The sequence below is a fragment of the Pocillopora verrucosa genome, chromosome 6 (assembly GCF_036669915.1).
Source record: "Pocillopora verrucosa isolate sample1 chromosome 6, ASM3666991v2, whole genome shotgun sequence".
In the NCBI taxonomy this organism is placed as follows: domain Eukaryota; kingdom Metazoa; phylum Cnidaria; class Anthozoa; order Scleractinia; family Pocilloporidae; genus Pocillopora; species Pocillopora verrucosa.
The window spans coordinates 3563799-3679070 of NC_089317.1; the positions used below are offsets into that span (position 1 = coordinate 3563799).

The 115272-nt window shown below is 37.8% G+C and overlaps 5 protein-coding genes and 2 pseudogenes across 10 annotated transcripts in view; all 7 read right to left on the reverse strand.

The window, feature by feature from the left end:
- Positions 1–738: 738 nt before the first annotated feature.
- LOC131771835 (NACHT, LRR and PYD domains-containing protein 3) lies at positions 739–40072 on the reverse strand. Of its 5 annotated transcripts, none has more exons than XM_066168026.1 (6): positions 39943–40072; positions 19264–19982; positions 18056–18712; positions 16792–16980; positions 4276–4299; positions 739–3583 (listed from the first exon to the last, which is right to left on the reverse strand). In XM_066168026.1, exons 2-6 carry the CDS (start codon positions 19967–19969, stop codon positions 930–932), a joined length of 4230 nt encoding a protein of 1409 aa, XP_066024123.1. In that variant the 5' UTR covers positions 19970–19982; positions 39943–40072; the 3' UTR covers positions 739–929. The 5 variants fall into 5 exon arrangements, with proteins under 5 accessions (XP_066024123.1, XP_066024124.1, XP_066024121.1 ...); XM_066168027.1 differs by having other exon boundaries at positions 19264–19979; positions 39943–39965; XM_066168024.1 differs by lacking the exon at positions 39943–40072 and adding an exon at positions 22882–22984.
- Positions 28106–99509, reverse strand: LOC131788457 (uncharacterized). Its single transcript, XM_066168005.1, is given in 11 exon segments — positions 28106–30587; positions 32903–33196; positions 33566–33859; positions 34257–34280; positions 93977–94165; positions 95007–95657; positions 96229–96589; positions 96592–96627; positions 96630–96783; positions 96785–96949; positions 99284–99509. Coding segments are annotated over 11 exon segments (4572 nt in total). The 5' UTR covers positions 99367–99509; the 3' UTR covers positions 28106–28266.
- LOC131792924 (E3 ubiquitin-protein ligase DZIP3-like) lies at positions 36855–37600 on the reverse strand (annotated as a pseudogene).
- On the reverse strand, positions 45312–58557 carry LOC131798806 (nucleotide-binding oligomerization domain-containing protein 2-like). The gene is made up of 8 exons (XM_066168045.1): positions 58428–58557; positions 58176–58241; positions 56739–56809; positions 53026–53744; positions 52130–52786; positions 51046–51234; positions 49416–49526; positions 45312–47523 (listed from the first exon to the last, which is right to left on the reverse strand). The coding sequence occupies exons 4-8, from the start codon at positions 53729–53731 to the stop codon at positions 45515–45517; spliced, it is 3672 nt and encodes a 1223-aa protein (XP_066024142.1). The 5' UTR covers positions 53732–53744; positions 56739–56809; positions 58176–58241; positions 58428–58557; the 3' UTR covers positions 45312–45514.
- On the reverse strand, positions 75031–88345 carry LOC131788455 (elongation factor G, mitochondrial-like). Of its 2 annotated transcripts, none has more exons than XM_066168075.1 (12): positions 88134–88345; positions 87734–87766; positions 87379–87430; positions 86371–86480; positions 84647–84721; positions 83979–84025; positions 83077–83193; positions 82796–82869; positions 80801–81044; positions 79823–79893; positions 79544–79666; positions 75031–75745 (listed from the first exon to the last, which is right to left on the reverse strand). In XM_066168075.1, exons 1-7 carry the CDS (start codon positions 88188–88190, stop codon positions 83109–83111), a joined length of 459 nt encoding a protein of 152 aa, XP_066024172.1. In that variant the 5' UTR covers positions 88191–88345; the 3' UTR covers positions 75031–75745; positions 79544–79666; positions 79823–79893; positions 80801–81044; positions 82796–82869; positions 83077–83108. The 2 variants fall into 2 exon arrangements, with proteins under 2 accessions (XP_066024172.1, XP_066024171.1); XM_066168074.1 differs by having other exon boundaries at positions 86371–86483.
- Positions 89763–93052, reverse strand: LOC136281531 (NACHT, LRR and PYD domains-containing protein 14-like; annotated as a pseudogene).
- Positions 99510–103233: 3724 nt separating the features above from the next.
- The window catches only part of LOC131781171 (nucleotide-binding oligomerization domain-containing protein 2-like), a 12428-nt gene continuing 389 nt past the window's right edge, over positions 103234–115272 (reverse strand). The window contains exons 2-7 of the mRNA XM_066168041.1: positions 111342–112060; positions 110405–111061; positions 109382–109570; positions 108522–108545; positions 107647–107757; positions 103234–106614 (exon numbers count right to left, since the gene is read on the reverse strand). Coding sequence (XP_066024138.1) covers positions 104534–106614; positions 107647–107757; positions 108522–108545; positions 109382–109570; positions 110405–111061; positions 111342–112047 — 3768 coding nt within the window. The 5' untranslated portion in view covers positions 112048–112060 and the 3' untranslated portion in view covers positions 103234–104533. The remainder of the gene's footprint in view (positions 106615–107646; positions 107758–108521; positions 108546–109381; positions 109571–110404; positions 111062–111341; positions 112061–115272) is intronic.

A 115272-nucleotide genomic window follows, 5' to 3' on the forward strand; every position in this document is an offset into this window, starting at 1 on the left:
AATAAAACGATTCTTCCAGTGCGTGACTAGAGTTCGTGACTGTGCTCTTATCGACAACGGCATTCCTGCAAGTTGCGGTAAAATTTATTATATGACCCGTTCGGCCCTGCGTGCGTAATCGTAAGGCCGAAAAACCATGGAGAAAGACGACGTGAAAAAGCGGTCCGGCCCTTGTGTACTTGTACGACTTGATTGCAAAAAGGGAACGAAACATTGTTCGCTGTTGTTGCGAAAAAATGAGTGGCAACAGTAGACAAAAATGAGTGATAAGTCACGTCTTCCGATAAATTGTGAGTTTCTTGCTCAACCTGTGTTAAACGGTAACCCCAATTGAGGTCTCTACAAGTAATTCGTCTGGAACTTAACCTAACAAAGCTGAACAACTTAAACGAGGATGACTCATTTTTATAATGACTGATACAGTGTAATGGCGGACAATTAAAACGAAAATTTGTTACTTACTGAAAATAAGAAAAGAAAACTGTCTTTTCTTTGCAGTACTCAGGGGGGCGTAATTTCATCAAAATGAAATCATAATCAGGTGAACGGGAAGATATTTTCCTCTTTGTCCTTACCTCGAGAAGCTTCAACTAAACGTTCCTATAAGATAGATTCCTTTGACGCATGGTAACCTCACAGAAGATTACCCTCCCAACCCTTACCCGACCCCAAGTCTTACTTGTTACAACTCTTGAGTAGTCTACACCCACAAACCAAGTACAGTAAACAATGTCGCCAGTAAAAAAAAACCTTTATTACAAAATCTTTGCGGTTTTATTTACATTGAGCATAGCATGTCACTCCAATGATTAAAAGTACTTTGCCTACCTGGTATCTTTGACCCAAATTAAGATTTCACTTGGAACTACTGATTTCGTTTAAATATAAAAATCTACTACAAATTAATGAAACTATTAAAGTTAATGAAACTAATGAAAAGACAGCTTTAAAGCTGGTCGGTGTCTCCGAATTATAGCTTCAAGACTAGCTGCCATCTCATCATCATAAACTGACAGAGGAAGTTCTAGTGTGGTTAGCTTACAGCTCGGATGCTGTAAAGCTTCACATAGACTAGCAACACCGATATCAGTGATGTCAGTATCCTCCAGATCTAGTGTGGTTAGCTTACAGCTCGGATGCTGCAAAGCTTCACATAGACTGGCAACACCGATATTAGTGATCTTACAATGTTGCATACGTAGAGTGGTTAGCGTACAGTTTAGATGCTGTAAAGCTTTACATAGACAGGCAACACTGGTATCAGTGATCAAATTACAGAGCATACTTAATGCGGTTAGCTTGCAGCTTGAATGCTGTAAAGCTTCACATAAACTGGGAACACAGGTATCACTGATCCCTCTAAACGAAATACATAGAGTGGTTAGCTTACAGTTTGGATGCTGTAAAGCTTCAGAGAGACTGGCGATACCGGTATCAATGATGTTATTACCCTCAAGATATAGTGTGGTTAGCTTACAGCTTGGATGCTGTAAAGTTCCACATAGACTGACAACACCGGTGTCAGTGATCTCACTAAACCCCAGGTATAGTGTGGTTAGCTTACAGCTTGGATGCTGTAAAGCTTCACCTATACTGGCAACACCGGTATCATTGATCCCACTAGAATCCAGATTTAGTGTGGTTAGCTCACAGCTTGGATGCTGTAAAGCTTCACATAGCCTGGCAACACCGGTATCGGTGATCTTAATATAATTCAGACTTAGTGTGGTTAACTTCCCAACCAATAATCGATTAATAAAATCAACATGTTCAACACTCCAATTAATGTAAGATAATATAAGTTCAGACACAAGACAGTGTTCATTTATCAGTGAATTAAAGACTCGTTGTATTCCAGACAGTGTTAGATGTGGTCCGGAAAGTCCTAACCTCTCAACTGTGACAAACTTATCGGTATACTTGTGTTGTGCCTCTCCAGCTTCCTCTTCATTTAGTTCACTGATAATGTCCAATACAAATGATACCGTAATGCAGTCTACATCTGAGTAACAACCTAAAGCCATGACACCGTGTGAATTACAAAACGCTTGGGGATTCTCCCTCAAGAACTGTTTAGCGAATTCTTTGTTTCGATACTCATTAAGACACCTCATTCTAAGATAAGGAGGCATAAAGGGTGAATCTATCAATTTTTCCATCATTTCCTCGTTTGCGTCACGTGAGAAAAGGCCAGCCATGAATTGGTAAACCATATCAGAGCATTTCGCATCGGGAACACGATTTTCCCTTACAAACCAACGAGCGGCCAAGAATTCTTGGACGGTCAGATGTGTGAAGCTAAAGTGCTTCGTGGTTGTAATCAATTCGGTTCTGAAAGGCTGACCACAGTAAAGAAGACCGCTACCTTTCAGTTTGTTGACTTCTTCCAGTTCAAAATCGCGCTCCATCTCGCTTTCATCAAAAGTTGGCTTTCTTTCAACCAGCAGTTTAGCCGCTAATTTTGATAATTTCTCCAAAGTGTTCTTGATGACAGGAGGGGCCTTGAACTTCTCAGGAATTTCTTTTTGTCTGTATTCTGACTCGGCGCAGTGCTTGAGTTCAAAAATATCAACAAGTTTGGTATAAATGTCGGTTATTGAGACAGGAAGGTCATCAGAATTTTCTGATTCGGTTAGGGCATACTCCATCTCGAAGCACAGCAGATAACAGAGCATAGGAATATGAGCAAAACTGACAAGATTCTCATTGTTCATGACATGTTTAAGTACAGCGTTCTTCATATTTTCGTTTTTCTTGAAGTATTTCTTTATGTACTCTTTGACTTGTTCTGCCGAAAAACCAGCAATTTCCACATACCGTTTATAACGGATTCCTCCCATGTTGTCCGATTCATCAGGTCGCGAGGTAATCATGACGATAGCCCCTTGCAGGATTTTTCCATTGATGAGTTTAGAACACAGTGCGGCCACCGGCATTTTACGTCTAACGTCATTGGGATGCCGTCCTTCTGAGTTTCCATCGATACTGGTTTTCTGAGAATACTCATCATAGCCGTCGAGAATTATCATTACTTCCTTGGAATGCTTTACAATGTACTCAAATGTTGATTCGTTAATGTTACATTTGTCATTCAGTACCGAGGAAAAATTTAAGATTTCTCTTAAAGTCAAATGCTTATTCTTGAGCAAATTCAACTGACGGAAAGTAAGCAAATACACAAATTTTAAATTGGGGATTTCAGTGCTTTCTAGTGCTCGAAGTGATTTGTTGTTAGCCCAATCGCGAATCACCTTCTGGCAAAACAGGGATTTCCCAATCCCTGCTTTTCCAACGACAAGAATAGAATTAGCACTTTCCTGATCATCAATCATGCCAAGAAGTATTTCACTGCAGTGCTTCACTGGAGTACCACTAATTTTCCCGTAGTACTCAAGCTCTTTACTCCTTGAATAATATGTCTCGTCATTCCTAATCAGGGCTTTTCTTCCATGTTGTATGAGAAGATTAGTGAATATTTCGTCCGTTTTCGCGTTGGAAATCGTGCGAGAGGCAAGCAGTTTGGGTTGGAACTCCGTATGGTACATAATTGAAGTCTTTAAAGCTGAAGTGTAGGTACTTACGGCTGAAATATAAAAAAAGGAACATACTTAATAAATAATATGAACACGAGGATAGCAGTTTAAGTACTATCACTCTTGCTCCACGGGATTTAACTGTTTTGAGGGCAGGTCAATCAACACACAAGCGCTTAAGACAAAGATTTTAGGCTATATTGGTATTACTCTTATTGATGAAAAAAGTATAACAAACTAAAGGCACATTAATACCACACATAGTTCTAACCCTTATAGGCTTAGTCTTTAATGTAAATTTCAAAGTCTAGTGTCTGACAGAGAAACAATTCCAGCATTGGATATCAGAGCCCCAACTCACGGACCCTATAATGGTTAAAAATCGGTGGTGGCGTCAGATCCACTTGTCTGACACCCAAATTCTTGAAACAACAGGATCACATATCACCATCCAATATGGAGCAACTAACAATTACCGTTCCAGATATAGGTCTTGGCCTACTGTGGTTTCAGAAAAAACACAAAATTTCTGTGTTTTCTGAACAAAAATTGTGACCCCCTTCTATATAAAAATCCTGGATCCACCCTTCAAAATCGTCTTTACTTATCAACATTTAATAACAGTAGTTCAAATATTCGTAAATAAGTTCACTGTTTATGACGTTACCATTCACATGTTCACTATTATTACATTTATTATTTCAGTATTAAGTATTCACTCATCAAAACATATAGGACTCACCTTGAGAAGGCAATTCATTGGCACCTAAATTAAATAATAAACAAAAAGAAGTGTTGTCTCTTTAAGCCAATTTACTTAAGAAATTTACTTACAATCTGATTCATTCGCCTCAACTAATATTATGTCAGGTTCCAAAAATGGGTAAAAAACAACAACAACAACAACAACAACAGAAAAAAAACTGTAAATACATGTATATGTGCTGGCAGTTATCACTTCCCTGTGCATTCAATTAAGTATCAACATCAAAATACAGTTGCACATGCAGTACTGGATAATTCTCTGTTCTTATAGTTTAAAACAATTTGATGTGTTGCTTAATTTGCCCAGGAACATATATCAATCACTTCAAATCACTAAATGGCAGATGTCATTAGCCTCCAAATTTTCCATTTTCTGGTTGTGTTACATAAACCAAGCTAACTATAGAAAACAGGCATGTTCACCTGGCTCATGAAGTGAATTGTCATTCATCAGCATCACTTGATTTAACCACAAGTTTTTTCTGCCACCACCTTAAGAGGCCTTGTTAAACTTACTAATACATAAACTTAAAATAAGGGTAACTTAATTTTCTATTTGTAAACTGATACTGAATAAATGATCTTGATTTGTAATCCATACAAGAATATGCTATGGGAACTTAGATCTAAGTCAGACCTATCCTGGTAAAAAGACAAGATTGAGACAGGAAGCAATACCTACATTAAAGTAAGGCCAATCTTGGAATATGACTGGATCATTCAAAATGTTGGCCACAACAGATGCTGCCATCACAAAGGCAATTTGTTTCCATTTTTTACTTGAAGACTGCGTTTCATCTACAAAGTCTTTAATGCCCTTGACTACCACCCATTCTGTCTTAAAATCATGGGCTGCTGCATACACTCCTTAAACAAAAAAAAACACTCATTTCTGTTAACTATATTGCTAATTTTGGTAGAATCCTTAAAATATTTGTTTGATGAAAGCTTAAAAAGATTCACACTCTAGCTGTTTGTAAAACTGCACATCCCAGAAGGACATTAGTTTGTAACAAAATCTAATTTTTTTCAACCAGTACTTTAAAAAAAATTGTACACCTTGTTTCATAAGTAACTTTCAACATTTCTCAAAAGACAAACTTTTGTCAGCTAGAGTCAACCCTTCCACTCCTAAGATCTCTTTGGTAATTCTCTTTAGTGTCTGTCATACAATTCCTATGATGTTACAGGTGGCGTAGTTAGGAGAATTTGGTTTTGGATCACCCAATAATTTCCTAATTGACATTTTCTTTTTCTTTTCCCATTACTTACAGTAATATAGTTGTATCTACTTGATATCATATTGATACTGTAAGGAGAAATCCTGTCTTGGTCACTCGTGGGAGTTTCAGGGTTAACAGGGACTGATAGTTATTCCTCAACTCTCAAACTATTCAACAAAATACTTCTACATTTTTCAGATGACAAATTTAAGACAATTCATGACATCCTGATGGAGCACATTCAATTTAGAAGACAGAAGAAGTCTCAGTCACCTCCACCTGCTAAACAATATTCAACCCCAGTCAAACACAAAATTACTATTATTATGCAAGATATAATTTCCACAAATTTCGCATGCTATAATTATGGTATATGCTATTTCTTGAAAAAAAAATATTTCAGAAAAATTTTAAAGCACCCTGTGAGATCAGTTACTGTTCTTAGTAGCAAAAAAAGAGTCTGTACTCAAGCCTATTGGCCCCCTGTAGAAGGAGCTTGTCTTGGTTTCCTTAGCATAAAGCTACTACAATAATAACAACTCCCCCCTGGATGGGATGCCAGTCCATCACAAGGTTCCCCCCTACCAGCATTTCATCAGGCTTCCCTAACAATTCACCAGTACCCATTTATACTCCTAGGAGGAGAGAGGCATGGCATGGGGAGAGTACCTACCCAAGAACAAAACACATTGACTCAGCCAGGTCTTGAACCCAGACCTCTGGTACCAAAGTCCAGTACAATGACCATAAGGTCACAATATGTCTTCCACTGTTGTTAGGAAATGGCAATGTTCATCACTGGCAAAAAATAGTATGGTGCTCTCCTAAGATCACACTCCTTTCTTATTATATATAGGCCTAGGTCACACTAGAGCTTTTTTTTGTTTGTTTAAGTCAAAAATCTGTCAACAAGTTGCATAAAATAAGTACAGCCCCCAATTTTAAAAACTTGCCAAATTTTTGCAGATCACCAAAATTCTCCTAATCTTCAAAAGAGCCATGTTGCTTTTTTTTTAACCATTTAGCTGTCATTCTATGTAAGACATGCATGTCAGGATAAAATTTAAGCTTGAAAAATACACTGTGGTCTGCTAGTGTAATTTAGGGCATGTGATGGCAGGACACAATACATGGTCCCAATCTCGAAACCATTACTCTGCCAGACGCAGAGACCTCAACCAAGGACAGTTTTAAAAGCAAGCTCTATTTGAGCAAAGTCTTTGCCTTCTATGTCTAAAATCTGATATTAGCTGCATAGAAGCCTGCTGATAGTGACTACCAACAATGTAAAAAAATTGCTATGTTGTTTTGCTCTGAAAGAAATGCAAGATTCCATTAAAACCTGAAAGCTGTGAAGATAATCATTTGACGACAATATATTCTTGCCCAGTAATTTGTGCAATAATTTTTCTTTATCTTTTAATAGAGGGAGATGGGTTTGTGATTGATGTATGTGCCAATCAATGAAGTTTTGGTCACAGGATACTGGTTAGATGCGACTGCTGCCAAAAATTGGAAATTGCAAAATTTCGCAAATTTTTCACAAGCCACATTCACATGCTCTTAATACAATTACTAATTTGATGGTATATCCCCTTTGAAAATAAACTCAAAACAATTACTTTTTTGGGCAAGCAATGTAGCATGGTGCAATAAGAGGAAAAGTGTTATAAAGGTTTCTTCCTTGGTCCACACATACTCCATTTCAAAGACTGTAGGAGTATTTACTGACAGCAAAGATTTGCCGTTTTCATCGTTTAAATAAAGAAACATCAATGTTTTGTTTCTGGTTCCATGAAAGTTATCTCCTCGATAAATATTGTTTGTACACAACTTTCATGCTCAAATGCTCAATGTTCAAAGTTTTCAAGTTGAAGATAGCAGTAACACTGAAACATCATCTGTTGTGAGGCAGCTTGATTAGCTTTCGTATATAGAGAGAATCCACATTAAACTCGCGCAAGGGAAGATCAATAACATTTCTTTCACACGATGCATATTCAGTTTAACCTCGCAGGAATTGTAAAACTGCAACTGCATTATTTGTGGATCGAATCCAAACTACTTTCTGAGTTATATAAATTTTCTGTCGATGCTGGCATCCAAAGTCAGTTGTTCGTTGCCCGTCAAAGCCTGAAAATTTTCCGAAAATTTGTCCGATGATAAGCATGTTTTTCGTACGCGTCTTTAGTTCCAAGAGACCAACTCTAACATGTTTAAATACAGCCTAGCGAATCCAACCAAATTAAGCAATATGGAAACAAATAACGGATTCAACCTCTAAAACTGGTGAATGTAGACATATCAACTATTACAATTCCCAATGGATTCGAAAATATGAACCTGTTTTCCAACAAACGGGAAGTGCTGACCGAAGCATTAAGCTACGTAGTTTAACAATTATTTGGCACTAAAGACGCTATTTCCTCGCTAGTAGTTTCAGGAATCGAGGTGAAAAGTATATGGTAAATCAATGACTCTACCTTGGCGAGAATCGTCTGCTTAACAACGTAAAGTAAGTCTCTCGAAGTAGAAATCAACCATGTTGGGCAGCCAAATCCGTGCACCTTGCATAGTGCTTCTCAAACTTCACTGATCATCTGCCTCTATTTCAGCCATTTTGAAAGTGTTAGTTTCCGGGGCTTCTTGTTTAATCTGACTTCCGGTCATTTCTATTTCCGCTTCCTCATCTTTTAGTTTTATTGAACATCTTTTAGTTATATAAGGTCACGCATGAATGAGTCAGGAAAGCGATGTATGCTGCACAACATCGATGTATGACATCCAAAATCGATGTATTCCGGATGAAATTGATTTATTTAATTTTACATTAATGTATCCATGTTCGATATTTTGTCCGTAAAAGAACCTCATACCTAAGCGGGTCACCCCACCTATCTTGTAAAAGTGATCAAAATAAAGTAAGAAATTATATGGACAGGTGACTTACCCCACCTAGGCGGGTTACCTCACCAACCAACTGTATTTGCGTTGTGGAAATTGATTCAGGATACCTTTAGCTGGGGAATCTGAGATCTGCAGATATAATCTACTTCAAAAACATGGACTACATATACATAAGTGCATTTCTCTATATGTTGCATGAGAATAATTTCTCGGCAGGGTTAGAAAGTGGTCTACTACAGTAATCCATGAATCAGTGTCTGAGATGGAATATGTTGCATTATTTCTCCGATTTCTTCGACAATCTTTTCAAATAGAATTCCAACCTAGAGTTAATTTGAAAATGTATCTAAACAGCTGGGCTACACAAACATGCTATTTTCATTACAGTGACATTAGTAGAAATCTATAAAAGCAACCGAGCAAAACACCGAATGTATACACGAGGTTCAGGCACGATCAAGTATTTTCTTGCGACAGCTACATGTTTCGAACATTTTATGTGTGCGAAGATTTTATTTAGCTCACACTCACGTATTTACAACAACATTCATAGTTACCTGTAATTTGCTCTAAAATTATGCCAGTGGAATAGATTATAAATTAAAGAACAATATAAGCGACGGGCCAATTTCAGCCAAAAACACGTCGACAGAGTTGGTATCTTTATAAACAGTGATTTGTTTATTTAGCACTCGAGAAAAATAAACTCAAAAACTTTACCTAAAACGGTGGTTTGTTCCCTTAACAATAAAGGTAGGGTAATTTTAAAGTTAAAATTGATAGATTTAAATGAATCAAAACAGAAGTAGAGACCAAACACTTCGAGTTTTGTCCCAATAGCGTGTGATTTGCAATAGGAATACAGCAAAGAAAATAGCCGAACTCCGTGAAAATGCACGCTGTATATTTTGTTCTGGCGCGCTCGCTTTTCACGGGCCAAAAATAATGTTTTTACATGATAAACATGAAGAATTGCTCGTTGAAAAGAGCTCTTTTATTCTATGTTCATTCGTATACCCCCGATGTTATGGTCGTCTGAAATATGGCAAAATTCAGCGTACAAACGGAATACAAAATATAATGTACTTTACGCGGGTGGTTACAAACGAAAGAAAGTTTAGTTGAAGAGGAAATATAGTTGGAGAGCTATTCCAAGGGGTGAAAAAAATGAATCCAAGATAATTTTTCGTTGTCTAGTACGAGCGTTGTGAAAATGCACTGAAAGCCCGATATAAATTATGCAAATTAGGTACGTTTTGGCCGATTTCGAACTGTCGTATTTTTTGCCAAAATAAAAACTCCCTGGAACTTTTGAATATTATTTTTGAAAACAATTCACCAAAAGGGTCTTTTGGAGCAAATAAAAAAAGTTGAATTTTTGCTTGTGTCGCCGGACTCTTGAAAATTACTGACTTCTCTTAAGTTCTAGGCTTCTTCATGTACTATAGTGTATACGTGCGCACAAACTTGTCTATTTCGCTGATTGAGATTGGTACACTGAAAGATGTCGGTCCTCAACAAATCACACAGAAATAAATCATGTTTAACTGTACACCAAACTGCTCATCGAGAGGGTCAAAATGCATTTACAACTGTCCTGTTCTATTTTAGAATCGATCAATTTTTTATGAGCATTATGAGTCGGTTTACGTTATATTCGATGAAACACCCTCGAGTAACTGCCGTATTTTAAAGCAAAAATATTGATAAACGCCGCCCCAGAATAAATACCAAATCATTACGCGACTCTTATTCGAATAATAGACTCAAAAAAGCAGACCGATGAGGGCCTGTTTTCAAGGAGATGGGGAGCCCCAGATAGGTGAAGTAACCCCCCTAGCTGGGTAACCCGCCTGTCCATATAATCTATTATTTCATCTTGATCACGTTTACATGATAGGTGGGGCGACCCGTCTAGGCGGGTTGCCCAGTCTGCTGGGTAGGGTAACCCTGTCAGCAAGGGGGCAACATTGCCATGTAAACGTCTCAAGGTCGGTTAACCCGCCCACGCAGGGCGCCGTTCATGTTACAAAAGGATCAAATAAGGAAAACAACAGCGAAACACGAGTGTGTTAAGACTTTGTTCATTTCTTGGTCTTCCCATGCAGAGCTAAAACGTTAAAACATCAATTTTTACATCCACTTAGCAATAAAACCTCGACAGCGATTTAGTCACGTTTTTACTTTTAACTCAACACTACATTCACACGTTATGCCAAAGTTAAGACGTTGTACTGTCAGAAACGGTTAACGCATCGAGCTATTGGCCAAAATCTTAGAGGAAAATTAATTACGTTTTTTCTGCAACGTTTTTACGACACGTCCTAGTGACATCTTAAACTCCTTAATTGCAAGTGTGATAACAACCTCGAGAAACTTCATCCTGGCATCCCGGGGTTGTAAGATTGAATGTAATCGCTGGCTATTTTTAGCCCACGGTTAGGCGGGTCACCTCACCTACCTGGGGTCCCCACATTCATGTAAACAGGCCCAAGGGCAATGAAATACAGGTTGGTGGTTGATTACTATTAGCCTGGAACTTCTTCGACTGCAAAACTGAAGATAATATTGCTTACGTATTGCAGTCGGAAAAAAAAATCGATCAAGTAATAGTGCCAGAAGGGTCCACCAAGTATATCCAGGCACCGAACGTTTCTTGGAACAAGCCGTTCAAGGCCACTTGTACTTAAAAGGAATGATTGGCTGGGTACCGTGGGAATTCACGAAGAAACAGCTGCTGACATTTGAAATTATCCCCAAAAAGTACCATTTTGGAGTGAATTCTTGATTCTTGAGCAGAGCTACCCACAGAGGTAATAAAAAAAACTCTCTCGAGCTGCATGTTGAACCTTCCCGTGGACGACATGATTCACTGCCCCAAGGAACGACAGCCTTGTGGCAGTGCACGATTATTGCTTCTATCGCAGTTGCAAGTTCTGAGTAAGCAAGGCACAAATCCCTTTGAATGTACCGGTTCTGATTTTGAGAGAGCACATCCGTCATTATATCTTTTGGATTCGGATCATGAAGAGGACAGACACATTGAAATTGGGTGAAGTATGTTCACTTTATTTCACATCAAGTATTGCAGTAGTATTAACACGCAGATTGTGAAATTGAGGACAAGCACTAGAACGTGTTTTTGTTTTTTACAATTAAAATGGTCAGTTACCATACTATTGTTTGCAAAAAGTAAATTGAATTTTAAATAAACGCCGCCCTCGAATAAACATCGCACTTGAATCACGAAAATTTTAATAAACGCCGGCGGCGTCTAATCGAATAAACATGATAAGTGAAAACACTTTATTAGCTCTATATTTAAGAGAGCTCCTTTGTAAGAAATTTTTATAAGAGTTGTTTACAGTCTGTTGGACCAAGTTCTATCCACCAATCTTTCGATGAAAGAATTTATAATTGGTGCCAATCCTGATCTTCCTGCAGCCAGCTTATTTCCCCAACGTCTTGAAACAGGTAGGAAATCGACAATCATCCCTTCATATCCGAGGCTCTTCTGACTCGTCATTAAGTACTAGGCCTTTGCGGAAGTAGGCAAATTTCCCGGGGGAGCATGCACCCGCATCACTAATACCATTCTAAGACAAATCCAAATTGGTTAGCGTCTTGTTCACTTTGATTGCCTCAGTAATACATGTAGCACCCGCAGCACTAATACCATTCCCAGACAAATCCAAATTGGTTAGCGTCTTGTTCACTTTGATTGCCTCAGCAATACATGTAGCACCCGCATCCCTAATACCATTGTAAGACAAATCCAAATTGGTTAGCGTCTTGTTCACTTTGATTGCCTCAGCAATACATGGAGCACCCGCATCCCTAATACGATTACCTTTCAAATACAAATTGGTCAGATTCAAACCAGTTCCAAACGACTTCGATAAATGCGAGTGAAAATCACTTTTTTCTCTTTTGCATTCGTTGATGGCCTCCAATACAATTTTTGCACCACGGCCTTCATTTTTGTTGACTTCATTTGTTAAACTCTTTACAAGAGCCACAACCTGTTCATCGCATTTCATGGTCAAAATTCCACACGAAAACAAAAGTATTTGTTTAAGTTCATTGAAATACCTTGCGGAAACTAGTTCTTCAGGTTTCATTTCCTTGCTTTGAATCTGAGAACAAATGAAGAATGCTGCAAAGAATTCTTGAAAACTTTTATGTAAGAAGGCATAATGCAGTGTTTGTCTCAGTTTGCTGCCACCAGGCTGCACTGACAGAAATCCAAATTCAGTCAGGTCTTTTGCATGGTTTCTCAATTCACTTTCATTAAAATCCAACTTATCGTCAAGTAAACCATTCAACGCTACCTTTCCAAGGTGATTCAATTGCGGTTTGTAATGGTTTGTCAAGTCTTCGATCTTTTCTAGTAGTCCCTTCTTTTTTCTATATCTTCTCAAAACACATTCAACCATATCCAAGTACAGTTGAGCTCTGCTTTCGGGGAGTGTGCCCTCAAACTCTTCGCATAAAAGGCAAAGAAGTGCTGTGTTTAGAGGATTGGCCGCTATTTCTCTCAGGTTTTCATCTTGCAACATCCGTTGCAAGAGCTTGATGGCTAAATCCGTCCTTTCTTTAAAGTACTTGATGACAAATTTTATCACATGCTCTTTAGTAAATCCTTCGATCTGAAGCAGCACGTCACAACATTTTCTCACCTTTTTTCCAGCTTCGTGTCTTGCTGTTGCAACTATGTGGCATTTGGGGAGCACTCTTCCTTCAATTAATTCGGAAAACATCGACAATTTACTGGACGGTAACTCATCCAATCCATCCAATATCAATAAAATGCTGGACTGATTTTCACGAATAAAACGAAAGAATTGTTGTTTGACTTCTTCATCGATGTCTCGGGGCAGAAGCTGATCATCAATAGCTTCCCAAACGTCAGAATGGATATCTCGACATTTCAGAAACAATACCACTTTAAATGCTGTTGAGCCGCAGCCCTGAGGTTCTTGCTGTTTTGTGGCCCAGTCGTAGGCGTACTTTTTACAATAGGTGGTTTTTCCCATACCAGGTTCTCCTTCAATCAACACTGTTCTCGGCGCTGAACACTCTTCATACGGGTCTAGTATTGACGACATGTCAACAAATACGTTACTGATTTCTCCTCTTGTTTTCTTTCTTCTGACCACTTTGAGCCTTGTAAAAATCTTTCCAAGAAAAAACTGAAACTCTTCACACCATGGAAATGGTGAGAGCCATCCCTCGCGCGTCTTGTACAGCTGGCGAATTCCATTGATAAGCTCAGTCGGATCAAAAATACCTAGCAGTAGCAAAATAAGTAAGAAATCTAATGAATGCAGCATTAAAAATTGTGGTGCCTCTCTGGTATTCGGCACTGGATTTAAATAAGTGAATGAGTACGATACCGTTGCCAAAGAAATTACTTGGACGATGCAAAAAGCTTTTAGTGTATGATTCATGCTTACTGATTAAAAGCCATTTAGATTATGAATTCAGGTAAACCTACTCTGTTTGTTCGGCTTTAAGGGTGTCTGACAGTGAAACTCTGTCGTAAAATAAATTACTCGGGAGATAAATATTCATATCATTGGAGCCGTAGTCTGAGAAAGGCTTTTTCGGGATTTACCGAGACTACGAACAAATAAATGGAAACCAAACAACGCCCTTGTGCCTTCTTTGTCACGCGGTTTCATCAAAAGTGCTGCAGAAAACTGGGGGCTCGCCTGCGATGAAGTGGGAGGTTTTTCCTATAGTCTTTTCCTTAGGAACCTATTTTACTCAAGACGATCCTCATTCAACTATTTTCCCATGTAGAATTGAATACTCCACAATATGAGCGCAGGAAGGGTTTAGTTATTTTATTCAGAAATATGCGGATTACATCTAATGCTACTAGGTATTCGGCACTGAATTTAAATTAGCGAACGAGTACGACACCACCGCCAAAGAAATTACTTGGACGATGAAAAAGGTATCAATGTATGATTCATGTCAATTTACTGACCAAAAGCTATTTGGCTTGTAAATGCAGTGGGACCTACTCTGTTAATTTCTAACATCGAGCCAAAGTTAATGCCAATGTTTTCGTTAAAACTGTACTTCGCTTTATTTCGTTCTCCACTCTAATCAAAATATAAAATTTTCCAAAAAAAAAAACAAAGAAAGCTCTTCCGCCCTCGTTTTCACGTCGTTTAATCATAGAAAAAGGAAAACGCTGGAACAAACCAGAGGTCCGGCTGCAATGCATTGTGAAGTTTCGTTCACAGTTTTTCGCTCGGGAAAATTAAAATAACCACATACGCCTTCTCCTGCCCCTTTTTACTAACACAGCCCTCATTCAGAAATTTTTTCCATGTAAAATAGAATACTCCACAAAAAATTTGAGTGGAGGAAGGATTGCATTAGTCTGTTCAAGAATATGCAGGTAAAATCTAACGAATTAGGAAGTTAGATTCATTATGTCCATAACAAAAGTAAAACTAAAATCAGGCAATAACCCTTCTCGGCCAAATGTGTAAGAGTGCTGTCAGAAAGCTATCCAATCTGAGAGGTAACCTGAGATTCCGTGCCATTTCATTCATCCCACACATTACCTGGTGTCTTCATTTAGGTTTAACCTAGTAGCCAAGGCGTGCTCTTACAACAATTCATTACCTGAAAAGTGTACTCAAGTTAACGGAACGGAATCCCTATTGATAGTTCAGTTTATCTGTGAGTAGCTATTTATAGCAACCAACCTTCATCTGTGCTTTTCTCCACTGTGGTCGTCAGGCTACAAAGCGTCTCTTTAACCTCCTTCATTTCAATCTCTATCTTCTCAGTTGTGTCTCTGAGGTCACTTAGCGAATCTGCATTAGTAAGAAAGATAAGTGCAATTTCATAAGCACATTTACATCACAAATTCACATAAACGTGCAGATAAACAATGATACCTATGTCATTATCTACTCGATTCTGAACAGATCAAACTCAATAAGACGCTTAGAAATAACAAAAGTGCACTCCAGCAGTTGTACACGAGTACCCACGAACAGACAAAGATACTGCCGATGAAAACACACTGTGGACATTTGGATTTAATTCTTAATTTTTCACATGAGGTGAGCGACCTCATTTTTCGACCTTATGTGACCTCATGTAATGAATATACTAGACCTACGGTATTTCTGTGAACATAAGCCTTTGCTTTATCATCTAGACTTAATCCCCTATCGTTATTGAAGCTGCCAAAGAAATATTTATTTTTTGGTGAATATTTTTGTCCGACATACTTTTCCTATGTCGAAAAGTAGCATCAAAACAAAGACAGTTTTAACAATGACTGATATGACACAATCTACTGAGCTTCAAGCTTTTAAAAGACCAAAGGATGGTTATAAAGTTACTGTAAAAATTTCCTTGTGTATTTGTGTTGTTCTATCTTGAGACGAACTCAAAGTCCGGCAAAATTTACTTGATAGCGACTATGAAATGTACATGGTGCGCCTACTTGTCGCCACCGTTAATTGGCGTAAATCACCACAATTTGTACAAAGTCTAACATAACACTCTTACCTTGTTTATTTATGATTTTATTAGCTGTTTCGATGATCACGTTAATCATGCTCTACCACGTTGCAGCCAAATTTGAGTTTCAGTTTATTTATCTTCTCTAACTTATTATATCAGTGCGTGACAAGCGTGACAGAGAAATTCAAAGGACAAAAGGAGGGGAAACAAATTTGGGTGACTTGCCGCTGTTTGTTTGATGCATGCTGACATTAGCTCTTAAGAAATTTACCTACAATCTGATTTATTTGTCTCAATCTACTAACATGTCAGGTTCCATAAAGGGTTAAAAAAAAACAACAACAACAACAAAAAACAGAACCATAAACATATGTGCTGGTATTTATCACCTCCCTTTCCATTCCAATAGTTTCACCATCAAAATACAGTCACACATGTAGTACTGGATTAATCAATTTTTTTTTAGTTTAAAACAATTTGATTTGTTTCTTATTGGCCCAGGAACATATATCAAATCACTTCAAATCACTTTGGCAGATGTCATTAGCCTCTGAATTTTCCATATTTTGGTGGTGTTACATAAACCAAGCTAACTATAGAAAACAGGCTAGTTCACGTGGCTCATGGAGTGAATTGTCATTCATCATTACATCATTCAATTTAACCACAAGTTTTTTCTCCCATCACCTCTAGCCACTTACTGGTATGTAAACTCAAAATAAGGGTAACTTAATTTCCTCTTTGTCAACTATTACTGATTAAATCACGTTGATTTATAATTCATACAAAAATATGCTGAGGGAACTTAGATCTAAGTCAGACCTATCCTTGTAAAAAGAGAAGATTGAGACAGGAAGCAATACCTGCATTAAAATGAGGCCAATCTTGGAATATGACTGGATCATTCAAAATGTTGGCCACAACAGAAGCTGCCATCACACAGGCAATTTCATTCCATTTCTTACTTGAAGAGTGCGTTTCATCTACAAAGTCTTTGATGCCCTTGACTACCACCCATTCTGTCTTAAAATCATGGGCTGCTGCATACACTCCTAAAAAACAAAACAAATAAACAGTAATGTCTGTTAACTATATCTTAAGCTTATTTTCTTCGCATCTTTAAAATACATGTTATTGTTCAATCAAAGCTCACAAAGAGTCACACTCTAGCTGCACTCTTGCTGTTGTAAACATGCACATTGCAGAAAGACATTAGTTGGAACAGAAACCTAATTTTTTTCAACCAGTAATCAAAAAAAATTGTACACTGAGACTGTAAAACTATTCTTCAGGCTTCATCTTGTTTCATATAAAGTAACTTTCAATATTTTTCAAAAGACAAAGTTTTGTCAGTTAGAGTTAACCCTTTCACTCCTAAGATCTCTTTAATGATCCTCTTTAACACTTTAACTCCCAAGATCTGATTGTTAATTCTCCCTTCTAGCTGCTACACATTTCCTTGTAAATTGGTTACAAAAAAATTGGATGTTTTATCAAGGTAATTTTATCTTTTACCTGATGAGTTTCAGTATTCTCACTACCTGTTTGCTGGATAATGTATGGATATTATAGGGAGAAGTTACATGTTAATCACTTCTAAGAGTTAAAGGGTTAATGTATGTCATAAAATTCCTATGATGTTAGTTAGGAGAATTTAGTTTTGGATCAACCAATAATCCCCTAATTCACACTTTTTTCTTTTCCCATTACTTGTCTGCTTAATATCATATTGAAACTGTAAGGAGAAATTCTATCTTGGTCACTCATGGGAGTTTCAGGGTTAACGGGGACTGTGATACTATTCCTCAACTCTCAAACTATTTAACAACATACTTTCTACATTTTTCATGTGACAAATTTAAAATAATTCATGACACCCTAATGGAGCAAATTCAATCTAGTTATCCAGAAGAAGTCTCAGTCACCTTCACCTGTGAAATAATCTTCTCACCCAGCCAAACATCAAATCACTTTAAATACAACATACACAATTCCTGCAAATTTGGCATGTTATATGGTGTATGCTTGGACCAGCAGAGACAATACCAGAGCAGTGTTTTTCAAAACATTTGCTACATGTGCAAAAGTGCTTGGCTCATCAATTATTTGTATTATTATGATCCTCACCTCCACCTTCCATTTCAACTGCAATTGCTTCAGGATGTTTCCTAATCATATCTCTGTTTGCCTCTGAGATACTCAGAACCACTCCATCACAGTGCACTTTGGCATTATATTCATCAGCATTTTGTAAAGGTGCCTTCCACCCATCAGCCACATGTTTGATCAGGTTACCAATATCTCTGCTGGGGGGAGTTTTGTATACAGCTGTTATCAGCTTTGCTGAAACAACCACATCTCCTAACTTGACCTTTTTGCTATTCAAACCACTGCAGGCACCAACAGAAAAGATAGCCTTGGGTCTCAGTACTGAGATGGCATCTTTTGAAACTGACAAAGAACCCTGAAGAACATCAGGACCTTTGGAGCACCTCATCAATGCAATTTTCATTTTGTTTCCTTGATCATCACCCATGCACCCAAAGTACACAGGGCCAGTACTGATGTGGTAACTCTTGAAGGGTTCCTTCAGGTAGGCAAAGCAGCTTAAGAACTCACAGTCCTCCACTGCTAATAAAAGAATATCAACAGGAAGTTCAACATTGCTCCAGGCAAAAGAAGTTTTTGGTAGATCACTCATCAATGGAAGTGTAACATTAAGCTCTGGTGGGCTTGCATTGCTATTCTGTGCTGATGTAGTTTCCCCTGACATCTTTACTGTCTCTGAAAAAGAAGAACGTAGTATTTCATTTTTTTTCCATTCATTTATTAGAAGTTATTAGCAGATCCAAAAGAAAATCAACAGACGATGAAGAAAAAGAAAAGAAAACTGGTAATGAATAATAATTAAGTCAATGCACCTGTGACCCTGCATAAAACATTTTAAGCCCACACTAACTGATTTCACAGTAGAAAATTACACAGGCATACTTGAAGGAAAAAAAAAACACCTCCAAGTGCTCCCCTTTTTTCTCTGAGTTTGCATGGTTGTGTCATTCACTGAGTTTCATCATCTTTCACTCAAATAATCAGGCTTTAAATCCATCATCTTCAGTACAGAATTATATCTCGATGATAAATTTTTTCGTAGACTTCATTCATAACATCAAGAAAAAAAACAGAAAACTTTACTTACATATACAGTGTACCTATGAATTTCCACACAGAAATTTTGGAGGTAATTTCTTTTATTTCATGATCCACTTAATATCTAACATTAATCACACAAAAGAGACAAGTTAAAACTTAAATCAACAAAAGTAAATCACACAAACCTTCCTTCCCTGAATTTTGTTCGTTTATCTCAATGGAACTCTCCAGATCATTTTCCCACCTGGCCTTTTTTACCATTTCATCTTCATGTGATTTGTCTGTGACACAGTCTTCATCCTTCAACCACTCTTTAAAAAGCTCCTGGTAGTCCTTCTCACTATCAGCATCCATAAAATAAATTTCAAGATCATTGATAACATCACGATAGCGGGCCCCTCCAATACACTGAAAGGTGTCTCTGATGTCATTCCAGTAGGAACTGAAAGTTGGATCATCAACTGAACCACTGGTAACATGGCTGTAAACTCTGTCTCTGAGGATCTTGATGCGAATGATGTCAGCTGCTGGAGAGGTGTCTGTTTCTAAAGGAAGGTCATCCTGGCCAGAGGCAGGGAGAGTCAGACCAAAGACATTTGTCAGAAGTAATAGCAGGAGGGAGCTGTCAAAGTTCCCTGAGGAAATTGACCATTTGACAACAGGATACAGTTTGTGCCACTGGGAGGTACTCAGGACTCTCTTCTTTCGAAGTGTTTGTAATTTGGCACAGTTTGTGGGATTAGTCAGAGCTCCGTGAAGGTTTTCTGGTGGACATACCCTGTCAAAGATCTCCCTTAGCACATGTGGTCCAACTTCAACAAGAAGGCGACACAGCTGGGCATAGTTAGAGGTTCCTTTAGTAGAAGGGTTTGATGGAGTGGCAGAGGCCATGAGGACATGTCTTCTGTAAAGAAAAATACACACAAAAGTCATTATTTGAACTTCCCAGTGCCAAAATGTCCTTCCACATACTTAACATTAAATTTATTATCACCCAACAAACTTATACAACAATTGTGATGTGTCTTCCTTTTTAACCCTTCAACCCCTAAGAGTGATTGGCTTCTAATTTCTCCTCACAGTATCACTCATGAATCAAATGTAGAGGTCACAAGAATAAAGGAAATGATCACCAATTTAAGAAGTTCCTGATCATCAAACAAATTAAAAAAGAAAAACAAATTAGAATATTTTTATCTATTAAAGTTTATTTCTAATCCAAAAACTTCTTTTGAGTGATCAAACTAATCAAACAGCTTTTGTTTGTCAAAATAACAAAAAGGTGTCCTCTCTGGCTCTGAGCTTTTTATACATGTCAATCACATATTTACTAGTTTACAATTCTTAATTCCAAGCATTTTGGTTTTTATTTAATGGTCTGTAAAGAGAAATAAATTACCATGGCCATGATGAAAACAAGTTTCCAGGTTTTTCCCCCCAAGGTTTGCCTCTAACATCCCACAAAATTTCAGAAAATTTTTGAAGTACCCTATGAGATCAGAGGTACTGTTGTTGGTAGCAAAAAAGTCTGTACTTGAGCCTAGTGGCCCCCCTAGCAGGAAGTTGTCCCTGTTTCCTTAACATAAAGCCACGAGGATAATAACAACTCCCCCCTGGATAGGATACTAGTCCATCGCAAGGTTCCCCCCCACCAGCATTTCATCAAGCTTCCCTAACAATTCACTGGTACCCAGTTATACTTCTGGGTGGAGAGAGGCATGGGGAGAGTAAAGTGTCTTGCCCAAGAACAAAACACATCGACTCAGCCAGGTCTTGAACTCAGACCTCTGGAACCTGAGTCCAGCACACTGACTATAGGCAACAATATGTCTCCCACTGTTGTTAGTAAATGGCAATGTTCATCACTGACAAAAAAAAAAACATGGTGCTCTCCTAAGATCACACTCCTTTCTTATTAAATATAGGACTGCATCACACTACAGCTTATTTGGTTTGTTTAAGCTAAAAATCTGTCAACAAGTAACATAAAATAAGTGCAATCCCCAATTTTAAAAACTTGGCAAAGTTTTGCGAATTGCCAAAATTTTTCCAATCTTCAAAAGAGCTATGTCCTGCATAGAAGGCTTCCAAATTTTGGCAAACCAAGCAATCTTGTTTTTTTAACCATTTAGCTGTCATCCCATGCAAGACTTGTCTAGATAAAATTTAAGCTGGAAAAATACACTGTGGTCTGCTGGTATAGTTAATCGCACGCAATAGCAGGACAGAATTTTTTTTTGCTTGTCCATCTGACCCTCTGTTTTCATTTGAGGGAAACAAGAAATTCAAGCGATATTTTCATTCATTTGTCTGACTTGTGTCCCAGGCCCAGCAACTAATGCAAATTTGGGGAATTTAACAAGTATTTCTCCTTCCATTGGAATTATGGAAGCCAGCACAAGTGGTGCAAGCTGCAACCAAAAAGATTGGCAGGAAAAACAGAAAGCAAAGTATGATACATGATCTCAATGTTGAACCATGACTCCCCTGGATGTGGAGTCCTCGACCAAGGACGGTTTCAAAAGCAAGCTCTATTTAAGTAAAGTCTTTGCCTTCTATGTCTAAAAGCTAATACTAGCTGCATAGAAGCCTGCTGATAATGAACCAACAATAGAGACCTGAGAGACCCTGAGAGTTGCAAAGGTGATCATTTCTCTATCATTTAATGGAGGGAGATAGGTTTGTGGTTTGCATGTGTCAATCAATGAAGTTTTGGTCAAAGGGTACTAGTTTGATGCCATTGCCGCCAAAAATTGGGGATTGCAAAATTTTTGCCAATTTCTGCCTTGCAAAAAATAGGCAATCAGACAATAGACCTTAGACAATCAGAAGCCTGCTCTTAATACAATTGCTCATTTGATGGTATATATATCCCCTTTGAGAATAAACCTAAAACAATCACTTTTTTTAGCAAGCAATGCAGCATTGTGTAATAAGAGGAAAATTGTTACAAAGGTTTCTTCCTTGGTCCACACATACTCCATTTCAAAGACTGTAGGTATATTTACTGACAACAAAGATTCAATCACTTGCCGTTTTCATTGTGTAAATGAAGAAAAACATCAATATTTTGTCTCTCGGCTGATTCCAGGAAAGTTATCTCCTCGATAAAACATTGTTTGTACACAACATTCATACTGAAATTCTCAATGTCCTAAGTATGCAAGTTGAAGTTAGCAGTAACAAATATCATCTGTTGTGGGGCAGCTTGATTAGCTTTCATATGGAGAGAATCCACATTAAACTTACGCGCTATCAAAGGAAGATCGATAACATCTTCCACAAGATGAACATTCAATTTAATCTCACGGGGACTATAAAACTATAACTGCATTATTTGAGGATCGAAATCCAAACTGTTTCATGTTTTGATTACTATGTTCCGAATATAACAAATTTTCCATCGCTTCTGGCATCCAAAGTCAGTTGTTCGTTGCCCATCAAAGCCTGAAAATTTTCCGGAAATTTGTCCGATGATGAGCATGTTTTCCGGACGGCGTCTCAAGTTCTAAGAGACTGAGAGGATATTTACTCCAACATGCTTATATCCAACCAAGAAAATCCAGCCAAATTCAGCAATATGGAAACAAATAACGGAGTCAACCTCAAAAACTGGTGAATATAGACATATTAAGTATTACAATTCCCAATGGATTCGAAAATATGAACCTGTTTCCAACAAACGGGAAGTGCTGACCGAAGCACTATTAGCTACGAGGTTTAACGTGGTCTAAAGACACAATTTCCTCGCGGGTAGTTACAGAAATAGAGGTAAAAGTTATATGGTAAATCAATTACTTTACCTTGGCGAGAATCGTCAGCTTAGCAACGTCAAATAAGTCTCTCGAAGTATAGATTAACCGCATAAAACCCGCAACTCAGCCATGTTGAAGACAGCTGTCAAATGTAAACAAAATAGATTAACCGAGGAAGACTAGAAACAAGTTTCTAGTCTTTATATTCCAATATTCCAATAAATTAATTTTAAAATAACTTAATTTGATTTGCGAGTCGATAGCACTTAAGAGATGTTATTGAACAGGAAATGTACGTTTTTGTCTACCTCGTACGTTAAGAAAACAGGCTAAGGAGTAATTCTTTATTGGCAAATTCCTTCTTATTCGTATTAAAAGTCATATTAAATAATAAAAAAAGTTTTATATTCGGAGCTCTCGCTTGTTATTGTAGACGCTTGGACTTGCACACCGATCGAAGCTTGAACATCCTCCCCGGGTAACTCAAGGGCATTTTCCAACAAGGGCCTTACCGGGGAAGGGGAATTTGAACCTTGCTTGGTTGGGGTGGGAAATTTGAAACGGAAGTGTCAAGTCTTATCATTGGAATCAGTACACGTGTTTTAATTTTAAATGAAGACGAGTTTAAAGCTGAAGAGTCCGTATAATGATTCTATTTGATTAATCTTTCAAAACAGATATCATGTGAATATCAATATCATCGTCGATTTATATTACGCTCTTATTTTTTTTTTCTTTAATAGCGTGGGGTAATTCTTATGAGTTCAATCTCCATCCCTTATTTCTTTTTCAAAAACTTGTAATTCGTATTATTACTTTCTCCTCATTCTTTAAACATACCAGCCCTTTCTTTAAATCTTAAAAAACCATGAAATATTTCGATCTTGTCCGATTTATTTTATCAGATTTTATGTACAACTTCCATCAACACCACCGTACCTCCGTTTTCTCCAGCCTTTTCAGTTCTATCAGGAGTATTCACACCTACATCACTAGACTGGCTTCCAAACTTCTTTTGCTCTTCAAAAGTCTCGCACTATTGATGAATATCTCAAGTTAAACAGCCTATCTATTAAAAAAGAAACTGATATATTGACATTTATCTTATCGCCGGCTGCGCCCATGGACAGTGTGAAGCGAATCCTGTGTTCTAATTAGCTACCTGAGCGGGCAAGATGGACCTATCTTACCCGCTCGGGATTGCCCGCGTTGATCGCGCGAAAGGAAAAACATTTGCGTGGAGCAAACTTCCAAAGTTCGTAATTCTTGGACAATGTCGTCGATGAAGTCGCAAAAAAGCGGCGGCAAAAGACAAACAAAACAAACAAAACAAACAAAACATATGAATAAAGGAGGTAAGTTTCCAAAGAAACTGTGGTGCTGCGTCGGTGGGAGAGTATATCAGGGTAATTTTGTGTAATCAACTGAGTTGATAACATAAATTGGCCACGGTAGAGGTTGAAAAGCTGACGTTTCGAGCGTTTTCCCCTCGTCGTCGCTCTGACGAAGGGCGAACGCTCGAAGCGTCAGCCTCTAAACTCTCTGCGGTGGCCAATTTACGTCATCAACTCAGTTGATTACACCTAATTGTAAAGAAAACATAGGCAACTCTCGTGGGCATTATACTGTGTTACAAACACAGTTGGCTTTTTTCCCCGGCTCTTAAATTAAACTTAAAGTCATACCTGATTCTCAATAAAGCGAAAGCTTTTTTCTGTATAATAAGTCCTTTGTATATTAAGCTTGTTCGGTCAAGATGGCTAGATATTAAATGCATTCTTTTTTGCGTATTTATGGACCAAGACTTCGTTCCAGTCCGCATAAACGTATAAAAGAACTCGGCCAATTTCCAGCCGTCTAGGCCGAACAAGTTTGGTCAATAACGCACATCATATATTGGTACCACTATACTGGAATATCATATGGCAAGGTAGTCCAGAGATAAATCCGAGCGTTGTCATTGGTATTTACTTGGTTCGTATTTTCTCATACCTCGCTTCCTTGAGCCGTACTTGGTAATAAAATTCGCGCGCTTTGAATAAATATATGTATTCATTTCCGTAAAATATATTTGGGCCATATTTTCATGGTGAATTTGCCTCGGATTGAAATAGCGCATTCGTTCAAGACAGTTTTGTGGAACAGAAAACAAGGACGGGCGAGCATCAGTAAAACTACAAATGCTACATTTCGATACATTGAATACGAAGATATAGAAAAAAAGAATTCACTAAAGCTTTAGATACCTGCAACATAATGTGTGCTGGTGATCAAAAGGAACATTTCTGAGACGAAAACGGGGAGCAATACATCGGAGTTGTAGATTTCAGGTTTCGTTTTTGATCAGTAACCGTGCGACTTAAGAATCACTTTATGTTCCTTTTGTCATAAAATAATTTTGCAATTTATGAAAAAGAGGTAGGCTGTTAAGCTCTGTATCATATGATAGCCATCTTTAGCACCTTTCACACACCACAAATCCCTCTCCCCCACCTTAAGGGATCGCACTCATGGTAGAAGAGCGGTGTTGCTCGTAAAAATGATCTAATCATGTCATATTCAGTTTTTACAGTAAATTTGGCGCGCATTAACGTCTACGGTACAGCATGAAAATTCTCCGCAAAAAAAGAGATGGTTTTCCGTCTTGTCACGAGCTCACGACAAAGAAAAAGATCCTGAGTCCCCATGACGAATCAAATCTTAGGCCTATGCATTCCGTGCTGCATAGAAGCGTAGATTCCGACGGAGGAGTTATCCGAAGGAACTAGGATTTATTAGAAGGGAAGGGCTGAAAATATTGCGTTGTCTTGTAGTATTTTCACTAGACCCTTATCGTGTATAACTTCTAATATGCTGTTGTGTAATTGAAGTGAAGGAAGTTGTTCTAACAAGAGAATCTTTTAAAGACCTGACCTTCCGATTAGCAACAATTGGCGGATTAGGATACATTTGCACCAGGTTATTGTTGCCTGAAATAAGGTGCCAGTGTTTTATAAGAATCTTTTTGACATTCTGGTTAGCAGGGTTGAAAGTCATAACGAACGGGAAAATCTTTTTAGATGATTTCGGTTTGTTTCTCATAGCCGTGTTGCGTGATGAGAACTGGGCATCGGCAAACACCTTTTGGACGAGGTCCTGAGGGTAATTTCGTTTTATGAGGCGAGATAAAAATTATTTCTTCTTTAACTCAAAAGATTCTTTAACTGAGTTTGTTCTTAGTAAGTGTAGTGGTGTAGTGCCTCTCATTTTAAACCCTTCTTAACCGTTTAGCCCCTAAGAGTGACTAGCATCTACTTTCTCATTACAATATTACCCTTTAGTCACGCACTAAGGTCATGAGAATTATGGAAATGATCAACAACCACAGAAGCTCTGGATCATTACGCTAATTCTCCTTTGTCAGCACCTTAGGAAATGTATAGAGAACAGTGTGGAGAATATACATACTGATGTTAGGGTGTAAAGGGTTAACACTGAGAAGGTGGCGTGAAGATAACTGTGTGTATCTTGGAACGTTCCTGTCGGCTTGTAATATGTTGAAACATCAACGATTTTGCTATCGGTAAACCTCGGTCCATTAAACACTTCAGTATCGAGAAAAACAATTTTTTTTTGATGACTGTTCATTCATGAATCTAAAGGTGGCGCGGAATGAGTAACCAAAATCAATAAAGTTGTTGATTTCGGTTTCGGGAATGGTTCGCGCATAAAAAAAGTCATCAATGTATTTTTTCCAAAGAAATGGTTTCTGTGGGCTTGTAGCTAGTTTGTAGCTGTTTCTCAATAAGAACTATGAATATGACTGCAAAAGCTACCATCATTTTTTTCCCAAAGCTATTGCGAGTGTTTGAAAATAGTTTTTGTGGTTGAATTTGAAAGAGTTTTCTTTATGAATCAGTCATATAAGGTCTCTCAAAACTGCTGTTGGGATCGAAGGTTTGACTGATAATGCTCTTCGTACAGTTTTGACAGACGACTTTAATTCCTTCTTCCTTCCTTTAAACCCTCCATACAAGAACAAAAAAGAATTTCTTTGTTTTTGCGCGCCGTGTCTCCATGTAGGCAATTGTGTTCCGCAGGTTGTTGAAACTCGCTTCCGTCTTAAGACGCTTAGGGGTTGGTTTTTACAAAGGCATGTCGTTTGGTAACTCTTAGTGCTTTTTGGAAGCTAGTTTTGACGAAAGCAAGTCGTCGTTTAATTCTGCACTGGCTCGTTTAGTGCGTACCTTCACAATGGAACGTTTGGAGGCTGACTGTTTTTCTGGGGAGATGTAATTGGCGAGATCAGCAGCGTTTGGCTGTCTCTTATTTTAGCGAGTATAGCACTGACTTTTCTGTCTCCAATAGTGGCCATGAGGTTCTTAGAAGAACTGTTAAGATAGCAAAACCGGTTTCGAAAAACGGACAGTGGCTTCCTCTGTCTGTTGCTTTGTAGGTGCTCGTGTGAATGTGAGCAAGCCAGTGAAGGGGGAGAGGGAGCCTTTAACGGAGGCAGGTCTCGTAAAGGAATAGTATCAAAAGCTTTCTTACGTTATTGCAAACTTAATCAGTAATAAGTTCACCGTTTTTGTAAAACGCCAAACATACCACCTCAATTAAAAAAAAAACAAATTTTTCCGTTTAATCTGTTCCCATCACCATTTTGCGTCTTTGTCAAGCGGCACTAACAGAGCTGACTCGAGATATTAATTTGTGAAACCAGAGATTAAATGTCCAATCTGTGAACTAATCTGAGCTTGGATACACCACGGCAACTTACTCCAAAAAGGTTAAAACCGGTGGTGCATGCTACATAAGCTGGGTTCTCAAGTGGGAAATTTAACCTCCTACTTTATCTCTCGATCCAGCTTTCTACATGTAATTCGTCTGGAACTTAACATAACAGAGCTGAACAACTTAAACGAGGATGAAAAAGTTTTGCAGTGATCGGTACAGTGTAACAGCGGACAGTTAAAACGAAAAATTGTTGCTTAATGAAAAAAAAAACAAAACAAGAAAACCATCTCTTTTTTGGCAGTACTTAGAAGGGTGTGATTTCACCAAAAATCAAATCAGAATAAGGTGAACGGGAAGACATTTTCCTCTTTTTTCTTACCTCGAGAAACTTTAACTAAATGTTCTTGTCCGAAAGCTTCCTTAGATGCCCAGTAGCCTCTCGGAAGATTACCCTCCCACCCTCCCCCGACCCCAAGTCTTACTTGTCACCACTCGAGTGGTCTTCACCCACAAACCAAGTACAGTAAACAATGTCGCTAGTAAAAAAAACCTTTTATGACAAAATATTTGCGGTTCTATTTACATTAAGCGTTATTTTTCACTCTGGTGATTAAAAATACTTCGTCTACCTGGTAAGTCTCTTTGACCCAAAATTAAGATTTGACTTGCAACTATTTATTTTGTTTAAATACAAAAATCAACTAAAAATTGATGAAACTATATAAGATTTAGAATACCCTCAAAAGACAGGTTTAAAGCTGGTCGGTGTCTCTGAGTTATAGCTTTAAGAATTTCGCAATATTCAGAACTAAGAGACGAAGTCAGATTTAGTGTGGTTAGCTTACAGCTTGGATGCTGTAAAGCTTCACATAGACTGGCAAAACTGGTATCAGTGATAGAACTACACCCCAGATTTATTGTGGTTAGCTTGCAGCTTGGATGCTGTAAAGCTTCACATAGACTGGCGACACCGGTATCAGCAATGTTATATTCCTGTAGAATTAGTGTGGTTAGCTTACAGTTTGGATGCTGTAAAGCTTCACATAGACTGGCAACACTGGTATCAGTGATAGAACTGCCCTGCAGATTAAGTGTGGTTAGCTTACAGCTTGGATGCTGTAAAGCTTCACATAGACTGGCCACACCGGTATCAGTGATCTTAGTGATCACTAGACTTAATTTGGTTAACTTCCTTACTACTAATCTATTAATAACATCAACACATTCATCAGTAGAGTAAATCTCGAATAATTCCAGTTCAGACACAAGACAGTGTTCATTGTTTAGTGAATTACAGACTCGTTGTATTCCAGACAGTGTTAGCTGTGATTCTCTAAGTTGTAACTTCTGAACTGTGACGAACTTATCAGAACATTTGTGTTGTGCCCCTCCAGCTTCCTCTTTATTTAGTTCACTCATAATGTCCAACACAAATGATACTCCAATGCAGTCCATATCTGATAAACCCATAAAAGCCATGACGCCATCTGAATTACAAAACGCTTGCGGATTATTCCTGATGAATTTTTTGGCAAATTCTTTGTTTTGATACTCAGTCAGACACGTCATTTTAAGATTACGATGCATAAAGGGCGAATTTAATAGTTTTTTCATCAGTTCTTCGTTTCCCTCACTTGATAACACGCCAGCAAAAAATTGGAAAACCATTTCAGAGCATTCTTCGTCTGGAACGCGATTTTCCTTAACGAACCAACGAGCAGCTAAGAATTCTTGGACGGTTAGATGTGTGAAGCTAAAGTGCTTCGTGGTTGTAATCAGTGCAGTCCTGAAAGGCTGACCACAGTAAAGAAGACCACTACCTTTCAGTTTGCTGACTTCTTCCGCTTCAAAATCGCCTTCCATCTCCCTTTCATCAAAAGTTGGCTTTCTTTCAACCAACAGTTTAGCCGCTAGTTCTGATAATTTATCTAAAGTGTTCTTGATGACAGGAGGGGCCTTGAATTGCTCAGGAATTTCTTTCTGTCTGTATTCTGACTCGGCGTAGTGCTTAAGTTCAAATATTTCAATAAGTTTGGTGTAAACGTCGGTTGTTGAGACAGGAAGGTCATCAGGATTTTCTGATTCGGTTAGGGTATACTCCATCTCAAAGCACAACAGATAACAGAGCATAGGAATATGAGCAAAACTCACAAGGTTCTCATTGTTCATGACATGTTTAAAAACAGCGTTCTTCATATTTTCGTTTTTCTCGAAGTATTTCTCAACGTATTCTTTGACTTGTTCCGACGAAAATCCTGCAATTTCCACATATCGTTTAAAACGGATTCCTCCCATCTCGTCCGATTCATCAGGACGCGAGGTAATCATGACGATAGCCCCTTTCAAGATTTTTCCATTGATGAGTTTTGAACACAATGCGGCCACCGGCATTTTACATCTAGCGTTATTGGGATGCCGTCCATCCGAGTTTCCAGCGATGTTGGTTTTCTGAGAATACTCATCATAGCCGTCGAGAATTATCATTACTTCCCTGGGATGATTTACAATGTACTCAAATGTTGAGTCATCAATGTTACATGTGTCATCCAGTACCGAAGAACAATTTAAGATTTCTCTTAATGTCACATAGTTATTCTCAAGCAAATTCAATTGACGGAAAGTGAGCAAATACACAAACTTTAAATTGGGAAATTCACTGCTTTCTAGTGCTTGAAGTAATTTGTTGTTCGCCCAATCGCGAATCACCTTTTGGCAAAACAGGGATTTCCCAATCCCTGCTTTTCCAACGACAAGAATAGAATTAGCACTTTCCTGATCATCAATCACGCCAAGAAATATTTCACTAGAGTGCTTGACTGGGGTACCGCTAACTTTTCCGTAGTACTCAAGCACTTTTCTCCTTGAATAACATGTCTCGTCATTCTTGATCAGGGCTTTTCTTCCATGTTGCATGAGAAGATTAATGAATATTTCGTCTGTTTTCGCGTTGGTAATCGTGCGAGAGGCAAGCAGTTTGGGTTGGAACTCCGTTTGGCCTATGATGGAAGTCTTTAAAGCTGAAGTGTAGGCACTTACGGCTAAAATAAAAAAAGAAACATATTTAATAAATAACATGACCGCGAGGATAGCAGTTTATTGGTACTTTCACTAATAATCCACAGGGTTTAACTGTTTTGAGGGCAGGTCAATAAACACACAGGCTTTGAAGAAAAAGATCTTAGGCTACATTGGTCTTACTCTTATTGATAAAAAAAGTATGACAAACTAAAGGCACATTAGTACCACACATATTTCTAAGAAGCTTAGTCTTGCATGTAAATTTCAAAGCCTAGTGTCTGACAGAGAATCAATTCCAGGATTGGATATCAGAGCCCCAACTCACGGACCCTATAATGGTTAAAAATCGGCGGTGGTTTGGGGAGGAAGGCCCCCCTCCGAGAGATCCTGGCCCCACCCCCATCAGATCCACTTGTCTGACACACAAATTCTCGAAACAACAGGATCACATAATACTATCCTAAAATAACCAATGGTAAAACTTAGGGTAGTCCTGTCAGAAGCCTTAAAGTAGACTATCCTGCTATCAGTAAGATCCCTGAATTGAAATATCTTCTGATTACAATATATCAAAAGTATCTATGAAAATGTTTAAAATATACAAAAAAATTAATAGGAAAAAAAGACAATTAAGATAATTCACGTGAACAAAAATTATTATAAACAGAACAGCTATAATAACAAAAGATCTCTCAGCAACTTGCGTCCTTATCGCAGGCAGGTGTATTTGATTACTCTGCCGCGTAGCGCGCCAGTGAACCCTATTTAGTTTTATTAAAAGTAAAATAATTCATAAAATACTAAGGGGAGTGTCTTTTGAAACATTTTTTACATAACTAGATTTAAAGAGTGTTCATCACGCCTGCACGCAAATGTTGGCCGCTTAAGGGTTTCCATAGAAGCGTTATTCCTACCTCAAAAATTAAGTACATATGTTTAGTAAAAAAAGCCTCTTGGTTGGCTAGTATGTCAGCTAATAATGTCCACGACTGAGAGATTGTCCTAAAAATGAATAATTGGCCTAAAAGCGAAGCTTCCAAGCCACCTGTAAAATCATAGGGAAAAAATTACAGCCAAGAACATTATCAGCCGACATACAAGCAAGCCAGAAAAGGGTTTATTTATTCTATAACCCTTCCGTTAATTCTTTAGATCGCAAGAGAACCGCTCGCAAAAAAGCCAGTGTTGATCTGATGGCGGATGTGTATGTGCAACAAGCTTTTAATATCACTGGATTCTAAAAAACGAGTTCGCTTTTCTTCTGTGCAACAAAATAGAGATGAAAAGATAGAGCTTTGGCGCAGAGTATTTTCTGCTTCCTTTGTTGGAATAAGAACAGTCCATGGCTCTTAGAGAAAGATTTACTTAATCATGTGTCGAAACACGACGATTGTTGTGCCAATCGTTTCCAGTCCTATCTAGTTTAGGCCAAAGTCAAGCTAAAAAAACAGTTGCGCATCCGAATGCCCCAAGTAAGCTCGATTGGATGGGTGGAGGGGATGGGAGAGGGTAGATCGAGGAGTAATTTTTGACAACCCCCCTTCCTCAATCACAAATTTCTGAATCCCCTCCCTACACTTGCTTATAGAGCGCCCGCAACAGCCAAGTCATCCAAAAGGTAAATGTTCATTGCAGATCTCAAGTCGCACAAGAAGAATAGCACTCAGTGGCAAAGAATGCAAAAACGTCAGGAGGAAGAATGATTCTTGATCTGCAAGTTATTAACTAACCTCTCTGTGATAAAATCATTTATTCAGGGAAAGAACCGCAACATCAACAACGACAAAAAGTATATAATGACTTGGACAGAAATTAGAAGTTAGCATAGAATAAAGCAAATTTGGTTGCAATATGTGGATCAAAATACACAGACACGAAATTTTTAATTCCATACAATGATCATTGAATTGTTTGTTTCCAGAGGTATGCATTACCAAATAGTTGACTGGCAATCAATAGCAACTAAATAAAATTAAACATATTGGTATAATAAAAATAGGTTAATAAAACATTGATGATCTACTCTTTATCTTATCAATGACGTACGACTAAATCAATGGTGAAGATAATAAAAAATGTTTGGCAAATATTATTTTTATCTTATACGAGAGCTGCAGCATGAGTATTAAGGAGGGCCAGTAAAGCTATTAGAAGCATCCTTCGTTGCTTTTTTTTTTTAACAAGTTCTACTTCTTGCTGAAAAGGGGTCAATGGAACATTTACAAGCAGCAGTTGCTGCTTTTATGTTAATAGTAATAGTATTAGTTTTTTTAAAATTTGATTTTAAACAGTTCTACCAAAAGTTAAGTGAGAAGTCTTAAATAAAGGTACATACCACTCTTTGTCTTAAATCTTCTGACATCTGGCTCACTGTCTCCTTGTTTGTTGACAGCAAACAGTTTCACTTCATACTCTGTGTCATACTCAAGACCGGTTATCGTGTAGCGAGTTTCAACAATATTTCCATGATGAAAGATTTCTGTGGATGCTGTCATGGGTTGTTTCCTCCATTCAACACGGTATTTATTGCTGCAATTGCTGCTGTTAGCCTCAGATTCTGACCAGTTAACTATGAAATCCTTGTCAACTTCTATTTCTGTATTTGTGATGGTTGGTTTCTCAGGTAAACCTGTTCAAAATGATGCTTCTTTTTAACTTTGTCTCTAAAAACTGTGAAATATTTTTTGTTACTAAAACTAAACATATTGATATAATAAGAAAGGTTAATAAAACATTGATGAACAACTCTTATCAATGTAATTTACGACCGAATCAAAAATGACGATTGTAAAAAAATGTTGGGCAAATGATTATTTTTTTCTCATATGAGAGCTGCAACATGAGTATTAAACCTATACATGTTGTCAGAAAGTTTCACAATCCTCCTCCCCTTACAAGCAATATTACTCCTGTATTTGGGACCCGACAGTATTTCTCTTATTTCATTTCAAACAATTACACCAAAAGTAAAGTGAGAAGTCTAAATAAAGGTACATACCACTCTTTGTCTTAAATGTTCTGACATCTGGCTCACTGTCTCCTTGTTCGTTGACAGCAAACAGTTTCACTTCATACTCTGTGTCATACTCAAGACCAGTAATCTTGAGGTGAGTTTCCACAATATTTTCTCGTTGAACCATTTCTGTGGATCCTGTCACGGGTTGTTTCCTCCATTCCAGACGGTATTTAACGCTGCAATTACTGCTGTTGGCCTCAGCTTCTGACCAGGTAACAATGAAATCCTTGTCAACTTCTGTTTCTGTATTTGTGATGGTTGGTTTCTCAGGTAAACCTGTTTAAAATGATGCTTCTTTTAAACTCTGTCTCTAATAATACATGTCAGTTTAATCACTTCAACAAATAATATGAATGGAACTGATGATGAGAGTTAAAACAGTCGTATATAAGTTCACTGTTAATCATCAGCTATTATTATTATTATCATTATTATTGTTATTATTACTATCATTATCACAGATATCACTATCCTAACAAACATTGTCTGTAGTACTATTATCATTCTCTATACAATGCATGTTCACAAATTATCTCAGAACACTTATTACCTTCTATATCAAGGAAATAAATTGTACTCAACCCTTACTACAACTAGTTACCACCTGTCAGGTTGATAAGTTATGGACGTAATAACACAAAGTATTTCATTCATCAAAACATGTTGGACTTACCTTGAGAGGATAATTCATTGGCACCTAAATGAAATAATAATATAAAAAAAAAATTAATGTTGTCTCTTTAAACCAATTTACCTGAGAAATTTATTTACAATCTGATTCATTCATCTCAAACTATATTATGTCAGATTCCAAAAAAGGGTAAAAAAACAACAACAACAAAGAAACAGAACCATAAAGATGTGTGCTGGCATTTATCACTTCCCTTTCCATTCCAATAGTTTTCACATCAAAATACAGACACACATGCAGTACTTGATGAATCTATTTTTTCAGTTTAAAACAATTTGATGTGTTGCTTATTGGCCCAGGAACATATATCAAATTTCAGTACTTCAAATCACTTTGGCAAATGTCATTAGCTACTGAATTTTCCATATTTTGGTTGTGTTGCATAAACCAAGCTAATTATAGAATACAGGTAAGTTCGCCTGGCTCATGGAGTGAATTGTTATTCATCGTTACATCATTTGATTTAAACACAAGTTTTTTTCTCCCACCACCATAAGAGGCCTTGTTAAACCTACAGGTATGTAAACTCAAAATAAGGGTAACTTATAATTAATTTCTAATCTGTGAACTATTACAGAATAATTAACTCATCTTGATTTATAATCCATACAAGAATATGCTGAGGGAACTTAGATCTTAGTCAGACCTATCCTTGTAAAAAGAGAGCATTGAGACAGGAAGCAATACCTGCATTAAAGTGAGGCCAATCTTGGAATATGACTGGATTGTTTAAAATGTGTGCCACAACAGATGCTGCCATCACACAGGCAATTTGTTTCCATTACTTACTTGAAGACTGCGTTTCATCTGCAAAGTCTTTGATGCCCTTGACTACCACCCATTCTGTCTTAAAATCATGGGCTGCCGCATACACTCCTGGAAAAAAAAAACACTCATGTCTGTTAGCTATGTATTAAGCTTATTTTCTTAGCATCCTTAAAATAATTGTTCAATCGAATCTCACACTCTACCTGTTTGTAAACATGCACATTCCACAAAGACGTTAGTTAGTACTGAAATCTATTCTTTTTCAACTAGTACTTTAAAAAAAATTGTACACTGAGACTGTAAAAATTATTCTTCAGGCTTCAGCTTGTTTCATAAGTAACTTTCAACATTTCTCAAAAGACAAACTTCTGTCAGATAGAGTTAACCCTTACACACCTAAGATCACTTCAGTAATTCTCTTTAATATCTGTCATACAATTCCTATGATGTTAGTTAGGAGAATTTGGTTTTGGATCAACCAATAATCCCCTAATTGACATTTTCTTTCTCTTCTCCCTTTAATTGTCTGCTTGTTATCATATTAATACTGTGATGAGAAACTCTGTCTTGGTCACTCATGGAAGTTTCAGGGTTAAGTCAGGGACTGTGATACTATTCCTCAACTCTCAAACTATTTAACAAGATACTTTCTACATTTTTCAGATGACAAATTTAAAACAATTCATGACATCCTGAAGGAGCACATTCATTGTAGTTATCCACAGTACATCTCAGTCACCTTCACATGCAAAAAATCTTCCTACCCCAGCCAAACATAAAATCACTTTAAATACACACTATATAATTCCTGCAAATTTGGCATGCTGTATAGTATATGCTATTTCTTGGACCAGCAGGGATAATACCAGAGCAGTGTTTTTCAAAACACTTCCTTTGAGTGAAAACATTCTTGGCTCATCAATTATTTGAATTATTACAATTCTTACCTCCACCTTCCATTTCAACTGCAATTGCTTCAGGAAATTGGCAAATTTTATCTCTGTTGGCCTCTGAGATACTCAGAACCACTCAATCACCATGCACTTTGGCATTATATTCATCTGCATTTTGTAAAGGTGCCTTCCACCCATCAGCCACATGTTTGATCAGGTTTCCAATATCTCTGCTGGGGGGAGTTTTGTGTGTGGCTGTTATCAGCTTTGCTGAAACAACTACATCTCCTAACTTGACCTTTTTGCTGTTCAAACCACTGCAGGCACCAACAGAAAATATAGCCTTAGGTCTCAGTAGCAAGATGGCATCTTTTGAAACAGACAAGGAACCCCCAGGAACATCAGGACCTTTGGAGCACCTCATCAAAGCAATTTTTGTCTTCTTTCCTTGATCATTATCCATGCACCCAAAGTACACAGGGCCAGTACTGATGTGGTAACTCTTAAAGGGTTCCTTCAGGTATGCAAAGCAGCTTAAGAACTCACAGTCCTCCACAGTTAATAAAAGAACATCAACAGGAAGTTCAACAGTTTTCCAAGGATTAAAGATTGTGCGAAGATCACTCAACTCTGGAAGTTTCACACTGAGCTCTGGTGGGCTGCTATTGCCAGTCTGTGCTGATGTATTTTCCCCTAGCATTATTGCTGTCCCTGAGGAAGAAGGTTGTAGTTTTTTTTCGGATAAGAAAGATGAAAAAAAAGCAAATTATGGTTACATTTAACATGTCAGGAGAATAAAGATTCACAACTTCAATTAAGCATAATTGTGACTTTTAAAATAAATCTGCAGGAAATTCATATCATCTAATGATCTAGTATGATCAACTTACATTATTGACTCTACAAAGTTTTATTTTTATTAAAAACTCAGGTTTAACAAAACATTACACACACCTCTCACACATGAATTTTGTTCAGAAATGTCAAATGAATCCTCCATGTTCCCTCCCTCCCTCGCCTTTATCACAATTTTGTCTTCATGCAATTTTTCTGTGATGCAGTCATTACCTTTCAACCACTCTCTCAGAAGCTCTCGGTAGCTAGTGTTCTTCAAGATCGGCATCCATACAATGGAGTGTAGGATCATCTATGACTTCCTCATAGCGGGTCCCTCCAATACACAGAAAGGTGTCTTAGATGTTGTTCCAGTACAAACTAAAGGTTTCATCATCAACTGAAGCATTAGCGGCATGACTGAAAACTCTGTCCCTGAAAAACTTGATGCGAGTGATGTTAGCTTCTGGAGAGGTGTCTGATCTTGGAGGAAGGTTATTACAGCCAGAGGCAGGGAGAGTCAGACCTAGGATATTTCTCAGAAGAAGTAGCAGCAGGGAGCTGTCAAAGTTCCCTGATGAAACTGATGATTTGACGACAGAATACAGTTTCTCCCACTGGGAGGTACTCAGGACTCCCTTCTTTCGAAGTGTTTGTAATTTGGCACGGTTTGTGGGATTTGTCAGAACTGCCTGAAGGTTTTCTGGTGGACATACCCTGTCAAAGAACTTCTCTTAGAACATGTGATCCTACTTCAACAAGAAGGCGACACAGCTGGGCATAGTTAGAGGTTCCTTTTGTAGAAGGATATGATGGAGTGGCAGAAGCCATGGAGACATGTCTTCTGTAAAGAAAAATACACACAAAAGTCATTATTTGAACTTCCTGCTGCCAAAATTTCCTTCCACGTACTTAACATTAAATTTATTATCACCCAACAAATTAATACAACAAGAGTGATGTGTCTTCCATTTTAACCCTTCAACCCCTAAGAGTGATTGGCTTCTAATTTCTCCTCACAGTATCACTCATGAATCAAATGTAGAGGTCACAAGAATAAAGGAAATGATCACCAATTTAAGAAGTTCCTGATTGTCAAACAAATTCTCCTTGTCTGTTCCATAGGAAATGTAAAGAGAACAGTGTGGAGAATATGAATACCAATGTCTTTGGGGGTTTAAGGGTTAAAAAGGCAGATGGGGCAGGAGGAACACACACAATTCTGTAAAACCCACACAGTAATGTACAAATCTCAAGAAAATGTACTGTTCGTCTAAAGAAGTGAGGCAAGGGGAGAGTAAAGTGTCCTGCCCAAGAACAAAACACATTGACTCAGCCAGGTCTTGAACCCAGACCTCTGGTACCAAAGTCCAGAACGATGACCATAAGGTCACAATATGTCTTCCACTGTTGTTAGTAAATGGCAATGTTCATCACTGACAAAAAATAGTATGGTGCTCTCCTAAGATCACACTCCTTTCTTATTATATATAGGCCTAGGTCACACTAGAGCTTTTTTTGTTTGTTTAAGTAAAAAATCTGTCAACAAGTTGCATAAAATAAGTACAACCCTCAATTTTAAAAACTTGCCAAATTTTTGCAGATCACCAAAATTCTGCTAATCTTCAAAAGAGCCATGTCCTGCCTCGGAGGCTTCCAAATTTTGGCATACCAAAGTATCTCACTTTTTTTTTTAACCATTTAGCCGTCATTGTACGTAAGACATGTCTAGATAAAATTTAAGCTGGAAAAATACACTGTGGTCTGCTAGTGTAATTCGGGGCATGCAATGGCAAGACACAATACATGGTCTCAATCTCAAAACCATCACTCCACCAGATGCAGAGACCTCAACCAACAACAGTTTCAAAAGCAAGCTCTATTTGTGCAAAGTATTTGCCTTCTATGTCTAAAAGCTGAAAGTAGCTGAATAGAAGCCTGCTGATAGTGGCTACCAACAATGTGAAAAAAATTGCCTTGTTGTTTTGCTCTGAAAGAAATGCAAGATTCCATTAAAACCTGAAAGCTGTGAAGATAATCATTTGAAAATGATCCATTCTTTCCCAGTAATTTGTGCAAGAATTTTTCTTTGTCTTTCAATAGAGGGAGATGGGTTTGTGATTGATGTATGTGTCAATCAATGAAGTTTTGGTCACAGGATACTGGTTAGTTGCGACTGCTGCCAAAAATTGGAAATTGCAAAATTTTTGCAAATTTTTTACAAGCCACATTCACATGCTCTTAATACAATAACTAATTAGATGGTTTATCCCCTTTGATAATAAACTCAAAACAATTACTTTTTTGGGCAAGCAATGTAGCATATGCCGCAATAAGAAGAAAAGTGTTACAAAGGTTTCTTTGTTGGTCTGCATATATTCCATTTCAAAGACTGTAGGTATATTCACTGACAGCAAAGATTCAATCACTTGCCGTTTTCATAGTGTAAATAAAGAAATATCAATGTTTTGTTTCTGATTCCATGAAAGTTATCTCCTTGATAAATATTGTTCGTGACTACACAACTTTCATGCTGAAATGCTCAATGTTCAAAGTTTTCAAGTTGAAGTTAGCAGAAACAAACATCATCTGTTGTGAGGCAGCTTGATTAGCTTTCGTATATAGAGAGAATCCACATTAAACTTACGCGCAAGGGAAGATCAATAACATTTCTTTCACACGATGCATATTCAGTTTAACCTCGCAGGAATTGTAAAACTGCAACTGCATTATTTGTGGATCGAATCCAAACTACTTTCTGAGTTGTATAAATTTTCTATCGATGCTGGCATCCAAAGTCAGTAGTTCGTTGCCCGTCAAAGCCTGAAAATTTTCCGAAAATTTGTCCGATGATAAGCATGTTTTTCGTACACGTCTTTAGTTCCAAGAGACCAACTCTAACATGTTTAAATCCAGCCTAGCGAATCCAACCAAATTAAGCAATATGGAAACAAATAACGATTCAACCTCAAAAACTGGTGAATGTAGACATATCAACTATTACAATTCCCAATGGATTCGAAAATATGCACCTGTTTTCCAACAAACGGGAAGTGCTGACCGAAGCACTAAGCTACGTAGTTTAACAATTTGGCAGTAATTAAAGACACTATTTCCTCGCTAGTAGTTTCAGGAATCGAGGTGAAAAGTATATGGTAAATCAATGACTCTACCTTGGCGAGAATCGTCTGCTTAACAACGTAAAGTAAGTCTCTCGAAGTAGAAATCAACCATGTTGGGCAGCCAAATCCGTGCACCTTGCATAGTGCTTCTCAAACTTCACTGATCATCTGCCTCTATTTCAGCCATTTTGAAAGTGTTAGTTTCCGGGGCTTCTTGTTTAATCTGACTTCCGGTCATTTCTATTTCCGCTTCCTCATCTCTCTATATGTTGCATGAGAATAATTTCTCGGTAGGGTTAGAAAGTGGTCTACTACGGTAATCCATGAATCAGTGTCTGAGATGGAATATGTTGCATTATTTCTCAGATTTCTTCGACAATCTTTTCAAATAGAATTCCAACCTAGAGTTAATTTGAAAATGTATCTAAACAGCTGGACTACACAAACATGCTATTTTCATTACAGTGACATTAGTAGAAATCTATAAAAGCAACCGAGGAAAACACCGAATGTATACACGAGGTTCAGGCACAAGCAAGTATTTTCTTGCGACAGCTACATGTTTCGAACATTTTATGTGTACGAAGATTTCATCTAGCTCACACTCACGTATTTACAACAACATTTATAGTTACCTGTAATTTGCTCTAAAATTATGCCAGTGGAATAGATTATAAATTAAAGAACAATATAAGCGACGGGCCAATTTCAGCCAAAAACACGTCGACAGAGTTGGTATCTTTATAAACAGCGATTTGTTTATTTAGCACTCGAGAAAAATAAACTCAAAAACTTTACCTAAAACGGTGGTTTGTTCCCTTAACAATAAAGGTAGGGTAATTTTTAAGTTAAAATTGATAGATTTAAATGAATCAAAACAGAAGTAGAGACCAAACACTTCGAGTTTTGTCCCAATAGCGTGTGATTTGCAATAGGAATACAGCAAAGAAAATAGCCGAACTCCGTGAAAATGCACGCTGTATATTTTGGTCTGGCGCGCTCGCTTTTCACGGGCCAAAAATAATGTTTTTACATGATAAACATGAAGAATTGCTCGTTGAAAAGAGCTCTTTTATTTTATGTACATTCGTATACCCCCGATGTTATGGTCGTCTGAAATATGGCAAAATTCAGCGTACAAACGGAATACAAAATATAATGTACTTTACGCGGGTGGTTGCAAACGAAAGAAAGTTTAGTTGGAGAGGAAATATAGTTGGAGAGCTATTCCAAGGGATGAAAAAAATGAATCCAAGATAATTTTTCGTTGTCTAGTACGAGCGTTGTGAAAATGCACTGAAAGCCCGATATAAATTATGCAAATTAGGTACGTTTTCTCCGATTTCGAACTTTCGTATTTTTTGCCAAAATAAAAACTCGCTGGAACTTTTGAATATTATTTTTGAAAACAATTCACCAAAAGGGTCTTTTGGAGCAAATAAAAAAAAAGTTGAATTTTTGCTTGTGTCGCCGGATTCTTGAAAATTACTGACTTCTCTTAAGTTCTAGGCTTCTTCATGTACTATAGTGTATACGTGCGCACAAACTGGTCTATTTCGCTGATTGAGATTGGTACATTGAAGATGTCGGTCCTCAACAAATCACACAGAAATAAATCATGTTTAACTGTACACCAAACTGCTCATCGAGAGGGTCACAATGCATTTACAACTGTCCTGTTCTATTTTAGAATCGATCAATTTTTTATGAGCATTATATGAGTTCGGAGATGTCGGTTTACGTTATATTCGATGAAACACCCTCGAGTAACTGCCGTATTTTAAAGCAAAAATATTGATAAACGCCGCCCCCGAATAAATGCCAAGTCATTACGCGACTCTTATTCGAATAATAGACTCAAAAAAGCAGACCGATGACTACTGAGGGCCTGTTTTCAAGGAGATGGGGAGCCCCAGATAGGTGAAGTAACCCGCCTGGCTGGGTAACCCGCCTGTCCATATAATCTATTATTTCATCTTGATCACGTTGACATGATAGGTGGGGCGACCCGTCTAGGCGGGTTGCACAGTCTACAGGGTAGGGTAACCCTGTCAGCAAGGGGGCAACATTGCCATGTAAACGTCTCAAGGTCGGTTAACCCGCCCACGCGGGGCGCCGTTCATGTTACAAAAGGATCAAATAAGGAAAACAACAGCGAAACACGAATGTGTTAAGACTTTGTACATTTCTTGGTCTTCCCATGCAGAGCTAAAACGTTAAAACATCAATTTTTACATCCACTTAGCAATAAAACTTCGACAGCGATTTAGTCACGTTTTTACTTTTAACTCAACACTACATTCACCCGTTATGCCAAAGTAAAGACGTTGTACTGTCAGAAACGGTTAACGCATCGAGCTATTGGCCAAAATCTTAGAGGAAAATTAATTACGTTTTTTCTGCAATGTTTTTACGACACGTCCTAGTGACATCTTAAACTCCTTAATTGCAAGTGTGATAACAACCTCGAGAAACTTCATCCTGGCATCCCGGGGTTGTAAGATTGTATGTAAACGCTGGCTATTTTTAGCCCACGGTTAGGCGGGTCACCTCACCTACCTGGGGTCCCCCACATTCATGTAAACAGGCCCTAGGGCAATGAAATACAGGTTGGTGGTTGATTACTATTAGCCTGGAACTTCTTCGACTGCAAAACTGAAGATAGTATTGCTTACGTATTGCAGTCGGAAAAAAAATCGATCAAGTAATAGTGCCAGAAGGGTCCACCAAGTATATCCAGGCACCGGACGTTTCTTGGAACAAGCCGTTCAAGGCCACTTGCACTTAAAAGGAATGATTGGCTGGGTACCGTGGGAATTCACGAAGAAACAGCTGCTGAAATTTGAAATTATCCCCGAAAAGTACCATTTTGGAGTGAATTCTTGATTCTTGAGCAGAGCTACCCACAGAGGTAATAAAAAAAACTCTCTCGAGCTGCATGTTGAACCTTCCCGTGGACGACATGATTCACTGCCCCAAGGAACGACAGCCTTGTGGCAGTGCACGATTATTGCTTCTATCGCAGTTGCAAGTTCTGAGTAAGCAAGGCACAAATCCCTTTGAATGTACCGGTTCTGATTTTGAGAGAGCACATCCGTCATTATATCTTTTCGATTCGGATCATGAAGAGGACAGAGACATTGAAATTGGGTGAACTATGTTCACTTTATTTCACATTAAGTATTGCAGTAGTATTAACACGCAGATTGTGAAATTGAGGACAAGCACTAGAACGTGTTTTTGTTTTTTACAATTAAAATGGTCAGTTACCATACTATTGTTTGCAAAAAGTAAATTGAATTTTAAATAAACGCCGCCCTCGAATAAACATCGCACTTGAATCACGAAAATTTTAATAAACGCCGGCGGCGTCTAATCGAATAAACATGATAAGTGAAAACACTTTATTAGCTCTATATTTAAGAGAGCTTCTTTGTAAGAAATTTTTATAAGAGTTGTTTACAGTCTGTTGGACCAAGTTCTATCCAGCAATCTTTCGATGAAAGAATTTATAATTGGTGCCAATCCTGATCTTCCTGCAGCCAGCTAATTTCCCCAAGGTCTTGAAACAGGTAGGAAATCGACAATCATCCCTTCATATCTGGGGCTCTTCTGACTCGTCATTAAGTACTAGGCCTTTGCGGAAGTAGGCATCCGCCGGCACACATTACCATTTTAGAGTTATCCACAACAACTTTGTTTACCTCGCCCCTATTGTGTCCCCACCTCCCCCCTATTGTCAATTCCCCCCCCCCCACCCCACAAACCTCCCGTTCAGGAAGCTTTCAGTGATCAAATTTCATTGAATGGCTCTGCAGCTCGCAACAGAAATAAAAAAACAATGCCTATGAATGTTTTTTGTCTTGGTTTTTAATGAAAGAGAGACGCACGAAACTTTGAAGTAATGAAAATCAAAGGGCTCTTGCTTGGAGCCAGCTCATTCATGTTATGGCTTAGGTTTGAATTGATTTCTTGGACTTGCTGAATATAGGTGCAGATGAATTCGGTTTATGTGAACTTTCAAGACTTTTGGAATAAATTTTCTTTTATTTTTGGGCAGTTGTGTGATAAGAAAACTTGTGCATTGGTAGTGATGGGGATCGGAAAAAAGTTTGTGTGGGCTGGAGGTGGGATGGGCAGAGGTCATTAGGCAGACTACGCCCTCAGTTGGCTGCAATATATCTCATAACGCTGACTGCCGCAATAATTATCTATTAAATATTCCTTGCCCGTTTCTTGATCTCTTTTGTTTTAAACAAAGCGGCCATTGCATTTGATTTTTAACAAAGCGGCCACAATCGTTCCTAATAGAATTTCAAGTCTTCATCTAATCTGATTTTCACATATTAATATTTGCGTAGTCACCAAACCAACGAGAGATAAAACCACCAAAAAAGTTAACAAATGGCCAGTCACGAGGGCAACGCTTCGCTTTTCCCTATGATTCTCCGGTTTCTCATGAAAACCAATGACAATATAAGACACTAAGGGGAAATCAGTATGTGTACACTTCTGAACGTTGAAAATATATCAAGTCGAAAGAAAAGTTCTGGTCTTGGTTCGCATTTTTGTCAGAAAAATGAACACATATCCGTTAAAAAGATGAATTTCTCGAATATTGCGCAGGTTAAATATTCAATAGTGGCATCCATTTACATCCACATCTACTTTTAGTAAGTTGGTAAATTCTGTAAAGACATCACGCCAACCAACTCGCGCGGAAAATGAGAATACTAAACGAGGCTTGAAAAAAATTAAGAACGATTGTGATCAAGAGACAGGCAAGGAATATTCCACAATAGTGCAAATAATCGCGAAAGATGATCGCGGAAAAGCACTTGCGTGACGCTCGGTAAGTTGTAAGATGCCATGTTATCACGTATCAGACGAAAAAACAGTACAAATTCTCAGTCTGCATTTTGTACCCGGTCTGCGGTCCGTAGTCTGCATTTTGCACAGAGTACGAAGTCATCCAAGCGCTTGTTACGGCTGAAATAACTCCATATTTCTCTTTGAAATATACTAATTTTTCATTGGAAAATATTCGAACTTCATTTACAATCCTCAAGCGCTTCTAAAAAGTGAAAAAAATGCCAACGTTGTCCGTTTCGCTGGCCTTGTACACAGAGTGCGAAGAGATCCAAGCGTGACACTAAGAAAATTTTCACCAGACACTACCGGACACGGTCTTTAAATAACTAGACGTCCGGCAGTCTGATATTTTTCCATATTTCTCTTTGGAAAATACCAGTTTTTATTGGAAGTATTTTGTCTTCATTTAGAATCCTCAAGCGCTTCTAAAAAGTGAAAGGCGTTGCATCAAGGTTGAAAATGGGCCTTTAACTTGTAACTGTAGGATAAAAAGAGGCTCCGAAAACAACAGTGAAATAAACAAATTCTCCCAGAGTACCATTCTTTTTTATTACGATTGATTAAGTATGCATCATTGCAACAAGATTTCTTTTCCAGATTGCAGGAAAATGCGTTTCTGGGAGACTTATCTTTTAAAAAATTTCCCGGGGGAGCATGCCCCCGGACCCCCCTAGAGGTTCGGGCCTTCGGCCCTCAATTTTCTAGGAAACCTGCCTACTTTAAAGGCAGTGCCCTTTTACTTCAAATTTGTTTAATTTAGCGTCTTGTTGACTATGATTGCCTCAGCAATACATATAGCACCCGCATCACTAATAAGATTCCCAGACAAATACAAATTGGTTAGCGTCTTGTTCACTTTGATTGCCTCAGCAATACGTGTAGCACCCCAATCACTAATAAAATTGTAAGACAAATCCAAATTGGTTAGCGTCTTGTTCACTTTGATTGCCTTACATGTAGCACCCACAGCACTAATAAAATTGTAAGACAAATCCAAATTGGTTAGCGTCTTGTTCACTTTGATTGCCTCAGCAATACATGTAGCACCCCCATCACCAATACGATTCCTAGACAAATCCAAATTGGTTAGCGTCTTGTTCACTTTGATTGCCTCAGCAATACATGTAGCACCCTCAGCACTAATACGATTCCTAGACAAATCCAAATTGGTTAGCGTCTTGTTCACTTTGATTGCCTCAGCAATACATGTAGCACCCCCATCACCAATACCATTTCTTCGCAAATCCAAATTGGTTAGCGTCTTGTTCACTTTGATTGCCTCAGCAATACATGTAGCACCCGCAGCACTAATACCATTGTAAGACAAATTTAAATTGGTCAGATTCAAACCAGTTCCAAACGACTTCGATAAATGCGAGTGAAAATCACTTTTTTCTCTTTTGCATTCGTTGATGGCCTCCAATACAATTTTTGCACCACGGCCTTCATTTTTGTTGACTTCATTTGTTAAACTCTTTACAAGAGCCACAACCTGTTCATCGCATTTCATGGCCAAAATTCCACACGAAAACAAAAGTATTTGTTTAAGTTCAATGAAATACCTTGCGGAAACTAGTTCTTCAGGTTTCATTTCCTTGCTTTGAATCTGAGAAGAAATGAAGAATGCTGCAAAGAATTCTTGAAAACTTTTATGTAAGAAGGCATAGTGCAGTGTTTGTCTCAGTTTGCTGCCACCAGGCTGCACTGACAGAAATCCAAATTCAGTCAGGTCTTTTGCATGGTTTCTCAATTCACTTTCATTAAAATCCAGCTTATCGTCAAGTAAACCATTCAACGCTACCTTTCCAAGGTGATTCAATTGCGGTTTGTAATGGTTTGTCAGGTCTTCGCTCGTTTCTAGTAGTCCCTTCTTTTTTCTATATCTTCTCAAAACACATTCAACCATATCCAAGTACAGTTGAGCTCTGCTTTCGGGGAATGTGCCCTCAAACTCTTCGCATAAAAGGCAAAGAAGTGCTGTGTTTAGAGGATTGGCCGCTATTTCTCTCAGGTTTTTATCTCGCGACATCCGTTGCAAGAGCTTGGTGGCTAAATACGTCCTTTCTTTAAAGTACTTGGTGACAAATCCTTTCACATGCTCTTCAGTAAATCCTTCGATCTGAAGCAGCACGTCACAACATTTTCTCACCTCTTTTCCAGCTTCGTGTCTTGCTGTTGCAACTATGTGGCATTCGGGGAGCACTCTTCCTTCAATTAATTCGGAAAACATCGACAATTTACTGGACGGTAACTCATCCAATCCATCCAAGATCAATAAAATGCTGGACTGATTTTCACGAATAAAATGAAAGAATTGTTGTTTGACTTCTTCATCGATGTCTCGGGGCAGAAGCTGATCATGAATAGCTTCCCAAACGTCAGAATGGATATCTCGACATTTCAGTAACAATACCACTTTAAATGCTGTTGAGCCGCAGCCCCGAGGTTCTTGCTGTTTTGTGGCCCAGTCGTAGGCGTACTTTTTACAATAGGTGGTTTTTCCCATACCAGGTTCTCCTTCAATCAACACTGTTCTCGGCGCTGAACACTCTTCATACGGGTCTAGTATTGACGACATGTCAACAAATACGTCAGTGATTACTCCTCTCGTTTTCTTTCTTCTGACCACTTTGAGCCTTGTAAAAATATTGCCAAGAAAAAACTGAAACTCTTCACACCATGGAAATAGTGAGAGCCATCCCTCGCGAGTCTTGTACAGCTGGCGAATTCCATTGATAAGCTCAGTTGGATCAAAAATACCTAGCAATAGCAAAATAAGTAAGAAATCTAATGAATGCAGCATTGAAAATTGTGGTGCCTCTCTGGTATTCGGCACTGGATTTAAATAAGTGAATGAGTACGATACCGTTGCCAAAGAAATTACTTGGACGATGCAAAAAGCTTTTAGTGTATGATTCATGCTTACTGATTAAAAGCCATTTAGATTATGAATTCAGGTAAACCTACTCTGTTTGTTCGGCTGACAGTGAAACTCTGTCGTAAAATAAATTACTCGGGAGATAAATATTCATATCATTGGAGCCGTAGTCTGAGAAAGGCTTTTTCGGGATTTACCGAGACTACGAACAAATAAATGGAAACCAAACAACGCCTTTGTGCCTTCTTTGTCACGCGGTTTCATCAAAAGTGCTGCAGAAAACCGGGGGCTCGCCTGCGATGAAGTGGGAGGTTTTTCCTACAGTCTTTTCCTTAGGAACCTATTTTACTCAAGACGATCCTCATTCAACTATTTTCCCATGTAGAATTGAATACTCCACAATATGAGCGTAGGAAGGGTTTAGTTATTTTATTCAGAAATATGCGGATTACATCTAATGCTACTAGGAATTCGGCACTGAATTTAAATTAGCGAACGAGTACGACACCACTGCCAAAGAAATTACTTGGACGATGAAAAAGGTATCAATGTATGATTCATGTCAATTTACTGACCAAAAGCTATTTGGCTTGTAAATGCAGTGGAACCTGCTCTGTTAATTTCTAACATCGAGCCAATGTTAATGCCAATGTTTTCGTTAAAACTGTACTTCGTTTTATTTCGTTCTCCACTCTAATCAAAATATAAAGTTTTCCAGGCTAATTACGGGTGAAAGTTTGAACAATTGGAGGAAATGAAAGCACACCGTAGAGATTACTCCAGAGATTGTCTAAATTGAAAAACTGAATCTCTTTAACATAGGATGATCTCTCCCTCTCTCACATACAGGCCATGTTGACTACGGCGAAATTTGCGGTTCAGTTCGCTGTCCATCTTTACCATTTCGCCTATCATTTTCTCAACAGACCCTTTCGTGGAATAACATTGGAAATTTTAGTCCGAGTGAGAGTCACTTTATTCATTAAAAGTTAACTAAATAGATCCTTTTCCCTTCCTCTGTTGTTGTTGTTTTTAAATTTTATACAATATTCGAAAAGAACTTATGGCTCGGCTACAGCGGTTTCTGATAGTGAAACTCGGGAGATAAATATTTATATCATTAGAGTCGATAGTCTGAGTAAGATTTTTGTCGGTAAAAAAGACCATTGTAGGAACTAATTAAAAAAAAAAAACAAAGAACGCTTTTCCGCCCTCGTTTTCACGTCGTTTAATCATAGAAAAAGGAGAACGCTGGAACAAACCAGAGGTCCGGCTGCAATGCATTGTGAAGTTTCGTTCTTATTTTTTCGCTCGGGAAAATTAAAATAACCACATACGCCTTCTCCTGCCCCTTTTTACTAACACAGCCCTCATTCAGAAATTTTTTCCATGTAAAATGGAATACTCTACAAAAAATTTGAGTGGAGGAAGGATTGCATTAGTCTGTTCAAGAATATGCAAGTAAAATCTAACGAATTAGGAAGTTAGATTCATTATGTCCTTAACAAAAGTAATACTAAAATAAGGTAATAACCCTTCTCGGCCAAATGTGTATGAGTGCTGTCAGAAAGCTATCCAATCTGAGAGGTAACCTGAGATTCCGTGCCATCCCATTCATCCCACACATTACCTGGTATCTTCATTTAGATTTAACCTAGTAGCCAAGGCGTGCTCTTACAACAATACATTACCTGAAAAGTGTACTCAAGTTAACGGAATGGAATCCCTATTGATAGTTCAGTTTATCTGTGAGTAGCTATTTCTAGCAACCAACCTTCATCTGTGCTTTTCTCCACTGTGGTCGTCAGGCTACAAAGCGTCTCTTTAACCTCCTTCATTTCAATCTCTATCTTCTCAGTTGTGTCTCTGAGGTCACGCAGCGAATCTGCATTAGTAAGAAAGATAAGCGCAATTTCATAAGCACATTTACATCACAAATTCACATAAACGTGCAGATAAACAATGATACCTATGTCAATATCTACTCGATTCTGAACAGATCAAACTCAATAAGACGCTTAGAAATCACAAAAGTGCACTCCAGCAGTTGTACACGAGTACCCACGAACAGACAAAGATACTGCCGATGAAAACACAGTCTGGACATTTGGGTTTAATTCTTAATTTTTCACATGAGGTGAGCGACCTCATTTTTCGACCTTATGTGACCTCATGTAATGAATGTACTAGACCTACGGTATTTCTGTGAACATAAGCCTTTGTTTTATCATCTAGACTTAATCCCCTATCGTTATTGAAGCTGCCAAAGAAATATTTATTTTTTGGTGAATATTTTTGTCCGACATACTTTTCCTATGTCGAAAAGTAGCATCAAAACAAAGACAGTTTTAACAATGACTGATATGACACAATCTACTGAGCTTCAAGCTTTTAAAAGACCAAAGGATGGTTATAAAACTACTGTAAAAATTTCCTTGTGTATTTGTGTTGTTCTATCTTGAGACGAACTCAAAGTCCGGCAATTTACTTGATAGCGACTATGAAATGTACATGGTGCGCCTACTTGTCGCCACCGTTAATTGGCGTAAATCACTACAATTTGTGCAAAGTCTAACATAACACTCTTACCTTGTTTATTTATGATTTTATTAGCTGCTTCGATGATCACGTTAATCATGCTCTACCACGTTCCAGTCAGATTTGAGTTTCAGTTTATTTATCTTCTCTAACTTATTATATCAGTGCGTGACAAGCGTGACAGAGAAATTCAAAGGACAAAAGGAGGGGAAACAAATTTGGGTGACTTGCCGCTGTTTGTTTGATGCATGCTGACATTAGCTCTTACGAAATTTACCTACAATCTGATTTATTTGTCTCAATCTACTAACATGTCAGGTTCCATAAAGGGTTAAAAAAAACAACAACAACAACAAAAAACAGAACCATAAACATATGTGCTGGTATTTATCACCTCCCTTTCCATTCCAATAGTTTCACCATCAAAATACAGTCACACATGTAGTACTGGATTAATCAATTTTTTTAGTTTAAAACAATTTGATTTGTTTCTTATTGGCCCAAGAACATGTATCAAATCACTTCAAATCACTTTGGCAGATGTCATTAGCCTCTGAATTCTCCATATTTTGGTGGTGTTACATAAACCAAGCTAACTATAGAAAACAGGCCAGTTCACGTGGCTCATGGAGTGAATTGTCATTCATCATTACATCACTCAATTTAACCACAAGTTTTTCCTCCCATCACCTTTAGACACTTACTGGTATGTAAACTCAAAATAAGGGTAACTTAATTTCCTCTTTGTCAACTATTACTGATTAAATCATGTTGATTTATAATTCATACAAAAATATGCTGAGGGAACTTAGATCTAAGTCAGACCTATCCTTGTAAAAAGACAAGATTGAGACAGGAAGCAATACCTGCATTAAAATGAGGCCAATCTTGGAATATGTTTGGATCATTCAAAATGTTGGCCACAACAGATGCTGCCATCACACAGGCAATTTCATTCCATTTCTTACTTGAAGAGAGCGTTTCATCTACAAAGTCTTTGATGCCTTTGACTACCACCCATTCTGTCTTAAAATCATGGGCTGCTGCATACACTCCTAAAAAACAAAACAAAACAAAAAAAACAGTCATGTCTGTTAACTTTATATTAAGCTTATTTTCTTATCATCCTTAAAATATTTGTTCAATAAAAGCTCACAAAGATTCACACTCTAGCTGTTTGTAAACATGCACATTGCAAAAAGACTTTAGTTAGTATAACTGAAAACTTTAACCCTTTAACTCCCTTTGATCTGATTGTTAATTCTCCCTTCTAGCTGCTACACATTTCCTTGTAAATTGGTAATGAGATTTGATGTTTGATCAAGGTAATATCTTGTACCTGATGAGTTTCAGTGTTCTCACCACCTGTTTGCTGGATAATGTATGGACATTACAGGGAGAAGTTACATGTTAATCACTTCTGGGAATTAAAGAGTTAATGTAAGTCATACAATTCTTTTGTCAGCTGTTAGTTAGGAGAATTTGGTTTTGGATCAACCAATAATCCCCTAATTGACTTTTTTTTCTTTACCCATTACTTGTCTGCTTGATAAAATATTGATACTGTAAGGAGAAATTCTATCTTGGTCACTCATGGGAGTTTCAGGTTTAACAGAGACTGTGATACTATTCCAAAATATTTAACAAAATACTTTCCACATTTTCAGATGACAAATTTAAAATAATTCATGACATCCTGATGAGCACATTCCACTTAATTATCCAGAAGAAGTCTCTGTCACCTTCACCCATCAAAAATCTTCCTAGCTCAGCCAAACATAAAATCACCATACATATACAATATATAATTCCTGCAAATTTGGCATGCTATATGGTATATGCTATTTCTTGTACCAGCCGAGACAATACCAGAGCAGTGTTTTTAAAAACACTTGCTACATGTGCAAAAATTCTTTACTTGTCAATTATTTGAATTATTATGATTCTCACCTCCACCTTCCATTTCAACTGCAATTGCTTCAGGATGTTTCCTAATCATATCTCTGTTTGCCTCTGAGATACTCAGAACCACTCCATCACAGTGCACTTTGGCATTATATTCATCAGCATTTTTTAAAGGTGCCTTCCACCCATCAGCCACATGTTTGATCAGGTTATCAATATCTCTGCTGGGGGGAGTTTTGTGTGCAGCTGTTATCAGCTTTGCTGAAACAACCACATCTCCTAACTTGACTTTTTCACTGTTCAAACCACTGCAGGCACCAACAGAAAAAATAGCCTTAGGTCTAAGTACCAATATGGCATCTTTTGAAACTGACAAAGAACCCCCAGGAACATCAGGACCTTTGGAGCACCTCATCAATGCAATTTTCATTTTCTTTCCTTGATCATCACCCATGCACCCAAAGTACACATAGCCAGTACTTTTGTGGTAACTCTTAAAGGGTTCCTTCAGGTAAGCAAAGCAGCTTAAGAACTCACAGTCCTCCACTGTTAATAAAAGAATATCAACTGGCAGTTCAACAATTTCCCAAGGATAACCAATTGTTGGAAGATCACTCGACTTTGGAAGTTTCACACTGAGTTTTGGTGGGCTGCTATTGCCAGTCTGGGCTGATGTATTCTCCCCTGGCATTGTTACTGTCTCTGAAAAAGAAGATTTCAGTTTTTTTTAATCATTTGTATGTGACAATTACTTAGCTTACCCAAATGGAAATCAAAAGATAAGAAAGATAAAGGAAAAAAAGCAAATTATGGAAACAGTTGACATATCAAGGGAATAAGTGAAAAAAAAAATCTGCAGGAAATTCATTTCATCTATCAATCTAGTATGACTAACATTATTGACTTATTAAACCTCAGTTTTAACAAAAAATTACACACACCTCTCTCCAAAGAATTTTGTTCAAAAATGTTAAAGAAATCCTCCATGTTCCCTTCCTTCCTGGCCTTTTTCACAATTTTGTCTTCATGCAATTTGTCTGTGATGCAGTCATCATCTTTCAACCACTCTCTCAGAAGCTCTTGGTAGTGTTCTTCAAGATCAGCATCCATATAATGGAGTGTAGGATCATCTATGACTTCCTCATAGCAGGTCCCTCCGACACGCAGAAAGGTGTCTTTGATGTTGTTCCAGTACAAACTAAAGGTTGGATCATCAACTGAAGCGTTAGCAGCATGACTGAAAACTCTGTCTCTGAAAAACTTGATGCGAGTGATGTCAGCTTCTGGAGAGGTGTCTGATCTTGGAGGAAGGTTATTACAGCCAGAGGCAGAGAGAGTCAGACCAAAGATATTCCTCAGAAGAAGTAGCAGTAAGGAGCTGTCAAAGTTCCCTGATGAAACTGATGATTTGACGACAGAATACAGTTTCTCCCACTGGGAGGTACTCAGGACTCTCTTCTTTCGAAGTGTTTGTAATTTGGCACGGTTTGTGGGATTTGTCAGAACTGCATAAAGGTTTTGTGGTGGACATACCTTGTCAAAGATCTCCCTTAGCACATGTGATCCAACTTGGACAAGAAGGCGACAGAGCTGAGCATAATTAGAGGTTCCTTTAGAAGAAGAATATGATGGAGTGACAGAAGCCATGAGGACTTGTCTTCTGTAAAGAAAAATACATACACAAAAGTCATTATTTGAAATTCCCTGTGCCAAAATGTCTTTCCACGTACTTAACATTAAATTTATTATCACCTGATAAATTTATAAAACAAGTGTGATGTGTCTTCCTTTTAAACCCTTCAACCCCTGAGAGTAATGTACAAATCTCAAGAAAATGCACTGTTCTTCTAAAGACTCATTAAATGTGTTTAGATTTTCCACACAAAAAAACATGCTACTGTTCATTTTAATTAGAATCTTTTTATCCATTAAAGATTATTTCTAATCCAAAAACTTCTCTTGAGAGATCAAACTAATCAAACAGCTTTCATTTGTCAAAATAACAAAAAGGTGTCCTCTCTGGCTCTGAGCCATATATACATGTCAATCAAATATTACCAGTTTTCAATGCTTTATTCTAAGCATTTTATGTTTTCTATGTACTGTTCTGTGAAGAAAAATAAATTATCATGGCCATGATGAAAACAAGTTTCCATTTTTCCCCACAAGGTCTGCCTCTAACATCCCACAAAATCCCATAACAATTTTGAAGTGCTGTGGGAGATCAGAGGTACTGTCATTGGTTAGAAAAGATGTCTACTCCCCCTTTGCATTTCATCAGGCTTCCCTGACAATTCACCAGTATCCTAAAGAGGGGAGAATTAACAATTAGATCTTGGGAGTTAAAGGTTAATTCTCTTTTCTGGTTGTGCTGATAACCAAAGCATTAATATCACACTTAGGTGTACATGTAACTGTGGTATGTGGAGTATCCCATATGGAGCATGCTCCTTACAATTCCATTTTATTGAGCATGCTCTAACTAATGTTTCTGCTGTCCTTTAGTTCTTGCTTTTTGAGAAACAGTACAGTTTTCTAGAGTGACACCGAGTTTTACATTGGAAGAGCCCTTAGGGTTACTGATAATGAGGTTGAAATCAAATTTCTTCACCAAGTTGTCAAAACATTTAACTGGCCTCTGAGGAGCAATATTGATATTGTCCACAAGAGAAGAGTCTACTGTAGCTCCACATATTGAGAGGCTTTTTAAATATCTTTGAAAAGAAAATGTTTGAAAATAGATGATCAAACTAACTGCAGATTGCAGTAGTTAAACTCTGCTTTAATTACGAAACTTGGATTATTCTGAACTTTTTGTAAGAGTACTATTCATTGACTGTTAATAAGCCAGTTGATACTATTTTGGAAAGTTACACTGCACTGAACTGTATGAATTGACAACTTTCTCTATAGTATCATCAGTGCAATGGCCTTTGAAAGTTGAAGTATTGCTTGTTGTAAGCTACATTTCTGAAACATTGCATGTTATATTTTAATTTGTTATCTTCAGATATTATAAAAGAGGGTACTCAGACTCTAAATATAATGTCCCCCAGTAAACTTAATTCACACTTAGACTCAAACTTTTTGAAAATTTATACTCCTCATGTCAGCATTGCATTGTTACTGCTAATGTACAGTTGTTGTTATGGTTATTGATATTAGTGTTTAGTTAAAAGCACTGAAAATTTGGATGTGATAAATTTGAACAAAATTGGTATGCATGTAGCATTTATTTCTCCCAAAAGAATTACCATTATAAAAGTCATGCAGTCATAATGTCCATAATATAATGTCCACAATGTAATGTCTGTAATGTCATGTCTGTAACATAAAGTACGCTTTTTTTCCCTTGTGTTTTCCACGGTTTTGGTAATTTACAACACTCAAGTTTAGGCCCCTAAAAAGTAAAAAAAGGAGCCAAGCCGACAAAAAACTGATTTTTAATTTCAGAGAAAACAAAAAAAAAGACTTTTTGATATGGACATAACAAAATAATGTTACTAGCTCTCATTTACGAAGTACATCCATTTTGCAAAATATCCTATCCACAGGTTCTTCTTTGTCTTGAGTTTTGTTAGTTTCAAATTTCCTCTGGTGAGATTTAAGGAATACATGTTACTCAAATTATTTTAAATCTTTCAGTGTGCCAGCTATTTTCACGCACTTTTCATTGGACGAAAATAAACAGCCTCTCTTAGCCATTTCCCACAAAGTCAACTTTCAGATTACTATTTTTTAAACAATTTAGGGTCTCCTTATTCCAAAAATCCATGATTGGGCTGGATATGAAAAAATTTTTAAATTTCACCATTTAAGCAGTTGTAAAATGATGTGGGCCATGATGGTTTTCATTATTTTTATCATCCCCTACAAGTCACTCTGGTCATCTGATGAGATGTACTTTTACAGAAACTGAACAAATTGGCTGTTAATAGCTATATGTAATGGCAATTTATGAATATCTTGAACATGTTGAATTGTTTACACAATCGTCACAGTTTTTCCAGCACTGAGTAAAATTTGTGCTTCAACATGCTACAAACATCATCAAAAGTAACCTCCACATGAAAAAAGTAATTAAAGTGTCTGCTTTAAATCCCAATGCAACTCATTCGCAGCCACATGTTCCAACTTTGTTTTTGCTAATCAGGAAGTTGATAATTATAACCACAAATATTTTTAAGTAGAAGCATGTTGTGAGCTTGCTATTGCCCTTCTCCCAAAAATCATATGGAGGGTCACAAATACAGAACCTTGCATTAGAGCGAGCAGTTGCATCCTATATTGGTCATTACACCTGTAACGACCAAAGCAACTTTTTAATCATTAGATGCATTTCAGCTGCCAGGTGCAACATAATAAGAAATGGTGTCAAACACTAGTGAAGGATGACAACATTCAATTTATACTCCTGAGCATGAATTCAAAGGATTGAACCACTGGGTAAAGATTGATGCAAATTTAATTAGTGACCCATCTTGCTACTTTAACATTATGTTTCATATTCAAAGCAAAATGATATTCATGAAAAAAAGAGAATAGCACATAACAACATAAACATTTTCATTCCCATGAGAGTAAGACAAAAAATCTTTACATATATGTATCATATTTAAAGAGGGAAAAATGAAAAAAAAACACATATACCTACCCTGTTAAGATTTCCTGCCTTCAAAAAATCACAATTTGAGCAGTCAGAAAATGATGGACATGTAATAATTTCTGGAAAAGAAAAACATAAAATAAATATTAATCAAATGTGAGAGATATTGACCGTCACAAAAATTTCATTTAAGGTGCTATATTTATTCCTTTAACTCCCATGAGTGACCAAGACCAAATTTCTCCTTACAATATAAATACATTATCAACCAAATAAGTGAAAAGAATTAAGAAAAATATTAATTCAGGGATAATTAGTTGATCCAATACTAAATTCTCTGAACTAACATTACAAGTATTGTATAACTGACAGTAAGGAGAATAACAAATTGGATCTGGGAGTTAAAGGGTTAAGGCAGTAATTATTGCTATTGAAAAGTGTAATGAACTGAAGAAGCTCTAGGACAATCTGAAAGACATAGACGACATAAGGCTGTTTCACTCGATCATGCTGAAAAGGGGTTGTTCGAAAATAATTGCAGCCAAGAGGAATCCCTCAATGGTAAAACCTTCAGATATTTCAATTCATTGATACTGCATGTGTTTGCTGTTTTTAGAACACAGCAGGTTGAACTGGGAACTGAGGAACTCTAATATGTAAATATGTCATTCAACAAATTGCCAAGCAAAACTTCAATAGTTTTTGGGAAACTTAGCTTTGAATTGGCTGTTGCATAATTTAATATCTGCAGACTATTCAGTGGTTCCTGTTACTACTAAAGTAAAGCTATATGCTGAGGTACAAAGAAAGATTGCTTTGGGATTAGAGTTCAAATGCTCAATAGCCCCTTCAATGCACACTGAACCTCATTCGCCATTTTCTTTCCATCCCACCCTCCTCAGTGGTTATTTGTTATGGAAATATTCCCTATCTTTTGGGTTTTCTGTATATGAAAGCCTCTCTGTTAATATTATGTTTTAGCACTATTAGATATATCAGCTTACATGCATCAAATAAGAGTCACATTTTGTGGAAAATAAGTTAATCACATAAAGACTGCATGATTTGTCCCAAACATTACTTGTGGTCAAATGTCCTATGGTTTATCAGATTGAATTGAAAGGCACAATAATTTTGTTGAAAAAATATCATCGATAAATAACGCCTAACTCGAGTTCTCGGAAAACATCTCATTGAATTAGAGAAGGCAAGTCGTTCTCTAGCACTGGAAAATGAACTGTGAGTTAAGGCTTCCGCTTTCAGTTTCCTGTCGCCTTCGAAAATAGCAACTTCCGCCTAGACTGATACGTATTGCGTGTTCCAATCTTCACTAAAGCATTTCCCTGTCCCTTTAATCTAGATCAGAAACGACTGCTGGAAGTAAAACAGCTGTTCTGAGTCCAAAACAGACCCTTACTAAAGTATGAAATTCAAATTAAGTGACCTTTTAGTGCGCATCAATTCATAATTCATGAATCTACTTACCTCTCAGAATGGTGATTTAAACGAAATAATTACACCCGGGGTACGTGAAGAGGCTACGCAATCGTCCTGAAAAGAGAAAAAAAGTAGCTTATGTATCAAGTATATCTTCACTATACGCTTATTTTCAAAGGATTGTGTTAAAATTTTCGTAATCATACGCATTTACGCGAGTGGAATACCGTAAGTCAACAACGGGTTATTGAAGTTAAATTTAAAGTTACGGAGTGAATAACTTTACTATTTTGTCTGTACCTGCTCTTTCTTCGGGTCAACTCTTCTCACGGAAAGCAATGTGAGTTTAAAGCGATTTGTTTCCTTGTTTCCTGATCTTCCGTCGAGAGAACGAAGAAAGTCACAAAAGCTAGATATTCTAACAATCTCAGAGAAGGGAGTTGTTCATGACATGCGCAGATAACATTATTTGCAAATGAAACATAACACCTAAAAACGAGTAACACTATCACGCTATGAAACTAACTTTGCAATGCATTTCTCGGCCTCAGAAAGAAACATCGTTAAAAAAAAATTGCAACGGTATTCTGTAAAGGTTCACATGAACAATAAGCAACCTTTTTTTCTCCTAAAGCTGGAGACGAGTTTTGGTTAAAGTTGCTTCTACACAACAACGCGGGATTCACTTCCTACCACCTCTTACTACAGGTCACGCATCTTAACAAGACACGCACGGCAGATTTCAAATAGCATTTTATTGCCAAAACGACTGACGAGTGATGCGTTCGTCGTCTTATGTTTTAAAAATTTTTAAAGGCCGGAATCTGCCCCTTCCCTCCCTTCCTTTAAAACATGGCCAGAAACTCTTAACTTCGACCCTCGTAGTTGCCACTTAATCCCAATCAAAACCTCCCTCCTTCTGATTACTAATTGTTGGAGTCTGATCACCAAAGCTAAACTGTAAACCAAGCCTCTGATTCTGTTCCTTTGACGTCTCCATCATCGACCCGTCCAAAGACTGGCTAGGCGAGAAGGACTGACCTAGATGGACCTGATCAGAATATTGTACGCAATCAACACATGGACAGAGAGTCGGATTGCCCTGCAGGGATTAAAGAAAGGAACTCTGCGACTGATTTTAAATTACAGGATGAATGCTCTCAAATATATTTTTAAGCTGACGCCTACAAAGGAAAAGTATAAAGTTTTCAAAATAAATACTTCATAAAGCTCTACTAAAGAATTATTGACCTTATTCCTATAACTTGCAATTTATATGTGCAAGCTCAAATAGTGAAGATAAAATCTTAATTGAACCCTGAGTCAAACACTCAGAAATACTAGCTTCATGTGGTAAGGTGCCGCTCATTATTTATCGCCTATGGGGGGGCTGGAGGATTTTGGTTGTGTCACGACTTAATTCACCTGCTTCCCCCATAATATACTTATGATTCCTTATTGACAGTCAATTGGCGGTCAGTTTTCTATAGTCCCCCTTAAAACTCTGATAGCGACAACTGATCGGCCTTCGTTCATTGAAAACCATGTAAATCCCATCCCCCATCCCCCTCCCCCCTCAAAAAAAAAAAAAAAAAAAAAAAAAAGAAGGAAGATGAATCGTCCCTCCCCCTGTGATAAATAAAGTGTCTGGTCTCTAAAACTCTTCACATAACTAAATTTTGGTAGTCTGGTGCTTATTTATTCCAAATTGAACTCGAATCATGTGATTACATCTACAAATTCAATTTGGTTAGCGTCTAGTTGACTTTGATTGCCTCAGCAATAGATGTAGCGCCGGCTTCACTTATACCATTGTCAGACAAATCCAAATTGGTTTAGCGTCTCGTTGACTTTGATGGCCTCAGCAATAGATGTAGCACCAGCACCACCAATACCATTGTAATACAAATTCAAATTGGTCAGATTCAAACAAGTTCCAAAAGACTTTGCTAACCGTGAGTGAAAATCACTCAGTGTCTTTTACATTCGTTAATGGCCTCTAATACAACTTTTCAACCACTGCCTTCATTTTCGTTCATTTGCTAAACTCTTTACGAGAGCCACGACTTGTTCATCGCATTTCATGGCTAAAATTCCGCACGAAAACAAAAGTACCTCTTCAAGTTTAACAAAGTACCTTGGATCGGAAACTAGTTCGTCAGGTCTAATTTCCTTGCTTTGAATCTGAGCACTAATGAAGAATACTGCAAAGAATTCTTGAAAAAATTTACGCAAGAAATCCAAATTCAGTCAACTCTTTTGCATGGTTTCCCAACTGAGTTTCATTAAAATCCAATTAGTCGTTAAGTAAACCATTAAACGCTACCAACCCGAGGCGATTCAATTGCGGTTTGTAAAGATCTGTCCGGTCTTCCCTTCTTTTTTCTATATCTTCTCAAGACACTTTCAACCATATCCAAGTACAGTTGAGCTAAAGCGTGCCTTTCCTTAAAGTACCTGGTGACAAATCCTCTCACATGGTGTTTAGTAAATCCTTAGATTTGAAGCAGCGCGTCACAGCATTTTCTCACCTCTTTTACAGCTTCGTGTCAAGCTGTTGCAACTATGTGGCATCTGGGGAGTAATCTTCCATCAATTAATTCGGAAAAATCGACAATTTACTGAATGGTAACCCATCCAATCCATCCAATATCAATAAAATGATACTGTTGTTTGACTTCTTCATCGATGTCTCGGGGCAGAAGCTGCTCATCAATGACTTCCCAAACATCAGAATGGATGTCTGGACATTTAAGCAACAATACTGCTTTGAATGCTGTGGAGCCGTAGCCCTGAGGTTCTTGCCTTTTGGTGGCCTAGTCGTAGGCGTACTTTTTACAGTAGGTGGTTTTTCTCATACCAGGTTCTCCTGCAATCAACGCTGTTCTCGTCGCTGAACACTCTTCATACGGGTCTAGTATTGACGACATGTCAACAAATACGTCAGTGATTTCTCCTCTCGTTTTCTTTCTTCTGACCACTTTGAGCCTTGTAAAAATATTGCCAAGAAAAAACTGAAACTCTTCTCACCATGGAGACGGTGAGAGCCATCCCTCGCGAGTCTTGTACAGCTGGCGAATTCCATTGATAAGCTCAGTCGGATCAAAAATACCTAGCAGTAGTAAAATGAGTAAGAAATCTAATGAATGCAGCATTACGAGTAAGAATCACATATCAGTAATCATATGCTTGCAATATGCAGGAAGTTTACCTCCATGGACATAGTTGATCGAGCTGGCTTGCCACAGGTCTACTGTATGTAAGTGTTAGAGTGTCTGAAGTAATGAACGGAAGGTGGTAGGTTTGAGTCCCAACAGAATAAAAGTCGTACGCACTCACTTACCATTTCTAGTGTTCTTAATGGTTCTCTCAATTTCGGTTATATGAAAATGATTTATCTAAGTGTCGCTCAGCTAAATCTATTTTTGGCTGGAAGCAATTACTTCTTTTTATACATTGGAAATTAACCAAAGCAAATGCTGGTCAACGTCATATTGGTAACAAAAAGTGAAAGTCAAAAAGTTTAATGTAACTTGATTAAATGGGACTTAAATTTTAAGTTTAACTTACAGCACTAGCCTCAGGTCAACGCTTTATGGTCAAGAAAAGGTATAACGTTGTCACAACAGAAAGAACAACCGGTTACCTTAAAAATTCCATTGTAGGAATTACAGAATTTGTGTCGAAATATCTACGCTTTAACAGGATCTTTCATTACAAAAACTCAACTTCGACTGCGGGTCTGTTTAAGCAACCATAATACTGGCTTCTCCGTTCGCTACCACGCAGCAAAACATTTGAACATTAGGGTATAACGTTTTACTGATTTAACCAAATGTTTGTCTCAGTGGGAATATAACTCTTAACTCGTACACTCAAAGCGTGAAATTGAGGTCAGGATATTGAAACGAAAGCTATCCGCGATCGCAAGCTTTACTCTGTTCCAGTTAAACAAAACACTAAATCAACCTGTTCACAAAATTTTTCGCTTGCCTATAAGTTGGAACTCAAAGACGCCTGATTGCTTGTCTAGTAAGTATTGTATGTCGTACCCTTAAACGTTTCTTCGATCGTAGATTAATGTATTTTGTGTACAGCTGAATAAACTGCTTGCGTTGAATTTTCATTCAGCTTCGGACGTAGCTTAACTGTTGCCTATGTGATTCAAGTTTTGCCGTTTTGACGATCAGATATGATATTGACTTCAGGTGGCTTTAATTTGAAGAAAAATTGAGAGGTAAAACGGATTACCAAAAAGTGAAAAAATTTAATAACTCATTGATTCCATTCGCTCTTGTTTCTGACTTTAATTGAAATTTTGATGTCTGGAATAGCCAAAGAAGTGTCGGGAATTTCCCAGGTATATTTCAGAGCCAGGCGAAATGAATTGATAACGGTTATTAATTGAGTCAGTTCATCCCTGGTAGAGGAAGTGGCGCTGATACAGTCGTTGATGTAGCGACCGTAGAGTTCAGGTTTGGGGCCGTTGTATTGACTGAAAAATTGATGTTCGATAAAACCTACGAAACAATTGGCGTAGGTGGGTCCCATTTTGCTTTATTAAAAGCAATTAACTTTTCTACCCCGCATTTTTTACCCCATGGCTCAGGTGTCATCTTTCCTTGAATGTTTTCTTCAATACACCCATTTCATTTCCATAACGATAAAGCAAAAAGACCAGATTGTCTATTAAGAAGCTTTTAACAAATCATATTTTATTCCAGCGTCAATCTGAACTACATATTAACCTAACAATTTTTTTCTGCTTCGTGAAGCCTCTGAGTTTGGGTTCGATCAAATTCTTGATCCACATATTTTTTTAAACACGTGGAATTCAACGTCTCCCTTTTACTTTCTTTGGCTACACAGGTTTTCTGAAGGGGTCAATTTTTCAAATCCAATTGACAGAATGAACCGACAGGAATCTAGAGGTAACATTTCATCTGTACAAGCTCATTGGTCATGTCGTGCGGTAAATTATTCCATAGGTTCCTGTTTCTGACTTGTTGGATACGAGATTGGTATAGCCAGTTCATATCAGGCGCGGGCTCATGGAACAACTGTTAAATATAGTGCACATATTATAATAAGTATATAAAGTAATTGTACGAAAGACAAAGGTTCTTTGATTACGGCTTACGTCCATTTCTTAGGCAAGACCACTGAATTAAAAAAAATGCGGGGACTTCGATTCATTAACCGGTTCTAGGCGTTCATTTAGTAAAACAGAACGAAATAAATGAACTGTGCGATAGTACCAACAACACAGTACGCGACCCGACCCACCCCTGGCCCGTTTTTTTCACTCAGCTGCTATCATCGCATCATTTACCATGATTACACTTTGCATTTGCAGGAATTGTACGTGAAAAGTTAAGTGGTTTTTTCAAAGACAATACTCTGGACGCCAGTAATAGCAATGTACACTGTATGTCCCGTTACAAATCCATTTATTTCCTCTTTCACGACAAAGCACAGTTTACGTGACGATAACTACCAATAATTCCCAGAGCACTAACTATTGTTGACTGTTCAAAATTGTATGGTCAGCACCCGTTCTCATTATTTTTTTTTATCCTCTCCAGGCTACTCGAGAGAGCACTAATGATTTGATAAACATCTCCAGGGGTAAAACCTGTGCATTTTAATGAATAGGTGTTAAAATATTATCACACTTTCGCGACATGCTCCTGATTGTGGTGACAAATCCTAGGAGATAAAGTTATTTACCTGCATCAATCAGATCTTAAAATTTAGCTTCTTTTGGTCTTACCATTCCATGTATTTCACAATTTATCTACATTTCGTTTCCCGCAGAAAAGTTAGGAAAAAGTCATTTCCCTCTAGGCAAAAATCTTCAAAATTTTATAAACAATTTTCAGCAAATTCATCTCTCAAAGCTAAGACGATTGCACAAGTAATGTGCCAAGTATAATTTTTATTAGGATAGGGCTAATTTTTAATTAATAATACTTTCAGTGTAAAAGTATTTCGAGTTAGTATCGCAGGTAGATGCGGTCTTAGGGAAAGCAGTTTATGCGCCGGATAGCTTTCCTAAAACCAAGCGGGTTTTGCGGCAAAACAATTTTTTAGCAATTTACTAAAACTGCAGACAACTACGGCACACAGAACGAGATCTCATCAATCTAGTTAATTGGATATTTTCCGCACTATCCTGCCTTTCAGAATTGAGTCAGAAAATAAACTGAACTCCAACGCTTGTGTCGAGCATGCGTGTAAGTGCTAAACATGTTAAAGAGAAAATGAGAGTATACTTTATCGGTAAACTGATAAAAGCGTTACAGCGTTTAAGAATATAAAATCAATTGAGTTATAACGTTCCAGCCTAATTGCTTCACACAAAATGGCTTTTTCTACCAAGTAAGCGTGTGAGGAAAAGGTGATTCAGCCCTGAAACTTGTTGTGGCAAAGTCTTCAAACTGTTAGCCGGTCATATACCGCGGATTCTATCAAACGACACTATTAAATCCTTGACGTTTGCATACAACTGCTTGTCGTACGTTGTCATGCTGATCAGCTTCTGCAAAAAAGAATAATATAATAATCAGCATCATTAAAAAAGTGTTCCTCTTACGTTATAAGCGTTTGTCCTCACAAGTGGCCAGCTTTTCACACCAAAACAAATTCAAGAAAGTATTTTATGGTGACGTCTGCAACTCTTTGTGCGTCTCAATACAATTTTGCAATAATCCTACGATCTTTTAAATAACCATAATGAGTCATATGTCGTTGGGACATTCTAGTTCGCTTCCTCCTTGTTTTTCGTGGAGTGCTAGCTTCAGTGACATAACAAGAAGATGCAATCCCAACTTCGTAAAAATTACGCTATCTAAGGTAAACGCTATTAAGTTTAAAACCCTATTTAGCTGAGCCTAAGCCAGTCGGTCTAACGTGAAAAGAAACTTTCATGTTGATCAAAATTCTCACCTTGTGTAGGGTTTCCATGTCCTTAAGCTGATTTTTCAATTCAGTAAAAGTTGGTCTTGCATCTGGGTCATTCTTCCAGCATTTCATCATAATCTGATATCTGGTATTGTTCAAATGATCTTTTAGAGAACGCGAAGTGAACGTTTCCTTGTAGGGTAAGAGAGAACGAATTGAAAAAGCACTTACAATTCTTCATCGACGTGTTGTGGTTTAGGCATTTCTGCTATCCATTCGTGGGTAAGGTGAACCACCTGGAAGAACCATAAGACCATTGACATATAAATGTGACGAAAAAACGACTTTCACCGAAACACCACCCATGACATTTGATGTAGTTTGAAGCTCATTACGTTTGTCTAACTGAACACGTTACATTGCTTAATTGAACATGGTATATAGCAAAAAACATCTACAGGGTCTTATAAATCTCCATTCGATGTTACCTATGGTAAAAATCTCGTACAGCAAAACTACATAACTCCATCTGCAGAAAGACAAATCAAACAAATATATATTGGGTGACTGAAGACATTAACATTTTATACGACAACTAAAATATATGTATTCTTTTACAAAGTATAGAATTCATTTCCTGATTAAAACTGATAAAACTTCGAGAAAGATGTTTTTCGTCTTGTCACGATTGTGTGACGAAGGAAAAATTTTGAGTCCCCACGAGGAATTGAACCTCGGACCTTTGGATTCCGCGCTCCGATTCTCTCTCTTGTTTTTATTTACAAATATGACTCTATCGACATTGCTGATCCTTGCAGTATGCAGGACGCGTGCCATATGAACTAAGTAATAGATCTAACTCACAGTGGTATGAGCATCGGAGCGCGGAATCCGATGGTCTGAGGTTCGATTCCTCATGGGGAGCGAAGATATTTTCATTGTCCAACGCTCGTGAGAGGATGAAAAACATCTTTCTCTATTTCTTTACCGAGCCCAAAACGTACCCTCCCTCTTATTCTATTGGTAAAACTTGTTGGAAAATTGCTACGGGTAATAATCAGGTATACTTACACATCACTTTTGGTGGTATATTTACCATACATCAAGGCCTCATAAGCTGTCCACTTCACTGGAAGACGGCCCTAAAGATTTCAAATATCACTTTTTTGAAACAGCTAAAAAATTATAGGAGGCGACCGGTCAAAGACAGTGATATTTAAAATTATAATCGTATACGAATGGCTGTTTTCATTATGGTCCCATCCAAGGATTTTGTAATCGAAATCAGGAGTATATCGGCTCTACCACAACAATGATCGTGAAAGATCAGTAAACTGAACGATATGTAGTACCGTCCCCACCTCCACTCTTTCTTGATTACCTTAGTCTTTCGTTCATAAATATTTCCTGCTGCACATCTCTGGCCATTCCGAAGTCTGTCACTTTACAAGTTTCCTTTTGTCCAACCAACACATTACGGGCCGCAAGGTCTCGGTGAATGATCTAAGAACGCATTGATACGAGAGCAAAAATTAGCGATTCCAGAAGAAAAAGAACTGGAATGCAATGATTCAGATAGGAAAATAGAAATATCCAGCGACATAATATGGTGTGTGTATTTCTCTTTCTTCCAGATGGCAGAAAATTAAAATTACTATAATTACTGCTCCATGTTCCAAAGAGAAGTAAACTACTTTATTTCTGTAATACCTGGTTTTTTCATAGAAAGCTTATCTTAAGATTTTATTCGAAATAGGATTCTGTAATGTAGCAGTTTAGCAACCAAAGACGAATTTTTGAATTTCAAGTTTTAAGAGGCGATCTCTGTAAGAGCGGTCCAGGGCATTTCGCATCGGAAAAACGTTTTCCCTCGAACTTTGCCCAATAAACTATCTTTGGTAACAAGTAAATAAAACCACATTAGTTTCTGGAAATACCTCAACATAAAATTTTTAGAGCTCTCAAAAGTCAAAGCTCCAAAAGGCCCTTTTTTGACCTCTTGCGACATCGAAAATTTCAAAAGTTGAATAGCCCGGTCTTCGTATCACACCGCACGCAGCAAAAAATATTTTGTATACTTAAAGTGTGTGATATATAAGGTGTATAAAATGCATTTCAATTTTGATATTCGTTTATTCAGAGGCTCGTCATAATTTATTTAAAAACACTCGTTGGATAGCTTTCTGAAATTGGTTAAAAGTACTCTTTCTTTCTTGGTTGATATTGCTCAAGTCCAGACCAGACCATTAAAAACTCCGCTTGATTTCTGCTAATAAGATGTTTGGCTGCAGAAAAAATAAAAACATCTTGCACTTATTGATTTTCCTCGCCGAGGTGACTTCGAACTTCTAGCGATATTGCTAGCGTGACAGCCGATTATGCAAATTAGTTCATTGAGCAAACTCCGACCGTTTTACATGGGTAACTCAATAAATCTTAGATTTTAACCATTTTAAGTAGACAATATAGTAGAAAATATAGTGGAGAGAGCTTTAATACCACACCGATTAATACCTTAAACATTTTAAAAGGCCAAAATTTGACATATTTCATTATCTCGTGACGAAAGACGTCAACAACAACGTATCGAATATCATAATTTTGATTAGCGCTCGCAAACTCCTTTTCAAAAATTTGGCTTCTGTTATTTCATATTTGAGTTCTGATGGCTTACGCTATTCAAACCTGTATGAACATTTCAAAACCAAACTACAGGATTCTATTTAGTGTAACCGGCGATAGCAGCACGCACTGAAATACACCGTGACCACTGTCACATAATTCAATTGTGTAATTATCCTGAATTGCTTCTCCCTTCGTATTAAAGCAGCGATAACATCGCCTTTTGGATCAGAATTCTGATCGGCAGGAATAGGAAAAATTTTGTCTGCACACCTGTCTTTATGAAAGTTTCTATTCAGAACTCTAGGGAGTACTTGTGGAAAAGGACCCCGCGATTTTTGAGGAAATAAATTATTACGTTACGTGTCACCTAATTTTTCCAACAATTAGCTATATCTATATTGTAAAGCGCGTAATTTTATTAGCTGTAATTCTTATGTCTCTTTCGGTACTGGTTTGCTTGGGATTAATAACGCTAAATTCTTGAAGCGGTATTCGCCACAAGAAGTTCTGTTTTCAGTCGCGTTCCTCAGAAACTTCGTTCGGAGACTCACGAGGAGTTTCCGGTTTGTTTAACTTGCCACAGAGTACTGACTCAATAAAGAGTCATCTCTGCTTAATCCATTTGTCAAAAGGGAGTTTCACAGAAGGAGAGCTTATCTTTGCAAGGGCTGGCCTGTTCGATATAGAAGACTCAGTTATGGCAAAAAGTGGGTCTGCGCAAAGCATAGGCACACTTATGGGAAGTTCTGGCCCCAAAGTTCAGAGTGCCAGTTTCCGACACACCATGGTAGCGATTCCAAAGGGGTGAAGAGCCGGTATTCTGTCAATTTGCAAATTTCAAAGGCCATTTCTAAGATGTATGGCGTTCTATAGAGGTTTAGACGATACTGCAGCTGAGGGAGCGGATGGTATCGAGGATATTCTCCAAATTATAGACGAATTGGAAAGCGTGGTAGCAGAAAAGGACTAGTGTAAAGAAGTTCGGAAGAGGCTTCAGGAGAGCAAGTTGTATCTGAAGACTACATACCGTAATCACTGCGAAGAGGACGATAGCAAATGTGCCGATCATTGTAGGGTCTTTGCACTGAGCCATGCTGGTAACACTGACGTTCAGAAAGTATGCAGTCACAGTCACAACGTGAAGTGTGAGGATTGTGAGAAGCTGAAGAGTGTTCTTGAAGAAGTAAATGGCGTTATTTCTGAGTACAGAATGCAGTTGGGTAGGTTTCAAGCGGAATACTATTTGTATGAAGCAAAAAATGCTGTTACTAAGATCTTTGAATGGAGAGGGCATATCCTAAGAGCAGAAACCAGGATCAGTGCCAGCGGGAAATTGTCGATACTTTGGAGGGAGATGAAGCATTTATAATAGTTGACTGGACAATGAAGTTCATAGCGATGAAGTTCCGGGAAAAGCAAGCAGAATGGTTTCCCAAGAGGGAAATCAATTGGCATGTGAATGGCGTTGTTGTAAGACAGGAGGAAAGCCTGGAAGTAACCTGATACGTACACCTTCTTAACAGCTGTAAACAAGACTGGTTTTCAGTGCTGTCAGTCCTAGAAAATCTCTTTGTCACCATAAAAAACTACGAAATTCAGGAACAATAAAGGCCTTTCTAAGATCGGATGAAGCAGGTTGCTATCACAACAGTAAGCTGGTATCATCTCTACGAGGGCTCGGATATCAAGATTGCCACTTTCAGCAACTTACACAAGAGGACCTGCGCGTTTGGAGAGCGTTTAATGTTGGGCCTGGAAAGTTTATTCAATTAAAAATTAAAATTGCAATTTTTCCGCAGAAAAAAGGCGGATCTGGTGGAGGAGATTCCATTTTTCCCCACTACTGCTCGACGAACTGCATCAGCAGGAGAAAGCAATGATGGCAACGAAGGTAGTTCCTATCAATGCCCTGAACCTAATTGCGATGAAGATTTTAAGACGCAGGCCGACCTTGACCTCCATATGAACAAGCTAGTTCATCATGTAAGTCCTGTGCCTGCGAGCATGACTTAAAGTCTTTATGACAAAGTGAAGAGGTAGTGGATTCATCACTTACAGTCATTATCAGTTAGAGGGTGAAAGTTCGAATGAACTGGTTGCAGTGGCCACAGAACCCTTGACAAGTACATCAAAGCTTCCCATGGGATGGGCTCTTCATAAGAGAGGTGCAAGTGAACGGCTTTCGCAAAACGTCAGGCAGTACTTGAAACAGAAATTTAATATCGGATGAGACACTGGCAGAAACCAAACCCAGAGAAGTAGCAAAGGATATGCGAACTGCTTGCACAATAGATGGAGAGAGAATGTTCGATAGAACAGAGTGGTTATCCAACATACAGATTCAGGGTTTCTTCTTGAGATTGTGCCTTAAACAGCGATCTAAAATACAACAAGAATCGGATGATGCCACCGACGCAGACGACCACTTGATAGAAGCATCTGCGTCTGATGCAGACAGATGTGATGACCAAATATAATTTTTTCCCTTTCAGCGAGAAATCCGAGAAATCGCTGCTTTATTTAGACGTGAGAAGTATTCAAGATAATTACACAATTGAATTATGTGACAGTGGTCACGGTGTATTTCAGTGTGTGCTGTTATCGCCGGTTACACTAAATAGAATCCTGTAGTTTAATTTTGAAATGTTCATACAGGTTTGAATAGCGTAAGCCATCAGAACTCAAATATGAAATAACAGAAGCCAAATTTTTAAAAAAGGGTTTGCGAGCGCTAATCAAATTATAATATTCGATACGTTGTTGTTGACGTTTTTCGTCACGAGATAATAAAATTTGCAAATTTTGGCCTTTTAAAATGCTTAAAGTATTAATCGGTGTGGCTTTAAGGCTCTGTCCTACTATGTTTTCTACTTAAAATGGTTAAAATCTAAGATTTATTGAGCTACTCACATAAAACGGTCGGAGTTTGCTCAATAATCGGCTGTCACGCTAGCAATATCGCTAAAAGTTCGAAGTCACCTCGGCGAGGAAAATCAATAAGTGCAAGATGTTTTTATTTTTCTCTGCAGCCAAACATCTTATTAGCAGAAATCAAGTGGAGATTTTAATGGTCTGGTCTGGACTTGAGCGATATCAATCGAGAAAGAAAGAGTACTTTTAACCAATTTCAGAAAGCTGTCCAACGAGTGTTTTTAAATAAATTATGACGAGCCTCTGAATAAACGAATATCAAAATTGAAATGCATTTTTTACACCTTATATATCACACACTTTAAGAATACAAAATATTTTTTGTTGCCTGCGGTGTGATACGAGGACAGGGCTATTCAACTTTTGAAATTTTCGATGTCGCAAGAGGTCAAAAAAGGGCCTTTTGCAGCTTTGACTTTTGAGAGCTCTAAAAATTTTATGTTGAGGTATTTCCAGAAACTAATGTGGTTTTACTTACTTGTTACCAAAGATAGTTTATTGGGCAAAGTTTGAGGGAAAACGTTTTTCCGATGCGAAATGCCCTGGACCGCTCTTACAGAGATCGCCTCTTAAGCAATGTTTATTTTTAAGGCTCACGATTTAACGTTAAATCGTGACCCCCCCTCCCCCCCCCCAAAAAAACAAAACAAAAAACATTGCTTAATTTGTTACGCTGGATTTGCGTATCATTTCCTGTTTTTGGGCGTTTTTTGCTGTTCACATACCAATTTGAACGTGATTTATGCAGCAAACGTTCAGTATATTAGTGGTTTAATTTTGTTCATCTTGTTGAATCCCTGGTCAAGTCTGTGTGATCAGACGAAACCGGTCGGATTATAAACTAAATTGACAAGATCTGTTGCTGTCTGCTGCTCATTAGTTTTTATTTAAAATTTTGTATAAAAAATTGAAAAATGAACCAAGGAGCCTTGAGGTCCTGCGGCATTTTCATGATTTTGTTAAAGTATTTCGTGGTTGTCATAAAATAACTGCTCAGATATATTTCTTTTGAACAATTTTCACGGTATTTTTGCCAGTAAGCTAAATGCAAATACAAATTTTTCTTATAACGGGCACATAAAATAGCATGACTCCGTTACTATTTTCTTCCAGTATCAATTATTAGGAGAAGAAGAAATATTATTAAATGCGTGATCGCGTAGTTTATAGCGATTCCCGAAATCCTAGATTCTTGAAAGCAAGCCATCAACCTATACTTCTCTGTTTTTGTTTACTCACATGGTGTGGCTCACAGATAAAGATATACCAAAACTAATAAAAATGTTTTCAGTATGTTTGAACTATTTACTAGGTTATCAATGCGCCAATAACTGAGACAGATTCTCCTTGCAGCGTCGAGTCCGTTGAGAGAAGTTCAATGTTTTTTACTTACGTAATACGAAAAATTTGTCAACACTGAAACGTCAAATGATTCGTGAAAGAACGAATGGGAATTTCAGGAATTGTACACACCCTTCGTTTACGGGGAATTCTGAAATAAATGGATGTAAATGACCTTACCGATTTTGTTTCCTCAGTAAGCGAAAAGCTCGATGGCTTCCTCTACTAAAATACTTAAAAAAAAGAAACAGTTTCGCGGGTTATGAAAAAATCGAGTACTACTGGTACGTTTATTATATTTCAAACTCTGTTTTCAAAAGGAATTATCACCTTTGTTGACCCAATGCCGAGTTTCATTACTTATGATGGTAAACGGTTGCTGAAAAATTGGATCTGTACATTACTGCCATTGTGTTCAAAAGTGGGAGACGCTTCTAATACATAATTTGAAAAAGTCTTTCTGTATACTAGATTACGCGCTTAGAGTGTTTTCCAAGGCCTTTCCTTTATATGAAATACTTTTAAATATTTCAACACTCCACAAAATTGCAGTAAAAAGATCAAGTCTCTACAAGGCCCACACAAAATTGATAAAGGCAAAAAAATCAGTTAAAAATGAAAGAAACTGCCTACCATTTTTCGAAAACCTCTTGTGATTTAACTCCTTTGAGTGCAAGGCCTTCTTTACAAAGCATGTTGAACTAATAAGAAGAAACCTCTCGAGCATATCCTCGAACTCTTCTCTTTTCCCATCGAAATAACCCAAGAAGTACTGGTTTTCAACAAAAAAATTTTCAAGGTTCTCCTCAAGGAAGTCAATCTTCGATTTATTTACAGAAGATTGATTAGTCGCCGCCATCATTAAGCATTCTAGTGTCTTAATAGAAAATCGCCTTCAGTTTTTAGATGTCATCCTTTCGCGGGCTTCCGCAATATTCGCGGGTTTCATAATTTCCCCGCTGACCAAAATCACCGTGTACTGTTACCCTCAACGAACGCCTTCGATATAGCGCCACATCAGCCTCAGCCTTCGGTTTCGGCTGATAACCCCTACCTCAGCCTTCGGATTACTCTAGATATCACAAAGACCTCATCCAATAAACAAAAGGCCGTGCGGCGGTCTTCTTCATCATGTCTTCTGTCGTTAGTTTGTTTTGTGTTCTCCAATCAAGTATGACAAACGACGTCAATGGAAAAGTTGTGGTTATCCATCCCGTGACGGCGTTCAATAAATTAAAACAAGATGTTAATATTTGTATTACGATTCAATCACTTTTGACATGGATCTAACTGCATAATGTTAGTCTTTTTCAGGTTAGAAGTCAACATTTCGTACTTCGTCATATAGGCAATGTACCTAACTTTGTTTGGCTTCCCTTCAACAGCTGCGCATTTGAAAATATATTTTCCCTAAACGGTTTGATGTCGAGTAGCCTATATGAGGAATCCCTAATTTTTCATGGTGCCGGACGCGCGTTTCTCCACCATTGGGAGGGGGTCTGACACTAAAAGTGCTAAACCGCTTGCAGACTTCTCACCGGCTCGTATCGCTTCAGGCCTCATACTCTCCCGTGGGCGTAGAAAAGCTCGTGCCGAGACGCTCAAGGCTACTTCCCAGGTTTGCGGATGTCCTTCGGGAAAAAATTCGTACGCGCACTATTTTCACTAAATCCTAGCAAACGACACATCAGAAGAAAGCTAAATAACTGCAGTTTACGATAAAAACATAATTTAGGCGACTTTTCTTTTAAGAAAGTGTCAGGAGTTGGTAAGGCGTGAAACGACCGAAGGTTCTTTCTTTGAATTTATCGGGTATCGGATGCCGCAACACGAGCAAATTGGCTACAGTCTTATTCATAATCTTAGTCAGGCTTCTTCGACATTCTGACTGTTTGTCTAGATATCGGCATTTAAAGTTGGAGTAGCTAAAATATGCGAGGTGTGTTGCGTAAATAGACACCACGCGATAAATATTTCAAATATCAAAATTCCCGACGCACTTTCGTTTTACAAAAATCGGTCAAATCTATATATCCTATAAATTTGTTCAGAGTGGTTGTATTACTCCCAAAATCAAATGCTAGATTTAAGCTCCTAGAGGTTCGCAAACAACTCGCGCCATGCCAGGAAACCTCGCCCTGGGACCTCCTGACCAGGCGTCAATGGCCCGATTTATACTAGAGACGGATCATCCGTCTAGACGGATCATCCGTCATACGGATAATCCGTCCAAGTATAAATCCGAAGACGAAATTTGACGAATAATCTGTCTAGATATAAATCGTTCGCGAGTTTCACGACGGGTGTCTCGGTGTTGAGCCGAGTGGAAGCCTGGCGAGAGCTTAAATATGGCGGCTCTCGTAGCCTTGTTGATGAAATCGAAAAGAACAGCATTGGATATGGCAGTATATCAGAGAAGAATATCCTCTGTCAAGCGTATGTTTGAGCCGGAAAATAGCTTAATGAACTTCATGTTACCCTTTTCTCTCGCTAATCTTGCTCAAGATAGGAAGACAAGAGGAAGTGATTACACCAACGGTGTAATCACTCTCTCTGTATTGTGGGTCATATATAACTTCTGCGAAGACGTCCGTGTCTTGATCTGTCCAAGTCAACTTCTTGTTTGCTTTCTCCTTCTTTTTTTGTGATTGCTTTCGAGGGCACGATTACTTTACCGGACGCCATCTTGAAATAGGCATCCCAGGAAACCTTGCAAAACTATAGAAACCAAGTTAAAATAGGTTACAGTGAAGACGTGCTGACAGACGGATCAGCCTGAGACGAATTTTGCTCCATAATTCGTCTTAGTACCGAATTTATATTTAGACGAGTTATCCGTCTGAGACGGATGATTCGTCTCTGACGGATAACTCGTCTCTAGTATAAATTCGGCCAATGACGATGGATCAAGATTTCCCGGGAAAAATAACCCATTCCAGACACAGCGATCGCTCTGGCGAAAGGGTTAACGCTCGAAACGTCGGCTGTTTTACTCTTTACGGTGGCCAGTTTACGTTTTCAACTCAGTTGTTAACACTAAATTACCTGCTATACTCTCCCACCAACGCAGCACCACAGTTTCTTTTGAAACTTACCCCCTTTATTCACCTTTTTCATTTATCTCGATCGTTCAGTGGAGCGTTGAGGAGGAAAACACAAAAATGAGCAAAGTTGCCAAAGGCAAAGGAAAAACCTACGGCAAAAATGTAAAAACCGGAAAATTTGCAACGGAGCAAACAATGAATCGACAGACAGCTTTCAAAATTACGATTCGAGGCGATTGTTAATGTTTTTTATCAAAGCTGGTACTTGCATAAGGAAAAGGAAACCTCGTTTTTTATCATTATGTATGGCAAAGTTTGGTTTGACGGCGACTTTTTTGTTCGAAAGCTGCACTGTAAAGGAACCTTAGACGATTATCGATAAACTAAAAAGAAAAGCAATTAATGACAATTTCAATTGCTGATTTATTACGAAAGCAACTTACATTAAAAAAAGGAAAAACCCTGAAAACGCACACTAATGATCATGGCCTCAGGTCCAGGCCTTTTGAAGATCTCGAACAAAAGAGCACAACTGTCACAATCAAAGAACCCATGACAGTGTTGAACAGTGTGGGAAGCACGGCCGATACTCCGGCCTCTACGTCTACGTCCCATCCGGGTTCAGTGTACCCCAGCTCTTTCCTCTGTTCCACCATCCACTTGCGGAGAGGCTCAAAGTATTCCGACAGAGCGCCAACATCCAGTGTTTCACTTCTGGTCAGTTTTTTGAGGGCTTCCGGCCAAGGCTTGCTTTTCCCTATCTTCAGCATATCCCTATAGATTAAAGGAGAGAAACACCATTCAATACAAAACGTTAATTGCTTTCTTCATGTGCGGGCTATGAAATTCAGATTTATAGTTATTAATAATGGTAATAATAACAATAATAATAATAATAATAATAATAACAACAACAATAACAGATCAAAGCAATAATTTATAAATATTTTTAAAATAACATAGCAATAAAGTAAATGGTTTGAACCCAGGAGTATCAGTAGTTTGTGTAGTGTGATCGTCCGGGTGTGTGTAGTTCTGAAAGGAACTGTTGTTGGTGACTGACGTTTCGACTATCTGTGCGATAGTCATCTTCAGAGTCAAGTGAGGAGTAGTTGTCAGTCGATGATGTTATAAGGTCTGGTCTGTTGAACGTGATTGGTCTGTTTGGCCGTGATGTGATTGGCTGGAAGACTCGTGTAGAGTTTGTTAACAGTCATTGGTCGGTTTCGATCCGTCTGTTGTTTGTCGGTCTGTTTGTCGGTTTGTTCACGTCGTTAATGAGTCGTTTGTAAGGTGCTGGTAATTGTTGACATCTGTTGAGAGGCGTCTGTTCTAAGTTAGTGAACCAGCTTTCCAGAGTCAGTCGTTGAAAATAATTTGTACTGTAGGTTAAGCATTTAGCAGAGTCCCAGTCGATTCTGTGATTAGTTTGTCGGTGATGTTCAGAAATGTGATTGTTTGCATCGCCATTTCTAGTTGCTCGTTTGTGTTCAGTTAGTCGCGTGTTAAGGTTTCTACCAGTCTCACCAATGTAGGAGGCCTGGCAGTCGGAGCATTCGATCTTATAAATCGCTCCCTGTCTGTTGTTGGGTTCGTCTTTGTCTTTAACGTTGGTCAGCAAATGTCGTAAAGTAGTAATAGGCCTGTGAGCTACGCGAATGTTGTAAGGTTGTAGGATCCGCGCGATAGCCTCAGAAGTGCCTTTGATGTAGGGTATAGCAGCTGTAGTCGTGATAGATGTGGAGTCCCTGTTAGTTTCTGTAGTGTCGGTAACTCTGTGAGTGTTTTCAGATACCTGACGACTACAAACTTGTGTCTTTTGATGTGAAATCACTGTTCACCAGTATTCCACTTCAATTGGCTCTACAGTGTACTGAAACCGCCATCCAACAGTCTACTGATGCACTACCATTACCGACAGAAGACATTATGGACCTACTTAACCTCTGCCTTACATCGACTTACTTTCAGTACAACGGGAAACACTACAAGCAGTTGCACGGAACAGCTATGGGGTCGCCGGTCTCCGTTGTTGTCGCAGAAATTGTGATGCAAAACATCGAGGAACGCGCCCTTGCAACTTGCCGACAAACCATACCGCTTTGGTTACGCTACGTTGACGACACATTTACCGCCGTACACAAAGACGAAATTGACGCTTTTCACAATCACCTTAACGAACAAAACACCGACATTCAGTTTACCAGGGAGATCGAAGAAGACGGCAAGCTTCCTTTTCTCGACTGTTTGGTAAGCCGAAACAACAACGAACTACGAACAACAATATACAGAAAACCGACGCATACCGACAGACTTCTTGACGAATCATCCTACAACCCGACTTCCCACAAAGCTACGACTATCAAGACATTGACAAGACGAGCGCAACTTGTTTGCAACACACCGGACAGTTTATCTGACGAAAACAAGTACCTTGACCGCGTTTTTGACAAAAACAACTACAACACTGACTTCATTAGACGAAACACTCACAGAGTTACCGACACTACAGAAACTAACAGGGACTCCACATCTATCACGACTACAGCTGCTATACCCTACATCAAAGGCACTTCTGAGGCTATCGCGCGGATCCTACAACCTTACAACATTCGCGTAGCTCACAGGCCTATTACTACTTTACGACATTTGCTGACCAACGTTAAAGACAAAGACGAACCCAACAACAGACAGGGAGCGATTTATAAGATCGAATGCTCCGACTGCCAGGCCTCCTACATTGGTGAGACTGGTAGAAACCTTAACACGCGACTAACTGAACACAAACGAGCAACTAGAAATGGCGATGCAAACAATCACATTTCTGAACATCACCGACAAACTAATCACAGAATCGACTGGGACTCTGCTAAATGCTTAACCTACAGTACAAACTATTTTCAACGACTGACTCTGGAAAGCTGGTTCACTAACTTAGAACAGACGCCTCTCAACAGATGTCAACAATTACCAGCACCTTACAAACGACTCATTAACGACGTGAACAAACCGACAAACAGACCGACAAACAACAGACGGATCGAAACCGACCAATGACTGTTAACAAACTCTACACGAGTCTTCCAGCCAATCACATCACGGCCAAACAGACCAATCACGTTCAACAGACCAGACCTTATAACATCATCGACTGACAACTACTCCTCACTTGACTCTGAAGATGACTATCGCACAGATAGTCGAAATGTCAGTCACCAACAACAGTTCCTTTCAGAACTACACACACCCGGACGATCACACTACACAAACTATAACATAGCAAGGCGGTTAATTTCCGTGAACTGATCCTGACGACACTTTTGAACAAAATGAGGCATAATTAATCAGAGTTTTCCGATATCCAATCATTGCCCAGTTTTGCTTTTACTCGCCTATTCCATGCTAATTTGAATTCTTAAAAGGATTTAAAGCCTTAATGGATATAAGAGATAATCCAATGAATACTTAGTTGATAAATTATTGAAACGACGACGGCGACGCCGTGGACAACGTTGGTTAAAAAATGAACTTATTTTTTTACCTGCGAATCTCGCGATACTCTAAAGACATTTAGTTTGTTTCTCGCTGTTCAAACTATCTCGGAACTGAAGATGGAACACAGCGTTAAATTAGAAATAGAAATTTAAAAAAATAAGCCGTCGTCATTCACGTTCTCCAGACAACGAGAAGTTTGGCCAGTTCACGTGGTCCTTTTCAGAGGACACAAAGAAATTTACAAACATTTATAACTCTCGTGCACAGCTACTGTTTTGCTCATGAAACCTTTTAATTAATGACGTCTTGTCTTCGTGGCTTTTTTATACTCCGCAAAAATTACAATGGCGATTCATTTATTACCAATGAACGATGTTTTTACCACTTCTCGGAAAAATGTTCGTGACGCGTGATTAGCACGTAGCACGTGGCACGTGGCACGTGAACCGTCATAAAGTGACTCGCTATGGGATTCACCTTCTCCCTTCATCTTTTTTTGTGTTACCCCTCCACTCCTAGATCCTATTACTAATTCTCCTTAATGTCTGTCATACAACTCTCATGATTTTGGTTTGAAGACTTTTAATGGGATCACCTGATAATCCAGTAACTGAAACTTTTCTTTATCCTCATGATTTGTCTACTTGTAATTGGAAAGAGAAATTTTGTTTTGACACTCATGGTAGTTCAATGGTTGATGGCATCACGCGCGCGCGCACGTTTCATCGACAACTTCCAAAATATTTTTTTCATTTTTTGGTTCCATGTTATTCTCGGCAGTTCACTTTTGCCGTATCTCTTACTATAAAGACAGTTACCGGTAGATAAAAGAAAATTAATGAAAAAGAATTGTATTAAGTACACTGTATTTTTTCTAAAACTGCGCGCCGACCACAAAATTTTTATTTGATTTGGATTCAGTCCACTTCCATTGCTCTCGCACATCCAGGAGAAAATAAGTATCACATTCAGAAGAAATGAAAATATTTTCATACTTATCAATACAACAGTGGTTCAGCAAAAGCTGAAGGAACAAGCATATCAACATAAAGTAACACATCTTCTGTCGATATTTACCCGATCTTCTTTCCCGCTTCTTTAGACTCGTAGATGGAGCAGGTATGCAAAGGTCCCGTATGTCCGGCTGCCTCACAAGCCGCCTTGTGGAACTGGAATTGTAGCACGTAGCTCATAAAGTACCTGAGCAATAAAAATAAAAAAAAAATTAAATTTGGTTGGTGACACATCCATTGGAAAACACCCTACCCAACACAGTTTCTTGGGCTAGAGCCTCTCTTCAGAAAAACGAGGTGCAATAATTTAATGAAGGAGATTGGTGTAACACCAGACCCATACCTCTCTCCTTTTCTCAGTCTGCTGCTTCTTCTGCGCCGTTTACTATCAGGCAACGTTTCACGAATTGAACACTGGAAAAGGGAAACAATTTATTCTCAGTCACCCTTGTTTCCCTTTTAGTTCATCCTTCCCTCGTTGTTGTTTATCAATTCTCTCAAACTCTTATTTATCTAATTAAAAAACCATGCAGATTATGAGCACAAAATTTCCATCGCGCAGCAAACAAGGCTCCGGTGATGACATGGTTCGAGCTATGAAGAGCAACTCTTTTTAAAAACTTACCAACCTGAGGGGAAACGAGAATTCCTTCGAATTAGGGGAGTTCGAGTTATTAAAGGTTTGAGTTCCAGTCTGAGGCTTAGAGGCTTAAGTCCTTCTCTCCTCCACTCACATTTTGGTGCGGAAAATATAATCAGTTAAACTAAAATATACGGTCTCGAAATCATTTCATAAATCATTTCATCAGGATCGCACATAGCGAAATAGTTAACAATTATTCGCCGAAGTGGAGGTGAAAAGTGGTGGATATTTACCAAACCGCGAAGCGGCGAGAAAAATATATATCATTTTTAACGACACTTAGATGGATATTTGTTTTAGCATATATCACACAGATACAAGAAAATTAGTTTATTTCTTTCAATATACCGGAAAATCCTCAGAAATTTACTCTTGACGCGCAATTTTGTCTCAGCAGCTCGGAGGTGAATAGTAATTACTATTCACTTCCAAACTAGTCAATAAGCGCGCGCGAAAAGCACAATTCACCGGTGTGGTTTATACTAATATGTTATTTGACGTTTTCCAAACAACTGCATGCAAATATGCATGCAAAGATGTTTGCATTTGTTATTACAACTTGCTGGTGGAGATTGGCCTCCTGACCCCAACTCTCTTCCGGCCTTCCCTCCCCTCTCCCGGCAGTCGACTGTGAAAGGGATCAGAATCAACTCCTTTCCCACTGGGTACATTACCTACCTGATGTATGGTGTATTAGCTGGAATGTGTTATTTGCATCAGGGATCAAAGTCATTTTCTGTCCTTTCCACAGCAGGTTCCATTCCTTGGTACTTAGTCCTCAGTTCCCACCACACGGTATTGTAATTCTCCTCAGTGACCTTAACGCTGAAAACTCTCCATCTCCATTGGACGATCAAGACTCCGAGAGGAAGGAAAGCCACCTCACGCAGAGCCATCTTCATCAAGGCGTTTATGTCGGATTCTACAAAACGAAGTTCAAAGAAATAAAGCTTATGCTTAAATTCATTCTTTTCACAGCTGTTTATCCAGCCGGTAAGCTAGTAAGCGTAAGTTTCGAAAGAAACTGTGGTGTTGCGTCGGTGGGAGAGTATAACAAGGTAATTCGGTATTATCAACTGTTGATAATAGTTGATAGCGCGAATTGGCCACCGTCAAGAGTTTCAAAGCTGACAAAAGTTGATAACGTAAAATTGGCCACCGGTAAGAGTTTCAAAGCTGACGTTTCGAGCGTTCCCTCCTCGTCATTTTCTCAGACGAAGGACTAACGCTCGAAACGTCAGCTTTGAAACTATTAACGGTGGCCAATTTTACGTTATAAACTCAGTTGATAATAACAAATGGTCTTGTTAGAATCAACATTATTTGTGTTATCTGTTAAAAAAGCAAAATGTCGTTGACGGTGATATAATCTGTGCGTCTGTCCTCCTATATATTCATGAGCATGAACCACTCAAAATGCTCGTATAATTCAGCGTAACATAAAGAGAGAGGAAATCTGTCGAATATACAGCTCAATCCATCAATCCATACACCAGCCCTAATATTTTCAAAACACATACAATTAATTGTTTCCCCGTTGGTGGTATTTCTTCCAGAAATATCTCCGCAAGAGTGTCATGCACATTAGCTACAGTTTCTAATGATTACAAACCACAGCACTTAACAGACGTTAAAAATAGCGTCATGCAGAATGGTGCAAACTCTTTGTTATTGAACTGCCGGTAAAAAGGGGGCTGTAGTGTTGCTACAGCTATCTAATACTATATAAGTAAAAAGATAGTAATGACAGCTTTTTGAAAACTGTTGATGAAAACGTTCCTTTGAGTTCAACAGTCAGTGGTAACTTTTACAAGGTGTTCATTAACCCTCTGACTCCCCAAAGTGATTAACATGAAACTTCTCCCTATAATATCCAAACATTAAACAGCAAACAGGTAATGAGAAGAATCAAACTTATCAGGCAGAACCTGCTATCTTGATCTAGCACCAAGTTCTCACAACAAATTTACAAGGAAATGTTACACAGCTGGAGGGGAGAATTAACAATCAGATCTTGGGAGTTAAAGGGTTCAATCATTGGAGAATTCTTCACTTAACCCTTTCACTCCCATGAGTGACCAAGACAGAATTTCTCCTTACAATATCAATACAATATCAAACAGATAGTGATGAGAATAAAGAAAAATATCAATTTGGGGATAATTAGTTGATCCAATACTAAATTCTTTGAACTAACATTATAAGAATTGTATGGTTGACAGTAAGGAGAATTACAAATTTGATCTGGGAGTTGAAGGGTTAAACACTTTAACACTCTGACTGAAAAATCTAATAAGTAATTCTTGTTACTGTTTGCCATACAATTCTTATGATGGACAATTCTTACGATTAAAGAATTTGGTATTGGATCAACTAATAATCCTCTCATTGATATTTTTCTTTATTCTCATCTCAGCCCAGCGTTGTATTGACATTTGTTGGGAGATTGGCCCAGAAGATTTTCCCCTTTCTCTCGAGCTCTCATCCAATCCAATTCAAAACTTGAAATAATCAGGACTTAATCAATAGCATTTTCCAATGCTTAATTTTACTTCATTTCATGTTGAGTTCCCATTGGCTCCCTGTGATATTTTCCTTTGTTCTGATTGGCCATTGTAATGACTCACACAACAAGTGCTATAAGTTGAAAAAATACTCAGATTGTACATGTACCTATCAGCTCCTGTCTTCTTGTTGCACACTCATTGATCATGTCTTCAGGGATGACACCTTCTAATACTTTGAACCTGTTAGTTAATAATTTAAATCATCAATAGTTGTTTAACAATGAAAGAGCCAATTATCATATTTCAGCTAAATTTTTTGGGAGATTTTTAGCTCAAGTTATGGCGTCTTAAGAATAGCTGGATCAGGGTTATTGAATTTCTAGCCTTGTGATTGGCTAAACAGCTAAATAAAAATAAAATAAAAGTTACAAGAATGAATAATCTTACCCATGATTTCCCTCAAAGTAATAAGCCTTCCATCACACAAGGTCAATGACTCCTTTCACCTCAGATTCCAAACCAATTGGCAATTGGGTGAAGGCTGCAGTGTGTTGTAACTTTGCTCTGGGGAAATAATTTTTCACTTTTTCTAATAGGAAGTTCCTTTGATATACATTGTGGAATAAAAATCAGCAATAGAAACAACCAATTTTTTCACCTCCCCAAGTCATTTTCAAATATTAAAAATTAGCATATAAATGTAATAGTTTAAAAAAAATAAACAGATGAATATGTAACAAGCATCTTCTCAAATGTAGTGGATGATCTTTCCATTGTTCATGTCAACTCTTGAAAATCTCAGTGTCAATCCAATCCATAGTCATAGGAATTCAATTGTAGCCTCTCAGTTGACATGTTTAATGCCACACTGTTCAGGTCATTTTTTGCAAACATTTTGTTCTGTTTCTCATTTGTTATATCTATATAAATTTTTACCTTGTTCCTTCTTTAGTACAGGGGTTTTAACTTTTTCACAACAAAAAAACTTCCACATTCTTTCCTCCTATCATCCATTCTGTAGACCTTATCATTTCAGTCATTCTCAGGGATTTTTTCAGAAAACCCAAGGGCTTCACTTGTTTTTCAAATTTTGACCAGATATGATCTCCTCTCTGAAGGAATTTAGGTGTTGATGTAAAAATTTGCATTGATAATCAATTATCCAAAACTATTTTTAATAGTAGCACAGTGCTTGGACTGTAGTCATTTTTCCAACACAAATTCAAATTAGAATTAAGTGCCATAAGGCATAAATGATCACACTACAATTGCACACTTAACAATTTTAGGAAACCTGCTCGAAGAAGGGAAGGCACTTTTTTCCATTCAAAATCTAAATACTACACTACCTCAATGTTTGTATCTTTCCAATTGACATACAGTATGTTGCTGCAGACTAAAAAAACACATATATGTACAGTTGTATCTTCTTGAAATATATAAAGAATATTATTTCATTATGCAAATAATATTGAAACACCAAAATTTCTGCTGTATCTAGGACATAGCATCTTCACTATGCCCTGTGAACATACTACAAAAGATGTAGCACTGTTTCTATGGTAAATATATAAACAATCTCCAAATTGTATATTCCAAATATTTTTTTTTCTTGATTTACTATAACAAATCAAATGACCTTGAATTTAACTTTCTTGGGAGTTTTAAAAAGATTAAAAACAGATCTCTCTAGCCAGGCTCAAATTGAACTGTGGTTCATTACATATATATGAATATCTTACATTTGAAGTCACAATGATGAACACTATTTAAGCAGCAGTGAAACAGTGCCTGAAAAAAATTCCCGCCTGTATATTTGAACCCATTACCCTGCAATATAAGTGTAGTGCTCTACCAACTAAGTTACAGGGCTGTAACAAGCCAACTGGGAACTGGTCATTTTGTTGGTTTGTAATAAACCCATAAAGTGATCAATAAATGACTGTGAATATATGAATTTCAAACATTTGAACTGTGGTTTATTTATTAAATCATAGTACTGTTACTTAATACCAACCTGTATGATTATTCCTCGCTGTTGTTCCAGATCCATGGAATCCATAGTGGCTCCTACATTGTCCTTACCTCGCACCTGGTTAGAAAATAAGGATGAATACCAAATAACCAAATCTAATGCATGGATATATCAACACATCTTTCTTGAGCAAATAATTTGTTTCTCATCAATAAGGTATAAAAAACCCTGACATATATTGAATTAAACCTTTAACTACCAAGATCTGATGGTTAATTCCCTCCTCTAGCTGCCACATATTTCCCTGTAACCTAGTTATGAGAATTTGGTGTTAGATCAAGACAACAACCTGTACCTGATAAGTTTGAGAATTCTCTTTTTCTCTTTGCTGAATGAGGTATGGATATTATAGAGATAAGTTACATGTTAATCACTCCTGGGAGTTCAAAGGTCAATGCTTGTGAGCTACAATAAGATTATGTATCTTGTCTCTTCTCATTTGTTTGTCATAAGAAGTCTGATCATACTGGTGAGAGTGGTTCCCTGAAGGACTGTTGTTGTTAAAAGCAACTCAAGTTTTAACAATACCAGTGTGTTACAGTATAATCTAACAAACAGAAAGAATGCTATACTCCTATAGACTTCATTACTTTATAAAACAACTTGTAATATTTTTAATGCGGAGCAAATCCTACAAGCAATACAGTAACTATCCTCAGTAAACTTACTTAGACTCGAGTCGGCATCGTGTTTTTGTGCTGCTTTGTGGCACTCTTAATACAATAAAATTCATTTGAGAGGTGGAAATGCATGTTTGTGATAATTTTTTTTCAATTCAACTGCCAGTAGATTTTAAAATTGTTACATAACCTGCACCTCCCTATTAACCGCAGAGGCACGTGTTTAATGCAAAATCAGCAGATTACCCGTGGGTAAATGGTTGGAAATTATGGTATTACATCATTACTACATGACCTAATGAAATGTTCTGTTATGTTCCATGGAATGCTTCTACACATGACAAAACATTCTTACCAGAAAATGTCGAGATACTTATTTCTACAGTCACTATCCATAACAAGTGGAAGTCATAATAATTTGACACAGGTGATGACTTCCACCAAGGTTGTCAAATGGTCAGTCACTACTGCCTTCAACAGTCCTTTCCAGGCCTACTCTAACCCAGACAATCAGACCATCTCATCAAATATTGTTACTGCAAGATGTCAAACTTGGCTCCTTAGAAATACCTGATTATAGAAGTTGTGGTTTAAACTGAAACTAAATCAATCTGATTTTAACAAAGTTCCTTTATTTCAGAGATAAAGAACTCTAATCAACCTACAGATTGAAGTTTGATATTGCTTAACCTTTAAGTAAATTTTGATCCACAAAACACATTGAGAAGGAAAACCTACCTTAGAAACCTTAACTGGAAACCACAGGGCAAAAATCATTATTTGTATAATCACTCAAAACCCATGGGAAATTGGCTTTGAACTGTTACAACATACAACAAAGTCCTTTAGCGAAAGAAGTTTTTTTTGGTTTTATCAAGAGCATGGGACTGAAAACAATTTAGAGTCCTCATCAGGAGTAGAACCTCAGACCTTCAGATTCCCACTTTGATGCTCTACCACTGAGTCACAGAGACTCTGCTGTGAGCTAAATTATGATAAGGTCCACATGTGAGATGCATCCAGCAAAGTAGGATTGCTAGAGTAGAGTTTTACATTCTAAAGGCAAATCAAAGTCCATTATCTCACCTCATACATTTGACTGATCCTTCCAGTATAAAACAACAGTGTCTCTATGAGTGTGGTTTTTCCAGATTCAATATGGGCAGAGATACCAATATTTCTGATTTTGACACATCCTTCTGTCAAAAAAAGGAGACACTGTTACAAATGTATACAGCCATGCCTATTGAACAAATTGACAGTGGTTTAGCATGGTCTGTATTCTTATCAACAATGATTATTCATTATCACAGTGGTCAACATTTGCTGCAGACTCATGCAGCCCAGCCAGGTGAGTAAGCAAAAAATTTTGAGCACTGTGATGACAAACATCACTGCCTATAAGATTACAGACCACACTAAGCCACTATCAATTTTTTTTTTCAGTTGATGCAAGCAGTGTTGCCTGTGCTATTATCAACAACAAAAATTGGCCAATCAGATTGCAACATTACTGCTGATTGTGGAAAAAATTTTTAGAAAATACCCATGGCATCTAGTAATTAAAAATTCCCCACTTTCAGGGGCCTGTATTTATGAATGAACACTGAGGAAAAGTTTAAGTTTTCACAAATGAATGATAGTAGTAGCTGGAAATATGGTAAAGTAACAGGATAACGTCATTTATTGGGAAAAAAAGGATAAGGCTGTCTTTAAATGCTGCGCAGTTGAATATTTTCACAGAATTTCTGCTGAAAGATTACTCTTTAGAGTATCAAAGTTTGTATATTGCAGAGCACAAATTATCAGAGCTGGTGCATACTATAAAATTGCTAGGTGTTCAACAGCTCTAAAACCTTTCTCACCTACCAATTTCATATTATCTAAGTAAACAATTGGAAAATTTGTCCACAAAAACACCACAATAATATTTGGAGTTGCTTGGCATTTCTAAACAATCATTAGGTTTGCATGGGAAATTTTGGGGAAATTTGGTGAAAATTTCTGACTGCCTGTCATTTTGAGCCTGCAGGAAAAATAAACTATCGTAAGTTTAGAAAAGAAATCTGGAACCTTCAATGCTTGACCCTTTACCTCCCAAGATATGATTGTTCTCCCCACTTGCAGCTTCACTTTTTCTTGTAAACTAGTTATAAGAATTTAGTGTTAGATCAAGATACCAGATAAGTTTGAGTATTCTCATTAACTGTTTGCTGGAGAATGGATGGATGTTGAAGGGAGAACTGACATGTTAATCACTTCTGGGAGTCAGAGGGTTAATGAACAGCCTGTGAAAGTTATCACTGACTGTTGAACTCAAAGGAACATTTTCATCGACAGTTTTGAAAGACTGTTCCTTGTAATACAATAAATAAAATATATACATTTTTAACCCCGGTGAAAATTTAATCAAAAACTGTCAATCTCCGTGAGAAAGTTAAGCACTCACCGTTGCTTCAGAGGCAAAAAATCGAGCCTTCACCTACGAAATAAAAGCATTCGTTCGTAAGATTCAGGATTAATTACTAACCAAAGGAAACAAATACGAGCCACTTGTACTCCCTAATATCATATTGAACTCAATCTGGATTCATTATTTCCCATATTAATCAAAATACGAAAATAATCAGTTTAAAATCATATTACTGTTTTGATTTTTTATTCTCTCGTTCTATAACTTCTATAACTTTCTGATTTTAACAAATCACAACCGATACGATAGTCCTAACTGTTTGAGAAAGATGTACGATTATGTAAGCTTTTCACTTCTTCGTGGCTGAGGATTCTCGTTTAGTAAAAATTAACAAAAACTTAAATTATGGTCTAAACACCAAGGTTGCAAATCTTACATTACGAGAAAGAAGACGAAGTCCAGATCGCTGGATCAACAGTGTCGCTAAACCCATTTTTCGAGCTAAAACATCATAGTCCGTATATCTCAGGAAATCTTTCAAAGTAATTTCTACCAGGCGCACGTGAAAGGAGTTTGCGCATGACCAGATAATGACTACTGCTGTTGACCAGTTTTGTGGAAAAAAAAGGAAGCCGGCTCCAAACACATACCACGTGCCATATCAAACTGTACATTTTAAAATTTTTACTAGAAACTTCAATTTATATTTATTAGCGTTCCCAAGAGTAACCCTCCGTTCATTGGCTTTATGATACGACTTTTAAGATACGACTTTTAAGATACGACTTTACGCACCGCCATTTTTAAAAACAGCTGAGTAATCAGGCCCAATACCCGCAGAGTGCGCGGTTCAATTTGGTTCTTGTAAAAAACAGAAAACCATAATTTGAATCAAGAATAGTTTTACTTGTGACTCTGTCTTCTACGTGTAAATACAGATCACCAAAAGATAGATCAAAGTGACACTATGATGAACTCGTGGATATACTGCACAGAATACATGGTACCGGATTTAACTAAAAGCCAATGACCCTGAAATTTCAAGAAATATTATTGAACAGTTATTCCCACAAGAGTCGCAATGAATTCATCAGCCATATTCAATTTAATAAATCGACACTCTTGGTCTGTACTCTTATCTACAACGATATTCATCATCACAGTGGTCAAAATCTTGAGGACTTACTTGGCTGCGCCTCGTGAGTTCGCAACAAAGTTTGAGCAAAGTGATAACAAGATCTAACAAATATCGTTGTCGATTAGAGGACTGACCACGCCAAACCACTTTCGACATATTTGTTACCACAATATTGACGTTGAATAAAACGATTCTTCCAGTGCGTGACTAGAGTTCGTGACTGTGCTCTTATCGACAACGGCATTCCTGCAAGTTGCGGTAAAATTTATTATAGGACCCGTTCGGCCCTGCGTGCGTAATCGTAAGGCCGAAAAACCATGGAGAAAGACGACGTGAAAAAGCGGTCCGGCCCTTGTGTACTTGTACGACTTGATTGCAAAAAGGGAACGAAACATTGTTCGCTGTTGTTGCGAAAAAATGAGTGGCAACAGTAGACAAAAATGAGTGATAAGTCACGTCTTCCGATAAATTGTGAGTTTCTTGCTCAACCTGTGTTAAACGGTAACCCCAATTGAGGTCTCTACAAGTAATTCGTCTGGAACTTAACCTAACAAAGCTGGACAACTTAAACGAGGATGACTCATTTTTATAATGACTGATACAGTGTGATGGCGGACAGTTAAAACGAAAATTTGTTACTTACTGAAAATAAGAAAAGAAAACTGTCTTTTCTTTGCAGTACTCAGGGGGGCGTAATTTCATCAAATTGAAATCATAATCAGGTGAACGAGAAGATATTTTCCTCTTTGTCCTTACCTCGAGAAGCTTCAACTAAACGTTCCTGTAAGATAGATTCCTTTGACGCATGGTAACCTCACAGAAGATTACCCTCCCAACCCTTCCCCGACCCCAAGTCTTACTTGTTACAACTCTTGAGTAGTCTACACCCCCAAACCAAGTACAGTAAACAATGTCGCCAGTAAAAAAACCTTTATTACAAAATCTTTGCGGTTTTATTTACATTGAGCATAGCATGTCACTCCAATGATTAAAAGTACTTTGCCTACCTGGTATCTTTGACCCAAATTAAGATTTCACTTGGAACTACTGATTTCGTTTAAATATAAAAATCTACTAAAAATTAATGAAACTATTAAAGTTAATGAAACTAATGAAAAGACAGCTTTAAAGCTGGTCGGTGTCTCCGAATTATAGCTTCAAGACTAGCTGCCATCTCATCCTGATAAACTGACAGAGGAAGTTCTAGTGTGGTTAGCTTACAGCTCGGATGCTGTAAAGCTTCACATAGACTGGCAACACCGATATCAGTGATGTCAGTATCCTCCAGATCTAGTGTGGTTAGCTTACAGCTCGGATGCTGCAAAGCTTCACATGGACTGGCAACACCGATATTAGTGATCTCACAATGTTGCATACGTAGAGTGGTTAGCGTACAGTTTAGATGCTGTAAAGCTTTACATAAACAGGCAACACTGGTATCAGTGATCAAATTACAGAGCATACTTAATGCGGTTAGCTTGCAGCTTGAATGCTGTAAAGCTTCACATAAACTGGGAACACAGGTATCACTGATCCCTCTAAACGAAATACATAGAGTGGTTAGCTTACAGTTTGGATGCTGTAAAGCTTCAGAGAGACTGGCAATACCGGTATCAGTGATGTTATTACCCTCAAGATATAGTGTGGTTAGCTTACAGCTTGGATGCTGTAAAGTTCCACATAGACTGACAACACCGGTGTCAGTGATCTCACTAAACCCCAGGTATAGTGTGGTTAGCTTACAGCTTGGATGCTGTAAAGCTTCACCTATACTGGCAACACCGGTATCATTGATCCCACTAGAATTCAGATTTAGTGTGGTTAGCTCACAGCTTGGATGCTGTAAAGCTTCACATAGCCTGGCAACACCGGTATCGGTGATCTTAATATAATTCAGACTTAGTGTGGTTAACTTCCTTACCAATAATCGATTAATAAAATCAACATGTTCAACACTCCAGTTAATGTAAGATAATATAAGTTCAGACACAAGACAGTGTTCATTTATCAGTGAATGAAAGACTCGTTGTATTCCAGACAGTATTAGATGTGGTCCGGAAAGTCCTAACCTCTCAACTGTGACAAACTTATCGGTATACTTGTGTTGTGCCTCTCCAGCTTCCTCTTCGTTTAGTTCACTGATAATGTCCAATACAAATGATACCGTAATGCAGTCTACATTTGAGTAACAACCTAAATCCATGACACCGTGTGAATTACAAAACGCTTGGGGATTCTCCCTCAAGAACTGTTTAGCGAATTCTTTGTTTCGATACTCATTAAGACACCTCATTCTAAGATAAGGAGGCATAAAGGGTGAATCTATCAATTTTTCCATCATTTCCTCGTTTGCGTCACGTGAGAAAAGGCAAGCCATGAATTGGTAAACCATATCAGAGCATTTCGCATCGGGAACACGATTTTCCCTTATAAACCAACGAGCGGCCAAGAATTCTTGGACGGTCAGATGTGTGAAGCTAAAGTGCTTCGTGGTTGTAATCAATTCGGTTCTGAAAGGCTGACCACAGTAAAGAAGACCGCTACCTTTCAGTTTGTTGACTTCTTCCAGTTCAAAATCGCGCTCCATCTCGCTTTCATCAAAAGTTGGCTTTCTTTCAACCAGCAGTTTAGCCGCTAATTTTGATAATTTCTCCAAAGTGTTCTTGATGACAGGAGGGGGCTTGAACTTCTCAGGAATTTCTTTTTGTCTGTATTCTGACTCGGCGCAGTGCTTGAGTTAAAAAATATCAACAAGTTTGGTATAAATGTCGGTTATTGAGACAGGAAGGTCATCAGAATTTTCTGATTCGGTTAGGGCATACTCCATCTCGAAGCACAACAGATAACAGAGCATAGGAATATGAGCAAAACTGACAAGATTCTCATTGTTCATGACATGTTTAAGTACAGCGTTCTTCATATTTTCGTTTTTCTTGAAGTATTTCTTTATGTACTCTTTGACTTGTTCTGCCGAAAAACCAGCAATTTCCACACACCGTTTATAACGGATTCCTCCCATGTTGTCCGATTCATCAGGTCGCGAGGTAATCATGACGATAGCCCCTTGCAGGATTTTTCCATTGATGAGTTTAGAACACAGTGCGGCCACCGGCATTTTACGTCTAACGTCATTGGGATGCCGTCCTTCTGAGTTTCCATCGATACTGGTTTTCTGAGAATACTCATCATAGCCGTCGAGAATTATCATTACTTCCTTGGAATGCTTTACAATGTACTCAAATGTTGATTCGTTAATGTTACATTTGTCATTCAGTAACGAGGAAAAATTTGAGATTTCTCTTAAAGTCAAATGCTTATTCTTGAGCAAATTCTATTGACGGAAAGTAAGCAAATACACAAATTTTAAATTGAGGATTTCAGTGTTTTCTCGTGCTCGAAGTAATTTGTTGTTAGCCCAATCGCGAATCACCTTCTGGCAAAACAGGGATTTCCCAATCCCTGCTTTTCCAACGACAAGAATAGAATTAGCACTTTCCTGATCATCAATCATGCCAAGAAATATTTCACTGCAGTGCTTGACTGGAGTACCACTAATTTTCCCGTAGTACTCAAGCTCTTTACTCCTTGAATAATATGTCTCGTCATTCCTTATCAAGGCTTTTCTTCCATGTTGTATGAGAAGATTAGTGAATATTTCGTCCGTTTTCGCGTTGGAAATCGTGCGAGAGGCAAGCAGTTTGGGTTGGAACTCCGTATGGTACATAATTGAAGACTTTAAAGCTGAAGTGTACTTATGGCTGAAATATAAAAAAGGAACATACTTAATAAATAATGTGAACACGAGGATAGCCGTTTAAGTACTATCACTCTTGCTCCACGGGGTTTAACTGTTTTGAGGGCAGGTCAATCAACACACAAGCGCTTAAGGCGAAGATTTTAGGCTATATTGGTATTACTCTTATTGATGAAAAAAGTATAACAAACTAAAGGCACATTAATACCACACATAGTTCTAACCCTTAGAAGCTTAGTCTTGAATGTAAATTTCAAAGTCTAGTGTCTGACAGAGAAACAATTCCAGTATTGGATATCAGAGCCCCAACTCAGGGACCCTATAATGGTTAAAAATCGGTGGTGGCGTCAGATCCACTTGTCTGACACCCAAATTCTTGAAACAACAGGATCACATATCACCATCCAACATGGAGCAACTAACAATTACCATTCCAGATATAGGTCTTGGCCTACTGTGGTTTCAGAAAAAACACAAAATTTCTGTGTTTTCTGAACAAAAATTGTGTCCCCCTTCTATATAAAAATCCTGGATCCACCCTTCAAAATCGTCTTTACTTGTCAACATTTAATAACAGTAGTTCAAATAGTCGTAAATAAGTTCACTGTTATCATTACCATTCACATGTTCACTATTATTACATTTATTATTTCACTATTAAGTATTACACTCATCAAAACATGTAGGACTCACCTTGAGAAGGCAATTCATTGGCACCTAAATTAAATAATAAACAAAAAGAAGTGTTGTCTCTTTAAACCAATTTACTTGAGAAATTTACTTACAATCTGATTCATTCGTCTCTACTACTATTATGTCAGGTTCCAAAAATGAGTAAAAACAACAACAACAACAACAGAAAAAAAAACTGTAAATACATGTATATGTGCTGGCAGTTATCACTTCCCTGTGCATTCAATTAAGTATCAACATCAAAATACAGTCGCACATGCAGTACTGGATAATTCTCTGTTCTTAGTTTAAAACAATTTGATATGTTGCTTAATTTGCCCAGGAACATATATCAAATCACTTCAAATCACTAAATGGCAGATGTCATTAGCCTCTGAATTTTCCATTTTCTGGTTGTGTTACATAAACCAAGCTAACTATAGAAAACAGGCATGTTCACCTGGTTCATGAAGTGAATTGTCATTCATCAGCATCACTTGATTTAACCACAAGTTTTTTCTGCCACCACTTTAAGAGGCCTTGTTAAACTTACTAATACATAAACTTAAAATAAGGGTAACTTATTTCTCTATTTGTAAATTGTTACTGAATAAATGATCTTGATTTGTAATCCATACAAGAATATGCTATGGGAACTTAGATATAAGTCAGACCTATCCGTGCAAAAAGACAAGATTGAGAGAGGAAGCAATACCTGCATTAAAGTGAGGCCAATCTTGGAATATGACTGGATCATTCAAAATGTTGGCCACAACAGATGCTGCCATCACACAGGCAATTCGTTTCCATTTCTTACTTGAAGACTTCATTTCATCTACAAAGTCTTTCATGCCCTTGACTACCACCCATTCTGTCTTAAAATCATGGGCTGCAGCATACACTCCTTAAACAAAAAAAAACACTCATGTCTGTTAGCTATATTGCTAATTTTGGTAGAATCCTTAAAATAATTGTTTGATGAAAGCTTGAAAACATTCACACTCTAGCTGTTTGTAAAAATGCACATCCCAGAAAGACATTAGTTAGTAACAAAATCTAATTTTTTTCAACCAGTACTTTAAAAAAAATTGTACACCTTGTTTCATAAGTAACTTTCAACATTTCTCAAAAGACAAACTTTTGTCAGCTAGAGTCAACCCTTCCACTCCTAAGATCTCTTTGGTAATTCTCTTTAGTGTCTGTCGTACAATTCCTATGATGTTACAGGTGGTGTAGATGGGAGAATTTGGTTTTGGATCACCCAATAATTTCCTAATTGACATTTTCTTTTTCTTTTCCCATTACTTACAGTAATATAGTTGTATCTACTTGATATCATATTGATACTGTAAGGAGAAATTCTGTCTTGGTCACTCGTGGGAGTTTCAGGGTTAACAGGGACTGATAGTTATTCCTCAACTCTCAAACTATTCAACAAAATACTTCTACATTTTTCAGATGACAAATTTAAGACAATTCATGACATCCTGATGGAGCACATTCAATTTAGAAGACAGCAGAAGTCTCAGTCACCTCCACCTGCTAAACAATCTTCAACCCCAGTCAAACACAAAACTACTATTATTATGCAAGATATAATTTCCACAAATTTCGCATGCTATAATTATGGTATAAGCTATTTCTTGGACCAGCAGAGACAATACCAGGGCAGTCTTTTTCAAAACTCTTGCTTCAAATGCTAAAGTCCTTGGCTCATCAATTATTTGAATTATTATGATTCTCACCTCCACCTTCCATTTTAACTGCAATTGCCTCAGGGTGTTTCCTAATCATATCTCTGTTTGCCTCCAAGATACTCAGAACCACTCCATCACAGTGCACTTTGGCATTATATTCATCAGCATTTTGTAAAGGTGCCTTCCACCCATCAGCCACATGTTTGATCAGCTTACCAATATCTCTACTAGGGGGAGTTTTGTGCGCAGCTGTTATCAGCTTTGCTGAAACAACCACATCTCCTAACTTGACCTTTTTGCTGTTCAAACCACTGCAGGCACCAACAGAAAAAATAGCCTTGGGTCTCAGTAGCAAGATGGCATCTTTTGAAACAGACAAAGAACCCCCAGGAACACCAGGACCTTTGCAGCACCTCATCAATGCAATTTTCATTTTCTTTCCTTGATCATCACCCATGCACCCAAAGTACACAGGGCCAGTAGTGATGTGGTAACTCTTAAAGGGTTCCTTCAGGTAGGCAAAGCAGCTTAAGAACTCACAGTCCTCCACTGTTAATAAAAGAATATCAACAGGAAGTTCAACATTGTTCCAAGTAAAAGAGGTTTCAGGAAGATCACTTATCAATGGAAGTGTAACATTGAGCTCTGGTGGGCTTGCATTCTGTGCTGATGTAGTTTCCCTTGGCATCATTGCTGTCTCTAAAAAAGAAGAATGTAGTATTTCTTTTTTTTTGTTTCCATTCATTTATTATATAGAAGTTATTAGCAGATCCGAAACAAAAATCAAAAGACAATGAAGAAAAAGAAAAGAAAACCAGTTATGAATAACAATTAGGTCAAAGCATCCTTGACCTTGCATAAAACATTTCAAGTCCACACTAACTGATTAAACAGTACAAAATTACACACTGTCAGACATACTTGAAGAAAAAAAAACACCTCTGAGTGCTACCCTTTTTTCTCTGAGTTTGCATGGTTGTGTCATTCACTGAGTTACATCTTTCACTCAAATAATCAGGCTTTAAATCTATCACCTTCAGCACAGAATTATATTTTGACGACATGTATGAATTTTTTTGTAGACTTCATTCATAACATCAAGAAAAAAAACACAAAAATTTACTTACATATACAGTATACCAATTTCCACACAGAAATTTTGGAAGTAATTTCTTTTATTTCATGACCCACTATATATCTAACATTAATCACACAAAAGAGACAAATATTAAGTTAAAACTTAAAATTAACAAAAGTAAATCACACAAACCTTCCTTTCCTAAATTTTGTTCATATATCTCAATGGAACCCTCCAGGTCATCTTCCTTCCTGGCCTTTTTTACCATTTCATCTTCATGTGATTTATCTGTGACACAGTCTTCATCCTTCAGCCACTCTCTGAAAAGCTCCTGGTAGTCTTTCTCAATATCAGCATCCATGCAATCAGTTTTAAGATCATTGATAACATCCTGATAGCGGGCCCCTCCAATACGCTGAAAGGTGTCTTTGATGTCATTCCAGTAGGAACTGAAAGTTGGATCATCAACTGAACCACTGGTAACATGACCGTAAACTCTGTCTCTGAGGATCTTGATGCAAGAGATGTCAGCTGCTGGAGTGGTGTGACTGTTACCAAAGGAAGGTCATCTTGGCCAGAGGCAGGGAGAGTTATAGACCAAAGATATTCCTCAGAAGTAATAGCAGCAGGGAGCTGTCAAAGTTCCCTGAGGAAATTGACCATTTGACGGCAGGATACAATTTGCGCCACTGGGAGGTACACAGGACTCTTTTCTTTCTGTGTGTAATTAATGGCACGGTTTGTGGGATTTGTCAGAACTGTGTGAAGTTTTTCTGGTGGACATACCCTGTCAAAGATCTCCTTTAACACATGTGATCCAACTTCAACAAGAAGGCGACACAGCTGAGCATAGTTTGAGGTTCCTTTGGTAGAAGGATTCCATGGAGTGGCAAAGGTCATGAGGACATGTCTTCTGAAAAGAAATATACACACAAAAGTCATTATTTGAACTTCCCAGAGCCAAAATGTCATTCCTCATACTTAACATTGAATTTATTGTCACCTGACAAATTTATACAAGTGTGATGTGTCTTCCTTTTTAACCCTTCAACCCCTAAGAGTGATTGGCTTCTAATTTCTCATCACAGTATCACTCATGAATCAAATGTAGAGGTCACAAGAATAAAGGAAATGATCACCAATTTAAGAAGTTCCTGATCGTCAAACAAATTCTCCTTGTCAGTATCATAGGGAATGTAAAGAGAACAGTGTGGAGAATATGAATACCAATGTCTTAGGGTGTTAAGGGTTAAAAAGGCAGATGGGGCACTCAGGCGGAACACACACAATTCTGTGCATAAAACCCTCACAGTAATGTACAAATCTCAAGAAAATACACTGTTCTTCTAAAGACTCATTACATCTATTTAGATTTTCCACACAAAAAACATGCTACTGTTCAGTTCAATTAGAATCTTTTTATCCATTTAAGATTATTTCTAATCCAAAAAAGTCTCTTGAGTGATCAAACTTACAAAACAGCTTTCATTTGTCAAAACAACAAAAGAGATTCTTTCTGGCTCTCAGCCATTTATACATGTCAACCACATATTTACCATGCAATTTGCAATACTTAATTCCAAGCAATTTTGGTTTTGTATTTACTGTTCTGTGAAGAGAAATAAATTACCATGGCCATGATGAAAACAAGTTTCCATGTTTTTCCCCACAAGATTTGCCTCTAACATCCCTCAAAACTTCAGAAAAATTTTGAAGCACCCTGTGAGATCAGTTACTGTTCTTGGTAGCAAAAAAAGAGTCTGTACTCAAGCCTATTGGCCCCCTGTAGAAGGAGCTTGTCTTGGTTTCCTTAGCATAAAGCTAATACAATAATAACAACTCCCCCCTGGATGGGATGCCAGTCCATCACAAGGTCCCCCCCCAACCAGCATTTCATCAGGCTTCCCTAACAATTCACCAGTACACATTTATACTCCTGGGTGGGGAGAGGCATGGGGAGAGTAAAGTGTCTTGCCCAAGAACAAAACTCATTGACTCAGGCAGGTCTTGAACCCAGACCTCTGGACCCAGAGTCCTGAATACACTGACCATAGGCAACAATATGTCACCCACTGTTGTTAGGAAATGGCAATGTTCATCACTGGCAAAATATAGTATGGTGCTCTCCTAAGATCACACTCCTCTCTTATTAAATATAGGCCTAGGTCACACTAGAGCTTTTTTTGTTTGTTTAAGTAAAAAATCCGTCAACAAGTTGCATAAAATAAGTACAGCCCCCAATTTTAAAAACTTGCCAAATTTTTGCAGATCACCAAAATTCTCCTAAAAGCCATGTTGCTTTTTTTTTTAACCATTTAGCTGTCATTGTATGTAAGACAAGCATGTCTAGATAAAATTTAAGCTGGAAAATACACTGGTCTGCTAGTGTAATTTGGGGCATGTGATGGCAGGAAACAATACATGGTCCCAATCTCAAAACCATTACTCTGCCAGACACAGAGACCTCAACCAAGGACAGTTTCAAAAGCAAGCTCTATTTGAGCAAAGTCTTTGCCTTCTATGTCTAAAATCTGATACTAGCTGCATAGAAGCCTGCTGATAGTGACTACCAACAATGTAAAAAAATTGCTATGTTGTTTTGCTCTGAAAGAAATGCAAGATTCCATTAAAACTTGAAAGCTGTGAAGATAATCATTTGACAACAATATATTCTTGCCCAGTAATTTGTTCAAGAATTTTTCTTTATCTTTTAATAGAAGGAGATGGGTTTGTGATTGATGTATGTGTCAATCAATGTAGTTTTGGTCACAGGATACCAGTTAGATGCGACTGCTGCCAAAAATTGGAAATTGCAAAAGTTTTGCAAATTTTTCACAAGCCACATTCACATGCTCTTAATACAATTACTAATTTGATGGTATATCCCCTTTGAAAATAAACTCAAAACAATTACTTTTTTGGGCAAGCAATGTAGCATATGGCGCAATAAGAAGAAAAGTGTTACAAAGGTTTCTTTGTTGGTCTGCATGTACTTCATTTCAAAGACTGTTGGTATATTCACTGACAGCAAAGATTCAATCACTTGTCGTTTTCATAGTGTAAATAAAGAAACATCAATGTTTTGTTTCTGGTTCCATGAAAGTTATCTCCTCGATAAATATTGTTTGTACACAACTTTCATGCTCAAATGCTCAATGTTCAAAGTTTTCAAGTTGAAGTTAGCAGTAACAAACATCATCTGTTCTGATTAGCTTTCGTATATAGAGAGAATCCACATTAAACTTACGCGCAAGGGAAGATCAATAACATTTCTTTCCCACGATGCGTATTCAGTTTAACCTCGCAGGAATTGTAAAACTGTAACTGCATTATTTGTGGATCGAATTCAAACTACGTTCTGAGTTATATAAATTTTCTATCGATGCTGGCATCCAAAGTCAGTTGTTCGTTGCCCGTCAAAGCCTGAAAATTTTCCGAAAATTTGTCCGATGATAAGCATGTTTTTCGTACGCGTCTTTAGTTCCAAGAGACCAACTCTAACATGTTTAAATCCAGCCTAGCGAATCCAACCAAATTAAGCAATATGGAAACAAATAACGGATTCAACCTCAAACACTGGTGAATGTAAACATATCAACTATTAAAATTCCCAATGGATTCGAAAATATGAACCTGTTTTCCAACAAACGGGAAGTGCTGACCGAAGCACTAAGCTACGTAGTTTAACAATTTGGCACTAAAGACACTATTTCCTCGCTAGTAGTTTCAGGAATCGAGGTGAAAAGTATATGGTAAATCAATGACTCTACCTTGGCGAGAATCGTCTGCTTAACAACGTAAAGTAAGTCTCTCGAAGTAGAAATCAACCATGTTGGGCAGCCAAATCCGTGCACCTTGCATAGTGCTTCTCAAACTTCACTGATCATCTGCCTCTATTTCAGCCATTTTGAAAGTGTTAGTTTCCGGGGCTTCTTGTTTAATCTGACTTCCGGTCATTTCTATTTCCGCTTCCTCATCTATTAGTTTTATTGAACATCTTTTAGTTATATAAGGTCACGCATGAATGAGTCAGGAAAGCGATGTATGCTGCACAACATCGATGTATGACATCCAAAATCGATGTATTCCGGATGAAATTGATTTATTTAATTTTACATTAATGTATCCATGTTCAATATTTTGTCCGTAAAAGAACCTCATACCTAAGCGGGTCACCCCACCTATCCTGTAAACGTGATCAAAATAAAGCAAGAAATTACATGGACAGATGACTTACCCCACCTAGGCGGGTTACCTCACCAACCAACTGTATTTGCGTTGTGGAAATTGATTCAGGACACCTTTAGCTGGGGAATCTGAGATCTGCAGATATAATCTACTTCAAAAACATGGACTACATATACATAAGTGCATTTCTCTATAAGTTGCATGAGAATAATTTCTCGGCAGGTTTAGAAAGTGGTCTACTACGGTAATCCATGAATCAGTGTCTGAGATGGAATATGTTGCATTATTTCTCAGATTTCTTCGACAATCTTTTCAAATAGAATTCCAACCTAGAGTTAATTTGAAAATGTATCTAAACATGCTATTTTCATTACAGTGACATTAGTAGAAATCTATAAAAGCAACCGAGAAAAACACCGAATGTATACACGAGGTTCAGGCACAAGCAAGTATTTTCTTGCTACATGTTTCGAACATTTTATGTGTACGAAGATTTTATTTAGCTCACACTCACGTATTTACAACAATATTTATAGTTACCTGTAATTTGCTCTAAAGTTATGTCAGTGGGATAGATTATAAATTAAAAAACAATATAAGCGACGGGCCAATTTCAGCCAAAAACACGTCGACAGAGTTGGTATCTTTATAAACAGCGATTTGTTTATTTAGCACTCAAGAAAAATAAACTCAAAAACTTTACCTAAAACGGTGGTTTGTTCCCTTAACAATAAAGGTAGGGTAATTTTTAAGTTAAAATTGATAGATTTAAATGAATCAAAACAGAAGTAGAGACCAAACACTTCGAGTTTTGTCCCAATAGCGTGTGATTTGCAATAGGAATACAGCAAAGAAAATAGCCGAACTCCGTGAAATGCACGCTGTAAATTTTGGTCTGGCGCGCTCGCTTTTCACGGGCCAAAAATAATGTTTTTACATGATAAACATGAAGAATTGCTCGTTGAAAAGAGCTCTTTTATTTTATGTACATTCGTATACCCCCGATGTTATGGTCGTCTGAAATATGGCAAAATTCAGCGTACAAACGGAATACAAAATATAATGTACTTTACGCGGGTGGTTGCAAACGAAAGAAAGTTTAGTTGGAGAGGAAATATAGATGGAGAGCTATTCCAAGGGATGAAAAAAATGAATCCAAGATAATTTTTCGCTGTCTAGTTCGAGCGTTGTGAAAATGCACTGAAAGCCCGATATAAATTATGCAAATTAGGTACGTTTTGGCCGATTTCGAACTTTCGTATTTTTTGCCAAAATAAAAACTCGCTGGAACTTTTGAATATTATTTTTGAAAACAATTCACCAAAAAGGTCTTTTGGAGCAAATAAAAAAAAAGTTGAATTTTTGCTCGTGTCGCCGGATTCTTGAAAATTACTGACTTCTCTTAAGTTCTAGGCTTCTTCATGTACTATAGTGTATACGAAGACACAAACTGGTCTATTTCGCTGATTGAGATTGGTACACTGAAGATGTCGGTCCTCAACAAATCACACAGAAATAAATCATGTTTAACTGTACACCAAACTCCTCATCGAGAGGGTCAAAATGCATTTACAACTGTCCTGTTCTATTTTAGAATCGATCAATTTTTTATGAACATTATATGAGTTCGGAGATGTCGGTTTACGTTATATTCGATGAAACACCCTCCAGTAACTGCCATATTTTAAAGCAAAAATATTGATAAACGCCGCCCCCGAATAAATGCCAAATCATTACGCGACTCTTATTCGAATAATAGACTCAAAAAAGCAGACCGATGACTACTGAGGGCCTGTTTTCAAGGAGATGGGGAGCCCCAGATAGGTGAAGTAACCCGCCTAGCTGGGTAACCCGCCTGTCCATATAATCTATTATTTCATCTTGATCACGTTTACATGATAGGTGGGGCGACCCGTCTAGGCGGGTTGCCCAGTCTACTGGGTAGGGTAACCCTGTCAGCAAGGGGGCAACATTGCCATGTAAACGTCTCAAGGTCGGTTAACCCGCCCACGCGGGGCGCCGTTCATGTTACAAAAGGATCAAATAAGGAAAACAACAGCGAAACACGAGTGTGTTAAGACTTTGTACATTTCTTGGTCTTCCCATGCAGAGCTAAAACGTTAAAACATCAATTTTTACATCCACTTAGCAATAAAACCTCGACAGCGATTTAGTCACGTTTTTACTTTTAACTCAACACTACATTCACACGTTATGCCAAAGTGAAGACGTTGTACTGTCAGAAACGGTTAACGCATCGAGCTATTGGCCAAGTCTTAGAGGAAAATTAATTACGTTTTTTCTGCAACGTTTTTACGACACGTCCTAGTGACATCTCAAACTCCTTAATTGCAAGTGTGATAACAACCTCGAGAAACTTCATCCTGGCATCCTGGGGTTGTAAGATTGTATGTAAACGCTGGCTATTTTTAGCCCACCGTTAGGCGGGTCACCTCACCTACCTGGGGTCCCCCACATTCATGTAAACAGGCCCTAGGGCAATGAAATACAGGTTGGTGGTTGATTACTATTAGCCTGGAACTTCTTCGACTGCAAAACTGAAGATAGTATTGCTTACGTATTGCAGTCGGAAAAAAAAAATCGATCAAGTAATAGTGCCAGAAGGGTCCACCAAGTATATCCAGGCACCGGACGTTTCTTGGAATGATTGGCTGGGTACCGTGGGAATTCACGAAGAAACAGCTGCTGAAATTTGAAATTATCCCCGAAAAGTACCATTTTGGAGTGAATTCTTGATTCTTGAGCAGAGCTACCCACAGAGGTAATAAAAAAAACTCTCTCGAGCTGCATGTTGAAACTTCCCGTGGACGACATGATTCACTGCCCCAAGGAACGACAGCCTTGTGGCAGTGCACGATTATTGCTTCTATCGCAGTTGCAAGTTCTGAGTAAGCAAGGCACAAATCCCTTTGAATGTACCGGTTCTGATTTTGAGAGAGCACGTCCATCATTATATCTTTTCGATTCGGATCATGAAGAGGACAGAGACATTGAAATTGGGTGAACTATGTTCACTTTATTTCACATTAAGTATTGCAGTAGTATTAACACGCAGATTGTGAAATTGAGGACAAGCACTAGAACGTGTTTTTGTTTTTTTATAATTAAAATGGTCAGTTACCATACTATTGTTTGCAAAAAGTAAATTGAATTTTAAATAAACGCGCCCTCGAATAAACATCGCACTTGAATCACGAAAATTTTAATAAACGCCGCGGCGTTTAATCGAATAAACATGATAAACATGATTAGCTCTATATTTAAGAGAGCTCCTTTGTAAGAAATTTTTATAAGAGTTGTTTACAGTCTGTTGGACCAAGTTCTATCCAGCAATCTTTCGATGAAAGAATTTATAATTGGTGCCAATCCTGATCTTCCTGCAGCCAGCTAATTTTCCCAAGGTCTTGTAACAGATAGGAAATCGACAATCATCCCTTCATATCTGGGGCTCTTCTGACTCGTCATTAAGTACTAGGCCTTTGCGGAAGTAGGCATCCGCCGGCACACATTACCATTTTAGAGTTTCTCTTTGAAATATACTAATTCATTGGAAAATATTCTACCTTCATTTACAATCCTCAAGCGCTTCTAAAAAGTGAAAAAATGCCAACGTTGTCCGTTTCGCTGCCCTTGTACACAGAGTGCGAAGAGATCCAAGCGTGACACTAAGAAAATTTTCATCAGACACTACCGGACACGGTCTTTAAATAACTAGACGTCCGGCAGTCTGATATTTTTCCATATTTCTCTTTGAAAAATACCAGTTTCTATTGGAAGTATTTTGTCTTCATTTAGAATCCTCAAGCGCTTCTAAAAAGTGAAAAAATTTGAATATTGTCCTTTTCGCCGACTCTTCATAGATAACGAACAGCTCCAAGCGTGTTCAGGGTGGCTCTTGAGAAAGACGATTTTAGAAGGTTTTTAGTGATCTGGGAATTCCGTGTTACAGGAAATTGGGTCGCGTCAAGGTTGAAAGGCGTTGCATCAAGGTTGAAAATGGGCCTTTCACTTGTAACTGTAGGATAAAAAGAGGCTCCGAAAACAACAGTGAAATAAACAAATTCTCCCAGAGTACCATTCTTTTTTATTATGATAGATTAAGTATGCATCATTGCAAAAAGATTTCTTTTCCAGATTGCAGGAAAATGCGTTTCTGGGAGACTTATCTTTTAAAAAATTTCCCGGGGGAGCATGCCCCCGGACCCCCCTAGAGGTTCGGGCCTTCGGTCCTCAATTTTCAAGAGAACCTGCCTACTTTAAAGGCAGTGCCCTTTTACTTCAAAGTTGTTTAAGTTGCCTCAGCAATACATGTAGCACCCGCAGCACTAATAACATTACCTCGCAAATCAAAATTGGTTAGCGTCTTGTTCACTTTGATTGCCTCAGCAATACATGTAGCACCCGCAGCACTAATACCATTATCTCGCAAATCCAAATTGGTTAGCGTCTTGTTCACTTTGATTGCCTCAGCAATACATGTAGCACCCGCATCACTAATACGATTCCAAGACAAATCCAAATTGGTTAGCGTCTTGTTCACTTTGATTGCCTCAGCAATACATGTAGCACCCGCATCACTAATACCATTATCTCGCAAATCCAAATTGGTTAGCGTCTTGTTCACTTTGATTGCCTCAGCAATACATGTAGCACCCGCAGCACTAATATCATTGTCACTCAAATTCAAATTGGTTAGCGTCTTGTTCACTTTGATTGCCTCAGCAATACATGTAGCACCCGCATCACTAATACCATTCCAAGACAAATACAAATTGGTTAGCGTCTTGTTCACTTTGATTGCCTCAGCAATACATGTAGCACCCGCAGCACTAATATCATTGTCACTCAAATTCAAATTGGTTAGCGTCTTGTTCACTTTGATTGCCTCAGCAATACATGTAGCACCCGCATCACTAATACGATTCCAAGACAAATCCAAATTGGTCAGATTCAATCCAGTTCCAAACGACTTCAATAAATGCGAGTGAAAATCACTTTTTTCTCTTTTGCATTCGTTGATGGCCTCCAATACCATTTTTGCACCACGGCCTTCATTTTTGTTGACTTTATTTGTTAAACTCTTTACAAGAGTCACAACCTGTTCATCGCATTTCATGGCCAAAATTCCACATGAAAACAAAAGTATTTGTTTAAGTTCAACGAAATACCTTGGATCGGAAACTAGTTCTTCAGGTTTCATCTCCTTGCTTTGAATCTGAGAAGAAATGAAGAATGCTGCAAAGAATTCTTGAAAACTTTTATGTAAGAAGGCATAGTGCAGTGTTTGTCTCAGTTTGCTGCCACCAGGCTGCACTGACAGAAATCCAAATTCAGTCAGGTCTTTTGCATGGTTTCTCAATTCACTTTCATTAAAATCTAACTTATCGTCAAGTAAACCATTCAACGCTACCTTTCCAAGGTGATTCAATTGCGGTTTGTAATGGTTTGTCAAGTCTTCGATCTTTTCTAGTAGTCCCTTCCTTTTTCTATATCTTCTCAAAACACATTCAACCATATCCAAGTACAGTTGAGCTCTGCTTTCGGGGAGTGTGCCCTCAAACTCTTCGCATAAAAGGCAAAGAAGTGCTGTGTTTAGAGGATTGGCCGCTATTTCTCTCAGGTTTTTATCTCGCGACATCCGTTGCGAGAGCTTGGTGGCTAAATCCGTCCTTTCTTTAAAGTACTTGGTGACAAATCCTTTCACATGCTCTTCAGTAAATCCTTCGATCTGAAGCAGCACGTCACAACATTTTCTCACCTCTTTTCCAGCTTCGTGTCTTGCTGTTGCAACTAGGTGGCATTTGGGGAGCACTCTTCCTTCAATTAATTCGGAAAACATCGACAATTTACTGGACGGTAACTCATCCAATCCATCCAATATCAATAAAATGCTGGACTGATTTTCACGAATAAAACGACAGAATTGTTGTTTGACTTCTTCATCGATGTCTCGGGGCAGAAGCTGATCATCAATAGCTTCCCAAACGTCAGAATGGATATCTCGACATTTCAGTAACAATACCACTTTAAATGCTGTTGAGCCGCAGCCCTGAGGTTCTTGCTGTTTTGTGGCCCAGTCGTAGGCGTACTTTTTACAATAGGTGGTTTTTCCCATACCAGGTTCTCCTTCAATCAACACTGTTCTCGGCGCTGAACACTCTTCATACGGGTCTAGTATTGACGACATGTCAACAAATACGTTACTGATTTCTCCTCTCGTTTTCTTTCTTCTGACCACTTTGAGCCTTGTAAAAATATTTCCAAGAAAAAACTGAAACTCTTCACACCATGGAAATGGTGAGAGCCATCCCTCGCGAGTCTTGTACAGCTGGCGAATTCCATTGATAAGCTCAGTCGGATCAAAAATACCTAGCAGTAGCAAAATAAGTAAGAAATCTAATGAATGCAGCATTAAAAATTGTGGTGCCTCTCTGGTATTCGGCACTGGATTTAAATAAGTGAATGAGTACGATACCGTTGCCAAAGAAATTACTTGGACGATGCAAAAAGCTTTTAGTGTATGATTCATGCTTACTGATTAAAAGCCATTTAGATTATGAATTCAAGTACCTACTCTGTTTGTTCGGCTGACAGTGAAACTCTGTCGTAAAATAAATTACTTGGGAGATAAATATTCATATCATTGGAGCCGTAGTCTGAGAAAGGCTTTTTCGGGATATACCGAGACTACGAACAAATAAATGGAAACCAAACAACGCCTTTGTGCCTTCTTTGTCACGCGGTTTCATCAAAAGTGCTGCAGAAAACCGGGGACTCGCCTGCGATGAAGTGGGAGGTTTTTCCTACAGTCTTTTCCTTAGGAACCTATTTTACTCAAGACGATCTTCATTCAACTATTTTCCCATGTAGAATTGAATACTCCACAATATGAGCGCAGGAAGGGTTTAGTTATTTTATTCAGAAATATGCGGATTACATCTAATGCTACTAGGTATTCGGCACTGAATTTAAATTAGCGAACGAGAATACGACACCACTGCCAAAGAAATTACTTGGACGATGAAAAAGGTATCAATGTATGATTCATGTCAATTTACTGACCAAAAGCTATTTGGCTTGTAAATGCAGTGGAACCTGCTCTGTTAATTTCTAACATCGAGCCAATGTTAATGCCAATGTTTTCGTTAAAACTGTACTTCGTTTTATTTCGTTCTCCACTCTAATCAAAATATAAAGTTTTCCAGGCTAATTACGGGTGAAAGTTTGAACAATTGGAGGGAATGAAAGCACACCGTAGAGATTATTCCAGAGATTGTCTAAATTGAAAAACTGAATCTCTTTAACATAGGATGATCTCTCCCTCTCTCACATACAGGCCATGTTGACTACGGCGAAATTTGCGGTTAAGCAGGATAACTTTTATTGTGTAATTCAACTGACCTTCATCCTTGCTTTCTCCCACTGAGGCTGTCAAAGTACACAGCTTTTCCTTCACTTCTTTCAGTTCGCTGTCCATCTTTACCATTTCGCCTATCATTTTCTCAACAGACCCTTTCGTGGAATAACATTGGAACTTTTAGTCCGAGTGAGAGTCACTTTATTCATTAAAAGTTAACTAAATAGATCCTTTTCCCTTCCTCTGTTGTTGTTGTTGTTTTTAATTTTTATACAATATTCGAAAAAAACTTATGGCTCGGCTACAGCGGTTTCTGATAGTGAAACTCGGGAGATAAATATTGATATCATTAGAGTCGATAGTCTGAGTAAGATTTTTGTCGGTAAAAAGACCATTGTAAGAACTAATTAAAAAAAAAAACAAAGAACGCTTTTCCGCCCTCGTTTTCACGTCGTTTAATCATAGAAAAAGGAAAACGCTGGAACAAACCAGAGGTCCAGCTGCAATGCATTGTGAAGTTTCGTTCACAGTTTTTCGCTCGGGAAAATGAAAATAACCACATACGCCTTCTCCTGCCCCTTTTTACTAACACAGCCCTCACTCAGAAATTTTTTCCATGTAAAATGGAATACTCTACAAAAAATTTGAGTGGAGGAAGGATTGCATTAGTCTGTTCAAGAATATGCAGGTAAAATCTAACGAATTAGGAAGTTAGATTCATTATGTCCTTAACAAAAGTAAAACTAAAATAAGGCAATAACCCTTCTCGGCCAAATGTGTATGAGTGCTTTCAGAAAGCTATCCAATCTGAGAGGTAACCTGAGATTCCGTGCCATCCCATTCATCCCACACATTACCTAGTATCTTCATTTAGGTTTAACCTAGTAGCCAAGGCGTGCTCTTACCATGTTGGACTTACCTTGAGAGGGTAATTCATTGGCACCTAAATGAAAAAATAAACAAAAAAGTAATGTTGTCTCTTTAAATCAATTTACTTAAGAAATTTACTTGAAATCTGATTTATTCATCTCAAACTAATAACATGTCAGGTTCCATAAAAGGTTAAAAAAAAACCATTAACATGTGTGCTGGCATTTATCACTTCCCCATCCATTCCAATAATTTCAACATCAAAATACAATCGCACATGCAGTATTGGATAAATCAATTTTTTTAGTTTAAAACAATTTGATTTGTCACTTATTGGCCCAAGAACATATACCAGATCACTTCAAATCACTTTGGCAGATGTCATTAGCCTCTGAATTCTCCATATTTTGGTGGTGTTACATAAACCAAGCTAACTATAGAATACAGGCCAGTTCACCAGGCTCATGGAGTGAATTGTTATTCATCATTATATTGCTCAATCAAACTACAAGTTTTTTTCTCCCACCACTCCCATGAGTGACCAAGACAGAATTTCTCCTTACTATATCTATACAGTATCATGCAGACAAGTGATGAGAATAAAGAAAAATAATAATTATGGGATTACTAGTGGATCTGATACCACATTCTCCAAACTAACATAATGAGAATCATTTGGCAGACAGTAAGGAGAATTGTCAACAAGATCTTGGGAGTTAAAGGGTTAAGAGGCCTTGTTTAAGCTACTGGAATGTTAACTCAAAATATGGGTGACTTAATTTCCTATTTGTGAACAATTACTAAATAAATCATCTTGATTTATAATCCATACAAGAATATGCTGTGGGAACTTAGATCCAAGTCAGACCTATCCTTGTAAAAAGAGAAGATTGAGACAGGAAGCAATACCTGCATTAAAGTGAGGCCAATCTTGGAATATGACTGGATTGTTTAAAATTTTGGCCACAACAGATGCTGCCATCACACAGGCAATTTGTTTCCATTTCTTACTTGAAGACTGTGTTTCATCTACAAAGTCTTTGATGCCCTTGACAACCACCCATTCTGTCTTAAAATCATGAGCTGCAGCATACACTCCTGAAAAAAAAACACTCATGTCTGTTAACCATACATTAAGCTTATTTTTTTCAGCATCCTTAAAATAATTGTTCAATCAAAGCTTACAAACATTCACACTCTAGCTGTTTGTAAACATGAACATTGCAGAATGACATTAGTTAGTACTGAAATCTAATTTTTTTCAACCAGTAATTAAAAAAAAAAATTGTGCAATGAGACTGTAAAACTATTCTTCAGGCTTCAACTTGTTTCATAAGTAACTTTCAACATTTCTCAAAAGACAAACTTTTTTCAGATAGAGTTAACCCTTTTGCTCCTAAGATCTCTTCAGTAATTATCATTAAAGTCTGTCATACAATTCATATGCTGTTAGTAAGGAGAACTTGGTTTTGGATCAACCAATAATCCTCTAATTGACATTTCTTTGTTCCTTTCCCATTATTTGTCTGCTTGACATCATATTAATACTGCAACGAGAAATTCTTGATCACTCATGGGAGTTTCAGGGTTAAAAGGGACTGTGATACTATTCCTCAACTCTCAAACTAATTAACAAAATACTTTCTACATTCTTCAGATGACAAATTTAAGACAATTCATGACATCCTGAGGGAGCACATTCAATATCATTATCCAGAAGACATCTCAGTCACCTTCACTTGCAGAAAAAATCTTCCTACCCTAGCCAAACATAAAATCACTCTTATTATGCAATATACAACTCCTGCAAAATTGGCATGCTATATGGTATATGCTATTTCTTGGGCCAGCAGAGACAACACCAAAACACTTCCTTCATGTCCAAAAGTTCTTCACTCATCAATTATTTGAATGAATTATTATGATTCTCACCTCCACCTTCCATTTCAATTGCAATTGCTTCAGGATGTTTCCTAATCATATCTCTGTTTGCCTCTGAGATACTCAGAACCACTCCATCACAGTGCACTTTGGCAGCATATTCATCAGCATTTTGTAAAGGTGCCTTCCACCCATCAGCCACATGTTTGATCAGGTTACCAATATCTCTGCTGGGGGGAGTTTTGTATGCAGCTGTTATCAGCTTTGCTGAAACAACCACATCTCCTAACTTGACCTTTTCGCTGTTCAAACCACTGCAGGCACCAACAGAAAAAATAGCCTTGGGTCTCAGTAGCAAGATGGCATCTTTTGAAACAGACAAAGAACCCCCAGGAACATCAGGACCTTTGGAGCACCTCATCAATGCAATTTTCATTTTCTTTCCTTGATAATCACCCATGCACCCAAAGTACACAGGGCCAGTACTGATGTGGTAACTATTAAAGGGTTCCTTCAGGTAGGCAAAGCAGCTTAAGAACTCACAGTCCTCCACTGTTAATAAAAGAATGTCAACAGGAAGTTCAACTGTTTCCCAAGGATTAAAGATTGTAAAAAGATCACTCATCTTTGGAAGTGTCACACTGAGTTCTGGTGGGCTGCTATTGCCAGTCTGTGCTGATCCATTTTTTGCTGGCATTATTTCTGTCTCTGAAAAAGAAGGTTGTAGTTTTTTTCCCCTGTATGTGACAATTAATTAGCTTACCCAAATGAAAATCAAAAGATAAGTAAGATGAAGGAAAAAAATCAAATTATGGATATATTTAACAGATCAAGGGAATAAAGATTCACGACTTCAATTATGCGTAATTGTGACTTTAAATAAAAAATTTGCTGGAAATTCATTTCCTCTAATGATCTAGTATGACTTACATCATTGACTCTACAAAGTTATTTTAAAACTCAGGTTTAACAAAAAAATTACACACACCTCTCTCCCATGAATTTTTTTCAGAAATGTCAAAGGAATCCCCCGTGTCCCCTCCCTCCCTGGCCTTTATCACAATTTTGTCTCCATGCACTTTGTCTGTGATGCAGTCATCATCTTTCAACCACTCTCTCAGAAGCTCTTGGTAGTGTTCTTCAAGATCAGCATCCATACCATGGAGTGTAGGATCATCTATGACTTCCTCATAGCAGGTCCCTCCTATATGCAGAAAAGTGTCTTTGATGCTGTTCCAGTACAGACTGAAAGTTGGATCATCAACTGAAGCATTAGCAGCATGACTGAAAACTCTGTCCCTGAAAAACTTGATGCGATTGATGTCAGCTTCTGGAGAGGTGTCTGATCCTGGAGGAAGGTTATTCCAGCCAGAGGCAGGGAAATTCAGACCAAAGATATTCCTCAGAAGAAATAGCAGTAAGGAGGTGTCAAAGTTCCTTGAGGAAACTGATGTTTTGGAGACAGGATACAATTTCCGCCACTGGAAGGTACTCAGGACTCTCTTCTTTCGCAATGTTTGTAGTTTGGCATGGTTTGTGGGATTAGTCAGAACTGCATGAAGGTTTTCTGGAGGACATACCTGGTCAAAGATCTCCCTTAGCACAAATGATCCAACTTCAACAAGAAGGCGACAGAGCTGGGCATAATTAGAGGTCTCTTTGGTAGAAGGATGCAATGAGGTGGCAGAAGCCATGAAATCAAGTCCTCTGTAAATAAATGCTTGTAATTAATACATGGAAGGCAACATTACAGAGCACACACAAAAATCATTTCTTTGTTCTAATTTTGCAACACCAGAATATTACAGCACTCCAAAATGAGTACAATATCACACAACAGATCAATAAAATAAGTTTGCTGCATCTTCCATTTTAACCCTTTAACCTCTAAGAGCTGTGATTGGCTTCTAATTTCTCCTTACAGTATCAACCTTGAATCAAATGTATGGGTCACAAGAATAAAGGAGATCATCAAAAATTTAAAAAGTTGCTGAATTTCTCACATCACACTTTATCTATTTTCTCATATTCAATATAGAAAATATTCCTTTGACTTGCAGAATAGCAGGTGCTTATCCAGGTGGGGCAATTTTTTACTTAAGATTGCTGTCAACAAAATAGGGTGCCTTCCAGGCTAACAAGGTGTCTGAGGCAATTTCAATATTCTTATAAGTTGCTGAGAAAATCTATTGTGAAGTTGGGCAATGGGAAATATTGTGTGTGGCAATGCGGTCATGCTGCTGACCAATGAAACACAACATGAAAGCCCCTGGCGAGCCTCCTGACAAAGAGCTCCTTTAAAACTTGAAAGGTCATTTCATGAAAAGGAAACGTAAATTAAACATAATTCAAACATGATCAAGCAAGCTGGGGCCGTGGAAAATGAACAACTTAACTTCAATTTGTTTGGCTTGAGCTCTCTCTACCAACTTTTAGTTGACTGTTTTAGGCTGTTTGATGAAGCCTCTCATTACTCAACATTTTGCAAAATGTGTTGGAGATTCCCAGTGGATATGCAGTGCAAGATGTGATGTAAACAGTATATGCAAATTAAGATCCTGGATGAAAGCCTGCAGAAAACATCAACACTCTGCTGGAGGCCTTTGCATTTATGACACCTTTTGTTCTACAGGACAGGTTTCCTAAAACATTCTTTCAGCCATATCTTGCTTCCTTTCTAAGATTTTTGTTTAGCAAATTAAGCTTTTAAGTAGTTAAAACTAGTTTCTCTGACTAACTTAAGAGAAAAAAATGAGATTTTGAACATTTTAAGCAGATTTTATTGACAGTAAATAAGAAAATATTTCATAAAAAGATTAAAAGATACACAAGAAAAGAAAAAGGAAAATGAAAGACATTCATTGTAAAAGATAAAAAGTTGTCAAGCATCTAAGTGCACAAAATATATTGTACAACTGCAAGTTTATGTAATTTGTTTCAATTTTGCAGTGTTTGAATTTAACCATTATCTCATCAGGCTTGATAGAAGAATTTTCAGTCCTTAGAATATTGAGACGAACTTTTTTGTTTCTTTTTGAAGGATTTCTTTGACAAATTTTTCTATTCATTAAGCATCTCATTCCAGATTTTGACACCTGGAGTATTTAATTCTAAAGAGTAGTGATGTTGATGAGTAAGTATAGATGTAATGATATTGTTTAATGTTCTCACAAAAATTTTCATGATGATAGATGGTGCTCTGTTGTTATTATTTGAACATCAAGCTTTAATTTACATACAGCTTCCCAATAGAGGAAGGCAATAGGTAGAATTTTTGCATTTATAAATAAGGAGAGAGCATGTTCTTTTCTGTCAGGAAAGTAGATTAAACACAATACTTGCTCTTGGAGACAAATTTTGTTTACAGTATATTTTTTGGATGCATTGCCTCAAGCAGTGAGTTAATAGTTATATTGGGTAAAATTAAGGATTTATAGATATTTATGAGGACAGATGATGGAACAAAGTATCCCAGCTTAGCAATCATTTGTATGGTCTTTCTTATTTTAGCAATAACACAGTCAATGTGGTTTTTTCCAAGAAAGATTTTCATCAATTATACACTTATAAAATAATAAATGTAGCTCATATATTCTTAACTGACTTTTCTATTTGTTTCACTATCAAATATACTTCTTTGACAAATTCTCCTTGTCTTTTCCATAGGAAATGTAAAGAGAACAGTGTGGAGAATATGAATACCAATGTCTTAGGATGTTAAGGGTTAAAAGTCAAATGGAGTAGGGGGAACACACACAATTACACAACACTCACACTACACTACTTTACTACCTTCAAGACTGAGATTATCACCTGCATATTAGCCTTCAAATGGGATGCAGCAGGCATCACCATCCTTAGAGGAAATGGGGGCATACTACTCCCGAAAACTATGAAAAAGAATATGAAGTTGCTATGGAATACATTAGTCTAAGCAAGCATTTCCACTGCTGGAAAGACTTTGAAGCAAGTCAGAGGGAACAAGGAGTAAATTATATTTAAAAGGATAATTAATTTCAAGTTATTTAACGAAAGCCGTGATTTGCCGTAAGAAACAATAGTTTCAGCTTAAGAACATAAAATTAAATTTTTTTTCATGAGACTCACACTCAATGTGAAAGACTTGAGAGCTTTGACTAGCGCTTTTAAGTGGGGCAGCTTATAAGCAGCAGTTTTCAATGTTTTTGGAGTAAAGGTACATGCATCAGTTGTTCCTTTCGCTCAAAATTAAGGAATGTATCATGTTAATCACAGCAAGCCAGCGGTAAACTAGAAAATTGATTTTCAACAACTACTTTGAAAACATATTTCTAGTTTGGAAGCACAAATGAATTCGGCCACAACGGTATTTTGATCGATTTTCATCCCACGGGAACTGAAAAACTGTTCAATGTTTTGCTAGTATTAATTGAAGTAAAAATAAAAAATTTTTACGGCATCAGGCATCCGCGATCTGATGGGCCACCAGGCAAAGCTGATGCCCTTCAAAAAGTTGACTGTAATTTTCAGGATTTCAGTCAGAATATGTTTTTCATGAGTTACGAGAGACGGAGGAGATACAGTATTATATATAATAATGAATGTAAAAACATTATGTGTTGGTCTCACCAAAAATAAGCGAATGGTTGGCGAATACGAAGATGTCTCAAAAAAACATGCAGAAGTGGTTATCGAAGCACTAATCCACGAGTTAAAACCATTTGTCTTTTAAAACACATATTTTTCAGCTGGAAGTCGAGCGAATTCAGCCAGATTCGACAAATTGATAACAAATAAGCGAATTAACATCACAAACTACCGAATAAAGCGATGTCAATAATAACCATGAGCTCTAATTCGAAAAATACGACCATCTATTTCACTAACAAGCAGAAGGTGCTGACAGGAGCACCTAAATCCACGAGTCAAAGCCATTCGTC

Coding starts and splice junctions, on each gene's coding strand:
- LOC131771835 (XM_066168026.1), bottom strand. CDS start 19,969: ATGGCCTCTGCCACTCCATCAAACCCTTCTACTAAAGGAACCTCTAAC. Junction 18,713..19,263: donor ACAAAATTCAGGGAAGGAAG/GTTTGTGTGATT, acceptor CTTCTTTTTCAG/AGACAGTAAAGATGTCAGGG. Junction 4,300..16,791: donor TTGGCCTCATTTTAATGCAG/GTATTGCTTCCT, acceptor TATTTAATTTAG/GTGCCAATGAATTGCCTTCT.
- LOC131798806 (XM_066168045.1), bottom strand. CDS start 53,731: ATGGCTTCTGTCACTCCATCATATTCTTCTTCTAAAGGAACCTCTAAT. Junction 51,235..52,129: donor AGTTGAAATGGAAGGTGGAG/GTGAGAATCATA, acceptor TTTGTTTTTTAG/GAGTGTATGCAGCAGCCCAT. Junction 47,524..49,415: donor GGAGAAAAGCACAGATGAAG/GTTGGTTGCTAG, acceptor TGCTATTGCTAG/GTATTTTTGATCCAACTGAG.
- LOC131788455 (XM_066168074.1), bottom strand. CDS start 88,190: ATGGGTTTAGCGACACTGTTGATCCAGCGATCTGGACTTCGTCTTCTT. Junction 87,767..88,133: donor TTCGTCTTCTTTCTCGTAAT/GTAAGATTTGCA, acceptor TTTATTTCGTAG/GTGAAGGCTCGATTTTTTGC. Junction 83,194..83,978: donor GGAAAGATACAAACATTGAG/GTAGTGTAGTAT, acceptor TTATTTCCCCAG/AGCAAAGTTACAACACACTG.